Source organism: Molothrus ater, chromosome 11, assembly GCF_012460135.2.
Source record: "Molothrus ater isolate BHLD 08-10-18 breed brown headed cowbird chromosome 11, BPBGC_Mater_1.1, whole genome shotgun sequence".
In the NCBI taxonomy this organism is placed as follows: domain Eukaryota; kingdom Metazoa; phylum Chordata; class Aves; order Passeriformes; family Icteridae; genus Molothrus; species Molothrus ater.
The window spans coordinates 16,574,486-16,694,014 of record NC_050488.2 but is presented as its reverse complement, the minus strand read 5'-3'; the positions used below and the strand labels follow the sequence as shown (position 1 = coordinate 16,694,014).

The 119,529-nt window shown below is 43.3% G+C and overlaps 1 protein-coding gene across 3 annotated transcripts; it reads right to left on the bottom strand.

Moving 5' to 3' along the window:
- Window positions 1-2,917: 2,917 nt before the first annotated feature.
- Window positions 2,918-102,412, bottom strand: MITF (melanocyte inducing transcription factor). 3 transcript variants are annotated; one of them, XM_036390881.2, is made up of 10 exons: window positions 102,047-102,412; window positions 46,818-47,064; window positions 22,022-22,249; window positions 20,827-20,910; window positions 19,420-19,515; window positions 13,823-13,940; window positions 11,272-11,328; window positions 10,217-10,292; window positions 8,984-9,131; window positions 2,918-6,914 (listed from the first exon to the last, which is right to left on the bottom strand). In XM_036390881.2, exons 1-10 carry the CDS (start codon window positions 102,148-102,150, stop codon window positions 6,513-6,515), a joined length of 1,560 nt encoding a protein of 519 aa, XP_036246774.1. In that variant the 5' UTR covers window positions 102,151-102,412; the 3' UTR covers window positions 2,918-6,512. The 3 variants fall into 3 exon arrangements, with proteins under 3 accessions (XP_036246774.1, XP_036246776.1, XP_036246775.1); XM_036390883.2 differs by lacking the exon at window positions 102,047-102,412 and adding an exon at window positions 94,479-94,567; XM_036390882.2 differs by lacking the exon at window positions 20,827-20,910.
- Between the last annotated feature and the right edge of the window lie 17,117 nt (window positions 102,413-119,529).

Below are 119,529 nucleotides of genomic sequence, written 5' to 3'. Positions count from 1 at the left end.
TATTCTCTTATGATGCATTACTCCAAAGAGAAAAGCAGAAAGTCCCAGCTGGGTCCTTGCAGTGCAAGCTCTTCATGGATCTGTTTGAACAAAATTACTTTAGTGGTCAGAGAATAAGAAGTTAATTTATTATTTACAAGTGCTAAAGTAATTTCTTTTGCAACAACCTGCTCTATAAACTGCTTTTCAGCAGGGAAAAAAGAAGAGGAATATTAATGAAGTCCCAACCCAAACCAGTCTATGATTCTGTGGTTCTGGAATGCATAAAGGAGTATCTAAGCAGCAATCACTCATGCCCAGTGAACAGCAGCATTCAGTGTACTCACTGTAAAATGAGGATCAGACAAAAGGTCTTGAAGACATTAAAAGATTTTGACTAAATGTATTTGAAGTGGCTAAAGGAACAGTGCTGAACGCAAGAGCAGTGCCCCGTTCCTCGTACAGCACCTGCTCCCCCGCCGTGTGTCTGCCCGCCTGGAGCCGACAGCCCTGGTGTGAATTTCACTGCACTCACACCGAACAATCTGCAAACGACATCAGGGGACCGCAGCTCGCCTTGGAGCAGGGCGGGTTTGCCGGGATGGGGAGCACAGGAATCCGCACCCGGTGGGGCTGTGCTGGGAAGGACACAGCCCCACAAGAGTGTGCTGTTCCCCACTCTTTTAATCCAAGTCTAAATCCTGCTGCAGCCACAGGCAGAGGAGGAAAGCCAGAGGGAGCTCTGGAGAGGCGCTGCTGAACAGCGAGGGAGCAGGGAAAGTGTTTGAGCAGGACCAGAGCCCACAGAGCTGTGTGCTCCATCCACCAAACCCTGCTTTGAGGCAGCATCCTCAGTATGGACATCAACCCCATGGTGACTTTTATATATATATGTTAAAGAACAATTGATATTTACATACTTTGCACATAAATATTGCATATCAATATTTTTATGCCCTGGCCCTTCCTGCTGAGCATAGCAGCCTTCTCCTTTCCTTGCACAGTTCTTGGACAGCACTAACACAAAGGGGTCTGTCACAGGAACCATCACTTCCCTCTATGATTCCAGAGCACAGCTCCTGTTAAGAGCATTGCTCCCAGAAACTGAGCTGGAAAAAGAGCAGTTTCCAGGAAGGGTGAAGCTCAGGTCACAGGCAAAGACAATGGTGTTGCTCAGTGCACACACATTTGCCTTGTGAGCCAGCATCCTGTCAAGCCTCATTGATTTTAATAACTCAGGAACACTTTTCCAAGCCATTCCCCTGCAATTTTTAAACAACATTCCCCTGAAATTTTAAATGTATTTCAAAGGAGCTGGAGCAACAGTGTAGGACAAAACTTTCAGTGCTGGGACCACCCCCAGATGTGAGAGCAGAAGGAGCAGCACTGCTGAACCCACCAAGACAGAGCCATCACCATCTCCCTCCTGCCATCAGGAGCTGCTGGGCTCCCAGGTCTCCTGGAGAGGAAAGCACAATGAGGTCACATGGTGGCAGTGTCCTGCTGTGCCACCACACCACACAGCTGAGCCCTTCAGCATCCTCCAGCCTGGACATGGAGATTGCCAGTGAAACAGAAAACACCAGGCACAGCTGGACTTACTCCTAAAATCCACTTTCTTACCCTGCACTGAAGTTTTCAGGCTTGTCCAACACAACTGAAAAAGCTTCTAAGCAGAGCTGCCACCAACCCTTTACTGACACAGATCTAGTGCCAATATCCCCATGAGGGATGTTCTTCCCTGCTCCTCCTAGGTTCTCCAACCCAGCCAAAACCTTGAGGTGCTGCCACCCACAGCAAGAAATTGACCACAAAAAAATCCAGCTGACAACCAAAAGCAAAGTCTAAATACAAGCAAGAACTCAAACTTAAAATAGCAATTCCATCCTAGGCTGCTACTAAATAGATTTTCTAATGCAGTACTGCTACATTCTAATATTCTGAAACTACATTACAAAACCTGCTGGAAACACTCACAAGCTTTTACTCAAGTATCTTCTATGCAGAAGCAGTGGGACTGTTCAGCTGTAGTTCTAGTAGAGTCTGGCATTTTTGCTGTGCTGGTTTTAAAATTGAGCTAGTAATTTTTAATTCAACTGAATTAGGTATTTTCTACTCTTAACAGGTATCAGACTTTGAAGACACTGGGCAAATTCAGTACTCCTGTTTACATTCAGGGCTCAAGCCCCCTGAGACAACACTCAATAACCCCCAATGCTGCTGCAGCAAGGTCCACAGAGAGCAGGAACTCAATGCTGTGAGCACAGGAAGCAAAAGGCTGTGGAAGAACAGGACCAGAAGGGATGAAAGCAACAGAGACAGGAGAAATTATGAAGATGGGAAGACACAACAAGACTGCAGCTGGTTCCTCACCAGCAGAAGCCAGGAGCAGCTGTTGGCATGTTGGCTGAGAGGAGGTTTGGGAGGAGTGAGCAGAGAGGGGATGGGGATCCTACCATGCACAGCTGAAGAAAGGGTGAGGTGCTCCTGTGTAGGACTGCTGGGCACAGGTGACCTTGCAGGAGTGACAGCACGGCAAAGGGGGGCAGGTACCCCCAGGCCTCACAGAGCCCATGACCTGATGAGCTCCAAGGGGCAGGGAGGGAGGGAGGCAAATGACATGAGCCCATGGGAGGGGGCTGTGTTAAATAAAACCCACCTGGTTTATTCCTTACTCTGGACCACAAGCTCTGGTTCTTTCTACTTTGGCAGGTAATTGCAAAGCCCAGGTGGGATCTGGTCTGCAGCTTCATTCCCCTGAGTGATTGCCACAAACACAACTGGACAGCTCTGGTGGAACCAAGGATGCCAACCAACACCAGGTCAGGGACATGGACACATCCATGGCCAAGTCACAGACACAGAAGCACTGCAGGGACTTCAGATGCACAGGAAAACAAGATCCACTCACATGGAAAACGAGGGACTTACACAGATGTATGTGAAAAACCAAATGCTTTAATCCATCTATCAAGAACAACAGTTCAAATTATTTCATTGGATACATTAATATTGATCCATAATTTACAGTGCTATGGACCATACACAAATTATTGCTGCAGTCAACAGCAGATGAATATCAACATTACAGTACCAAGCATCATAGCAAGAGGCAGTAATTAATGTCACTTTTTCAAGAAATATAGGTATTTATACTATTATCAACATCAGCTTCCCCCCCAGTGCATTTTATGTCAAACAACATAAATGTAAGTGCATTATTTTGTGCTTTGTGCTTTCCTTATGTACCTTCTTTTTGCTTTTACAGGTTGTAAGAGTTAAATATTGCTTTATAGGCCAAAAGCAGTAAAGAAGAACTTCTCATGGTACTCTGCACATCCCTGCCTGTTGCATGGCTTTGGCAAAGTGAGAATTGGTCGTTTCCCCACCCACCTGCTCAGGGAAGCCACCGCTGCCCAGCGTCACACACGTCACTGTCACCAGACTGGGCAACAACTTCTGTCCATCTCACTCCACCCAGCCCATGCCAAACCATTCCTGTGACTGCTGCCTCTGTCCCCCGCCACCAACCCCTCCAAAATGTCACAGCCACACCCTCCACCATGCTCAAACAGGTAAAGGCACCTCCCATTAGCACCCACTGGGGGCCTGTGTCTCCTAGAGGTGTCCCCACTGCAGTGTCACCATTCCAAGGGTGGACAGGCTCAGAGGAGGGCTGTAACCTATGGAAACACAGGGGGAAGAGTGAGCAGGGCATGGCCAAGTTATGTGTTACCCCAGAAAACACAAAGTATGGGAGCACACAACACAGCTGCTGCAGCCACAGAGACTTCTGCCAGGGAATCCAACTCTTGATGGAATGGTTGGCCTTGAATCCTAACTCACCTCCACACAGCCAGAAATCAGAAGTCACGGCTGTCAGCGAGTACCAGTGGTTTCACATAAGCTTGAAAAATATTCATATACCACAGTCTAGACTTGAATTTCTGAATGCCCAAGGCAGGCACCAAACCGAAAGCCTCATTCAATACATTCAGTGGTTCTCAGTTACTACACTCCAGCATGCACGCCCTGATTTGTTGTACCAACACTGCAGAGCTGCCCCATTCTTTGGGGAAGGGCAACACAGCCCTGTGTTACAGCTACAACCATTTTTTACAGATTTTCCCACCTGTCACCCCAGCCAAACAGCAGCACCAGAAGCTTGTACCCCCACACTTGACTCAAGAGCTATGGCACAGCTGCCTTGCAGGGACTGGAGGCATTTCCTGCCCCAGGACCATGGTGACAACAGCACATCCTGCAGCCTCCTGGTCCTGCCTGGGCCAGAGCTTCTCTACCCTAGGAAAGACACATTCCCAAAAGCTGTGTGGGCTGAGGGGGAGAGGCATCACTACAACCCAACTCCAGCTCCTCCTTCAAGAACTACAAAAGAAAAGAAAAAAAGCCACAACCCCGTGGTTGCATCAACACTAACACATCGCTCAAGCGGGAAGGGAGGGCTGGACACAGCCACGGGAAGAGTGACAGGAACACAGACCCCGAGTTCCACAGCCCTGCAGAGCCTGACCCCCTGTGCTGGGAGCACAGCTGCCAGGCAGGGGACACCAGGAGCCCTCGCCCCCATTCCATAGCAGGGAATCCTCCTAGGGAAATGTCTGGAAAGAGGGCTCAGCGCTGTGGGAACTGCCATCACTACCCCCAGCCACCCTGTCCTACCCAGTTCACATTTGGTTTCTGAACACCACCTGCTGAGCCCAAGGTTTCCTTGGAAAGCTGGCCAAACTGGCACTCAAGTTACTCACCGTTGCACCCATCCTACGTAATTTCCAGTGTAGCACAAAGGAGAAAGGGAAGCTCTGGTTTTCTATCCGTAGGCACCATGCTACACCTCAAGGCCCTACACACCACCACCCCAAAGCTCTGTCTACGCCACACTTCAGTCAGTGCTAGTCGAGGAAGACTACAACTAGAGTTTAAGGCACTTCATTCTGAACGAGCTACGCCTGCCAGTCAGCTGTAGGCTGCCGTGGAGAACTCCATTCCCTCGAACACCACCTGTCTGTCACCTCCGTGGAACACCTAGGCTGGATATAATACAAGGAAAACTACCGTTATTGCATAGGACTACACTTGAGTAGATAATGCACCAAACTACTTTTACAACATGGTTGCATGTTAAAAATTAATAACATTGTTATCAAGTAACAGTTATTTGCAGATACAGTAATTTACTCTTTTTTTTTTGTTGTTTTTTTTTTTCTCTTATGTCAGCCCCAGTGCTGAAATAGAACACGAATTGCTCTAACGGGTATATTAACTACATAGTTATGTTTCCAAGCATAATACTACTTTTTTTCTGTATCACTAAAAATAAATATGTAAGTTCAGTTTCTCTACAGAGTTGTTTTATTACCTAATCTAAATTTTTACTCTACCTTAAATGCGTTTAAAAACATTTTCAAAGTGAGACTGTAATATACAAAATATTCTCAAAATCTCTCTTAAAACACAGAACCCTGCATAAAAGCTTCCTTTCAAGTGTTTACAAAGAACGCAGAAAACTTCCAATGAGTTTTAAAAATGTCAAAAAATCGCTGCAATATTAAGAGGCAAAAATCTTACAAATGAAATACAAATAAATTTAAAACAAAAAGTTGAGGATAACTAAGGAATCCATGCAAATCAAAAGAAACTGTACAATGCAATTAAAAAAAAAATAAAGCCAATTAGATATGTACAACATAATGTGCCCAGCTATAATATGCATAATTTTTTTTGTCCAAAGAGTGTATCCCAACTTACAGTGCTCCTGCTTGCTTTGCCATTGGCAAAGCCACCCATGTGTGTCACAAAACAAAATAAAAATTTAAGAGGAAAAACTTGAACCATGATCAAAAGGAAAACCCAAATCAGCTCAGAGTAAAATTAAACAATACTCTGAGACACTCATATCTCCCTGCAGTTTCAGCAACAGCATTTTATATCACAATCAACACAATCAGGATGTCTTAACACTTGGGTTTAGTTTCTTTTCTGAGTGAAGTCAGGCGGGTATTTTCCCTAAACACCTGTCATGTAAGACCAACATTTGAGGGACACTGTATCTTTAAGGCAGCACTATTCAATTAATACAATTACAAATTGGACTTTTGTTGTTGTTGTTGTTTCTTTACATTCTTAAACTTTACATTTTGTTTCCAAGTAAATAGGTTGCATTTACAATCCTACAATTGCCCCCTCCCCCCCAGTAGAAACAGACTCTTCATCTGTAATTCTATTGCTTTGAGTAGATTTGACCAGTTCAAAGTTCTTGGCGAATCCAGTTCACAGATTCTGTACATATGCTGTACAATATTTTGGAGGCATTGGTAGTTTTAAAATAGAATATACAAGTTTCTTCACAAAAATTCTAAAAAAAATTCTATATATATAATATATACACACACGCACACACACTGATGAAGCACGAGGGGAAAAAAAAAAAATCAAAAAAATTCTACAAAAGGGTAAATTATTTCATCTACTGATCAAAGAACCAAAGCAGTTTATGAAAGGTGTGCCAACAGGTGCTAACAGGCATGGTCAGTGTCCTCCATGCTCACGCTGCTCCGCCTGCTACTTGTCTTTGATGCCCCAGGAGACACGGAGGAGAGCAGTGGGTCAGTCACTCCCACGGGGGACAGGGTATCGTCCATCAGGATGTCTTCCAGTTTGGATCCCATTTTGGCAGGAACGCCGTAGGTGCCAGCTGGTTCAGTCACGTTCCCCAGGTTGTCACTGAAGGTGATGGTGCCGTCAGTGAGGTCCAGGGTGGTGGTGCAGGACAGGTCTGTGTGGTGTGGCATCATCTCCTGGGTGCAGTTGTCCAGCACAGGCTCCTGTTTGATGACCCTGTTGACCATGTCAGGGGAGCAAAGGCCTGTGGAGGGGACAAGGGACAGTCCGTGTGCCCGGGCTTGCATCTCAAGCTCCTGTGAAGGAGAAAAAGGGGCAAATTTAAAGAAAATCTGGAAATAAAATCTGTTGTCTTATGCTCGTCTCGCAGCTTCCAGTTTCCTTCTCCTGTACACATTTCCTCCCTTTCCCATAGTGACAAGGGCTTGTACCTTGCACACTCCAGCCCTGCAGATTTTCACCTGAACAGCAGAGTCTTGAAGAGGTGGGTGAACACCATCCCACACAGGCCCTTCACACTCCTCCTCAGCACCTAGACCAGAGCCAAAACCCAGAGCCCTGCAGCACAGACATGTTCCCCTCAGGCTTCTTCTCAAACCAGTGCCAGGATAGGCAGGTTTGGCATCAGGTAGGGTGAGGAAAACATTTAAAAATAGGAAAAAAAAAAAAAGAACTAGCAAAAGCATGTGTTTTTAGTAATTTTTAAAAAGTCATATGTGAAGGCACAGCATGTCTATGTGATCCTTATCAATCCCTGTTGAGACTCTGGAGGGGACATTTCTCACTCTACAAGTCTGGCAGAGCTGGAAGAGGTCAATCAAAACTGAGCAACAACACTATTCCTGTGCAGAAAAAATCACAAGGAAGTCACAGGAAGGTTTCAGACTTCACACAGAGCCAGGATTCTTCAAATTTCCATGAAAAGTTTAAATCCCACCTTCACATTTAATCATACAGAAACGCTCTCTCACAAATACATCAGCAAAAGAGACATTTTGTTTCTACTTCTGCATTATACTAGGCAATCACAATCTCTGTTGTGATTGTGCTGTTTCTGGATATTCCTGTCACTGAGGCTGATTATTACCCTTTTCCATCATTTCCAGGCTGAAACAAGCTTGTAATGGCACACTGCAGGATCGAGGAGAAGGTGGAATGAGCAAGCACTTGTTCCATCAGCTAATGTGCCAGAACCAGGAGTTTCTTATTCCATGATTAATCAGAATCAACACAAAAAGGAAAATACACACTTGAGGTTATTTGCTGCCAGATGTATTGCCCATTATTCAAGGGTCTGGGTTTTATGGTATTTTGATTGAAGGAGCCAGAGCAGATGGGTAATACAAAGCAAGATGAAAGATGTTTGAGAAGTGATCTCACTTAGCTTTGAAACACCATTGCCTGATGCTGCTCTGTGGAAGGCTTGTGTGTTTTTATCATCTCATTCTAGCAGCAGATTGCTCAACCAAGTACAAAACTGTGCTGAGGCTCAACTTGACCTGTTCTATTTTAAAGCTGTTTACTTCCACACTTGACTCTCAGGTATTTGCAGCTTCATTATCTCCCTGGTGGATTATCTGGGGTGTTGAGGGGTCTCCTGGCAGGCTGCAGCTGCATGCAGAGCTCAGCTGTTCGTGCTGCAGGGGAGCAGCAACACGAGGATATCTGGGATATCACTGTCTCCATGTTAGGTGTCCTTACACCCAGTTCTGGTGCACTTTAATTACCCTTCTATAGAGAGGGGTGGCTGTCCAGAAAAAAAAACCCTGTATTGGCATCAAGATTAAGGTTTCCTATCCAGCTTGAGGTGAAGACAAAGGAATTAGTTAGAGAAATGGAGTTTTCACCCTTCCATTTCTGTGTAGCTCAGAACACTGAGAACCTGGGTGAATCTAACAAGGCAACAACCCACAGAGAAAACATATTCATGCCACCTACTGCTTTTCAGTGCTGAGGAGAACTGTTGTACAGTTCTACAGACTGCAAGCAGCAGGGAAGACTCCTAAAGAGCTGAACTTAATTTTGTGACTATCAACAACTACATGATACATGAAGTCCCAATGCCTTAGGCCTGGCAAACAGAAGAATATATTACTATATAAATGTTTTTGATTGTACGGTTTGGAACTAGCACTGGCCATGGTAGAACAAAAACAGACCACTCATAAGTGCTTCTACTAGAGTGTTAGGATTCTTTTTTTTAAGATATTTTTGGCTTTTTCTGGAAAAATCTCTGCAGATTTCTCAGCACTGCCTGCCATTAATTTAAACTCTGGTTCCTTCTAACTCGCACCCCGCAAGCCACCACTATTTGCAATCACACGCTGCAACACCAAGAGCATTTGCAGCTCATTTCTCAGCAAACCTGTATTCTGAGCAGCAGGTGCCTGTTGGCATGCTCCAGCTTCTTCTGCCTGTTCTCCAGCTCCTTGGTGCGCTGCTGTTCCCTCTGCAGCTTGCGGATGTAATCCACCGACGCCTTCAGGATCGTTCCCTTGTTCCAGCGCATGTCGCTTTGGAAGGACACAAAAGGCCGAGGTAAGGCTCTGTCTCACAGCTGTTCCCTTCACACCTGTACCTGTGACTGCTCCTTATCCACACATAACACCCAGCTGCTATTTAGTGCAGGTTTGTGGATGCTGAAGGCGTTTGCAGTGCACTAGAGGGGGCTGGAGCACAGCCCTTGGGAAGCGCGTTTGCTTCAGAGAGAGAGAGAGAGAGGCTGCTGCATCACCGTCTCCTCACTTTCTCTAAATGGGCAAAAAACATCTTACTGCAGCCTGTCAGAGAAAAAATCCACCTAAAAGAACCAAAGCAGTGTGTCCTGGAGGTTGGTACTAAGACATATTGTCTTGCTGGCCTTGGAGGAGGCTGCAGAGCCTCTTTGCAGAGTAACTGTGAAGTTGCTCCACAAGCAAGTGCCTCAAAATACTGGAAAATCTCCCCAAAATCATCACAGGGCATTGATTTAAGTGGACTTTCAAATTTCAGAGCAAGGAAGATTCCTTGCTACTGAATCAGCATTGAGAAAGTGTAAATACAAGCTAAAAGCACCAAAATCATTGTAGAATTATCACAAAGAACATCTGGGAAATTACAGCAAACACTGACAAATTATCAGTGAACAAGCACAGAGTTATGCTCTTTATTTTCCTTCTTTTTCTCCTCTGGAGGGAAGGGGAATGGATGGCTTCCCAGATAAACTGCCTCCATTTTCACTGAAACAGGGACCAGGTTCTGTCTTGTCAAGCTGTAACATCTAAATTAATTAAAAGAATCACTTAGCAAGACCTGCAGCCATCTAAGCAGCCAGACCAGAATAAGGTTTCCCATCCTTACAACTCTGGTAAGGCAGTCAGTGACTCCAAGCACCAAAGCCCAGATTAGAGACAAAAATAATCTAATTAATACCCACACAAGCAGGTTCCAAAAGGGGAAAAATTAACCCCTCAAAAAAAAAAATCTTCAAAAAATATAATGGGATCTTTCAAGCATTTCTGCTGTCACAGAGTGCTAAGAGCAAGTAGAAAATATAGGAATTTAGGGGTTTTTTTTTACCTCCTCCCTCCCACAATCTCCCTGGGCATGTTGTACTTACGGGTCATTTGACTTGGGTATCAAGGTGCCCAGTTCTTTTATACGATCATTAATATTGAATCTTCTTCTTCTTTCAACTTTAGGAAAAACAGCACAAATGTTACAAGTAATATTCACACTTAATCACAACTTATCTATTTTTTTTTCAAAGATTTCTTTAAGTGCCACTGAAATGTATGCCTGAAGCTTAAAATCCAGTGATAATTTATTTTGCTCTCCTACACATGGACTAAGACAGAAGTTCTGTCTATACTGTATATTTTGGGACTGCAGAGTTTAACTGAGACTAAAAATCAGAATGACTGATTCTAGGGATAAGGTTCACAGACAAATTCAGAGACAAATATTCAGAGGCTCAAGGAAATCCCAAGACAGAAAAAAGGACAAAAGGCACAGTCTCTTTTTTCAAGTAGTCTTCCATGTGCAACATTTTGAGGATCCAAAAGTCAAATTTAAATACCAATTCTCCTGCATTACCTTTTCATGCTATGGAAAAGGCTTCTGAGTGGCTCAAGGCAGGAAACAGTTCCTTTTTTCTACTACTATAAAGTATAAAAAGAAAAATTATGGATCCTTTAATAAGTCATAAGATGCTCATTATTTTAAAACACTTTTTTCCAATTTGGAAATACAAGCTCCTTTCAAAAATAAAATTTATAAAATTGCCATACTGAGGACCCATTTGTTGTTTAAAGTTACAAACTGACCACATATCTAATATTTTTGAAAAAAATTAAAATTAAAAAAGCAAAATTGTGCAAGGTGGATTTTGTAAAAGCAATTGGGTCACATGTTGAACCCAGCAATTCCATTGATAACAACCACTCATTCACTTGCTTTATTGAAAATAAATAAAAATACAGTTACAATTCAGTAGTAGACTTAAGGACACATTTTTCAAGAATTTGAGATATTTGATCTATGGGCATAACACAATGATCTAGTGCTTTATACTATGTGTAGTACCTCATCCAGATTTAAAATACCAGTATTTGAACGTTTAATACTGAAAATCATTTTGAGAATTGGTGCAAAATGTGAGGAACCAAAACTTACTCAAGTTGTGATTGTCTTTCTTTTGCCTCTCCTTAGCCAACGCTCTCGCTTCCGACTCTGTAGGAAAAACACACGTGTGCATGTGAATGAGGGAATCAGAATTAAAACAATTCAATCACAGCCTTTCAGCCTGTGAAATGCCTGCACAGGAAGCCTGATGGGTATTTGTCACACCAATCATTACCCCCATTCCAAGGAGCAAGAAGGGCTTTGTGGATGCCAAAACACAAGGCTGGGACTGAGCTTCACCTCTGCACCTGTGGAGCATCTCTTCCCACACTTCCCAGAGTGACTCCCATGATGGGAATGTTTCCCACGGAGGCCCTGACTCAGCAAGGGATCCGAGGACAACAAAGTGCTGAAATCCAGCATAACTTCTACGTGTGCACACCTATTCCAGGGGAGCTGAGCCACGGGAACAGCATGCCCAGGGCATTGCTGCCTGCTCAGGATGTGACACAGGCAGGACTCACAGGCTCTGCTCACCCAAATTAAGGCTGCATCCTTCTGTGGCACGTGCACACACACACCACCACAGCACTCAAGGGATCACTTAAGGGACCTGTTAAGAATAGTGTATTTTCTAGCTATGCTAACTGTTTCTATTATATGAAGAAAAAAAAAAAGGTGAAAAATTTAACACTTTTCCTAGCAATAAAGTTGCAAAACAATGGTTCTTGCTTGGGGAAAAGCAAAAAAGAAAGTAATGGCAGTCATGCTGTGCAGAATTTTTCTCCTCAACTCAGAACTGCCCTTCACCTTGCTCCACACACTTAGTATCTATCTTTAGTATTCTAATATTATCGCTATTATATTCTACAATAATAACATAATTATTAACTTCAGGATGCAATAGTTCAGGCAACAGCACAACTAAATTTCTTCTTTTCAGTTTTCATTTGGTCCTAAGTTTCTCAAGCAATTTCAAGTATTTTATCTTTGCTTTACCCCTTTTCATTTTTTTAAAAGGTGAGGTCATTATCCTTGCCCCATTGCATTCAAATCCCCAAACCAGCAAGCACTTTGCAGTTCCTTTATTACACATTCCATTGTGAAAATAATCCCTCACTGTAGCCAATAAGTTTCTTTCCTGTATTACTTTGTTTTGATCAGAAAAAGACTCATCTAAATAAATTCAGGTAAGCGTAGCATATAGACATTAAACTTATTTCAGTTCTGTTTTGATGTATTGAGGACTTCAGTAAGACCACTTCACTCACAATTTCCCCTCTCTTTCTGCCTTCTTGGCCTGAAGCCTGACACAAGCACCTGCAGAAAATCCACCAGTCTGCACATCCAAGCTGGGCTGAGCTTGCAGCCTACAGCCCCTGGAACTTTCTATACTTGGGGCAACAAAACTGCCTGTAATGCAGGACTTTGAGTAGCTCTCCTCCCTTCCCACCCTCCTCTTGCATAGTTCCATCTCTGTACAAGCTTTGCTTTTTTCTAGCAGCCACAGATCACTGTGTGCTCTGTGTGTCTTTTTTTTGGTGTTGAGTTCAAATTCTGTGCTGTCCTATAAATGCAAATATCTGCTGGCTCAGAGAGGTGGCATTTCCTCCTGGCCTATTAAAACTGCTCTGCTTAATCTAATTTCTGCCCAGAACCTGCTTTGCAACTGAGTCAGCCTGTGAGTTTTCACAACAGAAACCCAGAAAGATGACAGACAAAAAAGAAACCAGACCCCTACCCTACTGCATGGTCAGTGACTCCCTGCTGGGCTTAAGAACAGGCACTTCTGAGCATTAATGATTTTGCCATCAGTTCTAGAGTGGATCTTCATTTGTTTAGCCTACACACAACCATTATTTGTATTTGTACCCTATGTGTGGTTATATCCTTCCAAGTGAGCAGAAATAAAAAATGCCCGCAAATATGAAACTTATTATTTCCTTCAAACTATCTTGCTCCTGTACACATGTGCTTGAGAAAAAGGTTTTTAGTGTCCCACTCTCCTGCCCCTGCCTCCTACAGCTTGTTCAGAGCATCGCTGCAGGAACTGGCATAAAATTTTAAGGAACATTTCATTTGTAATTTAGTGATGCATATTCATGGATCACAGAATGGCTTGGGTAGGAAGGGATCTTAAAGATCATCAAATTCCAATCCCCCAAGTGCCTAATTTTACATTTTAAAGGATCTACATGCCCAGACTTCACATCATAACAGGTTATTTGTTCATTACTGCCCTCCCCTACTGAAGTAAAGCCCCAATGTGCATCATTCCTCAACATGAATCCCACAGAGACTCCAGATGTGAAGTTGTTAAAGTTTGGTGTTGATAGAGCAAACAGTAAGCCCAAACTAGAAAACAGCTCTGGAAAAGGTGCATGGAAGCTTCCTAGAACACAACACAGTGCAGGTGTGACTGTAACAATTAAGGACTTTATATGAACTTGTGACAGTGAACACACACGCACCCACACATGAACACAGGGTGAAAGTAACTGTTCATCCATACATTCTTTCTCATAATCACAGAAATTATGTCCAGTATCACCCGAATTAAAGTGATACTATTACTCCAAGGTGGTATTTTAGATGTATTTACCTGTGAGCTCCCTTTTTATATTAGGAAGATTAGCTGGACATGAGTTGCTGATGTTTAGTCCTGGAGGAGGCATGCTCTGGTTGCCATAAAGGTCAATCAAATTGCCAGACACAGGCAGCTGGAAAAGATAAACAAGGAAAAGGATCATTTGGTTTGCCTTTATGAATGCCTTTGTACAGAAGAACAGAGTCAGGATATGCTAAGTAATCTGTGCTCTTTTCCATGTGCAAACAGAGCCTGCAAGAAGGTCAGCAAAATCCACAGATATTCATGGGTATGAGGGATAAAACATCTACACTGGGAAAATTCTATTCTTTCTCCTCAGAAGCATGCAGACTTAAAATATTAAGAGGTAACAGAAGAAGTAAAATGCTGATGATATTGCTGCACTGCTGCTCCTTATTTTTCACTAAAATTATTACATCTATATCCCTTAAACTTCTCTCACATCTCAAAGAGCCTACAGAACTCTCCCAGAGAAACCCCCCACTTTTTCCATGGATATGTGAGTGGAAGCACTTTGCAAGTTGTCACATGCTGGAAGAAGAACACTGTATTAATTAATCACATTTTTCATGTGATTTGAAAGCTACCTACACAGAAAACATTTCAGTTTACTTTGTTTTTTGCCTTATATAACAAGAACGCACACCAGTAGGAGGAAGATTATTTTTACAGTAAGTTTCCTCAATTGCTTGTTCACTCTGCTGTGTTTGTTTAGGTATTTAAACAAGTAGATTTATACAGAAATAGGACAGTATTTCAACAAGATCTATCAAAGCTATCCCTTTATATTGAAACATATTTAAAGAAGCTTGCAATTATCCTGAATGGATTATTTTACCCATCTCTTCTTTGGTTTTGAAAAGACAGGTATAAAACACTCAGGTGTCTTATCTGAGTGGCAACACTAATCATCACTGCTGCAAAGAAAACCAATCCCTCCAAGACACTGATCCTGCAGAGATTAACTCAGGTATTAACTTTACACCCATGTAAATAATGCCGGTGAATACAATGCAGTGAGTCACAGCCAGGACTATTAAACTCCTACTGATGGGCCTTGCCAGACTGGGACCCAAGAAAATTTCTCTGCCATATGGAAGCAGATTAAACAGGAGTGGATATGTAAAGTACCACCAGCTAGAAGCCATGCTGATGGTTGTTGAGAACAGATAATGGCCAGCTACACAACCAAAGTCCCCTGGCTCAAACTATAACAGACAGAGGAATAAATGTAACTGAATTCTCACTATGAGTCAGCCTTATTGAAAAAGAAAAAAAGGAAAAAAAGGAAGATCTAACAGTGCTGCTCAGGTCACAGCTGTGCTGGTTGTGACCTGCCCACATTAGTGCCACTCAATCTCACTGCTCTACAAGGCTGACCCTTGTGTCTTTGGGTCCCCCAAACACATCCCTGACACCGACACAGCAAGAGTGTCACACACCCTTCTGACTTGGATGTGCTTGAACTATTCATGCTCCTAAGCATGGGCAGAGCACAAAGACCTTGTTTATAGCCCAAGGACTTGAAGTTCATAACCAGACATGTGAAATCTAATTAGGAACTTCAGGGAATTTAAAAATAAAAAAGATTTTTGTTAGAAATCTCAAAACTGGCATCTCAAATCCTGGGTTAAGCAACCAGGTTGTAATGAAACATGGAGAACACTGAGCTGCTTTCCCTACTGCAACATGGACCCTGATTGTTACAACAGTTTGTGATTGGTTTTTTTTCCCCAAAGGAGTCAAACACTGAGCCAGATTTCCATGTCAATAAACAGGACCAGTGTGAGCAATGATCACAAAAGGGGACAGAGAAGACAGGCAGCAGCTGCTGAACGTGCACATGTGCATGGCTGCTAAAGCTGTCCACAGGAATGCTTATCAGAGAAATTCACATTAGGGGGAGGGAGATGCCAACAATCTCCACTTATATCAGTGATCCATGAGCAAAAGACTGATCAGCTCCTTTCTTTGACCACTTAAACTCCAGCATCCAAACTCCACAGGTCAAAGCTTCAGTTGTAACATTTTCCTACACATGGTCCATGCTCAGTATGAGTCCTGAGAGGCCTCTTCTCCAGGATGGCTGCAGGTCACATCTCTAGGACTAAGTTACAATAATTCCTTTCCAAAAACATGAAGTGCATGCAACACTCTGGGCCGTGTCACATAAAATACCTGCAGCTAAAGATAAGTTAAAACTGAGGCACATCCTCAGTTCTCAATTTTATAACAGCTCCCAGAGGAATAAAATCAGTTGACTAAGGTAAACCCAATAATAATTTGTGCAGGGTTTAGGGAATTGGGAAAGGGCAGAGGACCCCTGTGCTGAGGGCATTGGTTTAAGATGAACAAGACAGCAGCATGGTAAGCACACAAAAGTAGCCACTAGACTTAAATGGGGCAAAAAAAGCCCAAAAGGAATTTATTATGTGCCCACTGCAGTGACACCTGGGCATTTATTTCAATTGTTTCTTATTTGAAGAAACTGGGAAAAAATACACATTGTTGGCAAACATTTTGGCTCTAAGACAGTCGAGCCTTTCACCACCATGCTCAAGTACAAGAAGGGAGAATGTCAAAACTTCCACAGCCATTTCATAGGAAGCTGGAGTCTCAAACTTGAGAAAGACATGGAATTTTCTGGAGCTAAGGAAGCTCCTTCCCTCTCTTCTTCAAATTCTAGCATGTTTCCAACCTAAATATGGTTTTCCTTACAGCTTTCTTAGCTATTTCTGGCTAAGAAGGAATTAAAATGCAGCATCAGCCAGATCATCCACCTTTACTCTTCCAAAAAGTAAATGAAGGAAGGGTGGCTTATGCCAGGTTTTGCATGTTATCTTCATTGAAACAGCATGGTTGAAAATGCTTTCACTTGGGAGATTCACAATTCAAGGTCCTGGCATCACATATTGCACAAACACCAAGTAAAATAAATTAAAATCTTCCTATCACTCTGCTTCTGCTTCTTTTTTTTCCCTAATAATGGCTTTTATATAACAGAAATTTGAAATATGGTAATTATGACTGCAGATTCATCATAGTGTACATTCATGGGAGTCTGAGGCTTTCATTTCTCCTCCACTACTCCAACAAAACAAGCACCCACATTCTGTCTAAAATCACTGAGACATCAGCTGTATGATAACAAGGCTGTTTCTAAGGTACCAGTACACACTGGATGGGCTCTGCACCCCAGCTCATGCAGCCCACAATGTATTGTGATGTTCCCTGACCTACAACCATCAGCCCCTGTAACAAAACTCCTCTTCTGTGGAGTTTAAATTCCAGAAGAAAGCCACATTTAGAAGTGGAGCTGTACCTATTCACAGAGCTTTCCACGCCAGGCTCTGGCTGGAGTTGATTAGCTGGATGAATTAATTGTTATCTCCACAAGAGCACTTTGCACAGTACTCAGTTATTCAATTAGCAGGTGACATCTAGGCAGAAAACCTTCTCTATAAACTAGTTACCATTTTGTGATACTTTCCACCACAGATACTATTCCACTCTCACAAACAGTTGACTGCAATGGGCCATTTTCAATTCAAGGTACTTGGAAACTCCCTTAGCTTGCCCTGCACAGAAATCTCTGATTTTGCTTATCAATTAAGTACTGTTACCAACTGTAACAAACTGGTCCTTTTGTTCTTTGTTGGTTATGGAACAACAACTGCCTTTGTCACAGACTCAGCAAAGCTATTTATAGCCTGTGTCTCTTTAGAGACCATTTCCTCTCTTGATTTCTCCTACCTCAACTTAGCTCAGTCAGTAGGCATTAATTCCTTATTAATAAAATGTTGCATGTTTTAAGAGCTAAGTCCTGTCCCAAAAGAAAAGTGTCTGGCTTGGTTTTTTTTTTTCCCTAAACCAATTGTTGAGAAACATGGTTCAATCTTCATCTCTTCTGGATTGGTACTATGCTGATTTAGAGACTGAAATATTTTCGTCCAGTTATTTAAACTTATCAGTAAAGAATTCTTAATTTCACTGTTTCATATCCTCATTTTTCAGACTTCACCACACAGAGTGGGAAAATTCTGAAATTCCACAGTAAATGTGGATCAAACAGTCTTTACAAGGCTTCTTGCCATGCACCAAGCATAGCAAAGCACAGGAGGGATGCAGACTACCCTAAACAATGACTACAGAGGCTCCTTGCACCAAAAGAGAGCAGAGTATCCTTCTATCCCTGTCTGGGAGCAAAGAGCCACTCTGGGGTCCCTGTGAAATGAGAAAAGAAGAACAGCATGAAGATATTCAAGCCTCTTCTGAATTAATGTGTCCCAATCCAGTGGAACTTCAGAGAAAGGACTCCAGAAGAACCTCATCCCTCAATGGAAAAAAAAAAAAAAAGATAAATTGAAAAACAGATTAACTTTTTGAAAGCTATCTTTTGTCAGCTTCTTGAGGTTTTTTCTCAAATTCCAGGACAGCTGCACTTTGCAAGTCATCTTAGATTAAAGGCAAATTTATTCTCCCCAGCAGGACCGTGCAGCTCTTTCCCCGTGTGCTCAAAGGGCACCATTTAGAGAGGGAAGCTGGTGGGACGCTGCCTGCGTCATCCACCACGTCCCTGAGAGGGCTGTGGGAATCTGTGGGAGCACAGGACCAGGTTAACATGACATCAGACAGCTACTGTCAGCAAATGCAAACCTATGCCACAAAATCAATGCTCTGTGGTAAGCTGCAAATTCTGGCACCAGATGAAACAGAAACAGACGCCAGCACTGGCAGACATCTACTCAGCCAGATCTAACAGCACTTAAGCCTAAGGCAAAAAATTCTCTGGAGCTACCCTCCACAGAAGATCAAAATCAGATTATGCCAGAAGTATGATTATATTAATTCTCAAAGCAATGTGAACCAAACCAGAAGAGCCACTTGGAGGACACCTGTGCTTTCCCTCAGTGCTTTCTGCACCTCTATGTTCTTGGCTTTTATCACAGGTTTCTCACATCCCGTGCCTTGTTCAGTTTTCAATCTTCTTTCTTCCTTCCCTTTTGTTTGTTTGGAAGATTGCTTTTTTAATTATTTTTTTTCCTCCTGCTAAATTCTGTAACATCTTTGCTGACATCTAGCTGGGGACTTCTCCCCACCTGAAATCAGGCAGAGATAAAGCTGTGATGTTAGAGATAACAGAAAGTGTCTCTGGATAGAGAGGCTAACACACAGCAGACAATTTCTTACTTGAATATGACAACATTCAGGAACCTGGGATGGCAGAGGTTCCTTCTTTTCTGAAGACAAGTATAAAGTCCATGACAATCTTCAACATCAGTGGGAATGAGCTACTCCTGGTAGCACAGTTTACTCCTCTGCTTCAATACTCTTACCACTGACTTAGAAATAAGAAAAGAAAAATTGTCCTTTGTATTGTTTCCTCCTGACTCCAGCTTGTATTTTTAAATTCACGTTTTTCATTGCAACTGTATCACCTTAAACTCTTCAAAGGAAATCTAATTACTCTCTGTAGAACAATGCAATAACTACTTAATTGCAAAGAAGAAAAGTCCTGCTGCAGTTTTGCTTCCTCTCAAGGAAAACCAGTTAGACTTAAGAGGGAAACCAGAAGGAAAGGCCCATTGTACCGTGTTTGCCATTTGCAGGGCTGGGTCCACCAAGCCGAGGATTTCTTCATTATAACTGGACTCCAAGCTAATGATGTCATCAATCACATCATCCATCTGTAGCAGAGAGGTGCACAAAGAGAAACAGGACAGTTATCAGAATCACAGGGACACAGGAGCCTGACAAAGCACTTCAGAGGTGCCTGAGCAGCTGGGCAATCCCTCAGCTGTGACTCCTGCTGTCCAGGCAGGACACTCAGCTCATGGCAGGGCTGAGGATTCATGGTCCAACCCCCTCCTCCCACCAGCAGGTCCCCTGCACCTCCTGCCCACGGACACACAGCTCCTCCTGCAGCAGTGGAGGAGGAAGCTGCCTGTGGAATAAGTGACTCTAAGGACATGATTCCCTCTCCCCACTGCAGCACTGCTGCCTCCCCTCCATAAAATGGGACAAAAACCTGGGCACAGGCAGAACACCGAGCCCTGGACACTTGCAGGGAAGGAGAGGGAGCAAAGATTTGCTGCTGGCCCCCAGCAGCAGAATCCTTTGGATTTGTGTGTCACACACCCTCCCAGGAAGCACCACCCAGGGGAAGCTCAGAGCTGATTTTAGGTGGTACAAAACACCTTTTTTCAGTGGCTGGGCTGGAAGGTGCCTCCATAAGCTCCTGCACAGGCAGGAGGAAACAGCCCTTCACAGCACCCACACATGTGCTCCAAACTGTCCTGCAGGATTGACTATTTCAGGACAGGACTAATTCCTTTTTGCTCACTATAAAAACAGAGCTTAAATGACAGAGATCTACAGAATCAATGCATAATGGTGATGGGAAAAGTAGCAGTACATGGGATTTTTTTATCAGCTCCAGAAAGTGTGATCACAACAAATTACACTGACTGGAAGTGAGGGCAAGAAAGGAACTAACAGTTACAGCCCATACTCAAAGTCTTGTTACTGATTCTGGTAAGAAATAAAACCCCCTTAGTTTTAAGAAAAAGAATGGAAATATAAAAGGGTGGTTACTGAGGATGAATTACCACAGACAGATTAAAGCCTTCTCATATCATTTTTTAAGCACAAGTGTGATCTGCATAGAAATGTGGACTTAGAGATTATCAGGGCAAAACCACATCTATGCAGTCTTGGAAAACCCAGTTAGAAAAGACTTCCTGATGCAAAACCTCAAATGGTTGATGTGTTCTTCTGCTATGGCACCACTGTGCTAGAACAGCATGAGCCTTTTCCAGGTATCTTCACGTGCTTTTGACACCAGTGCTAATAAACAACATTCTGTATTGTACCTTAAATATATCTTATATTCAACTTCTTAAAGACTCTGTGGGGTAAGTTTATTTTTCAACACAACATGAAAGAAACATGCTCATTAGAAAAGGGACCTGTGCTCCACCTCCTGTGTCATCCAGTACCTGCATGCATGATGCTCGTGAGTGTGTATTCAGAGCCGGGCACTCACTCTCAACCCTGCTTTGCTCTTCAAATTTATAAAATCCCTGCAGACATAAAAAGAAAAAAAAAAAAAAAAGAAAAGGGAAAAAAAAAAAAAAGAAGAAAAAGCAAAGCATGGATCTGAGTTCATGGCACAGTCTCAGTCCCAAAAAGAGCACGAATGAAATAGTGTCATGCACACATGTTCCCGATGACACAGCAAAGTGAAGCTGTAAATATCCTTAAGAAAAAAGTGTTTGGATACAGCTGGGACAATAGGATGGAAATATCTCATTTTAATTTCTTTCAAAACTATGGAGCACAAGTATTACCCTTGCATGTGCAAAATATGTTCTGTAATAACTGTTTCTCCAAGCTGTGTAACATTTTGGCCATGGAATGCATCTGTACTAAAAATCTGGCACAAAAGCTTGAAGGGGGAATTGAGGGGACAAGAGGAACTCTACAATTGCCTCCTACTTTTCATGTTACAAAAATTCTGACATGATTCTTATATTTGTTCAGATCTTCCCAACCATTTTCCTTTGGAGCCTGAGCACACACGTAACCTCTAACTCAGTTTTGCCAATAAAGATGAAGACAAGGTTGCAAAGGACTCCTAGACATAGGCTATTGAAGTCTTATATTTGCAGCACTGGAACAGCAATCAGTGACATTCTAGGGCATATTAGCTGGGATAATCTGGCCTTCCAGCTATGCAGGAGACTTGCTCAAATTTTACCATAAAAATACCTAAAATATCTCAAAATAGCTTTGTGTTTTTTCAGTTATTTTTGCTTTGCTCTTTGCACTTTCTAGACGAACAAGCCATAATTAACATTATTCCAGAAAGCTACAGCTTAAAAAGCTGCTTTGTATTCTCCAAAGGTCAATTATTCACTGCGTGCATCAAGCAACGGGCTGGAGAACAAGAAAAGTAGTTTTAGTAAGTATAAACTAGCTAAAATAGTTCAAACAAGAAGCTGGAGGGACATGGGCTTTTTGCCAAAAATATCTATTAATCAGGCAGACACAGAGGTAGCAGTTACATTTTCACGATGAACAGAAAAAGATAAACAGAACATCTTAACAGTGAGCAAACACGGTTTTAAAACAACTTAATTAAAGCAGATGACAGCTCTGTTTTCCTGAAAACACGAACGGGAGAGCTCTTACCTCTTTCTCACAGTTGGAGTTGAGGGTGAGCATAGCCATGGGGCTGTTGGGCGCGCTGCTCCCCGTCCCAGGTGGCATGACATGATCCCCAGGCTGGTTTGGACATGGCAAGCTCAGGGCTTGGTTGGCATGTTTATTTGCTAGAGTGGTAGAGAGGTACTGCTTTACCTGCTGCCGCTGGGCCTGCTGAATGTGGTACTTGGTTGGATTCTCAAGGTGAGTCTGCACCTGTACGACACAATTTGAAAAGGATAAAAGGGTTTTTTTTTTTACAACATCACTGCAGGTGCTGTGGGTCTCAGCTGTAGATTTGTGACATAAGGGCAAACCTGTACAGCTCCAAGGAAGTCCACAGTGCTTCACTAACTCACATTTGATGGCAAGAAACCACTTTATGATTTGGTCTTTCAACCGCTGACTTACTATCAGTACACCAAAAAGTTCCAGTTATTTTTCTATAACATGAGAATTCTCACTTAAGACCAACACTCAGGTTTTCAGTTGATACAGACACTCCAGAACAGTCAGTTCTGAGTTCAGACCTTCAGCTATGTGACATTTAGTTTTCACTAAAATATGGAGAAATGACTTGTACTGCAGGACTCATTTTACTTGTTAGTAGCTAACAATTAAAATCGAGAAGTATGGATTGCTATCCTTAATCCAGTATTAAATAACAGAGATATAAAAGGTCTGTTATTGGTTGTTTAGGTTTTGAAATGTTTGGGGTTTTTTAAAATTAATACCTTGGTTAAATAAAAGAAGAAACAAAGACACCTTTTTCTGCCTACAGGCTATTTATACCTCAGATATACAGCCTAAATCATATACAAATAAGACAGCCTGTTTATAAACACATCATGCAAATAAGATGCAAGAAAAGAAGTGTTTCATTTCAGATCAATCACTGTCGTCAGCAACAGCTATTTTTGTATTTAAGATAAGCTTCTCAGTACTTAGGAATTTTTTACATACAAAATATGAAAATCCTCATACTGAACAACTGTTTTACATTCTAAATAAGCAAGAGAAGAAAGGCCATTTTTTTTCCCATTAAAATTTTCCACCATATCCTGGAAACTCTTTGTTGCCTTTCATTGATAATTAACGTTTTATCAGAAGCTAGAAATCAACCCAAAATATGGCAACATGCTGAGAACTTATCTTGCTTTAAAACAATTCTATTAAAGTGACTTTTGCTGTTACAAGTGACCACCACTTATTGGAATGAAAGAAATTAAATAAAGCACCCAAGAAACCAGAGGAAAAGCGTTTCCTGTACACTGTACACCTTCTTAGCAACAGGTTTTAAAATAAGTCTCCAATAACAACTCACCTGATAATGGTTATACTCAAGCATTTCCAGCATGCTACCTAGAGGTTGCAAGAGAAGCGACTGCAATATCCTTGGTCTATGCTACTCCAGTTTGAGGGATCCACACATGGAAGCACAACAAACCCCAGAAGAGCAGAAGAAACTTGATGGCCACTGCTCAGACTTTTAGTAATCTACGCTAATTAGCCATACAAGTGGACAAACAAACAGTTCACACAAGGCCTCCTCTTGGAAGTTATGCAAGTTTAAGTTAAGCTCTAAGTATTGGTATTTTTTTCCCCGGCTTTGATGTCATGCTTTTTCATAAACATAAAAGGACCTTTTAAGTGATGGGCTATCAAAGTCAGATTGACAGTTCGCTCAAGGCAAATTCGCTATTCAGCTTTCGTTCCAGTCGTACTAACACACAATGGTAGTTTTCTTTAGCAGTAAGGTTAAAAGTTTTAAAGTACAGAGTAAGAAATAACTGAATAAATGCCCTATGAGCCTAACACATATTTCCTGGTAGTGGGTGCCCTGGATAAACCCACAGGGCTCTGCAGCCCTGTCCTCATCTTCCCAGCATCAACCCAGGACCTGCAGCGGAATGTGAAGCACTTGAAAAAGCTCTACCCCATCCTGGTCCTTCAAAGCCATTAATTCTGTCCCAATCTAGAGTTGCAAGAAGTTTTCCCATTCAGGAATGGCTGACAAAGGGCTAATGCATGTTCCAACTGCACTTATCTGCACTTGGGCACAGTCCCCCTACACCTTCCAGAAGTTACTTTTTCTTTCTATCCAGCTCCTTGAAGAAGTCTGTGCTCAAATACATAAAAACTGCACAACTGGCATTATTTTCTGAAATCTGAACTTCCAGGAAAGCACATTAAGATAGCATTTCTACAAATTTTAATCTGCTTTGTTGCATTGTATCAACAGACAACACTGTGCTGTGATATGCTGTTGCTGTCAGTCCCAAACTGCATTATCAATTTTCCTATCATCAGTGCTAAGAGCTACACTGTCCAGGTAAGTCCATTTTTCACAAAATTTTCCTCTTCTAAGTAGATGAAGTTTTCAGTAAACAAGTGGTTTTTGTAACACTTATCTTTGAATATGTTATTTTAATACCAATCCCTAACTGCCCGGCAGAATCTGCACATTGCTTTTCCTCCACAGGTATCTCTGCTGTTCTCCATACCAGGATAGAGCAAAGTCTCTCCTCTCTGCACTCATCACCTGCCCACCCTTCACACTCCCTGGAGAGACACCAGCAAAGTTCCAAGATCTACATCTCAACCCTGTATCATCAAATACTACATTATTTATAATATATACCAACACATTTAACTGAATCCACTACCTGTCAAGTTTTGAGACACACACTGCCTAATTGACAGGATTTTTGTTGGTGAAACAAACTTATTTCACAAGAACATACTCCCTCTGTGATTTTGTTGTGCTATTCTACATTAAAATATTTTATTTTGCTACTCAATTAATAATTTTTTTATGGTCTGCGCTGCTCTCGGCATGCCAGGGAAGGCAAATTCTGAGTTCACGTGTCACAAGCCCACTCAAGTCTAGTAATGAACCAAAGAACATAGAAAACTGCCTTTTCTGCCATTAAGTTGCACCAAAATGACATGAAGAAGACTTTGATTCTCTGTTTTGTCACTGGCTGCTCTCTTGAGTTTCCTTGGAGTTCCATCATGGAAATCTGGTGGGGACTACCCTAATGGACTCTATGATGTTTGTTGAGAATTTGTCTTTAGCCTAGAGCATCCTATTCTGCAGATTCTACATCAAAGACAACCTAAATGTGCCTTCTTGGGCAAACTCCCCAAGATGCCCCAGAATCACTCTTTAGATAAGCCATAAAGCACTCTTCCTTTTTGACAAAATATCCCATGAGCAAAAAGCTGCAAAAAAACCCCAGAAACCCTACAATGAAATTCCACAACCCTGAACTTGAAACCATGAATAAAAGCTTTGAATCAAGGTCTAATTTTGGTTCTCAGCCCCTTCTAGCATTTTGGGTGAAGAATAGTTCCTGTTGTTCATCCAAATTCATGAGACACAAAGAGCAAGATGATAAATTATTGGTTTGGATACACTTCCTAAGAAATGTGACTGAATAAGGACATTAAAGGAAAAATAAACCCACTTGAAACCAAAACCTCTGGATCTCCAACCCTCTATCTCCAGCAATCTCAACCAAACTGTTGCTGTACTGTTACTCAATTGAGCAGAACATTGGGTTTTGGGCATTTTGATATTGACAAACAAGAAGTAATGTAAGAATTATTATTATCATCTGCAGAACTTCAGAAATGAGTTAAGACAAGATGGCAAAAAAAGATAAATTTATCACAGCATAGTAACAGAAGAATTTGACTACAAAAGTAAAACACTGCCTCAGAAGTAGAGCCCCAAAACTGGTTCAGTTCCAGAAGAGGCTTCAATGCCAGCTCAGCAGCATCTCCCCTTCTCCATGGGCTGGCCCCAGCATCAGGCACTCCTGCACTGAGTCTCTCTCTGTCAGCCACTCAAGCTCCATCTGCTCTTGCCATGCTGGCACTGAGGAGGATCTCTTTTCTTCAGATGAAGCACAGAGAAAGGCAGTAGAAAGAAAACAACTTGACTGCACCCATGTGTAACCCAGCTCAGGCCTACAAAGCTGAGCTGGGCTAGAAAGTGTTGGATGGAGCCACCCTGACTACTCAGCACTCATCCCTCACACTTTGGAATACCCTGGAGAACATTATCTGGAGCAGGGGAAAGGCTTTCTCATACCTTCACTCATCTTGAAATCTGACTGCTAATTCCAGGGCATACATCCAGTTCAAGTATCTGAGTAGCTGCCCTTTTTCTTCCACATCATGGAAAGAACAGTAATAACCCACATACATAGAGCAGATTTCCCAGCCTTTGGGTCTTGTATCAATCAAGCAAACATTTAATCAATGACTTTCACTAGCTTTAAGCACACAAACCATATCAGTGGGAATTTTAGGTGAATGTCAGATGACATTCTTCAGAATCTGCATTATATTACACAGAAATGACAGAACCTCTGAGCAGACCCACACACTTCCTTCAGTTTCCAAAAGTAAAAATATTTCCTGTTAAGTGATCAAGGACTCAGGAATTTAAACACAAAGCATAGTTGTGTGCTTAAGCACAAAGCACATGGCTCAAGTAGTTCCTCTGCATGAAGCCAACACAAACAACTGAAACAATACTGCTGATACTCACTCCTTCTGTCGAGTCTTGCTGGGAATCACTCAGACTTAAATTTACTAATGACTTGCTAATGATGGCAAGAACTTGGAACAGTGCTGCAGTAACCAAATTCCTTCTGGAGAGGCACCCAGGAGAGCTCACTCCTGGGCAGGCACAGGCCAGGGCAGCCTAATGGCTTGGCAAATGTGTTTTGCACAGTGTAATCCAGAAATTAAATGGCTAACAATAAAAACTAACGGGACTTATACCAGAATAAAAATATTTAATGAACTGTGGCATTGCTACCACTTGTCCTCTACGAAAGCTTCAAGGTCATGGAATCACAGAAATATTTAGGTTGGAAAAGACCTTTAAGACCATCAAGTTCAACCATAGCTGGGAGTCAATTAATTGCTGTAGGCTCAAGCTTTGAGTCTCTGGTACATCTGGATCAGGTAACCAGGCTCAGGTAGTTGATCTGGGTTATTTATACTCTCCTGAATTTGTCCTTGCACAGGTTTGATTTCTATGCAATGGGTAAATCCTGGAAGCAAGCACAAACCCAGCAGGTCTTGTGCTGAGAGTATTTCTTGAAGGTGGAACACCAAGAATTGCTTTTCCCGTTGTAGTTACAACTTCAAATCACATCATCTTGCTTGTCTCATCTCCAAATACTGCTGCTTTCAAAGCAAAGCTGGAGATGCCCCAAAATCCTCTGTTGGTACAACACAAGTGAGCAAAGGCCATGACAATGCCAGCAGCTCCAGGCTGCCCCACTGTCCTGGTCCCCATGAGCTGGGAGGGAGCATATCCCTGTTCCCAAAACCACACAGATGATTTTTCTCACCAAAAACATCCCTGAAGCTTCCTGTGACAGTAAAGCTGAAGCACTCAATGCTTTATTGAAGCAGGGACATACCAGAGATGTCCAGAGGACAGTGAACCAAGGGAGAGGAAGACTCTTCTCCCCATCCCACTCCCCCCCGCCCCCCGCTCCCTTTTTTTTTTTCTTTTTTTTAATTAAAAAGACCATTTGTTTCAAGCAAATTGCCTTAGGACTTACAGTTTGCAATTACAAGTAAAATACTTTTGGGTCAGTTTTCTCAGTTCAATAGAACTTTTTGTTGCCTAGACAGCTAAATGTCATGGGATTTTTAAGAAAGGTTAAAATTCTGTGTCATTTAACAATTAATGGTACCCAAAGAAAAACGATACAAAACCACATCCACTGATGTGTTCTGCAAGGGCTTCAGGCCTCAGCTGTGTCCACTGCATAACCATGCCTGTTAACCATGCTAGCCCTGGGCTTCAAAGCTGCTTCAACCCATCATTTCCAAGTATAAAGACCCAACAACAGCAGGAACAAGCTTTTTTCTAGGACTTTGAATAAAAATAGGGAGCTGTATAAATAAGTGTCTGTTCTTTGCTGCTAGGGAAAAAAAAAATTAGGAGACTGATATCTGAGAAAGATAATCAATTAGTGCCACTTAGATTAAGAGTGATTTATTCTCCTTAAGTTTTCCAGTACAGGTTCAAGATTCTGTTAATCTGTAAAATCATATTCACCATAGGTTGGTCACTAAGTCTGAGAATCTTAAAGACCATAAAATCCCTTTAATTAACTTCATTAATTATTGATCATGGGTTTCACTGCAATGCCAGGAAGTACCCTCCTACCATGAAACTTGGAGCAATCCAAATAACCAGACAATGGTTTAACTCATCCTCAAAGACATCTCCTCACATGCTGCATTCAAACATTACAAAACAACATCACATTTCCCCCGCTACAGACGTCAGTGGCCTGCAGTAGCTTCACATGAGAAGTTCAGTCCTCTTGCTTTCTGAGACCTTCCCAGTCCTCCAAGATGGAACAGCCACCTCATTTACAATGTCATCAAAATTAAGTTGATTGGGTTGTGATTCCCCATAGGGCCTACTGTGAATTTAATAATAGATAAACCTTTTCAGCAACTTCTCCAGCTGCCATTCTCCCCTTAATGCCAGATTTTCTACAGTACATTTGCTCCCCTTTCTTTTAACCCATTACCCAGGAAAAATGGCCAGAACAACACTGACCTGAAAGCCCAAGAGCAAGAAAAAGATGAAAAGTGACTTGTACTGACTGGGGAATGACAACCATGGTGAGCTGATTCCATCATTTCACCTTAGGACACAGCAAACACAAGGGAACTACATCAGTTAGCAAACAAAACTCTCTGGTTACCTAATTCACCCCAAATCCCTCTGAACTTGAAAACCAAAGCAGACAGGAGAAAGTTATTTAAGATCTGCCATCATGACTGCAGTCTAAGTAAGTGAATCCAACACTCATCTTCAAGCAAAAAGTTATGAAAAAGAAAAGGCACATTGTACAGAATTATCATCGTTTACACAACCAGGGATTGTTTAGCCCATCACCAAAAATTCCTCTGTGTAATGTGACTTTTCTTCCAAGGGAAAGCCAAAGTTTCTGTAGATTAGTATTTAAAAACTGTGCTTTAGCTATAGAAGCACATGACAATGGTATCTAAGGAAATGAAAGAGAGTTTAGCCAAATGTACTCATGGAGATAGGAACTGATGTAATTTGCATGTTAGTGGCCTGCTGGCTGCCATTCTACAAGTGTGGCTTTCAGTCAGAATTAGGTCCTTTGAAGTCTTGCTACTTGTCTGTTAGGAAACCAACATTTCAGCTGTTTACTTCCCAACACACATGCCTTAAATTTTTATTTTATACAGTTTCTGAGAAGATACCAAAAAACACCGCAACATTTTAGGACAGACAAGCAACTGACTCCATAAAACGTCAGGCACAAATATTTTGCAATGATTTTACCTACCCCTGGTGCTTCAGAGAGTAAATATTTTGACTTCATAGGCAACAACAGCAGCCACACAACTACACCTGACACACAAGTTTGAGTTATTGTACTACCACGGTGAAAAGCTTAATTCAAGCACCACATATTTAGGTCCACTTCTGCCACCCTTCTCTCTCAGAAGGAAGCTGAGCAGCACTTGCATCAGTACTAGAGGGTTTGAGATTACTCACAGTAGGACACCGATGACTCCTCCTCACAGGAATTGTCAAAGATAGATATAAAGTTTCTTCCAGAATCTCTTGCAAGACTTGGCATAGAGATGTGAATTCAAGAGGGAGCACAGTCACAGGACTACAGACATTTCAGCTGCCTGAAAGCCCAAAACCAGTTCAGGCAGATGGTCTGGAGCCACCTATTCTGCCAGCTTCCCCTTGCAAAGCCTTCCACAGCCCGAGCACAGCCCCCCAACCCTTGCTACAGCCCAAGCAGCACCAACACAAGAATTACCAGACAACTCTAGCACAGATCACTACTGGCTTAAAAGAGTCACATTAGAGGGGTAAAACAATTTGTCCAACCTTATCCTCCTTCAGGGGCTGCCAAGCACAGTGCTGGCCAGGCCAGCTCGGAGTGGCGGTCACGTCCTGGCAGCTTGGACGGGTCAGTGACATTTCCCAGGGGTGACTGACCCTGGCACTGCTCCAGCCCACAGTAACCCCTGCTAGACCTGAGGGACAGAGCATGGGAGCTCCCAGGTCTCCAGTGCCTGTAAGACAGCTGCAAAACTGGGGGTGTTTTAATGCCTTCACTGCATTTCCCATGGCAGGGAAGAGGTGCAGAACGCCCAGGTCAGAGCGCTGCTTAAATCACATCAACCTTCACATGTGCACAGGATTTGGAGATTCTGGGTATATTTCTGGAGCCCAAACCTGAGAAAGCATGCACTCTGCTATAAAAAAGGAAGAACGTGTGTTTTCCCCCAGCTCCTGAGAAGCCCTGAATATGCAGCTTCCACAAGGGAGAAGAGGCATCCTTCTGCACACCTGGTTTTGCTCAGGTTGCTCATCCATCACTCATTTGTCAAATGTGAAGAACACAAATGGGACTGGGTAAAGATAATGGCATCTTTCATACAAAATGAATAATGGTGAAAATTGAAATCACTTTTATAAAAGATGTTGGGTAAAAAGTAACCAGAGCTAAGCTTAAAAAAGCAGGAGAGACGGCACATGCTGACTTTTAAATGAAACTCCTTATTATCAACTTCCTAGAGATGTAGAGTTATCCATGTGCAGAATGGCACAGGTTATTTGCTTGTCCAGACTTTAAGAAATAAAATTCAAGTAGCTTCAAAATTTTAATGCAGTAAATCTACTTTGCCCCTGTATGATCTTCTCTTAATGTGCCATGCAATACTGATTTTCACAGGTGAACATTAACTTAAAATTGGCTCTTTTGCCCAAACCATAAATAAAAAGTGTAAGAGTGGGAAAAGCAACCAACCTGTTGCTTTCATAAATCTTAAAACCTGATACCCTCAAACCTGGTGTCATTTGTCTATAAGGTTTGTGAAGGGTTGCTCAAATACATAGCACATGGACACACACCTGCGCCAAGATTACTCCCAGTGCTGAGGAGCGTAACTGTCGGCATTTTGGGGCTAAGCAAGAAAAGAGTTTGATTTACAAGTCTTTCATATCCACAGCATTAGCCAGTGAGAATGAATTGGTGTTCAGAATACTGCCTGTGGGCTACTGAAGTATTTATTTACAAAACTTCAACATTCAGCACTGAAACACAAGAGATGTAAAGATGGCACCAGATCAAAATCTATCAAATACCCAAATGCCACACACAGAAACAGTTGTATCCTTCTCTTTTTTAAATAAAAGTCATTTGTAAACTCAATGCAACTCTTGGGTTATCACAGAAAAAAATCTCTTTTTGGGGGCACACTGTATATCAGCAGGATGTCACAGAAGAGTTGGAGTTGAAGGGACCTTTAAAGGTCATCAAGCCCAACCTCCACATCTTGTTGCTTACTTGTCCAAAGACATCTACACTTCTGACCTACTTGTCTGGAAAAGATCAAGTGAAAGACTGCTCCATTCACTGTTCACATAATTCCACAGGACACATTGGGTTGCTCTCAAGGTCACTTACACAGCACATACCAAGAGCATGCCACCAATCATGACCCCAGTGTGAAAATACAAACACACCAAAACCCAAACAGCTTGCTGGAACAGCTTTCAACATCAACTGGAAAGTCTTCCTACCAAAATATTCAAAGAAGCATCCCAAAATATGAGTGAAAATAATTCTGAAAGGACCATTTATTTTAACAAAGCACTTGGCAACACACTGGCTACAAGCACAAAAGGTCACTGGTCCTGGAACATACCTGTTGGGAGGGGATCTGCTTTACAGCAAACACACAGAGCCACCAGAAGAAGCAAGAGAATGAAGATGGTGTTAATCCAAACCAGTTTTACACTGGTAACATGTTAGAGCTAATAAAGAATTAGAAGGACTTAGCTGGGCTCTATACCACTTTGCCTACAGCTGATGATGTCTCATGTCAGCCCCAATATGGAAGGCTTGAATAAGCAGAAGAATAAAGCACTCCAGATACATTCATTTTATTCACACCACTAATATGGCCATTAGACACAGCCTAAAATAATAATAAATCGCTGACTTCACTTACATGAAGGAAATGCAAGCTGGCTTACCACTGAACTCCTTGATTTTTATCCTTCTGCTCAACGAGCTGTGCTGTTATTTATGACTGTATTAAAACCTACTGAGTTATAATAAAAGAGTTTCAGTCCCTCAGAGTGCTTGATCATCATGTTTGCTAAGGTAAGATAATCCAAGTCACCTTCATGCAAACCCAACTGGCTCTGATCTGAAGTATTCTGCTAAATACCAGAACAGGGATTTTTTTGAGGACTTTGGCAAGCCACAAAGGTGGGTCACCCCTTGTGTGGAGTAGCATGACACTGCTCTGGAGGAGAATTAACCCAGGGGCCAAAATGATGCCACACAGAGCATTCAGACTGAAAGCCACACTGTCAGGGTTACTTTTGAATGATGGTGGCTCTTCCTTGGGACTGGAGTGCTTAAGTCCAACACTTCCATTAAGCAGCATCACTTCTTTTCTTTCCTGACATGTCACTCACAAAATAGATGCCAGAGCAGACAGCACAGCAGCCACAAGAGATTAAAAGTAACAAGAGTAAGAAATTAAGTAAGCTTATTTCACTCTTCATTTTAAACCCAGAAACCACAATGGAATTTAGTGTTTTAGTTATCTCTTAGCTAAAGGCACATCACCATAGTAATTCTGTAACAGAAAGACATATTTAGGACAAATAGGCATTAGGCTGCATGACCTCACCTCTGCACCCCATGATCTTATTCCCACAACAGTCAGACAGTAGCTATCGTCTGGCTCCCAAAAAAACAAGAGTAACATGGGCTCATTTATTAAACAAAGATGCCAAAAATTCAGCCCTTTAAGATCTCAAGCTTTACATGCATGAAGCCATGACATCACAATCTATTTTATACCTACAAAAACAAGATACATCCCTTGGCTGATTTTTTTTAACCTTCCCCACACCTGCCCCTCCATGTCTTCCTGAGATGAGCTGTTGAAAATCCTCCTCCTCATGGTATTTCACATATGGCAGGCAAATAATTATTTACCCTGTGAAATGAGAAGCTGCTGTCCATATAAATGACCCTCAATGAGGCCAAAGGATGGGGCACTGGCAGGACCATCAACTGAAGGAGTGAAATCTTGGACAAAACCGCAGTCAGCTGTCAGGAGCCCTGTTTATACTGCAGTTGTAATAAAGAACGGCACTCAAGGTTCATTACTTCAACAGATGTGGCACAAGCATGTTCCTTATCACAAAAATGTTAGGATTGAAAAACAGGTTATATAAAGAGATAGTCTGAAATTCTGCCACGGGTGTTTTTCCAACATATGCACAAACCTGTCAGAGCAGCATTTGCAGCATGTGAGCAAATATAAAACCTCCAGCTTGCAAGGGACTACAAGCTCTTGTTTCTCTCCTGTGTGAAATCCTGTCAAGGTAAGGGTTAGGGATCTTTCTGCAGGACTGGAAACACATTTATTACATGACACCAGAAAAATTCCATCTTGCCAAACATCTTACAGAAAACTCTTTTTAATGATTTCATCTGAACTTCAAAAAGCACAAACCATCGACTCACCAGGGGAGGCACATTCACAAAACACAAAGAGCAGTGTGTGTTATCATTCCAGTTCTCCAAAGGTTAGCTGCAAATATGAAGCACCAAGAAATTCAGAAGCAATAGTTTGTCAGAAGATCAAAATGTCTTTTGAGAAAGAAATTCAGGGCCTGCAGGGCTTGGTCTCAGAAGAATCCTATTTTAAACCGCACTTGACCCGCACTAACGCAACCCTTGAAGTGCTATTGCAAGAACAGCTTGATGTTCACAAGGGGAAACTGGCAAAGTATCTTTCACTAAAGGTGTATTTATGCAAAAAACTGTGCATCTCCTTTTAACACTGAAAAATATAAACATGACATGTACTTCACAACATACCTCAGACCACTGATCAACAACACACACAAGGTTGTAGCTGCTCAAGAAAGTGTATGGGAACATAACACAATTCAAGGCAACCAGATGCTAGGGATGTAATTAGAGACTAGATGGAGATTAACTAGATCTTAACTCAGACTTTAAACCTCAAGAATAAACCCATTTAAGCATAACACTACAGGAACAAATTGTTTTTAATTTGCTTTAAAAATACAAATAAGCTTACACTGTAGAGTTTATTTTAAATGAAGTTTGAACAGATGAAAAGAGAAAGTTTAGGATATTTTAACATCTGCTGGAGCCAAGGAGATGCCAGTACATCCACCATATCCAGTGATGTGGTCTGAGATGCAGGACCCACAGGTGAATGGCTCAGAACAACTATGTGTTTGAAGTCACTGGTGTCAGACCAGCTCTAGCTGCTCTCACAGACTGAACTCCCAAGAGTGGCTGCATAACATGAGCTCTCCGGATTTAATTTCCTCTGACAAGAATGCAATTAATATTCATCAACAGCACTGGGCAAAAACAAGCTAATATGTAATACCAGGGGACAACTGGGAATTGACTTCAGAACCGTGTTTCTGCTCCACACTAAAGGCAGAGTCAGCCCCAGAAGGTGCCAGGGCTGATGTCCAACTGTTTGTTCTTGCCCTGCCACAGCAGCTCCCTGTGACACAGGTGCAGATATCTGCAGGACCACAACAACAACCCAGGTAATCAAAACCACTAAAGTGACTTTTAAAAAGTCACCTTTCTATGGCAGGAGGATTGGCCTAGATGATGTTTAAGGTACCTTCCAACCCAAATCATTCCAGGATTCCATGCCTGAGTAACAGTCAAAGCTGCTTCAGATTTTTTTCTGAGTTGACTATGTACAGCTGGCAGCAGTAGCTACCTGGGCATGTTTTCTGGAATTGCAGCTACCAGAGAAGAAAACACAAAGTTGAACTGGGTTCCTCTAAGAGTATCTGTCATTATTCCCTGGCTCCAGTAGCAATCAGCACATTCCTCACTCTGCATCCAAGGAGGAGCATCCAGACTGTGCTGAGATCATGCAGAGACATTGAGACCCAACTCAGTCCTTGCAGCCTTTAACCAAGGCACATAAATGGAATTAATACATTTCTTTGGTGAAGGTGCAAGTTCAGAGAGAAGGATAATCCTGCAGAAGCCCTGGCTGGAAGCTTTCTCCTCATGTCTTAGATGAAACACTGCAGGGAAAGGCAGAAGGCAATTTGGAACAGTGACCCATGCAGGAAGTGGCACTTTGCACAGAGCCACCACTTATTGCATCTGCAGCACTCCAGAGCAGAAGGAATCACCCCTTCCCTCAAAAAGCCACTGTACAAAAAGGATAAACTCTTTTGAAAAGCCAAAGTAGCATGATTAAATAGTATTTTTCCTTTTACACAGCAAACCATACAGGGCTGAAGCCTTAAGGAATATATGAACTTTCATGTGAATGGAGCCCATTAAGTGCCCTGCAATGAATGGTGCCTGTGGTCCAGAATTCATTTCCTTTTGGAAAGCAAAGAGCACGGAAGGCTTACGATTGCTACACACAAGTGCTGACTCATTCAAGGTCATTTTATTCCCTCCCTAAACAGTTTCTTTGAGACACGAGTATTTCAGCAAAGTATGGTTTTGGTGGCAGTCAGGAAGCAGAATTGTGTATAGCACTACAGAAAAAAATGCTTTCAGCTCAATGGACAAGTTTTCCATCAGTAACTTTTGATAATATGGATGATTGCCACGATTTTTTAAACAGAAGTTTCATTCCTCAGAATTTTCAGTTTAACAAGACAAAAATGAACTTTAAAGCACTGTTATAATTAATTTTAAAGCAGCTTCTGAAATGTTAACATTGCTCAACAGAACAGCCCTACTTCACATGAGGATGGCAGAACTAACAGCAGGTCTTCCCCCCCCCCCCAGTAAAAACAAGCTGTCTCCCCAAAAGCAGGTTTATCACTTAGCTGCTATCAGGACAGATATGCTGGTTAAGGGCAATGGCACCCTAGATCACTGATACTGGTAAACTGGAAAAAGCTGCCCAAATTGACAAAAAAAAAAAAAAAAAATCCACACACCTATAGAAAAAAACCACAAGCAGACAAGTCCAGCCTGAGGAAGTCAGAAGTAGTCTTAAAATTTAGTGTGTTGCCTGCAGGTCTTGGTACGAGCTTTATGAAGACCTGAGAGAGGCAGACAGGCTGTTTGCTACACCTCAGCCTTCAAATGTCTTCAAGGAATGGACTGATTTCCAAGAAGAGAACTGTTATTTTCCTCTGACAGAACAGAAAGATTTAATTCACAGCCAGCCATTACGTCCACTAACAAAATTTAGTTTTGGTTTCAACCAGGAACTTCTGGGTGACTTTTAGGAAGGCAGCCTGAAATACAAGCTTTGCTTTGCCTTGCTTAGCTTCCAAGCTTTGTCTGAGATTAAAGGAGTGGTTTGGACTGTAGGTGAGGATAACTCCAGGTGCCCTGAGCTCATTCTAGATCCATGGCACAGGCATGGCCTGTGATGCTCCCTGGTGAGCACATCTGCCTCTCTCTGAACTCAGAAGGAGAGGATGGACACACAGACAGATACAAGGAGCACATTGTTCCCAGACAGAAAAGCAGCTCTTTGAAACTTTGGCTTCTTTAGACACGCAAGACACGCTCCTGCTGATGTCAGTGTGTCCATGGGGGACAGGACACAGATTCCAGCCAGGTCAGTGACAAAAACGTGGCCAGAAGCCAGGGATGCACAGAGGAGGGGTGCCCAAAAACAGCTGATGCCTTCTGTGCTCTGCAAGCCCCATTTATTTAGGAACACACTAATATTTGTTACTGTTTCCACAAGGGCATCAGAATCTCCTCCAAATGATTTTTCTTTCACTAGCTGACATTTTCTAAAAAATCCAGAATTTATGTCACAAAGCAGGAAGGAGTAGAATTTAACACAGAACAGTTGTGTCTTATATAGCTTTGAGGATTGGGAATGTTCAATGGAAAACACTGTCTTTTAACCTTTTCTAATGTTCTATTCTTACCTGCTGAAAAAGTTCATTACTTCTGCTGGACACCAGGAGCAGTTTTATTTAAAATCAGGCAGCCTGCCTTAGTTTTCAAATGCAATAACTATCACATACAGCTTTTTACCTGGTTTATGGCTTAAAGGCACCTCTGGGAAAATAAAATACAACAACACAACCAAACAACACGATTAATATAATGGGTCAAAACAGGCTTAACAGCTGAGTATTAGCCCTCATTGGTGAAGGGAATAGTTTAGAATGATGAATTCCCTGGCAGCTGAGAGCTTTCCCAAGGAATACACAGTCCTGGAAACCGTAATGCCATCTGCTGAGAAATTATGGAAGTGCAGCACTATGAATTACTGTTTAATTACTGTAACACGGCTGTGGAAGTGCCTGCTGCTGGGGATCAACTCAAAAACAATCTGTTTGCACTATATAACTGACACAAGAATTTTCAAACAACTGACTCGAACTTCAACTACTGATATTCAGCAAGTCTAGGACTCAAAGTCACAGAGGTCTATAATAAATATTGTTCCAATATGTTATAAGAGTATGATGATGCATAAAACCCAAACTATTAATTTTGCATGGACATTCTAACTTTACAAAAAGAGGTATTAGAGTTTTGTTTGTTGGAGGTCATTTTGGTTAAAAGATACTTGATTTTCTGTTCAACATCGTAACAAGCTGGAAAAAACAAACCTAGTTTAAAATCAATTTAAACTAACAGAGTTTATTAACAGGTCTCAAAATAATAAATAGGTAACTGGCATCCAGTGGCAGAACTTCAGTGACAACCTGCAGGGTTGAGCTGTTATCCCAACACCCCAGAGGCCTCTCTGCAACCGTTTGCAGGAGCAAGTTATTTTTATCATTGGTGACAAAAGAATCACTGGCAGAGTTATATTTCCACAGAGGCCATCACATTTAATTTCTTTTTTTTTTTTATTAATCTGCCAAGCACATAAAAGCAGACACGTAGTTTTGTTGGGTCACAAAAGCACCGATGGAACACAAGATTCCAAGAATAAGCACTACCCCAGGGGATGGAAAAGAGATGGATGGAAGATGAGCAGGAGGATGTTCTTTCTTATTTGCACTGAAACACTACATCCAATTCTCCTCCAAATGATACTGAGAGGTTCCATGTTCAGAAAGTCTTACAGAGGATTCCATCAGCAAAAGGCCAGCACTGCCAGCTTTTCCTCAAGCCCACAACAGCTTCAGAGGTGTTGCAATCTAAGTCTGACATTAATTATTAAAGGAAGATTTACAGTGAGTTCATTCTTTAATCCAGGCAGACTGACCCAACCAGATCTCCTGGCCAGCAAGAAGTGTTGCTGTAACAAACTCCAAGTGGACACTGAGAAGCTCTCCCAGACACTGCAAAGGCAGCAGTGCTGATCCAGTGTTAGCCTGAGCCTCTCATTTAACTTCCAAGTAATGCTATTCTCATTTGTAAAGAAAAAGAGAGACTGGTACATGGTTTCCCAAACAAATACAAACTAGATGAGTTCTGTCCTCAGCTCAGGGAAAATTTCCACTACAAGCACTAAAGAGATGGGTTAATAAAATGGATAATTTTGCTCAAAGAACAAGACACTTAGCTGGCACTCACTTCTGAGAGATAAAGGGTTAAAACAGTTGCCCATTTCCTCAACTGGACAACTACTACTATTGTAAAGTCCTTATTCAGTTGAATTCCATCAGGCCATGCTTTCTTAACACAATCTGACAAGTACCTTTTCAAGATTTTGGATTTTTCCCCTCTTCTCTGCCTCTCAGCAGTAGACACCAGGAATAAACACACCCTAAAAGCCAAATGGTAATCCAAACAAAGTAATATTTAATTATCAAGTTGGGGAGACTGATGACCAGACGGAGTAATTTCTTTTTTATAAAAAACAAAACAAAACACGCTTGCCAGGTCCTTTGCAGACAACACAATACTGGGTTTTGTTTCAAGTTCATAACTTGGCTCTTAAAGTAGTTGATAATGAACCAGCAGGCATTATTTTAAATCAACCAGTTTTATTAAATGAGCCAGAAAGGAAAGAGGCAGGGCTAATTACCAACATTCCTTGATGAATTACCTAGCGGTGTGTGGTAAATCTCCAGGCGTCTTTGTCTTTATCCCCAAATTTATCCCTTACTTATTTCTCAAGAGGTTAAAGGACATGGGGCTAATTAAGGAACCAATCCAATGACAGACAGAATCATTCAAGGTAAGGCTGGTTTTCACTCTTTCAAGCTTTTGCATCTCTGCCTGGTACTTCTTAATCTAATTTAAAAAAAAAAATTACTGCTGGGGAGAGGGAGGAAAAGTACTAATCTTGTCACGGTCAGGCAGGTTGAAATTGCCATGCAGTGCTGGGCAAAATGCTACATATTTGTAATTTAGCCAATAAGAAATTCCTTAAGCCTCTCTTGAATGGCAGGAATGCCTCCAGCTTGTCACTTTGAATTCATTCACTACACAGGTTCAGCATCTCGGAGAATAATGCTGCCAAACCAGCTGAAGAACTGAAATATTTGTGAGTATACCTAATACCCAACGATTACTTTAAGCAGATCTGAGTTTTCACATTTAAAATTTAAGGCCTATCAAAGGTGTCAGCAGAGGCCCCCCAGGATCTCCCCCCAGCCCCCACATTTGCCAGCACTGTGTGTGGCTCTGGGCATTATTTTCTGCTAAATTAAGCCATGGCTTCAGCAAACACAACTGCAGCGACCAGCACTCACCCTCCTCTTGCAGCCTTGGCTCCAGGAGTAAGGTGGTTATTAAATTCATGTTGCCTGACAAAGGACTTGGTACAAGCTGCTAAAACCTGTTAGCTGGGGGTTGTGGAGCCTCATCAATGCTCTTAATACCCACAACTATGGGCACCTACAAATCTTAATCTGCACAAGATTAACTCATCTTCTGCAGGTCCAAAACAGCCACTGACACGTGGTGAACCGTCATTTTCCCAAGGTCTGGTAACTCAGCCAGCAGATAATATGTCTAGACCATAAAAAAAGGAGTGCTTTGAAGCTGTAACAGACTGAACCTAGCAAGCTCTTCTTAATTTTGTGGCTGTTCCCCTGCCAGCAGGAAGACAGCAAATCGTCAAGACCACCAACTAGGATATAGACCAGCAAGAATTTCCAAGGAGCAATCAGAGCTTGGACCCCCAGCTATCTGCATCATTTTGTCTGAGTATATCCTGATTTCCTCTGTGGCAAATAAGTTATTTCAAACTTCCAGGCAGCTACTGTGAACTTGCAAGGCAAGAGCTCTGTGATGAGGAGCAGTTTCTCACCTATTTTGCCACCCTGCTCACATCATTTTCCCAAGAAATCCTCTCAACCCAGCAGCAGCAGCAGCACAGTTTGTCCCACAACTTTGGAAGCTGCATTTTTGTGCTACAGTGACCACAGTTGAAGAAACAAGATGGAAAGATCAGACTTCTTCATCAGCAACAACCATTTCTCTCAAGAGCCGAGTACACACACGTTTGCATGCATAGGAAAAAGGACATTTGGGACGAAGGGTGAAAGCAGTGTTTTGCACTAGCAGTCAACCATCAGATACTTGTACACAGAAGTATGTTGCCCCCTCAAATTCCATGCATTTTTAATGTCTAATACCCTGGGTGTTAAGCAAGAGTTTACATTTTACCTCTGTTACTGATGCAGACCTCAAGCACCAGTGCTTGTTTTAAAACAACTTTCAACCCACTGAATAAGCAAAAGATTTAAGGCCTGAGAGATACTTTTACTTACATGAAGGCTGAAGAGGCAAGGCAGACTTTAGTGGTTCTGTAGTTAAATGCAAGTTCTTCTCTGCCAACGACTTAAAGTATGTCACCAAGTGTAAGTAACCTTAGTTTAAATGTTTTATCTGTAGCTCACCAAGACTCAGTCTGGCAAATCACTTGTCTAAGTTCTTGATTGCAAATACACACCAGGCTTACCTAACACACCAGCACACACTACTATCTACCATTGTCAAGTGAGATCAAATTAACTTTCAATCAGATAAGCATGTCCACAAACATACATTTGCTGGGGCAGGCACTACCACACATTTATCTTGCCATCCCATTGTTCTGTTCTTCAGAAGTGTGAGATAAGTCCTCCACACAATGAAGCCTTATGGTAATTATTACACCAAGAACACTACTGCCAGCTGCTGAGCCTTCCCTGCCAGGCAGAGCTTCCAAAGGTCACTCTCTGGAATAAGCACCTTGGAAATAGAATAGGAGGAGTTTTGTTTTTTTTTTTTTTTTATATATGTCCAATAGTCATTAACATCAAATGGAAGAAATGCTTGGCATTTCAAAAATGAAGAAATACAGGGTTTCTGATGCAGAGATTATCGTGGTGGCACATCTGAAGTCTGAGTGAGTAATGACATGAGGGTGAAGGAGAGAGGCAAGGCTGGCTGCCTGCACTCCTGTCCACTCAGAAAAAGTGGGAACAGGAAAAGATGAGCACAAACTGCAGCAATGGGATGGCCTATCAAAGGTCAGAAGACAACCACACCCACTCTGGTATCAGCAGTGATCAGCCCACAGCATTGGCATGAGGTGGGCAAAGATGTTGGAATAATAAAGCAAGAGAGGGAATCCAGTACACAGGATCTGGCTCTAGGCTTTGAAAAGGTTTCACCTTGCTTAGGACAAGAAAGAAAGGCCATGATGAAATTCTGGCATCAAAAGATTAATAACATCTACCATGAAGAAACAAACCAAGGCAGTTTAGCAGGGGGAATCCAAAGTGAGAGCTTTAGGGGCAGACAAATTTTTGAATATTTAGCATATTATAAGCATTGTTCTATGGAGACAGGCTATTAAAATGCCTTAATGACAAACATTAAAAATGAGTTTGTGGCCTATGCTTCCATACATATGTTTTAGATGGATATATACAAATATACATGTGCATATTTTGGGGTGAACTGCCCTATTAGCAAGGGCTGGCAGCATATGCACGAGTAGAGATTTTTGTCCAGAAAGCAGAGACCTCAACATGTAGATCCCCAAAGCAGGACCACATTCTCCAGATCCCCTGGAGCAAGGGAACTGTTTTCTTATTCTCCAAAAACAAGCTAAAATGGGATGAAATGGACCTGCTACATCATCTGCTGGTGAGGAGACCTGCTTTTACCTTATTACCTGCAAAGCATTTATGCAGCTCTCCAAAGATATCCGTACCACTGCAGGTTCCCACTGCAGGCCTGGAGGCTGATCTTGGCAATAGTATCAACCATCTCCTATCTGTGCCAAAGAAAAGTTATATTCTACAAACCCCAGTGGCAGACAAAGAAGGAGGAAGAGGTATGAGAAGTCCAGCAGATTTCTGTCATGCTATTTACTTGGTGTGACAACACTCAGGAGGAAAGGGGATGTGCAGTAACCTCATCCCTGGGAGCATTTGCATGCAGCAACAGGGACAGGGACCCAGAGCACATCCAGTTTAGGTTCCATCAACCCATGACCTGGTGCATCACATCAGAAACATGACAGCAAGTGTCACATCCACGCACCGAGGAACGCCAACAAGTAACACGGAGGGCCAGCGGGAAGAAATGTTCACCCTTCACTTTCCACCTTCCATCTGCTTAGTGAGACATGCAGAGGGCTGGGTGTCAGCTGCCCACCAGAAATGTTTTCAATCCTGCAAGAACTGGTAATATTTTCAGTGGAACTGATTTGCAATTCCGTGGGCCGGTGCTGGCCCTGAGCCGCCTGTGCTGCCTCCTGAGGATGCTCCTGTGCTGCTGCTCCCATGGAGCACACACACACCAGCCTGTGCTGCCTCCTGAGGATGCTCCTGTGCTGCCTCCTGAGGATGCTCCTGTGCTGCTGCTCCCATGGAGCATACACACACCAGCCTGTGCTGCCTCCTGAGGATGCTCCTGTGCTGCTGCTCCCATGAAGGACACACACACAGCCTATGCTGCCTCCTGAGGATGCTCCTGTGCTGCTGCCCCCATGGGGAGGACACACACCAGCCACAGCTCCTGCAGTGCCACACTGGCTTTTGGGCAGGTTCAAAGGATTTAGGGGATTGTGTCATACTTCTTCTATACAGTAAGCTTGATGCAGAAATCAGGCAAAGCAATACAAGTCACATAGCACAGCTACAACTCAGTTTTAAGATGAACTTTTTGCAAAGATGCTAATCCTTTTAAATATAAATAAATAAAAACATAAGGAATGGGTCCTTATGGGACCCATGGGTCCTTATGGGATCCCATCCTTAATGGGATTTACTAGGGCTTGAAACTACTCCAATAAATAATTTTTATGTTATATTCCTATTTCCAAGGCAGAGAAAGAAGGTGAACTACAGCAGAAGCAAAGAATTCCTGGTGACATCTCTCTGTAGTAGTGGAGATGGATGAGAAGGTGCTCAAAGACAAACCAGCCCATGAAGCCAATCCCAGCTCTGCAGAAGCATAACCACAAGCTGTAACAAATCTTCCTTTTGCTATTAGAATTGAAGGGATACTGTTCCAAAACCATCAAACCTACTCCCAGACCGTCTCTTAATTAGGCAGCACAAAGCAATGCAAAATTTGAATTCCAGCAGGTCATCTCCTACCTTGCCAAGCTACATTACTTGGCAGAAGAGTGATGCAATGAGAAGTCATTACTCAAGAAAATGAAATCCAATTTATTCACATGGCCTTGAGCATAAAATGTTATGCAATTTGGAGATGCCTATGCAACGTGACATAGATTAGTACATATTTCTCTTTCTGTATTGTTTCTAAATGGACATCTTGAAAACAAATATAAAATCCAAGCTCATTAACACCTCTGGCTTCTTTTTAAACCAGTCATTCTGAATTACCATCCTCAGATATGCAAGTATTATTCTCCTTCTCACACTGTGAGATATGGGTGAAAGGGCAAGTCACACAACATAATTAAAACCACTAAACACTGACAAATTCAACAGGCTTAGAGTCGGATTTTTTGATGCAAAGTTCCAAAACAAACAAACAAACACAACAACAAAACCAGCTGCTAGATTTGGCGTTGTTTGTGAAGTAACACTGAAAAAGATCACTTTTAAACAAAGTTGCCTTGCAGGTTAACATTCCTGAAAGTGTAAAAAAAATCCCTTTTTTGTCAATCTCATTATTTAAGGTCACTAAATCCAGACCATATGGATAGTAAAGTTAGCAACTTAGCTCCCTATTTATCTATTAAAACTTCTGTACAGCTCATATGGAAAATCTGTCTACAGCTAAAAAACAACTGAAGTGTAAAAAGCAGCTGCAGGGAAATGATGTCACTGCAGCCAGAGCTGGCTGTCAGCACACTGGCACCAGGAAGATCCTAAGTATTGTTAATCTCAGCTTTTGAGCCAAATATCCTATTTGGAAAAATGAAAAACAAAAAAAACCCCGAAACAATCCCCCCAAAAATCACAAAGAAAACTATATGGATCTGTTGCCAAATCTTACTCTCACTGAAGCCTCAGTGGCAATTTTCAGGAAGATCATGACTTCAAACCTGACATTTTGTACTAATTTATTTTGTACAGAACAGGCCCACTGCTAGTGGATGAGTAAGGATAAAAGGGTGAATCTTTCACTGTTTTTCTTCACCAAAAACACAAGCAGCAAAGCTATGCAAAGCAGTTTTACAGTTTTTCTCTCCTCTCACAGGCAGAGCCCAAGAGGACTTGGTTTTGCTGATTTTGACTGTTACTTATGGAAATGTAGGTGATGAGAAGACAGACATCATTTTGATCCAGCAGGTTGCTGATATTTCCACAACTATCACCTTCAAAATGGAATTCCATTGCCAAAAGGTACCTGCTGCCAGTAACTATTTTTATTTTACAAGCTGCTTAAGGACACATTCTCCTAATTTTTTATTCTATGTGGTCATGCATTCTTATTTTGAGCTAAAGACAAGTGGAGGAGAGGTGTCCTACCTCTTTCCAGGAGATCCTTCTCCATCAGAGGGAAATGGGGAACAAATACCTTTTTTGGAATCCTAAGGGACAAGGGGTCAGGTTCAAGTCCTTCAGGTGAAGTTTCCTAGCAATGCTTCAGCAGGTTACAGCTTTGCACACAGATCCTGTGACAAGCCAGGTCCCAGGAACCCCATTTGCATCACCTTTTGGCTGCAGAGATTTCTGAAGTTTGTCCCTCAGAAATCAAGGGCTGCCTTCCCTCCTCTCCCATAGAAAGAGGCATTTGCAAAATGAACAATAATGACAACTGCTAATGCTTCTTCAAGATGTTATATTCCTTCCTTATCAGTAAAATATCACCCAAAAATAAACACTTTCCTACAAGTTTTCACAGTACTTAAAAATACCCTAAAACTCATATTGTAACAGATTAGGATGAAAGGATGTGAAAAACGTAATATAAGTATATATGTAATATATGTAATAAACATACATAAGTAATATATGTTTATTTAGCTAGGTGCATGACAAAAAAAACCCTATTTCATAGCACCTACACATCTGCTGGGCCTGAATTATAACTACAGCCATAACCTGGAAACAAGCTGAAGAAATTGTTATACACAAACATCGTGAGTAATACACAAACATTAGACAAAACAATTCTTCCCAGACAATTTCAGACTCCTTACTACAGACATATGCTCACATGCTCAAAGAATATTACATGTAATTTTCAATGGAAATGTGTTTGTATGGAAAAAGAGAATTCAAAATTCAACTGCTGCCTTTTTGCTCCTAGATCACATACTGGATTATGACTCTACTACCCCAAATCAAGTGTTAGTTTTAGTGCTGGCAACACAACATTATAATGCAGATTCAATAAATAAGATTATCCTATATTTTCCCCATAAACCTGTCACACAGACCCCCTCAAAATCCTGAGCCAGCAAGTCTGTTTTAAAACTGAATTTCTGACTGCATATCATTGGTATACAACAGCAAAAAGCACAACATGAGCGGTTTGTCACCAAGCTCAGCTAACTCATGTGGTAAGAATATGCTCACTGACTAAACAACAAACTGCAATAAAAAGATCCAGCAATAATGCAGAGCAAACTCTACAAAACTGCTGAAAATCATATTTTCATGAAATATGTCAGCAAACTTCTCCAAAACATTTGACATTGTTTTACTCACACATTTCACGGTGCTTCAGCCTACTTGAATTGAAGCAGTGCGTGAAATTATCTCTTTTCTTATAGCTGTGCACCTTTTTCCCTGAGTAATTAGCAAGCTACATCCCCTTTGACAGAGGGACACTAACAAGCTCCTACAGTTACCAGTGGGACAAGGAATCCAAAGCTACTAATAGCAAACAAGTCATTTAAACAAAAAAAGGATTACAAAGACTCATTTTGCAAGTAGCTGGAAACTCACCCATATTTCAGATTAAGGCTTTCTGAGGAACTCTTTTGTAAAGAGTTTTGACTCCATCTTACAAAACTATTTCATTGTTTTCCTTTATAAACCAAAACATTGATTTTTTTTATCTACTAATAATTTCTTCATATTGAAAGTAATTAAATACTAGAAAGATGGAGAAGCGTTTTCCAAAGGGAAAATGACGGAAAACTCAGTTTTGTTATAAAACCTCCCTCCGGAGATCTCAAAGTTGAAAGAAAACAAAAGTTATACAAACTTTTTTAGAAGTTTTCCATTCTTTGCTACCAGGCCAACAAAACAAGCTGCAAACTAAGCCAGAGCGCAGCTCATTTGCAAAACCTGGTTGCCGAAAACGCCTAGAACCACGTCCCTGTTCAATAAAGCGGGTTTTGAGGAGCTCCTGAGCGGAAAGGTGCGTACCTTGAGGACCTCCATGGGCACCTGGGTGGCAGGGGGCAGGCTGGTGGGCACGCTGACGTTGATGGCAGGTGTCTGGCTCACGGGCACTCGCTGCTGCATGAACTGGGCTGCCTGCTGCTTCTGCTGCTGCTCCCGACGCTCCTGCTCCTGCATCTGCTCACGCATGAGCTGCTGTCGGAGCAGGATTCGTGAGGTCATGCTGGAGGAGCTTAAGGGAGGCTTGGAAGCGCCAGGATGCTCGGAATTGCTGTGGGAAGACCAGAGAAAGACAGCTCAGCTTCCACCAAGCGGGATGGCAGCTCCAGGGGCCAGAGCTGGTGGAGTTACAGGGGAATGTGGGGCGCGATGGGTGAGGATCGGCGGCTCCGCGCGAGGGGAATTCAGAGCTGACCTACGCTGCAGGTAACTCAGTGGCCACATTAGGCTGCCTTAACCTGACTGCAGCCAAACCATTCCCCAAATGCCAACATCCAGCTGTAAAGAGCCATTTGCTCTTTTGAATTTTACAGCAACCACCCACGAGAAAAACAAATGCGTTTATAGACAGTAGTAGGCACATTTATTCCTTTTTCCTTAATAATAAAAAGCTGAAGCAAGTCTAATGATTGCTATGGATAATTCTTCAGTCCAATGATCTAACTCAAAGTAAAGTAAATCTACCTCTTCCATGAAAACACAACAAAACATAGTTCACTTATTTCCCGCATAATGCTACCTTAGGGTTGGACTTGCTGGCAGTGACTTTTCAGAGTTAGAAAAAAGATCTCTGCCAAAAACTCAACTACCACCCCAGGCCTACCACCATCTTCTGAGCACTACCAGATACAACAGCCAGGCAAAATAAACAACAGTAACAGCTTTATTCCAGTCATACTTTAAAAAAGCAACAGGCTGGCCCAAGCCAGCACACAGCTCAGCTTTACCACCTAAGAGACACTTCTACACCATTGGCAAACAGACCATAGGATTTCACCATGGACACTTTCTGGAGCAACTCATCATTTTCTTAGCATGCACAACCAAAATCCATGGGCCATGCCTTGGCAAGCCAGCAGTAACCCTCCTGGCTCGAGGAGGAAGCTGCTCTTGAAAGCCCCACCTCTGGCTCCAGTGCTGATACCTGTGGGATGCTGGCAGGACACGCAAGTCTGGGAGCCAGCATCCCTTCCAGGTCTTGCTGCTTGTGTTGCAAAAGCCTGAGCCAGCACTGCTGGAAGTTTTCTGGCTTTGTTTAGGACTGATGTTGAACACAGTTCAGGGCAGAAACAAAAAAAAACAAAAAAAACAAACAAAGAGAACCCACACTTACTGCCCCAAGAGATCAAACTCTGCTCTTCCAGAGCACACATTTTGGGGGCAGGGAGGCAGGGGACCATCTTGCTATTTAAGACCTGTCATGTTGAAACATTCACAGAGACACTGATCCTTTTGATAAAACAAGAGAAAACCTTTGTGGTGAAACTAATGCAGCTGCGGAATAATCGTACTAATTAGCTGCTCAAGACAAGTCATTGACTGTGATACTTGTAAAAAACACTCCCTTTTCAATTAAGGGTGAAGCATTCTCACATCTAAATCCAGCAGTTTGTTTTCTGGCTGCACATCTGAACCACTTTCACATTTCTAAACCGAAGAGATGCTTTATTTCCATGACCAAGATAGTTACAGATGAGTGGTCTCCCAATTGTTTTGATTATACATTCCTACCAGGAATGTCTGAACATGCATGCTCAAAATGTTTACTTATTTATTTATGAACTACATACATGTATTGCTGAAGTGCTCACATTTTCTTTCTGCCCACTAACAACACTGTGCATCCCACCTCAGAGACCACTGTAATACATGAGGAAAAAAAAAGCCACCCAAATGCTGCATTCAGGGAAGGATTCATTCTCCTCATGTTGGAAAAAGGCCAATTTTGTACCACACTTGTCAGCATTCTCATTTGTGTGCTACTGGCAATTTTTACAGATACCTAATGTTGCAAAATTGGTAACCCAGCAGTTCCTCCCACCTTCTTTCATTTTGAACTGTTTCTCCGCCTACCAAAGCCAAGTGTGCTGGAAACCATCTCAGAAGAAAGGTTCTTCTATACAAAAATGTTGGGGAAGGAGAGAGAGCAGGAAGGAGAAATTATTTCCACAGCATTTCAAACAGCTCCTGCCAGAACCTCACCTTGCTCACACAACTACTTTACCTACTTGCACCAAGCATCCTTCCATCTTCCTGCAGGTGATTCAGGGTTCTACTGTTGATCAAAAATTGTAAACAAAAGCTTCAAGTATTGTGACTTTTAATGAGATAACAGTCCCAGAAAATGCTGTTCTACCAAATTCTTCCCCAAAAAGCGAAGATACTCCCAGGCTTTATTTCCTCTGCAATTCTGCTCAGTATTTCACATGGCAAAGAGGCAGATGAGCCCTGAACACAGAGAGCGTGGACAGCCACGTGCTGCCAGACTGCAGCTACTGCCACAGAATCATGGAATTGTTTAGGTTGGAAGAGATCTCCAGGATCATGAGGTCCAACCATTAACCCAGCACTGCCAAGCCCACCACTAAACCATGTCCCCAAGTGCCACAGCTACGTGCCTTTTAAATACCTCCAGCAATGGTGACTCAACCATCTCCCTGACAGGCTGTTCCACTGCTTGGCAACTCCTTCAGTGAAGAAATTCCTTGTAATGGTCAATCTAAACTTCCTCTGGCACAACTTGGGGCTATCTTCTCTTAGCCTACCCATTACTAACTGAGAAAGGGAGATGGGCACCCAACCATCACACCATCAGTGCAGGTGAGTTCAAATAATGCTTGATCTGGAATAAAAGCTGCTGCACAACACCTGCCTGCCTAACCAGATGCTTCTCTGTCACAAGCACTAGGAAGGAACACGGACAGATTTCCTGTTACTTATTCCCAGGTGTCTGCAAAGCTCCTCCTGTGTGCATGACAGTCTCCCTACACCAGCATTCCTTCCACCCGCCACGAGTGGCACTGATCAAACATGGAAAAAACACTTTGAAACTTTGGTATCTCATCCTCTAAGTCTGTCCCATGCATCACAAGGTCACTCTCCCATCCAGCTTCCCTTCTGCACCATGTCTGCTCATCTCAAGCACAGAACAGAAGGAACAGAAGATGGTTTGGGTTCCATGACCATCTTGTCAGAAAATCCCTTTTCCAACCAAAGAAGCGATTAAAAACTTGCTATTTCTAAAGCTTCATCCAGAGTTTTGAAAATGCTAATTTTTAAAGCTTCTTGACCCTTCCATGCTGGTGCACAGGCAGATGTCCCATGACCATGCTTGGTGCCATGTACCACAGAACAATCCAGAGTGGACACGTGGATCCAAAACTCCCCTACACGAACTGATTCACCCCCAGATTACGTGGAGCCAGCAGCAGAGCCCACACACAGCTAATACACGATGCAGTTCAGATACTTCCTGCAAACAGTTTATGGAAACCATCTAATTGCAATAAATGAAACCGACTCATCCTTTTAATTGACACATGATTAAACCAGTTATCCATTAGCACTCTAATAAGCACAGTGCAATTGAGACTGGGAGTTATTAGTTATGTGTCATGAGCCAATCCAATTAATCACGAAGTGATAAAGCTTTATTAAATAGTTTAAATTACATATCCTTTGCACAGATGCCTGGGAAATGTTAGATACTGCATACATGAGTTATTATGCAGGTAGCCATTACATAATAAAAGGCAACTGATCACATTAAAATCAAGTTTGATTTTGTTGCCATCGACCCACAGAGACCATAATCTTCCCAGATGTTTACTGATTATTTTATCTGTCCCTTTAGGCAAAAAGACAAACTCATCTTTTCTTGGACAGTTTTGTTTTCAGATTCTATAAATTGATCAAACAAATGCTCTGGTTCACATGCATTAGTTATGAGTTATCTGATGTATAAGCATGAGTTATCTGATGTATATTACTTTGCACTATGTATGCATTGATTAAGAAACTTCTCTGGAGACTTTGAACTGAAAAAAAAATTAACTCAACTTTGCTTTTTAACTACCTTAGAAACTTTAACTATTTTTGAATATTTTTTATGAAAAATAAATTTACCCAATGTAATCTTTCTTATACAAATTAGACAAAGAGCCTTCAAAGCCACTTGTTCTAGTCAGGATGGACTACCCTGCTCTTAATTGATAAATGACACATAAGAGAGAGGCTGCTGCTCTCTTCCCTCCATTCATGCCAACTGTTTGTTAATGGGTTAGTCCACAGAGAAATCAGCCAGGAAAAGCAGATTTAGCACCTCAAGAAATCCACTGAGCTGCACCAGATATCAGAGGTAAGAAATAACACCGGATTTAAACGCTTTTGTTTATGTCTTACCCTTATCCCATTCATAATTATTCATAGAGAAAATAAAGGCATCCACATTTGAGTAGTAATGTTGGCAACCTCTCATCTCCTTGCTTTAAAGATTAAGATTGTTCTATGCTATGATGGTGGATACTTAAATACTTGACCTCCAGAAGACATTTTCAGAGGAGACCACCACTCGGCTCCCTACATCACTCGTAGAAAATTACTAGAGTTTCTTCAAAATTCAAGTTGATTTCTACAAATTCTGTTTTCAATCTCTCTACCAAGCAGTAAAACCTCAAGAAATTTTTTGTTCCCTGTACTGTATATGTGGATGAAGCAACAATGCCTGTATTAGCTTCTGACCTGCTAGCCAGCAATGCTGTTTGCCTCAGAAAGAAGTGACAGAAAAGTGAATAGCAAAAGAAAAAAAGATAAATGCAAGGAGGAGCCAGATTGCACACACCACCACCACTCCAAAAAAAGTCTAATACAAAACACAAAATGTCCAAAACAATAAAAAAAACCCCTACACAATCCCTTTTCCCCTTCAGCCAAGGTAAAGGGACTCCAACTACTACAGCATTTTCCCTGGAGCACTTTGTACTTCATTCCTAACATTTAATAATTGATTGTGGGTTACAGCAACGCTCCGCTCACCGCCAACTGCCTGGCGCTGCTTGAAGTATCAATGCAAAAAAAAACAAGCTCAAGATTTGGCACCCTCCTACGTCCTGACTTGCCAAGGACAAAGCAGTTACAAAAACGGTGTGGAGACCTTTATCAGCCTTTATAATAAAGCCAGGACTGCGTTTCAGGCTCCTACATGAAAGGTTTCCGCACTTGAAGGTTACACATTTAAAGAAATAGGCTGCCTGTCCCTGCTCCATCATCGAGGTAAATGTTTTCTGTGCCTCCTAAATGCTTTTGTATCCTGACCTGCACTGCTTGCCTTGCACCATGGGCTGCACCCACAGAACAGAACACAGCCCAAAAGGCACCCACCCATCTGCCTGGATGCACTGAGTGCACCTGACTGGGGAGGGAAGGCAAAACCCTGCAATATCCATTCACCACGCACACCTACTATCTACTATACCAAGGAGATAAGGGTTGAATTTCAAATCAAATTAATTCAGTGGACCAACCTGCTTTGAAAAAAAATTTTTTTAAACCCACACACATACAAAACCCCTCCAACAAAACCCAGCCCCACAAACAAAATTATTCAATCCTCAGCTAAGAATTTTTTTTAAGTTGTTGTACACCATGTAGTAGTTTTCCATTTTTCTTCCTGTCTTTAAAACACACCTTCACAAGTGGCCGAACATAATGCTTTCTGAACTTAATGAAAACCTCTCTCATGACCCAGGAGCACTCAGTAAATAATTATTAAGCTCTGGAGGTGGCTTTTGCATGAGTGTTGACTTAATAAAATGCCGCAAGTTGATCTGCTTGAATGCCCATTTACTTGGGGACACAGCCTGCAGTATAGCCTGGAAAGCTTGATCATGTCCAGGTTAAGGAACAAGGTAAAATTAAGAGGTTCGATCCAGAAGCTGCAAAGGTCACATTTTACAACCCTTTACTACTATTGCTGATAAAAGGGAAAAATTGAAAACCTAAAGTATCCTCAAAGACTTCCATATTATAACAGGGATAATACACCAAGTCTTTTTACACAGAAACTGAACCTCTGTTAGCCCAAATCTGCAGTTTTGCCATCAAGTTTCAGAATAAGAGACATACGTATGTATGTATATTTAAACTCAGAATCTTCCCCTCCTGAAAGTCACCATCAGTACCTGAGCTGGTCGGCCCAGCTGCTGGGGCTCTGCAGAGGACAGTGGCCAGTGCCAAGCACAGCAATCCTCAATTCCCAGAGCACAACCTCCACCACAAACCAACCCCGCAATCATCCGCTCACGCTGCCCCAGCAAAGCATCACTCACAGACAGAGGCTGTCAAAGGAGCAGGGCATGAACATCTGAACAGCTTCCATCTTTTCCCCCAAATTTGGTGTCCAAGGGCTTGTGCTGAGCACCCCCGGGTGAAAGCCAAGCAGCGTCCGGGCCGGCTGTGTCTCCAGGGGAGGCTCCAGATAAGGACCTGGCAACTCCAATCCCCAGGGAGCAGCAGCTCCCAGCACTGCAGACCTGTGCAATCCAGCACCTACCGAGGAGAAAACAACGGGCTTGAGGCAGCACGGCCAGGGGGTGCCACGAAAGGGCTCCAAAACAGCCCAGGAGTCTGGAGCCAGCATCTTGCTGCATCCTGTCTCACCTGCATGGGAGCGCCGCGCAGCCTCCTGATGGGCACGTGGATCCGCAGGGTTTGGGGTAAATTCCCGGCACTGCCCTGGGCTGAGAGGATCCCAGGGGCTGCACCACCCTCACCGCCCCGCAAGGAATGGGAGAAACCGAAGACACGGGTTGGCACTGCAAGCAATTCTCCCATTCATTAATTAAAAGGGGTGTGATCAGACCATTAACACCATCAGTGGATAAGGGCTGTCTGTAACAGCACCTTTTTCTCACGATCTTTATCGCCAAAAAGATGAAGGGAAAGGGTGGGTGCAAGACAAATTTGTTTTCTGGGATGTAACTTCGCATTCAAGGTTCACCTAGGCGAACCTCCCACCTAGGAACCACTGGACATGCATCTCTCAAGAGCCTGAGCTACATCTGTAATGGCACAGAGTCGATGTGACAGTGCACACACCATTTCCCCAGCTCCACCTCTGCTCAAACAGGCTGGAAAAGAACACACAAATACCTCAAGCTCCCAAAATTGTCCCATGAAGAGCTAAAGGAATTTAAAATGTAGCTGACTGCATTACCTGATATTGGTTTCATCTTTTTCCTCAAACTTTTGAAGCTTCCATCACAAACTCAGAAAAAATATTACCAAACAATAAAAGAGGAAAAAAAGGCACGACACAGATTTGCCTTTCACTTAAAAGTCTGACCTTGTTAAAGGCTTTTTAAACGATTTTTCAGACACCACATCTATGGGCACTTCCCTCTCTAAAGGGCTCTACACAAATTTGCAAAACAAAAGGCCAGATTGCTAAAACAACCAAAAGGTGATAAAAGAAAAGGCAAGGAGATAAGGTTCCACTAGCAATCTCTGTAGTTTTTGATTTTGTAATGCAGAATTTACCTTTTTTAATCTGGGTAAACAGCAATGATAACACTGTCGCTGACAGAAGATGACGTATGACCACCACACTTTTTGATACTTTACAACTACACAGTGCCCAGGTCTGGCTTCACAGCACCTTTCCATCTTATCTTGGTTTAGAAATTATCACTTCCACAGCTGGATAGCAAGTTTATTCACAGAGGCAGTTTTAAGCAGAAGATAAGGCTCAACCAGGCAGTGTCCACAGCTTGTATCCATAACTCACATGCCCAGACTCCTTCCCAGCTAAAAAGCCATGGTGTCCCTCAAGGCTTACCAGGAACAGCAATTCCCAGCCTAAACCCTTCCATTCATCCAAGGCTTTCTGCTTATTGACTCCACTGTTACAGCACTATTCAATGCCTTCCAAAGAGGATGAGGCAGCTGGAAGCCTCATCTCCTGCAGATGACATCCTCGCTCTGGCATGCTGAGCAAACAGGATCTTGAGGAGCAAAAGGGAAAGTGTTTATGGAAGATTTGCTTTAAATGATTAAGAATCCCAAACAGTCATGATGAGAACCACACAGTGAATTCTGTGCTCGGTATGTTGGCATTATCAGCACGTAGGACTTGCTCACAACACTAAAAACAACATGCAAGGGAACAAACAACCCATCACTGCAATAATTTTAATATTAAACCAGTCTTGGACAGGTATTATGCAAACTCTCGCTTCAATCTCTAGCCACAGCACTAGCTGTTCATTACTGGATCTGATCAGATCAGCAAATGTCTTTAGCAACTCTTCTTTCTAACAAAGCAACTCCCCAGGCTGCATAAACCAATTCCTCAGCATCCCCATGCTTGGAACAAACTTCAGTTTTAGAGTCCCTTAAGTATTGCTCATGTTTCTTCTACCTTTTTATCTATTTGTGGAAAAGTTATTGGGGCAAAGAGGACTGTGCAAGCTGAACTACTTGGGGTGGGGGTAAAAAAGCCCTTATTCAGCAACGAGTTACTTTACCAACCGCTTGGATATTTACACTGCAATTAGGATTTGCAATTGCAGGACAGATGTGCCAGACTTGCTGCCTTGGGTTTTCACAGCACAGACAGGAAGGTGGGATAAGCTCCAGCTGTCCATGTATGGAAGCATTAGTGATGTTTACAAACTTGCTAATTGAGGCGAAGCAAAATGGAGGAATTGCCCAACTGCAAAGAACTGAAGACAGGCGGCCTTCAATTCCCTACTTAGGCCACTCAGTGCCCCCACAACATCCCTGATGTGGGAGAATCCCAAACCAAGGCTCCTGGAGGAAGCAAACCTCCTCAGTTCATCAGGAATCACTGCTATGTCAGCAGCATTCTCAGTACAGGCACACCCAGTAAAGAGCCCTTCTGTCACCAGGTACCTCTCCCAAATCCCAAGTTTGGGGATTCCCAAAGTTGGGGACAGTTTCTGTGTGCTTACAACCTCAGAGTGTGCACTGTGGGGCAGGATGGCTGGGGCAGGACAGTGCAAATATTATACCTGCCATCCAACAGCTGTAAATTCTGTTTTAAATTTGTCACATTTGCAGGAACTGCAGTCTTTCACAGAAATATCTGGCATTGATTTAAAGCCTTCAGCACTGGGGAATTGCATCTCCAAGGACTATTATGGTAATTCCTCCTCTTCCCTCATCAAAATAATTCTGCATCTTGTTTCAAGCCAGAAACTGCTCATGAACATCAGAGAGGGAATGAGGAAAAAAATTACTTAAACATGGGGTGACATGTAAATAAAAGAAATACCAAATGAAAACCATGGTACAGAATGAAGTCTCATTCAAAATAAAAACATGCAAGCAACATTTATACTTCTTGATTTCACAAAGTCAAAAATATATACAAAAAGATCCACCCTAACCTATTTATAGGTCTTTTAACACCTCAAATATGGCCCTGCTAATACACAGCCTTAATTTAATTTTGCAATCACCCTTCTGCTTTGCATATCTTATGTTGCATCTAAAATGCACAAGCACATCTCAAAGAGGAGACATCAGGAAAAATCTTCAGAAATAACTTTATGCAACCAAATACAATCTCAAAGATTAACACAGCTGCTGAGTTTCTAGAAAATGGGATTTTCTCAACTAAAACTGTTCAGCACAACCCATGTTTTGCACAGTTCAGTGACAACTAAGCCATGTTGTCCGTGCCACTTGTAGCAGGAACACCACTTCTTCCTTTTCAAAATACATTACAGCCCTTGGTTTACTTCTGAAAAAAGAGCAGCCAACTCAAAACTATTTACAAGCCTTTCTGTCAGAGCCTCCTAATCTGTTCTGCACTGCCAGAAGCACAGCACTTGAATGGCTATTTCTGTTCAAAGCTATATTTGTTGTGGAACTACTGCAAACTCCTGAATCATGTAAACAGAGGCAAGAGCCAAAAAAATGTTTCACTGGACTTGAAGTTCACATCTGCCTTAGTTACTAGGACAAAAAAATAAAGGCAGGGCTTAGCTTATAACCAATAAATCCTGCAAAGACTACAGTTAATCACGCATTCCTGCAACAGGGTTTTGTTTAATCTGGTTTACTTAGCATTTGTGACCTTGGCAAAGTACCTGCTGGAGCACCCACCATTGGTGTGGAGCAGCATTTCACACCTTCTGTTATTTTAGGCTTCAGCAGGCCACTGTACAGTGCTACATTAGTGAGCCAGGTCCATAAACATGCAGCAAAGTCACCTGGAAATGATGCGCAGCTCCAGACTTGCTGGAGCCCAGCAGCCAACTGTAGTGCTGTCCCTAAAGAGCAGCGTTGTAGCAGCTCTCAGTCAGGACCTGCAGCTGCACCCTGGGGGCAAACGTGCTGCTGGAGCAAACTGACCCTGCCACTTCTTCATCTTCTTGGCTCAGAAAAGTCAGTGCTACTGCCTTCATCTCAGCCTATTGGTGTGGAAGAAAACTTCACCTTCCCTGCACTCACCACCTTCCATTCCTCATGATCCTCCTCCAGCAGGAACAACCCCCAGTATTCCCAACATGCTGGAAATCATGAAAACCCCCAGAACAACAATGAAAACCCACAGAGGAGTTTGATCCCAAGTTCCCACAGATTACACTGATCTATCACTTTGGGCAGGGGCCAATTCTGCCCAGTGGTCTTTGGCACTGAGGTATAGCAGGCAGGAGGACAAGCAGCATGTGCTTGGGTAAGAATGGGACATCACAGGTGGATTAAGGAAAATAAAAAAATGTTTCCTTCAGAACCCACATAAGAAATCTGGATTAACCTGTAGTAGCTTTTTTTTTTTTTTTTTGTCGCACAACCATTATTGAATTCAGAAATTTAGTGGCTGCCTGATACTTAGTTGCCAATATACATCTAATACACTGAAAATAGTTTTCCCTTCTACATTCAGGAACTGCAACTAGCTTTACAATATTCAGGAGAGGAAAAAATTATTTTTTTTCTAAACTCAGAACAAGCAAGATGATATGCTATTCTTTCTTGTTTTTAAAAGCAGATAATGCAAGTATATATGGATAACAGCTTTTATCATCTATCTTACCATAGTTTATTTTTGTACAAATCTTGAACTTCATCTTAAACTAAGATACTCTACCTTAGAAGTGTTATACTTCTGTGCCACTTCCCTTCACACAGCTACAACCTGGCTACAGAATTCTCAATCTTAATAGAAGGATATATATTTAAATTTGCCTTGAGAATTGACACTACAGACTACTTAAAACTGCATTAAAGCCTGTATTATCCTGCACACTTTCAGAGTGTCAAAAATGAACATCAGCTGACAATGCCAGAGTTATTCAATTAACACTTGCAAAGCCAAAGCACTTTGCAGTCCTATACACAAGCTGCCAAAACAAACCCCAAAACAAAAGCAGCCAGAAAAGCAACCCCCATGCCTGGACTAGGGGAAGGCAGCTTCTGTAGGATTTCTCATTTGGCCAGCTCCCTGACATCTCCCTTTCCACACTAGATGGAGCTTTGTCCCCTCTTCCCCAGCGTCTGGCAGAGCCCTGAGCTGGGATAAAAAGGGTAAAGAGGCAAAGGGTGAAACAGCAGCGTCACCCCAAATAAACAGCCTGCAGCAGTGGCTCCAGGAACAGCAAGAGACCAGCGAGGACCTGGGCTCTCACCCTGCCCTCCTGGCTCTCTGATTTTAACACAGCCTTGGTCTTGCCATTTTTGAAGAATGGAAGATTTCAACAATTCCAGGTCCCAATCCACGCTGAGCTCCTACCAGCCTTTACCATGGCTGCAAGGCACTGCCTGAGCTCTCACCACACTCAAATTACACTTCTTTTCCTCCCCTTGTAAAGGGACAGCATTTAAGCTTATTACCAGATTATACACCTGAATTGCTCACTGGGTTTTCTGTATCCCTCTTCATATTCCCAGTTATTTTCTTTCAAAATAAGCTCTTCAATCTCTTCTCCATTAACCTGAAACATCTGTTCCAAATGCCTCTGCTCAGGCTCCAGCCTTGGATCCACTGACACTTCGGGGAAGCAACTCATGGATAAAATTCCCCTTGATTTGTATCTGCTGGATTTGGTCTGTATTGTTTCAGATCACAGGTCGAGAGAAACAGCTCATCCTTCTGGTGAGCTGCCACAACTCCATTAGGATCTTTCAAAGCACAACAGGATATGGTACATCATCTGTATTTCCCTGATGAATTTAAACTCAATGGGACTGAGAGGAGCCCAGGGGAATGAGTCACTGCCGATGTCACAAGTGGCCAAGCACTGCAAAGCACAAAAAGCAGCAGCCTCGGGCTGTATCAGACAAGGCAATGCCAGAGAGGATGGAGAAGCACTGTGTTCCAAGAGCAAAACCTGTGTGTGCCTTGTGGGCAAGGGCTCATGCTTGGGCAATGTGCTCAAGAACACAGAGCTAAAATTGAGGGGACAAGGGAAACAAGCCCACGTTATAGTGGGAAGCTAAAGAAAAGTTTGGAGGTTGACAGGAGTGAGTGTTGCTGTCTATAAATACAGCAGAGAAACAAACACCCAGGAGAGAACAACCCTGGCACGTCACCAAGCGATATAAACCAGCCATGAACAAGATTAAATTGGTATCAACAGTCTCATTCTGAGAAATTCAGACCTGAAACCACTTCCAGCTGGAGGACTGGCGAAGGAACAACATGCTCCTTTGCAAATAAAGCCTGGCTGCCTAATCAAAGTAGGTCACTGTGGAATAAAGCAGCCAGCAAGGAATTGCAGGAAACAGAATCACAGAATCAATAAGGCTGGAGAAGACTTTAAATCATCAAGCCCAACCTTTGACCAACCACCACCTTGGCACTCAGTGCTCTGCTCTCGTTCACATATCCAGCCATTTCCTGAACACAGAAGATGCCCTGCAGCCAGAGGCTCCAAAAGGACAAATACAGAGCAAAGCAAACTCCTTGGGAGAGCAGATGGGTCTGAAGTGGTGCTGGAATATTGCACACAACAGGAGCCTTCATATACACCATGCTGAATTAAACCAGTAAATAATACCTCAAAATGCAACCCCTACTTTCTAAATTAAAGATTAGAGGTTCCCCCAAAACAAACAAACTCAAGAAATATCTACTACAAAAAGAGACATCGTAAAGTAGACAGAAGGCATGCAGAGCAGGAGGTTTCATCCAGAGCAGATTAAGAGGGATGGATACCTTTTGAAGGAAAGACAGCACCTGGAAGGTCCAACAGCCACCATCACCCATGACTTCCAACACAAGGCTTTAGAACAGAGCCCCTTGGGGACACACAGCCTGGGCAGTACAGACAGAAGGGGAAACCACATCTCTAAATCCCAGAATGCTCCATCCTCTGTAGCCAACAGCCATGTCCTGTTACCCTACTCAGCAACACAGCACTGAAGGTGAAGCTGCCAGGCTCTTACAACACCTGCTCACAGGCTTAGCAGAGAAGAACCTTTCAGTTTGTCACAGCAGCATGAAAACCCAAACCTTTGACAGCCTGTAACTGTTCTACATCCTGAACATGCCATCCAAAATTTCCCCTGAAGTTCAAGAGTGGAGCATAATGAAAACACCTTCACTGACCATGTTATTTCCAGCCTGGGAACAAAGAACTCCAGCCTCCGGTGTGCTTTTAATACAGGCTAATTTATTCTGAAAAAAGTAATAATTAAGTACACAAAACCAAAGTATGGAACCTGAAAAACACCTTCCTGTCTGGCAGAGCAAGTGCTTTCTAAAGACACTTACACTAGCTCCTGCTGCTAAAATCGTTTATTAAAAAACTCGGGAAAAGCAAAGATGATCTCAAAAATTCACAGCAATGTTAAGCTGGTAAAGTTACACTGAAAAAAACCCAAAGCAGATCAAATGCATTAATATATTCTTGTGATTAAGTCCATATCCATGCTGTTTGCAACTGAAGTCCTTAATATTTGAGTGATTATGTATGTTTTTAAAAATCTTACAAGTGTTAAGTACTACTAAAAAACCAGCACATTAAATCTTTACAGCCTGGGATTGAGAAATTCCCTGAAACAAGAGGAAAAAAGCCCTAGGCGAAAAACCATAATAATCAATTTTCTCCACCCATCCCACCGCATGCCTCTGCAGAACCAGCATCAGGTAAATTGGGGATTGCAGAGTCAGCCAGAATAAAGCAGTTCCCAGGCCAAAGGGCTTTCAACCAGGTCCAAGACCTTGGTACTGTGGTGGCCCAGGACAAAAAATGCAGATGAAGCATTAGCAAGTGCCAGAAGGGAGGTGCTGACACCAAAACCAGCCTGACAGTTACTTCTTCAGGTAAACTGTACCACTCCTTAGCTAAGAAAACCTCAATATACTGCCATTAAAAATAAAAAGGCAATAAAAGGCTACTCTGATTCCAGTGAATGTTTGAGCCCTTTCCATGTCCACATGCAAGTAACAGCTGGAGATGGCAGGGATGGGCTGAATAGCCTTAGCCTGGTGAAAAAACAGGTTTAAAGCACAAAAATTCCCAGATTTATCATTTTCTCATTGCATTATTCAACAGCAGCATCATTTTATCAACCCCTCAAGTACCACCCTCCAAGAAGCAATACACGAGGGGTTTTCTATAAGGTTTTCCATAACCACTAGAGCACCAAAAAAAAATGTTGGCAGAAACCTGATAGGTTTTCTACAGCAAAGTCCTTTATAATTTTTCATTTGAGAGTAAATGTAATAAATTTCCTTAGGACTAAAAAAACAAATCGCAAATCTAAGGTGGATCCCAACCTGCAGGCATTTTTTATCAGTTAACATTTCACATGCAAAAAAATGTAAACAGTGAAGTTCAAGCCAGAACGAAGTTCTTTCCTCATTTCAATTAAAAACATGAATATAACTATTTATCTTAAAATAGTTTGAGCAACCTGGTCTAGTGGAAGGTGTCCTTTCCCATGGCAGGGGGGGTTGGAACTGGATGATCTTTAAGGTCCCTTCCAACCCAAACCAATCAATTATTGCAGGATTCCCAGTGGGAATCTATAGATGCATGAGAAGAAGACAAGGAAATGAAAAGCAAAACAAAGTGCCTACAGAAAACAGATTTAAAACTGTATTTCCGCATGGCAACAAAGAAACATGCTGCTTGGAAACACCCATTTCGGTTTAACATAATGGTGGTGGGAATTCCTGCCAAAGTAAACTTCAAAAATTTGTTTGCCACAGAGGAAAACTGAGCAAACTGGAGTTCTGTGTGCAGAATCCTGTTTCAAGAGGGTGAAGGTTTCTTTGTTCCCTCTGGTGCCAGGTCACTTCAAACTTTTGTGCCTACATACTTTCTTATGCTTGCAAAACCTTCAAAACAATAAAAAGAAAGAAAACTAGAAGATGAAAAATTTTAATAACCCACTCCTAAAAACCAAAAAGCCTTCCACAACATGCCATGTGTAAAAATATTACCAAGTTTGACATCTTTCTTATTCTATCAGTCTACTTCCAAAAGTTTGGCATCTTTGAAACCAAAATATTATTCACACAGTGCAGAGAGGTTTGTTTTTATAAAAAATGTTTGCATGACATTCAGGAAAAAAAAAAGATGTATTTACAACGTTGGTGCAAATTACATAATCTGTCCTCTTAGATGTCAGTTTCTGGCCATTAACAACCGTAGCTACAGATAAGACCTTTTATTCAATTATCATGCTAAATTTCACATTTCTGTAAGCAGCACAATAAAGCAGCTCAATGACTCCTCCTCTGCTTATCTGTTATATCAGTATCATTTCTGACACTAGAAATATAATTGCAACTTTCTAGGCTCAGCTGCCCCAACAGATCCCTGTGCACTAACATGAGTTTTCCTTCTCCAGCTCTCCTTTCCAGTTAGGTTTTCTGCAATTCTGTGGTTTTAAGTTTGTATCTTCAGCACGCAGACACATGGGAAAACAGCAATTCCTGAAATTTGTTACTTATTCAAGATATTTCTCATGGTATTTGTCACACCAACCTCAGGATGTAAACTCAAATTGTAAATCAGACTTTCAACTGCTGCAGGACTGGGGAGAAAAAGAGGCTGGTTGAGATTATTAGACAGCAACTCTCAGGGAGCATTTAATTCCATCATTAAATTCAGGCACATACTCAGCACATCACAACCAAACTTAGGTGGAACATGGTCCCAAACCCAAGGAAATCAATAGGAGAATCTCATTCTGATTTCCCACAGAATCTTTGGGCACAGCACAGCATTTTGAACCAAAAACCTGCCTGCCTTTCAGCACCTGAGGAAACTGCCCTCGCAGGCAGCGTGGATCCCCCCACGTACAGAGTCAGCTCTGCAGTCCACAGCATCTGCCACAGAGCAAACCCTGACCCAGCTGGCTGCACATGAAAGCACATGCAAAAGGCCTTGTGCACGCTTGTTCAGCTGGTTTGAAAAAGAAAAAGAAATGAGCGAGAAAATATTGTAGTTTCTTGTGGTTCCAAGTCAGATAATTTCTCTATTTTATTCCTACTTGGGCCAGGAGGAGAGAGGGAAAACTAAAACAAAATTATTATATATCACTGCTTCTTCTCCATCTCTGCCAGCCAGCTGCAGGAGCTGACGTGCAGGCACAACCCCAGGCTGGCACCAGGAGGGACAACTGCTCTGTGGAGCTCTGCTGCAGCTCAGAGAAGAAAAAGGACCAAGGACTTACCCAGGGGATTCATCCTTTCACCTTTCAATCCAAGGCAAGGCAAGAGCTCCCTGGGACCTGAGCTCCTGGTGGCCACAGAACCAAGACTAAACAGAAAGGTCTCAGCAAGCACTGGCTTCCAGAAACTGCACTTCCACTCCTACCATCCACCTCCTAACCCTGCTGCTGCATTTGTGGCTGCCTTTGTTAGAACACTTCTGCAAATGAAAACAGATGAGTAACTATTGCTGCTTTAGCAAACTCCCAAGCCCATGGTCACTAATAATAGCTTTGTTCCTTTTATTACTAAACAAAACAAAAAAAAAAAAAAAAAAAAGTTTAAATGCTTGTATAAAATGCACATTGCTGAATGTTTTCTTTCATTGATCCAGGGCTGTTTCCCCATATGAGCTTAGGCCCAGGACTCTGGAACAATTTCTGTGATCAACACGATGTGGAGTGATCTCAGGCTTCCCTCACAAAAAAAATTTTAAAATCACATTTTGTGCTCCTTCATTTGAGACGCTGGGAGTTCAATTAAAAAATAAATCTGAACAGAGACATTCTTGCACAAACTGGAAGGCAGAGGCAGGTCAGAGCACCCTGGCAGGAGAGCTGATGGATTCGGGGAGGCAGAGGAGCTCCGGCAGCTCCCGGCTCCTGCCCAGCCCCAACTGTGCCAGGAGCAAACAGGTGGCACACAGGGAAAGGGCAGCATGTGGGGAAGAGAAAGTGGAGAAGGGCAACAAGAGAGGAAGAAAACAGAGAGGGGATGAAGCCATTGCTGTGAAGTGACAGCGGGAGAATGACCGCAGGAAAGCCTTCCCTTGTGTGAGAAAAAGAAACAAGAAAAGCCACAAGAACTACTGTCGGTAAATAATTCTGCTTTTCCTCTCTGCAATCAAATCAATTACAGGAACTTCTGAAAGCAATAAAAATAACAGGGTCCCAAATCACCCCAAGTCTGCCATGTTTTATTTGATGAAGCCTCCCACCACACACCCCCTTTGGCCTGGGGTCTGCTGTAGCCTCCTGCTCCTCCCATGCTCATGCCCCTGGCCAAGCAAAGGCCATGTCTCTCCCCTTCCTTGTTTTGGGGTGCAGGTTTTACACCAATCATGGATTGAAATGTAGCACAATCAAGGCCAAGGCCTCTGTTATCCTACAAATGGTGCTGGAAAATGACTCTGCTTTGGCTGTCCATGCTGGAAGGTGAGTAGACATCAAGAAAAAAAAAAAAGATGCTGAATATTCAAAAGTCAAGCCACAGCATTTTTCCATCTAAAGCTTCTAGGGGTTTTTAGCTTATTAATTTCTGTTATTGGGCTGACTGCTGCTGAATGATCCCAAGCATTGCATGGTGAATGTTTTTTTTCACAGGAAGTAACCAAGCCAAAAGCAGCGAAAGCATCCTCTTGTTCTTGTGTGAGCCCTTTTCTATTATTTTTTTTCCTTAGTTTATTTGAACAATAGCACCATGAAACAGCCTACAATAATGACTGTTACAAAATAGGAAGCTGAATTATTAGGCAAGCTCTGTCTGCGTAACTCAATCAGCCTAGGGAGGATATGACAGGCACGACCAAGACAAAGGACTGGACTCTGTGACCCCAGGCATCCTTCAGGATTCTCTTTCTGAGTTATTAAAAGCTGAAGTTTGCTTTTTGCTCCTTCATTAGAGGCACCATTCCTATAAGTGCAGTTTTAGCAAAGCACTGGCATTTCCCAAGAAAGTCAATCACCAAGCGTGCACACAGAAAACAAACACTTTGGAGAGGCTGGGATGAGAACTCTACCTGAAAATAAGGTTCAAAATGGAAATTCCAAGTTGAGTATTTAACCTTTGAGCACAGAGGGGATTCACACAGCAGGAGAGGTAAATCATGAGGTAGTCTTTAAGCAAACACCCAACAACAGTTTCTGCAAACTAACAAAAAATAACAGGTAAAAGTGGTTTTCAAGCAGTTTAAAGGTTCAACAGCACAGAAGTTCTTCAATCCTGCCAAGAGCATCATCAGGACCAGCTCTGGAGGGATGTATTTTGGACCAGTAACCAAGGGCAGCCACCCACCACCCTGTCATTACAATAACCCTACTGAAACTATGAAAATCAGGTCTTAAGTGCTCGGCTGAGCAACACTTTGGAGCCAACAGCAACACCAGTGACTGAGCAAGAGCAATACAGGAACCTGCAAGTGAATCATTAACGAGCAATGATTTCTCCATTACTCACTGTGGATATAGAGTTACTGTGGGTAAGATTTGTTTCTAAAAAAAGGGAACAGCCACCAACATGAGCACTAACACATTCATCAAAGCCCAGCACAACGTGGGAAGGAAAGAGGAAGGCACAGCTCTCGGGAAGGCTTTGTCCAGAAGAGCTGCTCATTGAGGAGGGCTTGGTGGAGCAGAGCAGACGTGCTGGGAGCAGCATCTCACACCATCCCCTTGCACAGGGTCACACTCAGGGGCTCGGGTCAATTGGGTGTTGATTTTGCATCACACCAAGGAATTATTAACTAATTCCACAAAAGCTATACAACTGTCAGGCTGCTGATAGAGATCAATAAGCGACTACTAAAACGTCAACAGTCTGACCTCTAGGCAAGTGTTTCCATACCCCTTCACCCATGTACTACAGAGTAAACCCTCCCAGTACATTTTCCCCAAGCATTTGCAGTCTGTGCTATTGAGAATAAGCAACAGGAGAACTGAGCCGACATTCTCAGCCAATCTTTAGGCAAGATTAGCAAGCAATTAAAGCTGTTGTATGAGGAATTTTAAGTGCTCTACAACTTCATGCCAAACAAGAACTAGTCAAGCACTGGAATTTATTTTTTGCAATTCTGTTCTACACAGAAACAGAGACAAATTTAAAGAAAAGACTTTTTGAAGCAAGAATTCAACCAATTACTAAAACATCTATTATAGTTTAAATACTAACATATCTGAAAGAAAATCTGCATCAAAAGGGGATGTGCAAGGCTTTGTGATTACTTGCTACCAGAACATTTCAATTTCAACTGAACTGGGGTGTTTCAATCACTTTTTGTCCTTTTGTTGGTAAAACAAAATTAATGGTAATGCTAATTGCACCCTAGCCACTTTGGGTGCAGCACATCCTGGGAACACTTCTGAAGGTCAGAACTCAATCTCAGCCCCAAAAGCAAACAAGAGCTTTGCCATCCCTTACCTACAACCAGATACACCAGGACAGGTGGCAGAGAATACAGCTTTTGTCCCAAGACTTGATTATTTAGCTAAAAAAACAGCTAAAAATCTTCATTAAGTTGCCAGGAAAACAGAGGGAGTAACAGAGAAAGCCACACATTTCATCAGGGTAAGATTTACAAGATGTTCAAGAGGAAAAGCTTGGTTTTAAGTACAACAGAAAATAAGGCAGATTTGGGGAACTGTCACCCCCAGCCACAATTGCACAGCTTGCATGGGTCTGACAATAAGGGTTGAAAATAATGATTTTCATAAACACACTCACTGGAGCAGAAAAAAATGTTACAATGAACAAAGCAAGTAAGCAAAGTTAAATAAGGTAAGTGAAGCCTGAGGTACGGTCTCAGACTGATCTGCTGTTCATATAAAGAATGCTCTAGTTGAAGATTAGGGGTGAGAAATAAGAAGTCATTAGCTCTTCTTCAAGGTTCATGATTCAAATCTGACAAAACACACACTTCAGTGTTTCCAAGCTTAAAGAAAATTCCAGCAGGGTCACAGAAGTCGCTATTTTTAGCTGGCTTAATCTCTGTGCACTCAAACACAGCTTTTGTACACGCACATATTTTGTTAGCACTTATATAAAGAAAAAAAAAAACCTCTGCTACCAAAAAATTAATCATCCCCAAGTTCTGAAAATGCAAATGAGCTTTCCTCTTAATATTAGCTGCTTTTAGTGAACAGCACTGAGAAACAGCCTATAGCTTTTCCAGCCAAAACTGCTACCGGAAAAAAACCCCAGGTCCTGGAAAATATTCAGTGACAAAACCGAGAAAGAAGAATGTGGGAAGTTACCAGCAATTAATTTCTTCAATAGGAAACAAACTCTTCCCACCCGCGATGTACCTAACAGTACAGCTGAGAATGTTCTGAAACCTGGAACATCCAGGCTGTGAAGTGCATTGGGAAGTGCCCAGCACTGGCACTAGGAAGGAGAAGCAGCAGCCCACAGCCCTGGCATTGCTGAGCCCTCTGACAAAAAGGAAACACCTTAGGAATCAGTGGGCCTGTCTTGGTTCCTTGGCTGGCTGCTCACTGCCAAGGTGGTTTAGAGCTGGGGCTCTTAGAAGGGCAAAGGAGGTTGGTCCACAAGACCTTCGGGGGTCCCTTCCAACCCAAATTATTTCTGGTCCAGAAACAGTGACATTCAATCCTTGTCTCTTAATTTACTTATCATATACTTAAAAATATTTCGTTCATCCGCATTCAAAAGGTTTCAGCCACAGAACAATGTGGCCCAGGCACTGCATCACCCATTGGAAAGATTAATAAGAATATTTATAGTTGCAAAAAGCCTCTTGATACTCTTCAGCAACTTCTCTGTGCATATATTGCTACACAGGTTCTACACAAGTCATTTATTCTCTGGGCCCCTGTTGTTAAATTCTTCATTAATCTTTTAAGTTTGTCCATTGACCTGCTGTAATTTTAAGATATTTGGAGACTGCATGCTCATCCCAGCCAAACTCTTTTAGTAGAATTAACTAGAGATATCATGTAAGCTTTTAACAATGTTGACAACTACTAAAATTCAGTTAGCTGAGCCAACAAGAAACCACTGAAACCTCTTACACATGCTCTCCTCTCCTCATCAAGCACAGAACCTCATGTGGAGGCAGCACATTTCCTGACTGCCTTCTCAAACACCAATGGATCAAATCTGACTGCTCTGAGTGGCTGAATTCCCCTTCTTCCCCTGAAACAACAGTCAACCTTCAGCATTGCTCCTGCCCAAACCCAACAAGTGCACACACACAGGTTGTTCAGCATACTGCTATTCAGCACCAGTGCCAGTGTTCCAGAGCACTTTTTGTCACCTTTAAGCAAGTTTAGGAAAAGATTATGGCTTGGAGAAGCACCTTCTTTACTGAACATCAGCTTCAGTGACAAATCCACAATACTGAGTTAATAGTTATTCAGAACTGAAAACAGGAAGTACTAGACCAGTGTATAAGCATTGGAAAAAATTAATCAGAATCAGTCAGAATCTCTCCTTGTTAGTTTTCTGTAAGTGGCAGAAATCTTCTAGCAGTCATAATTCATAACCAACCATCACTTCTCTTAAGGTACACCCCCCCAGGAAACTTGATGTACATCCAAACTTCTGCAAGCTTGCTCCTTTCTGTTGGATGCATCTTTTATTCTCCCTAGGAGTGCAAATCATGTTCTGGAAAGGCTACAGCATGCCAGGGATTCTTAAAATAGAAGGGCTGTAGCTGGTGATACTGCAAACATAAATACAGCTATTGCTATAGCAGTGGGAGTAACAGCAGTGACATGGACCCAAAGCAGCCCAGTGGCCAAACTCTGCTGGCAAGCAGCCCGTGGCTTCCCAAAACACAAGCAGGAGAAAGGGAACTGCCACTGAACTGTCTGAATGGGCATAATGCACACCAAATGAGTTGTGGCAAATTCACAGCACAATCTAACTCTTGGGCTTCAACATTTCTAAATTTAGGTGTTTCAGTGCAGGAAGGGAGGTAAGAGAGCTACAAAAAATGCTTTAGTAAGGTAGCAGAGCGAGCTGATTGCAGGTCTGTGCAATTTTGACCTTGCTGTACCAAAAAAAAGCATTTGCAGCTGGCAGCTGGGGCATCGTGTCCAAGTGCCACTGTGGTATGAGCAGGGAAAAGCACAACCCTGGCTTTCTCTAATTGCAGCCTTAAGAGAAGGATACAAACACCAAAACAAGAACATCAAAGGAAAAAATGGCTGAGAAAGGCTTATCCACCAAACTAGCCAAGGCTGTGAACCTTAAAGTCTGATTAAAACTATTAGATGTCAAAGTTATCAAAGCTCACCACCAGTCAGAACTGTGGCCAAGTCTAATATAATAATGTCATGTTTATTTTTGTCCCTGACTCCAGACTAGGTGCTCCAGCTATATTTGTGCTTCTTGTAGCACTTTTAAGGAAACACACACACTGACTGAGCAGAGCAGTAGAGGGTGTATTGGATGATCTATTCCAGACAGCAGCCTTGCTGCATCACCAAGTTAATAAGCAATTTCAGTCAACAGAAATACCAGAGCACATCTTGGGAAACACTTTCTCCAAACACTTTAAAATGGCTGTTTCTATTGGACTAAGAGCAAACACTATTCCATAGGCTTTGGAATAATTTAGCAAGCCTTGTTCTATAAACTAAAATAAAAATATTTCAAAAACATCATCTAATAGGTGACTAAGCCTCCAGACATGTGAAGATCTGGCCAGTGGTCAGAGCCACTCGAGCACAGAGTCCATCTGGCAGTGTCACTCACTGCCACCAGACACTGCAGCACAGACATCTTGACACAGCAAGTCTCCCCAAAACTCCTGAAGAAAACACTCATGGTCTCTCCAGTTTCTGCACAGCACAGAGCACTGCTGGGGAGAGGGGAGACCCCAGTGCTTCAGTGCCTCTGATTCCAGCTGCATTGTCACTGACTGGAGCACAAGTATTAATTTCTATGTAGAAAACAGACAAACCAGCAAACCCTACAGAAGATCTCACTTCTCACATCTCATCCCTAAGTCAGGCTTTGAGCTTCAAGACAGAAAGTTGCCTGCCTGTCTGTATCCTCTTTTCCTCCTTCCAGCTTGGTCTTAACCCCTCACCCCACACTCAGGATGACAGGTTGCAGATACCATGAGCTGGACCAAGGCACCCACACAGCAAAGTCATTGTTTAAAGATCCTGGGCCAGAACTCCAAGACTCAAAGGAGTTGGCTCAGACCACCCTTGGCCAATCTTGACAGTATTCAGTACAGCTCCTTTGCCTTGCCTAAATATAAAGAAAACCAGGACAGATGCCTGCAGGATGCAGATCCACAAAGTACTTGTTGAGAGCAGCTGATGAACAAACACGTTCGGCCGAGACATCAAAAGTTATATTCCTATAATAACAAAAAGGGATGTGCTGGCAGCCACAACACTCACAGGGCATGAACAATTCCAGAGTTTGCCAGGAGACTGCTTCTTTAGATCAACAGCAACACTTGGAGGGGAAAGCACAAGCTTTTAGCAGACAAATGCTTCATTAGGCTTCCTGGTGCTCACACTACCACCAGGCTCCAAAACCCACCTTTTTGGTTTTGGTATTTCTCACGCAAGACAGAAGGAGGGGACAGGACAAAGCCATTTCTCTCTTGTGAGCTCTGCATGGTTATATTCCAGTTGCAGCATCTACAATGTCACATGATTAAGGAAAACTACCAAACTATCAGAAAACACTTTGCTTGATGGCTGACCAATCTAAAATACCATGAAGTGCATTGCTGTTCCAATGGCATGTCAACATGTGGATCATCTTTAGCAACACAGAGTTTTTTCATGTGCTACTGGTTGCATAAACCAAGAAAAATGCTGCTATTGTAGAAGAACTGAGATGTTTCTATGATAAAGTTCTTAAGGCAATAATTGATTCAGTTCCACTGCATTTTTCAGGAGCCCAGTTCTTAGATGCAAAGCTGACTGCTTAAATTCTATTAGTCTTGGGGAGGGAGGGGGTGGGTGGGCAGGAAATAATAGTTTATGAACAGAATAGAAAAATGCAATCAAGCCTCAGCTTCCAATTCAGTTTTCCTTTGCTGTATGATGGGAACATGCAAATTCAAGGCTGAATTTCTCCTCTTCCATGGCAGAAGCACAGCAAGGCTTTAACATCACGGGCATCATGCAGCACAGCCCTCATGCTAGATCCTGGTTACCCCACTTCTAGCCATAGAAGCAAACAGTTCTGAGCAAACAGGCAGAAATAAATCACAGTGAGATGACAGCTACAAAGCACACATTATGGTTAGTTTGGGTCATGGATATGGGGATTAATGGATAGCAAACAGAGGATAAAAGAAAAAAAGTGACAGAGAGGTCAGAATCACTTGTCACCCTACCCTGAACACAAAACAAACTCATGTCCTGCCACAAGTGCTTGCTCTCCACCCTAGCCTGGTCTCAAAGTGGACAGTTAGCAAAATCTTTACAATTTCCACTTTTAAACAAAAAGTTCTTAAGACAGAGAGCAGCCTCTCCTTGTCCTGCAAGCTGAATTTGTAACTACTACGACCATTCTTTGTTTCTAGATTATTTTCCTACCCTTTGCTCCCTAAATTAAGTAAGTTCACAAAACAAGAGTTGTGGGGATCACTCCTGGGTTTGTGCTGTACAAAACACTATACAGTAGAGAGGTATTGCTGGGATTCCTTTATACTGTAAAACACAAAGAACCAAGATCTGGCTATTAGGCACGAAGTAGAGAAATTTCATTTCTTCAATAGTAAAAAGAGAGGGCAGAGGAAAAAGTGAAGAGAAGAAAATATAACACAAAAGGAAGAATGTAGCACAAGAAGTCTTCTCCTTCAGGAGAAAAGGGCACAGGAAAATGCAAGAAAAAAGAAACAGAGAGAAGAAGCTGTCAGGACAGAGTCAGTGTGTGAGGAACAATCCCAAGGGATGCGACACAGGTGGAGTCTGAAGCACCAGCAGCATGAGAAAGGTAGGAGATAGGGCAGGAGAGGTAAGAGGCAAAAAGACAGGGCCAGAAAAGTGTGGAGAGCACAAGTGAGTATCACTGCAGTAAAGATGGAAGAGTAGCTCTCAGAGTGTATGGAGAAATAGACAGATGGGACAGGAGATGAGTATTTACAGGCTCAAGAAGAACTTAACCATCAGATCTTAAAAAAAGGGAAGTACTGTAGAAAAAAACAAACAGCATTGAAGAATTGAGAAAATAAGGACAAGAAACCCGAAGGCTTTTGGTTTTGTTCTGTTTAAGTAAAGGACAAGTGTTGTGTAACAAAATCTAAGGAGCAGCTTCACAAAGTGAGCTAGTCAGAGTTCACTCTCCATGCATGGGACCACTAGAAGAGCAATTCCCAGCCCCAGCCATGAACAGAAAGTACAGAAATTTCCCTTCTCAGGAACCTGAAGGATGAGAAGCAGCCTGCTCTTGCTGTCATTGTCTGCCAGGCCTCTCCAACTCCAAGCTCCAGCACTGACTATTGAGCTATCCCTACCTGTCAAAGAATATCACTGCCAGTAGCTTAAGGCCGTGATTACCAGTAATTGCAACTAATCCAGCTCTGGCTGCATGGAGGGAAAGGTTGTTCATGTTCTGAAATACTTTGCAATAAACTCTTATTTTACAAGCTCACAGGAGAGTTTTACTCGATAGCACTAACATCAGATGAAATAACTACAGGACTTGGTGAGGACAAGGATCCTGCTCCTCACTGCTGCTCATCTCCATCACCTGAGGGTAAGCTGCTCCCTTCTCTCTTTATTTCCCCATTTGCAAGGCAGGGATGATGATAAAGGCCTCTTCTATAAGGCATTTTTTGACTTAGAAAACACAGCCACTGTTGTCCAAGCGCAAACAATGGTCCCTGTTCTAAAGGAAATGGAGAGGGGCCAAATGCTTGGATGTATAATCCAAGCAGAGCTGCACCAAGGGAGTGCAGTCTGGCAGAAGGTGCATGGCAGCCCAGAGATGCTCAGCAGCACTGGCATTAAGGGGAGGAAACACCCCCCCCTTCTCCCTGCCTGCTCTCCCCCTTCCTCCCTGCACCACCCAGAACAACACTCCACGCACATAGCACTGCACCGCTCAAGCAGCTCAGCACTGAGAGTATTTAAGCTCCAGACACGTATATAAAAATAATTACAAAAAATGCTGGGATGCTGAAAAATTTGCTTTCATATTCACAGCATGTTCCTTTTGCCTCTGCAGTTTCCTTCAGCTGCCTCTGCCCAGATGCAAACCGAAACTGGTTAAGTAACAGTGCAGTTCACCCTTGATGATGCAGAGTTTCTAATGAGGGACTTCCCAAGAAAATAATACCCAGACTTTGAGTAATAATTATTCATACATGTTATAAATAAACACAGCTCCTAATACTTTTAATTAGATGGTTTCCACCAACAAGTTATGTTCCCTTTAAATATTTATGTTGTGAAAAAAAAAACCATACAGCATTTATCCAGTGACAGAGGAGTTGAAGAGTGGACTTATATCAAAATGGACTTACTGGAGACCCTATTACAGCTTTCTCTTTCTGACTGGTAAAAAAGTGATGAGGACCAAAAGCATTAATACACTCTATTACAGACATTTGAACAAAATTACTTGTTTAAATGAGTAAAGGTTTGTCCATCTGCATTAAAAGTTACAGTAACATTTAAAAGTATTAAACAAAGCAGCTGCTGAATGACTCGTGTCTGCAATTCCTGACAGCTTCCTGTACTCAGAGGCTTCTACTTTGCCACATTCCCTTGGGCACACTGGGTACCTGAAAACAGTTTATTTATCAAAGTCACAAAACCTAAAGCTCTGTATTTCCCCCTCCATATTAGCATATCAGGGGGGTTATGCACATCCACTCGTACATACACCAAATCTCTATCTGCTACTTAATTACTTGTTTGCACTGCCACAGAGCACAGGAGCAGTCAGCATCAATCAGCATCTTGTACAAACAGCACCACACAAATAGCAAACATGACCACTCATGTCCTGAAAACCTTTAATTATAGAAGACAGACAACATAAGAAACATGAGGGGAGACAGAAGAGTGCCAGGAGACAGCAGCAGTCCTTACAATAGATGCTAGCCAAAGGGTTTGTTTGTCTTTTTTAATAATGACAAAAAAGCCTGAACCACTTCATAATGTCGATCTCTTCTTCCCTTTGAAGAAAGGAAAAATATCTTTTCCATGTGAAATGGTCAGTTCATTTTGATGCAACAAAGCCAACACAAAGTTTTACTTGAAACAGCATTGTAGCTGGGAGTCCGCCCTCTCCTTCCTCCCCAAGTGCTGCTCTGCTGACCCTTCTCCTTGACTTTCTTTGAATGAAGTTGCCATAGAAGTGTTGCAACAAAAAGTATCTCAACATCATCTTTACCTGCCAGTTTATCCTCTGCACTGCAAGCTGAAGATCTCGAGGGAAAGAATGGAAGACAGATGGCAAAAAATAAGCTAATAAGTCTCTTTCTATTGAGAGCACCTTGCTAAACAACAACCCAAAGAAACTGGAGAGATGGGGCAAAAAAAAAGACCATGAGGAAAGAAAGGCAGGTAAGCAGATTCAGCCAGACACCTGCTGCAAAAGCTTTGTGAGATGACTCACCCCGTGTTCTGCTCCCTTCTCCAGCTTAGCTCAACACTGGATCAGAGGGATGTGCTACACATCAGGAAAAAAAGGGTGGAGTTGACAGAACATTTCCTGGGCAATCACAGGAGCAATAAGCAGCCTGTTTGTCCACCCAGTGCAATTACAGGAACAGCAACACTGCTCAAACACACTCAGCATGCCAGAGAGCCCTGAGATCTGCTCCATCAGCCTCAGCTGCCCGAGTGCAAGAGGCTGGACAGAGTCTGTGCCTGGGACAGCAAGCTCTAGAGCACCCACTGGGAACAGTGCACAGGCTCCTGTGTGCCACCAAGAGCTGTAAAAACATGACACCCACTCTCTGCCATCTCTCAACTTACAGCACAGTTCCCTAATAAAATAATTTTAAATGGCTCACAAAGATAACAATCATGGAACACGATCTGTTGGACGCAGAAAAAGCTTTGGGAAAGGGAAGTAGAGGTGGTGTAACACAAGATAAATCTGGAACAGTGACTTCCAAGACTGGAAGGAAGAAGGTGAAGAACATGCAGGAAATTATGGCAGCCAGCTCCCTTTACTAACAGACAAAACCACCTCCATGCTGAAAGAGCAAGTACGAGAAGAAAGGGATGGGGAGCATCCTGGGGACAGAAGATGGACATGGAAGGATAAGGAAAGTTCTCACAGCTAAAGATATATTTGACATACTTAATTTCAAGCCAGAAAGAATGGGCAAGAGACAGATTCTAAAGGCTTTGAGTTCCTCTTTGTGCTGCATAAAAGACCTAAGGATCTTGTGGGGATGCAGTCCCACTTATTCCACCTGAAGGGCCAAAGGCACATAGACAACAAAGAGAGGGACTGAAGCCAGAGAGAGGAGATGAAGCAGAAACTCACCTTGACATCAGCTCCCAGCCAGGCTGCTGACACCTGCCCTAGAAACCCTCCTGAAAAAGCTCCCTCCAGGCCAGAATGTCTCACGCTCCCCTGCTGTCTTGTTCCCTTCTCCTGCTGTCTTGTTCCCCGTGGAACAAGACTCCCACTACCCCATCACCTCCCCTCACACATCCAGCCAATACCTGCACATCCTGTGCTATTCATCTTTCTCATCTTCTCTTCATCCTCATAGCAGAGCTATTACCTACAACACTCCTAATCACAGTTAATTGGGTGTCTGCTATATGGAAGAGATCCATAATCTTCAAAGCATCTCCCAAACAAACTGGAGCAGGAGAGATTTCCCCCTCTGCTCATGGCATTTGGCAAGAGCACAGCAGCAGACATTACACCAAGTAGCCTTTTTGTTTCCACTCCCTGAGTCACAGCCCTATGCATCAAAGATTGATTTCACACCTATCTGGGATGAATGAGCTTTCCTAAATGTTTATGACATGCTTAAGAAAAAAAAAAAAAAGGCAGCAAGGAGAAGGTATGACTCACCAAGTATTTGCTAATCTATAGTTGATCTGCAGAAGTTGTTACACTTGTATCGTGTTTCAGAAATAAACGTGCAGATTTCAACACTAATCTCAGACCTACAGCACAGCACTATAGAGTTATGGGTTACCACAGCTGCTGGATGGACAAACCACACACAGTAGCCTTCTCCAGGAGACATGAAAATACCAAGGTACACAGATCAGTCAGAAATAAAAGGCTTCCTTAATATTACATACTCATACAATCAAGGCTCTTTTCTTGAACTCTGCTGTAATCCCTACTCTCTTCTATTAGGTGCAAATGGCAGCACAAACTCAGTAGATTCAAGTTATTTATTTCTTTTTAACCACCAAAATTCTTCCCAGGTTTCCAGAAGGACAACGTTGTCTCTTCCCATCCTCAAAGGTATTTGGCACAAGAAGTGGCAACGCCTGTACCAGAGCTGAACAGATAAACTGTCTCCCTTGGCTGGCTGAATCACTGTCTTAAATTAAGCACAAGGATATGGAAAATCCCAAGCTTTCCTTTGCCTCCCCATATTCCTACTCCCTGTTTCAAGGGGGAAGTCCTACACTACTTCAGGAATCAGTTTGGCCCCCAGGTGCAGACAAGTAAAGCACATGCCAGCAGGCTCCAGGTTCCTTGGCCCAGCTGTGTTTTCTTCTCCCAACAGCAGCCCCTGAAGTTACTTTTAGGAGATGAATCCATGCAGAATCCAACCACACAGGTGGTCTTTATGCAAGGAAAGGGACAGTAACACTCAGAGGCAGACCTGGAGCAGTAGTTCTTTGTTTAGGGAATCCTGCAAACATCCCAGCATAGATTTTTTTGCACCACCAATGTTGAAGCCTGAAAAAGCCGAGCAGAAAGAAATGGCACCTATGGAAAAAGTTTTAAATTGCTGAAAAATCCATTTTCATGGAAACCACTGGGGTGGGGAAGGGACAACTAGGGAGGTTGGACCTACCACAGCCAGGGTGCCAACAAACTGAACTCTGAATTAGGAAGATGAGAATTGACACTACAGACCACACCACCAATCCTTGTGAAGCAACCTTCACAACAGCTATTATCAAGTTCAATAAAATCAACTAAAAAACCCAGTTATTAGGGAGGCTTTCCCCCTCCTATTCCCAAGCACAGAGCTGTGTCCACTCTAAGAGATGCTCACTTGCCTCAGTTATCCAAGCACATCCAACTCTGCCAATCTCTCAGCAACAACCCAAGAGCACTGATGTTCACAGGACACAGGCAAAGGGCTCGCTCTCCCAGGATCACTCCACACACTTTCATAGAAACTCTTTTGTTTTCCTTAATCAGACAAAGATTTAGGACTGTGATGTCCCACATACAAGAAACAATGCAATCTTAACACCAAAATCTCAAATATGCACAAAAATAGAGATGTAAAACCTCAACACCAATGTTTCTCTAAAATTATATCCATTGATAAGATACTGGACATCAAAGCAGACAGAAGATAAGTAATTCTGCAGTGCCCACACCTGATGCAGAACCTCCACATTCCACTGCCACCTGTCAGATGTGATGGGACACAAAAGATACATCATGGCAAAACAAGTTATGTCCCTCAACCTCCACCAAATCAAGGTGGGGTTTCTGTCTGGTTAGAGGTTTTCTTTTTTGTTTTGGTTCATTAGTTTTAGGGGTCTTTGATACTTTCTCCCATTTTTTCCCCTTTTACTTCAGCAAACCCAAAGCCTTTTTGCTAGTTTTGATTCTTTCTTTTCCCCAGCCCTATTTTTACTGTGTGTGGGCACTTGAATTCTCTTTGATTACAAAAGAATTAAGCACTCAACAACCTTAAAAGCCGTGTTTCTTTTCAGCATGTTGTTCCTATTGTATTCCTTTTATGTTCCTCTTCAATGGCTACTAACATACCAAGCCCAGGACTTTGTTTTTTTTTTAAATGAAGCAGATCTCCTGACAGCACTGGCAACAGAGGCACTGCTTGAACAGAGGAACCAACAGTTACTCTTAACAGTGCACGGTAATGAATGAGACAATCCCCATTAGCCCTGGCTAATAACCACAGTTTCACAGCCTACAAAAGTCCTGCTGCTTGGCAAAAGAGGAACAGGCAACCTTCAATTAACTCCTTCTTTCTTGTTTGAATATAGTTTCCTGAGCTTACTGGTGACCAAATCCCGTTTGCCTAACTCATCAGAGCATTTTATTTTGGTGGGAAAACTCAAAGAACTCGGCTTCTTTTCAAAGAAAATCTGAAACTGACTTCACTCCCCAGTGACATTAAACCCCTCTTGTGGGTTTAATGTCACTAGGGAGGAATCTGATCTTTTGCCAAGACATTAAATCTTCCTCTCTACCAGGTAAATTCTCACTGGGTGACAGCTGGAAAAGAGCTGGATGACTGACACACACGAATCCAACAACTGAAAATAAGCAGATTGATCTGTTATTCCCATTCTTGCCAGCAAGTGTTGCTGTTTACCAAGGGAAAGCAAGATTGGGGGGAAAAAAAACACACAAGAAAAAAAACAGTATTGCTAAATTTTCTTATTGTGTTTGTACCCAAATCTTTCCATGCAGAATTCTGATTCATCAGTTGAAACTCAATGTGGCTTCAGAAGAACGTGCTTTCAATAGCTTCTGAAAGCAGAAAGCTTGCAGACTGTTTTCTGAAAAAAAAGAACATGCATATGATCTTCTGCAGTGTTGATAAGCACATAGCAAATGCCCAGGGAGAAATTTGTGTGGGGAGATAACTGCAGAAACTATACTTAGTAACAGAGTTCTGCATCTGTTAAACTAACTCTGTTGGCACTGCGCTGAAAATTTATATTCACGAACACGTGTTCCAAATGTTGTGAAAAAGATACTATTTTAAATCCTGGTTTATGTAACCTGAAACATCTCTGAGAGCTCATGGAGGTATTTTCATTGCATACCAAGGAGGAGCAGAGCCTGGTGGTGCCCAGCACAGTGGGGACTCAAACAAGAACCAGTGGTGTGAGGACAGCAGAAGCCTTCAAGTTAAAATCACAGCAAAAAGCAGAGCAAAGCCCCAGCACCCACAGAAACAGGTTATACAATCACAGGCCTAAACGTGGATGAAAACTAAGGCTTTAAAATTGGGGTTTTGCTGTTTAAACCGCTGCCACGCAGCACAGGGAACTGATCCTCAGCAAAACATTTAAGCAAATCCTCGATGTGCAGTACACCATGGCATTCCATTTTCTGACTGTGCAGCAACACAGGATTCCCAAGCAAGCCATAAAGCCCTTAAGAGGACTGCAGATGAAAATAATATAGTGCAAACCTCGTGTGTGACAGTGAATAAGATAGGAACTTCCTCTGAAGACAATGAAGCATTAGATCCTCAGTTTTATAGACAATTATATTGATGAAGCTTCCAATAGTTGTTTTAACCATCTTATTTCACCCTGCAAACTACTTTTGATAGGGCAAAAGTTCATTACAGACTATTTATTCTCTTCTATCATCAGCCACTTTTTTAAGTCCTCCCATTTTATTTTTGGACACTCTCACAAGCTGGGAAGAAGGTTCCTCTCTCCCCAACACATTGACAGTGCCTCCAAAGACTAAGCAGAAACCATGGCAAATTACCCATTTTTGCTAACTCCTTTGTGGTTATGCCTCTAAGTGCCAAACAGAACTGGACCCCTGGATGCAGCTGCAAATAATTGCTGTCAAATGGAATAAAACCATTCACCTCTGAACCCATAGCTGAAATCTCATCAAGCAGCTGAGAATGGTCTCTGTGCATGACAGAACCTGAAGACCACTGTGACACCTTCCTGCAATTATAACTGAACACATGAGAGACTCAAAGTTTGAAAGATTTTGGAGAAAGAAAGAGAGGGAGAAAAAAAAAAAGCCTGAAGTTTCAGGGACTCGAGAAAAAAGTGGTTTTTACTCAGTTAATCAGCCAAAAGCAGTATTAGATTGTACCACCCACACCAGATTGCTCAGAACCCCTTCCTCCTGGCTCTCAGGGGCCATATCTTGGTACCAATTTTGAAAAGCAGCCTCCCCCTTTAACCACCATCCATTAAAATACTTTTTCTTAAAGCTGATGGTACAGGCAGGCCCTACAGTAGTTGCAGAGAAGGTATTTTTTCTTGCTAAGCCATCCTCATGGCAACAGCCAGAAATACCCTTCAGTAACCCCTACGTGTCAACAAGCTCCATTCCAGCCCAGGCTGTTTGGTATAGCAGTTCTTTCACAAGTCTCTGGTGGGACTGTAAATTCTGGCAGTGTCAAATACATTTCCTTTTATTACAAAACCATTTTGAAGCCATCAGAAAGAAAGACTTCTCATTTGTAAACTAGCACTTCTATATTTAGGATGTTACTTGGATTACAGATTTATTTTTTCTTCCTGACACTGCAGAAATGGAGGAAAATAAAAGGCAGGAACACTAGCAGAGGCGAGCAGGCAACTTTTCAAATACTGGAAAAGGGTTTAAGCTCCTGGAGAAGGGGACTGCTCCTCTGGATTTGAAGGAAAGGCCCAATTCTCAGCTTCCAGATGAAACATGGTCCCTGATTTCACCCCTCTGTAAAATGGAAACTCTTCCCCTGGCCAGGCTCACCTGCAATGTGACTTGTGGTTTGCTTCAGAAAGCAAAGGGTCAAGGTGTTACAGGGATGTGGGGTGAAAGCCCAAAGATTCATTGAGTACCCAGTCAGGAGAGGACCACAGACTTCCATAACTCCCTATTTATTTCTTCTCTGCTGAAAGCACAAATACAACCTACTGACCCCACAGCCAAGCCAAGGGAAGCGGGTCCCCCTCACAAGGCATCTGGTCCCCAGAGACTTTTAGAAACACTGCACTAAGTTGTTTTAACATGTACACTGAAGTACATCATGATATGGACTTTGTGAGTCAAATAAAATATGACAAATAGCTGATGAAAGTACAGATTTCAGTTTTTCAACGAAACCAAGACACTGGGAGAACAAACAAGTCTCCTGTACACGCAAAGATGAACAGAGAACATAGCTTGGCGTGAGAGACTGCTACATAATTTCTAAACCAAACTACCAAACACAACTGACAGGATAATGACTAAAGCCCCACGTAAAGCAAAACTCTTTCTTATGGACTTGGGAGATTTTGGTGTCTTGGACTGGATTCTCCCAACTCAGATGAGTTTGTTTTCACCAATACTAGAATAACTCACTCAATTACCTTCTCAGGGTAAACTACATCCAAGATTTTGATTCCTTGACTAGAACCTGCTCTGCTGCTAAAACTAACACCAAGGCCTACCCAAATGGCTTGGTACAAATAAACTGGGGGAGGGCTGCATACATTACTTCCCAGATCTCTGGATAGACTTTTTTTGGGGGAGGAGGGCACTGTTCCAATAGTTTCTTAAAATTACGGCAGCAGAACAGAGTGTGAAGCTGGGTGGCAAGGAGCTGCCAACACATCAAGCGCTTGCAATGATTCATTAGTCCACACTTTGAGGAGTTGTTCCTGGGTTGGAAACAACAAGAGAAAGAAGGAACGAGACATCCAACCTGCCAGAGCTTGGCTGAGTGCTACCCAGACCCCAGGTGCCGGCCAAGGGCACGGCAGAGGCAGAGTCACACTCTGTCCTGTTCAGCACCCTGCCTCCAGGGGGAAGGGCACAGGCCCAGCTACTCTCTGTGCTCTGCTCCCCTCCAGCATCCACAGTCATTAACTGAGGGACAGAGCAACCCCAGCCCAGCTGCCCTCTGTCTGGTCTGTCCATGAAACTGCCCCATCTTTTCAAGCCTTCCAGCACAATCTACCTCCACAGCCTCCCAAACAAGCAAATCCATGTGTTAACTACTGCTTAAGATTATTACTTTCCCTACAAGCCTGTATTATTTAATTTAATGAGTTAACTCTTATTTTAGTCCAGGTAGGTATCTCATGAAATGATGGAAAAGTGGTTTGCATCTTGAAGCCACATACATTAGCTGGTAGAAGAAAGAATAAACCAAGAGAACAGCCACTGGCAAGGAACCACTTTGATGGTTCAACATTTGTATTCAATCATCATCTAATATCTCTGCCTGTGCATTTTCTTTGAATGAAAACATTACCATAATTTCCTACTTATTGAACTCTAATCTCTGTCTGTTTTTCTTATTGAAGTTTTTTCCAGACTTCCACCCTTCCCCTTCCCCTGAGAAAGGGTCTTTGAAAAGTTTTTATCAAATGTAATGTGTAATTGAGCCTGCTCCAGCTATTTCCAGATGGCCTCCAGTGTGTTGAAGTTATGCACTCACGATTTTACAATGGAGAAGAAAAAAAATGGAAGCAAGACAGAATTTCCAAAGCAAGAACCTAGCACGTACCTCGGGAATTACAATTCTTCATTTCTTCTAATAAAATCACACAAAATTGGATCCAACTTAGAGATACCAAACTCCCAATGACCTCACCCTTGTCTCCAACCCAAACAGCTTTTTCATGGAAAGAGGGCCACAGCACATGCAGGTATGCAGACTGCTGGCACACCTTACTGGAATCTCTTGCCTGAAAATCCAGCCATTAACATATGGAAGAACTGGAGCAAGTGCTTCTATTTTTATCATACACCATCTCTTCTGAGTTATAATGTTCTCTGCATTGAAGGTATTTGGCAAAAGACAAAAAAGACAGAAAATTGTGAATTAGGATCAAGAATTACAGCACAAAGCTTAGTCTGGCCATCAGCATGATGGTACTGTTTTCTGTATAGAATCCTCATTCAAGTTTTATGCTGCACAGTACAAATATTCTCACAAGAGGAGCTCCTGAATAGCATTATCAGGCAGCTCTTACAGGAGGACAGCCTGGAAAATGAGGAGACAAATGTGTCTCCATGCTCCTCCACATCTAAAACCAGAAGCATCAGTAAAGCAAATATTCTGCTTTCATTACAACAGGTTTTGTCACTTCACCACAGGCATTACTTCCTTGGCATGTCACGTCTTACCTGAGACCCTGCACCTGCCCAAGGCCCTGCTGCCATCAATCTCTGGGCTGCAACAAAGCACCACAAATACCCCAGGGGACAGGGCTAGGATCCAGAGCCCAGGCTCCTGATTCTCGAGAAGGAAACCTGGAAGATGGTCACCAACAACACCACATTTCTCCAACAACACCTGCTCAGTGCTTTATCCCACTCACAAAGGAAGATCCTCAGAGGTACCTCCAAGTGTCCCTGCCCCGACCAAGTCCATCAAGAGCTCCCTCCAGGGCAGGACACAGAGCAGGGTTCTGCCAGCAGCAAAGCAGTGGGTGTGCTAGGACTCCATCCCATCATGCTGACAGCTCTGCCTCATTGTTTCCCCCCCAGCCATCTGCTTCTTGTGTCTTATTCTGAGATAGCAGAGCTGCTGTGAAGCAGCCCACCACCTCCCCTCATGCTCACACAGCACCTACCAGCAGCACGGGATGCTGTGTCCCGAGCAGGGACCCAAAGTGTTACAGTAGAATAAGTCATAACACATGGAACTAAAGCTGTTTACAGAACATGGTGTTGTTGGAGCTTCCCAGATATACTGCTGACAAAATAATACCACATTTAATCACAATTTCCCTGATGTGTGTCAGCAGCAGAGGAGCCCTCTTCAGCCAGTGCAGCTGAAAGCACCATGTATCAAAGGTGTAGGTCTATATTCAAAGCTGCTGAGGAGAAACAAGGTTTATATTCTGATTAATTGTTCAGGATGAAAATATGGGCTCTGACATAATGTAATAGCTATTTTGGCACAACTTTTGAGGAGCATGAGTAAGCAGCCTCTCCTAATTGATGTGCAGATCCTGGAGTGGGTAGTAACTGCATAATAGCTTCATGTTGTCTTCTGAAAGTTAACACAGATGTGAACCCTGTCAAACTAGTCCACAGTTACCAGCAGCAGCTACTCACAGGAAGAATTTAACCCCATTTCATCCTTGATCTACACTTTCTGTCTTCCATGGAAAATGGATTAACACAGGACAACTTGGTCATCACAGCCTCAGTCAACACAAATGGTTCCAGGCCTCCGTGGTGGCAGGAGGACTCAAACAGTCCATCGAAATCCCTTGGCTAAACAAGTTACCATCCAGCAGCAGAGCAGACAGAGCAGCCAAGTGTGTGGTTAGACAACAGCCAGAGTGTTTTAAGACAGTTCAACTTAGTCTGTAGTCAGAGGGGTTAGTGTTAACCTGCATTACGTGGTATTTGCTGTGAACCAGGACTTTGCACACAGATAACTCCTGCTGTAGAGCTGACAGCAGTAAATTATTACACAGAATTAACTCAACTATGCTTGAGCTGTAAGATGATTAGCTCGGTGAGCCTGTATTTTTGGGTCATGGTTCCTCTGGAGTAAGCATAAAGCTCAAGAAGAGAGCCCTGGCAGGTTAACAGACCACTGGCATATGATTCTCGTTCATTTCAGAAATTCAATATATCAAAAATCAGACACAAAGTCCTCAAACTGGATTCATTGGTAAAGGTGTCACTGGCTGTGTGGTACTTGCCACACATTCTACTGGAATGCTGGTTTTAAGACAGCAAAATTCAACCTAATACAAAGAAACAACCACAGGCCAGCAACCATGCAACTCACACATGACTTCTAACACGTTTTTATAAGATCAGCAACAGGATTTTAAGTTCCATCCAACTCAGGATAACTGCAAGCTGCCACAGCAGGAGGAGTCTGGCCCACAGTCTGGTTCTCAATCCTCCCTTGGGTTGGGTCTTGTAACTGTGTGGCCATAGCACAAGTCAGTTCTGTCAGCAGATAGAAAACCTTTTATTTTGGAACATGTGTGGTCCCTTCCCACTGAATCAGTGAGATAAACCAATTCTCCTTACAGTCATTCAGCAGCCCAGGACTGAGCAGAGCCATACCTTGCAGAGACCAGGTGTAGCACAAAACCACACCCATGTAGTGCAGAGTCCTTCTGACACGCGTGAGGTGAACTTTTACCCCACATTACTGCCTTGAAATCAACTAGCTAAGTAAGTGATAAGAAGCTATTTTTTACCTTAAATCACTCAAACGATAGCGAAAACAAAGCCTCTGATTTCACATACCTAAGTTAGAGAGGAGATGGTTGGAAAAACACTGAGACTTCTGCATCTTCTGCTACCAGCATTTTCTGAAGTAGACAATGACAAAGAATTGGTAAAAGTGCACTTTGATGTGAGAATGCACATTACGGGGCAAAAGCGCGATGGACAGCATTGCTCTGCAAATGTTCATGTTCTGAACTTGATCTGCTACACAGTCTCTGGTTCGCAGACCAGAAAGAGATGTGTGATCAGCATTTTGTGCATGCAGTGTCCAGCATAAAAGTGAAAACCTGTGTTTTATCCTTGCAGTCACCCAAAACTCTTGGGCAGCAGAAACTGGTGCAGTGTTCCAGGCTCTCTGACAGCCTGTACCTTATATCCAAAGGCAAGTCAGCCTGTATGAACCAGTGTGATGCCAGCAGTCCAGCCCTGAAAAACGCAGGACTTACCAGCTGGCACATACTCCACACATTACACATGCAATAAACTGACACTTTGTGAGGAAAATTAAACACATCTGTATGCAGTGCTGGGAGTAGTTAAACAGTCCCCTTGTCGAAGGAGCTGGGGACTTTTCTTTGTAACACTAATGGCTGTGGTAGGATGTAAAATACAGACACAGCAGCATGGAAAGCTCTATCAACTACATCACAAAGACCAGGCCAATTTCTGTGGAGCAACTCTGCTGCCTGCAGGTGTAATTCTCCTCCATGTACCACCTTCTATGTCTCTCTCCAACAATAAACTCAGCAGAATATGCTGGAGTTGGGTTCAAACTTCCATTAGAACAAAAAAGGGGATCTTCATCTTTATACACCTCTCCCAGCCCCTGCAAATGCCTCACACCTTTTGGTGGTTGTACAGTCACAGCCATCCCACATCCAGATTTCAGAAAAATCTGTACAATAAAACCTCAGTGCAACAAAACCTCAGTGGCAATGTGACAAATACCAGCTCCACTACTAACTCCCAATTTAATTCAGAACATCCCTTAATCTTGCAAGTGCAGAGGCAAGACTGTGCCTTTAACACACTTCTCATTAAGAACTCAGCTCCCTGTAAACTGTATATAATCAAATTTCTGCACTACCCTGTTTCGGTTTCTCATTACTGCATATCTTTCATGTTTTAATTCACATGACATTAGATTTGCTGCTCTAAATGAGCACCTTCTGATCTCCAGAATAAAATGGAGGTTAATTACTAAACCAGATTTTTAAGTGAGAGTAAAACTCTATTAATGCCTAAAGCAATGCTAAACTTGACAACTTAATTGAAGTTAAGCATTGCAGAGTTAAACTGCCCCAACAGCTTTACTCAAGCTGCAGCTCACACATTAAGACCTCCCAGGATCCCACATTTTACACAGATGACAGGGGACAGGACTCCTGACCCTGAATCTTGCATTTGCAGTGAGCCACTCAAGTGGCACTTTGTGATGCATTTGTAAGCAGATGTCCAGACCTCTCCCCCACCTGCTTCTCACCTGCCTTGTCCGCACCACTGACCCTTGGGATAAACATGGGGAGACAATTTAAAGCAATGGGTAACAAGAGCTCTCACTTCATGAACTACAGGTAGATGCAAAAACTGCTATCAAGATCTGCCAACATTCAGCATTCACATGGTATTAATTCTGTCACCAAAGCACTGAACAGCTAACCATGCCCTAAGTATTCTGACTTATACAGGTATTGCTGTTCACTGTTAACCATCCACAGTCACTCTAATCCACACAAGAAAAGCCCAAAAGGATTGCATAAATAATAGTATCCTCATCTAAAATCGTGAAGGATCACTGAAGGACCACTGAACCTACAGGGTCCCAGGTTCCTTTGGAGCTTCTAGATGGCATTAAGAAATCTTATCTCTTCCCCAAAAAATGCTGCTTTGGGAGATCACCTGTAACCTTCTGCTTATTTCTCAACAGTTACTGGAAATGCAAAATGAACGAAGTCTGGAACAGTAAACATGGCTTATTTTCTATATTTGATGTTTTGCTGTTGCCAGTCAACTGCAATTATCCAAACATGTCAGAGCTGGGGAATACACAGAAATGAAGGCAGCCTCAGAAAACACAGACTGGAGACTGAACATGGTCCCCTTGATGGCTAATAGCAAGTAAACCAAGTGAGACTGCTACAGCACGACATAGCACTGTATTCTTGCTTGTCATTCACAGTGTCATTGAAAAATTTTATTTAATTGCTACCCTTCATTTTATCCTGGAAGACATCTCTGAAATAAACTTTTCCAGTAATTCCAATATTTTTTTTAATGCTAAGGAACATATTCTTTAAAATCTTCAGTTTATTGGCCCTTGAAGCTGCCAAAAACCATCTGCACGAAACTGAATCACGGTCCTATAGAGTCAAGACAAGATCAGTCCCAGCTAAAGATTAGATGCTCAATTCCATGTGGCATGTATTTAATATAGCTTGGCCTAAGTGCATTGTATGCTGTCCTGATGAACAGAAACAGCTACAGGTTACAGAAAGCCACTTTGTGCACAGCTCACCAAGGAACCAATTCTAGAATTATCCCAGAGCAAGAAATGGCCAAAGTTCATGTTTACTATTTTGGAAGTAATTTCAACTTCAGTGTATGAATTCATAGCAGACAAGTCAGTGCTGGTGCATCAAAGAACAGGAATATTTTAGTCAATAGCCTGGTGGAATTATTATACATGTTAAAGAGTCCAGATAACATCGCGAGCGATGAGCATCTGTCAAGTGCTCTGCACAAACAACACCAAGGCACAGTTCTGCAGCACTGGACATAACCTCTGAGGTCTGAGGCTGAACTGCTCATTAAATGCAAAGTTATGTTGTAGGGTGCTTTGCATCCATCCACAATGGGCAATGGCAGAGCTAAAAACTAAACTGTGTCAAACAGGGTTGAATCAAGATGAGGAAGAAAACTCATCAGCCCTTGAGCCATGACTGAAGGATGCAGAAGTTTTGCTCACCAGGTTTTAAGCTTGATCTGTACAATCCACTGTTTTTAGGGCAAAATCCAATAGTTTAGATAAGAAATGCAGCTCCTTGTTTTACTTCAAAAAGCAAACCTGAGGGAGTGCAGCTTGGGGAGATGTGCAGCCTCCTGCACAGTCCATCTTATGTGCACTGAGACAAAGAACTCAGGAAACAGTTTATGTACAACTCAAAAAATAACCCAAAACACAAAAAAAAGTTCCACACTTTTTTCACTGTGAGGGTCATCAGTACTGGAAGAAGTCATCCAGAGAAGCTGTGAAGTCTCTGTCTTTGGAGATACTCAAAATCCAGCATGACATGGCTCTGAGCAGTGGAGCTGGACAAGATGATCTGCAGAGGTGTCACCTCAGTGACTGAGAGTCTGTCCAGCCACTGGGAAAAGCTTCAGACTATTGAAAACAACTGTATTCCAAACTTTCAGATCCTGTCCCTGTGACCCAGCATCAGATCTGACAACATTGGGCTGGCTTTGAGAACAACCCAGTTTTGGATCCAGAAAATTGTGGTCATTTTGAGCTCCTTTTCCAGGGAAGCCACACGAGCCCTCCCTGTCACAGCAGGCAAACACACATGTGGGGGCTGGAGGAACTGTTCTGTGATATAAGCATGTGCAGATCTAAATACTCATCTCAAACATTATCATCAGGACATCAAAAACTAAATGGGCAGTTAAGTCTTTCGGGGGAAAAAAAAAAGAAAGAAAATAAAAACCAGCTGATACTTATCATCCTCTGCTAAACAGATTGTATACCAAAATTCAGTTAATTCTGCATCTCATGTTGAAAAGATTATGAATTTATCTTTTTCTAGTGTGATTTTTCACTTTTCTAAGTAGTATTTCAGTGAAAGTGGAACATATTAAAATCACAGTGTCAGGCTGGAAAGTACATCAGATTTAGGATCTTGCCATATGCTGAACACTCTTCTCCCAATCCAACAACATGGATTTGAGCTCAAACCATGAGCTGAAACTGAAGCACAAATAGTTCTGAGCAGCACAGCTCGCATGCTTCAGGCTTGGTGGATCTCCCTGTGTTTGTTACAGGCCTGGGGCTACAACAAGATGAAACCTACCAGTACAAAACCATTTGAATTATTTAGGATTCTGAAATAAAGACTACACAGAAGTGTTGTGTTGAACAAAGGTCAGATTGAGGCAGATCTTTAAACATATGCTTAACTTCAGCTGGCATTTAAGTCTGATTTCTTTCAAAGAAGCCTCATCCTGAACACTGGATGCTTTCTTAGCTTGCAGCTCCCACTATGCCAAGGATTTAAAGTAAATTTAGGGGGGAGGACAGTCTATGCAGGCATTTGCTCAGGAAGAATGCTTTTGGGAGACACTATACATCATTTTAATATTTCAATTGCTTCTAAAACCTCAAACAAGCCCAAATTGTTTCTAAAATTCCAAAACATCAGATACCTCCCTGAAGTTTCATTCAAATTCTCATTTTTTTCTAACAAGATGCCAGGAAACAGAAAAGAGCCTGTTCCCAAAAATTTCGATAAAATTCAGTTAAATTACCCAGATGGTTTTCATTCCACAGAAAATACTAAACCAGCAGTCTGCAAAGCATAGCGTTTTCTAAATACACAAAATAAAGAGAAAACAATGCACAAGTGGAAAGTGCAAATGCTGAGCCCATTATATTTTTGTTCCAGCAGAAATGCAGCACAATCAATACAATCTTGCAGTTCTAAAGGACCCAGCTTTCTGCTGCCAGGGGTGCTCTGCAGCTGTAAGCACCACCAAATAAACTGCACGCAGTTCAACCACTTAATTTTTCCTGTGATACATGCAGAAAGAAGGAACTGCATTCCCACCCACTTAACCTCCAAAACCCAGCATTCCCCACAGCACAAGAAGCCAAAGAGCACCTGCTGAACAACCTATGTACTTTGAATGACTCTGCAAGCAGCCAAATTTAGCAAATTTGCTATTTTCTCCAAAGCACAGCCTGATTCTGCAGCTCTTAAATACAGGGAAAACTGTCTTACATTAAATAGTGATTACAGATTTAGAATTTCAAGAGCTGTGAAAGTCCTTGCCACAGAAAATAAACCCACTGAGAAGGGATGAGGAGAGATACTGCAATTTTCTGTGCTGTGCTATTTAATAAATCTCAATGCAAAGGAATTCAATTACAGATAGGGAAACAAGCATCTCTGTAATTACACAACACCTGAAATCATTCAAATCCACCACGGGCAGAATCAAAAAAACTGATCAGCAAGAGATAAGCCACGAAAAAATATCTCTGCAGTCAGAGATGGATATTCATCCCTTTCACATGGCATCTAACTAAAATGTTTCATAGCAACGGGGCAGGAGCTATCCCAGAGCAGGGGATGGGACTCGTTATCACACAAAGCAGCACCATCCTGCTAAGTACACCCCAGAATTGAGAGGAGAAAACAGGCCAGAGAGAAAACTCAGTACTTAAACTGAGTTTCTCACACAGGAAGAAATCCCTGAAGTATTTTCCTTCAGATCATTAGCATGGTTTCTCATGCAGGGCTGCTGGCTGGGCTCACCCGCAGCCCTGCAGCACAGCGACAGCGCAGCGATGCTCCCGCACTCCTTGGGGAGAGCAGGACCCTGCCAGCTGCCCTCTGTGCCTTCCTAAAACAGCTCCTCAGGCTGCCAGGAAAAGCTCTGAGGATGGAAATGGTGGGATCAGCAGCTGAGAAAGCCACCATCAGGTGTCCCTGGTTGAAGCTCACTGCAAGAGCCACCTTTTCTCAGCAGCTTCCTTTCACGGAGCTGGTGCCCAGCATGCCTCTCAGCACAGCAGAGCAGCCTTCAGGAACACAAAATCACTGGACCTGTTTCTCTGCAGGTCTGTTTATAGTGGTGCTGCAAGGCAAAAAGCCAAATGGTCCCCAGTTCCAAAGAGCAAGTGCCTGAAGATCCCACCTGAGAACCAAGAACACACGCCCCAGACTGGGGCAAGAGACTACTGCAGGCACAGACAGGGAAACTTTGCCTTATGGACATCTTTGCACCCCAGCACAACTCTTACAAGCACCTTCATTAGAAAGACTAAGTGAGGGATAATTATGACTCCTCCACAAAGGAGGACTGCTTTGGAAAGACAGCAATTATTGCCTGCTCAGAGGGATCTCTCCCAGAAAGCAGGAGGCTGCTGCAAAGGTAGGGTGGCCAATTCCTTGGGAAATACAAAAAAGCTGCAAGGAAGACCTCCCTCCCCAGCTCTGAAAATGTCCAGCAGCAGCAGCAGGCCCCTTCCAGCCAACCCTGGTTTTGTTGTAGGGGCAGCTCCAGCACCTTTGAGAGCCTCCTAACAGGCAGACCCATTTCACACTTTTCTACATTACTGGACACACTTGAAAAATACAAAGTCTTTGCTAGCCCAGAGCATCTTCAGGGCTAACAGCCCCTACAGCTTTGTACAGTATCAAAGGTTGCGTTAGCTGGGAACCAAATTATCACTTGCACAGTAGTTTTGCAATTAGATTGAAACTGTAAATTGTGCAACCAGCTAAATTAAAAAACAAGTTTGTGATACAGACACAATCTTAATTCAGCTCCTGCCTTACTCACCTTACTCCTTTGTAACTTGTTTCTACACAGATTCAAGCTCCTTTTGCTGTACCACAAATGACTTCACATTCCTAAAAAATTAAGCACTCCTAAGAACTAACGTATGTTTGTCGTCACTCTTAATATCCACCTTTGCCTGGAGCTGCTTCACCAACACACAGCACTCTGAGAGGCCTTTTGGGCATCAAAGCCCACACCACCCTTCAACTTCCTTACCTTCCTGCAACATTTCAGAACTCCTTCCCTTCATCCAACTCTCTCTGCCCCATATATCACCACTCTTACTTTGAGTAGGTCCCCATATGTCATGCTGTGACCTCAAGTATAGAAATTTGGACAGCTACCTTTTAGATGGAGCTGAAAACCATCTAATTTCTGAGCACATCTTGCTTCTTGATAGAGCTGTTCCACTTTGTACCAGTAACTATTTTCTGGAGCAAAGTCAGAGCATCCAATGCAAATATTCTCTCCCTTGTGTTACACCAAGTCACTCCTGCCCCTACCAGGCTCAAACAACACTATACAATGCAAAATGGAGTAGCTTCTGTAAAAAAAAAAAAAAAAAAGACACCTCACAAAGTCCATGGTTTATGTTTGGGCACTCCCAAGGACAGTGGGCACTTAAAATCCTGTGTCTTGAGTCACAGTCAGGACTGGAACTCCAAACTTCTATGTGCTGAGTGGACAAAGCTGGGGCAGGGGGGATGTCACACTACCTGCTCTTCCTCATTTCTGTCAGAGCACACCTGCCCTGGGCACGTCACTCCAAGGAGGGTTTAGCAACAGCTCCCCTGGACCTGACACCCAACTCAGCTCAGCAGCACCAGCAGCCTCTCACAGCCTGCCTGGCCAGCTCAGGCATTCCCCAGCTCCAGGCCAGTGCTCACCAGCTCACTTTGAAGCCACCCTGAGTTCTTTGAGGAACCCAGACACCCACCTTGTGGGGTTTTTTTTAAATTCCACCAGGCAGCAGAAGGCATAGAAATGAGATGATGCAAGGCTAACCCAGAGCTCCCCTAATGAACACAGCCCCAGTGTCCCACAGGATGTGACAGGTGGAGGGGCAGGCCAGCCCGGCCGAGATGAGGTCACAAAATGAGCACTTTGCACAGCACACTACTCATCTTAAATTCCAAACTCATTATGCACAAGCCTAACAAACAAAGGAGCAGCTTAGCAGATTTACAATGTACCTTCTCCAAGGGTGGAATAATTCTTTATCTAATAGCAACCTTCGTGATACAACAGCAATAAATAAATAAATGATCCCAGCAACTCTTGTTGCTGGGATAACTGTGGCTTCACTGGACAGACTGACAGCTGTAATGTGCATTTAGCTGGCTGAGCTTGGGCAGAGTTGTGACTATTTGCTACAAATAAAATAAAGCTTGCTGGATTGAGCAGAAACCCAAACACAGTAGTTAATGGCATCCAAGGGACACACTGCAAGAGACCCACAGGCCCCTGAACTCCTTCCAGCTTCCAATGGAACAGCCCCTAATTTTTTTTCCCTTTGCTTTTCTCTAAGATCATTCCCTCCTGCATGTGTACACATGTCAATTCCATTCTGATTTCACTCTCTCAGGTTGCAACTTTTATCCAGACTGAAGTTCCCAAACATTATAGAAAGGGTTTGTATTCCTAATTTGGCTTTACAGATGCGTATTACCATGCAGCAACACATCCAGAAAAAGCATTTCCAAAGTCATACTTTATACAAGCTTTCTCCTTTATTTAGATAAAAACCCAAAGAATTCTGAAAGGAAATAGTACATGTGCACAAAACATGCTCAGCTAAGCTCTCCCACTCAGATCCTTTTCCACTTCTATGGCATTATTCCGACCTCCCAGTTTGAAGCCCCAGAGCCACATGTTCCCCTTGCCCATATTCCCAATTTCTCACCATCTGACAGCTTCCTATGTCTGCTCCCATCTTCTCACCCTGAAACAGTACCTCCAGCCCAAGTTTTCTAGCTGGCTGCTTCTCTTCCAGGAAGGATCACAGCAGTTCCTGTTTTATGTGTTTATATGTTACAACAGGACAGCTGGCAGTAAGATTAGTAACAATCATGGATTGCTCCAGTCTCCATCCTACAAAGCATCCTTCACTTGGACATTCTGGTTGTTCTTACTTCTTGTTACTTTTCTCCCACCTCCAGACCCCAATTCCCCTGCCCTACTTGTTTCCCCCATTCCTCCAGCAGTTTGTGTTGTCACATATTTGCAAAGAAAAGAGACACCATCTCAGCATTTGGGTTACAGGCAAGCTTTAACAATATACTATGTTATCACCATGCTGTTTTAAACACATTAAAACTGGCAAGACTCCATCACCTAAATATCTCAGAGATTATCAACATCTTTCCAGGAACCAAAAATACCAATATTCACCTGGATTTTCTCAGAATTCACCCCAAATAAATTCTTTAATGTAACAGTAGGCCAAACCAGGCACGTAATCCTTGCACACAGAGATTGCTTTTGTAGTTTTAAACAGACACAGACATCCTTCCAACTCTCCAAAACTTCAGTGCTCTCTTCAGAAGCAGCCTCACAGGGTGGTCTGAGAAGACCAGACCCCCAACATGCTCACCCTGGCTACACCAGCCCAAACAGCAGCTTCAGGTGGGTTTATGCCCATTTTCTGCCAGAAGAGCAGCACAAAGGAAGGTGCAACATACCTGTGAATTTAGATCAGTATTTTTTGGGGAGCAGTTGAAGAGGATGAATCCAAGTCTTCCCAGAGGTGGCAGCTGCAGCATCGTCCCCAAAGCAACTGTTTCCCTGAGTTGTAATATCCCTATGAAATACCAACAGCAGGACTGGGCTCCAGCCACCTGACACTGGACCTGAGGTGCTCTAGAGTAAGAGAAGAAGGGTCTGAAAAAAAGGCAATTGTTTGTTCTTGATGCTCATTTCTGCATGGAACACAGAATCCATAAACCCCACATCTGCAAATGTATGTCTGCCTGCATTGTAAAGGAATAATCTTCATGGGAACTGAATTAAAAAAAACTTGTTTACGGTTAGAGGCTGCTAATTACAACATTAAAATACTAGCCCGAACCCCACATTACACTTGCATTCTGTTTTACATAGCAGTACACGTAACAATCATCACAGCAAGCTGCTCTGTTGGGTCATGCTGGAAGAAGTAATTATATATCACAGCAACACAATTTTGCCCTTCAACCTGCCAGTCCAGTCCATGCAGCAGCTGCGAGCAGCAGGTCAGGGTGGGGGGAGTCTGCAGAGTATTTCTACATAATCACTTACCACTGAAGGAAGAAAGCTAAAAACCACCAGCCCCTGGCTTGCATGCTTGGCAAAGCTGCTAACACAAACATTACAGCAGGCCTTGCAGCAGGGATGTTACCAGAAAAAGTGAGCTCCATCCAAGGGCACTGTTAGTATTGAAGTATTAGCTGAGAGTTGTAGTGCAAGCCCTCATTGGTAATTGTCACCTTTTTTGTGCTTGTACCAGTGATACCCACACTATCCTCTTTCACCTGGACACTACTGTGGCCTCTCTGAAACACCTATTCTCAGGTGAAGCCCACAGGCAGCAGTGACTAAAGCCTATGCAAGTCACAAGCTGAATTTCTGGGCAAAGACACTGAGACAGAGCCTTTCAAAAGGCACCCAAAACTGTTTGTGCCCACCCACAGCAAGCAGAGCCTTGGGCTGCCTGACACTGAAAACTGCACTTAACTTCTGCTTCAGATGGACTGGAGAACAGGATGGCCTCTTCCAAGACTTTGGCTCCAGTGAACCTGAATATTTCAATCTTGACACTCAAAACAGCATCAGGTTTTTCACAGCTGTTGCAGATAAAGAAGTGGCATAGTTATATTGTGAATATGCAATAAAATTAATTTTCCTGTGCTGTTTTTTTTTCACCAGTATGAAATGAAGTGTAAAACTACACACAAGCCATTAGTTGTGCTGTTACTGTTTAACTAGAGATTATAAAAAATAAATCATCACAGTTCTTGTATAATATGATAGTGATGCAACAGTTAACTGTCCAGCAAAATCTGCCATGCCAGGCTGCTTAATCATGTTGTCTTTGTTCCAGCAAAAAATTATATTAAAAGACAGTTAATTTTTCTAAGCAAAAATGTTACAGCCTGTGCATCTCAAAAACTTTTTAAATCCAAAATAGAACGAGACAGACAATAATGGCCAAGAGCCTGACCAGCTTAATGGAAGTTGGACTCTCATTTTGTTCCCAACACTGAAACAGCAGATTGTTCACAGAACACAATTAACAGCCAACACACAACTTCAATTTTTTTTTAGCAGAAAAGTAAACAGAAAATTACTCCTTCTGTTTCATTTTCCAAGTCTGAAAGCATGTTGCTTTTAAAAGCAAACACAGAAACAGGACAGCATCGTTAAGTGTCAGAACAGGTTTCTCCTGTACCCTCATTTTTAAGCAGCTGTACTGATTTTTTCCCAATCAACTTTTAATCAGAGAACATGTTTAAGAGGCTGATTTGCTTGCAAAATAGTACATCTGCAAATCTCTTCTGCTCTCACTTCCAGTTTTCTTCTAGATCCTGACCAGGCTGTACAGCAGGAATTAGTCATGCTGCCTACCACCATGCTGGGAAGGACTCTGATACATTGCCCTAAGTGCCAAATAAAAACATACACAGTGCACAAGAGGCTCTGCAATTACTTGTTAATGACAGTGGACAGATTCACAGCAGCCTCACAAATTCTACACCAGAAGCTTGTGAAATGACCTCCACTCTATGTGGGGAAATGAGCAGTACCAGGGGCAGCCCAGCTCTCCATCAGCAGGGCTGCACAGGCTTATTTTCAGCCTTTTAAGAGACAGAATATATTGATTCAAATTATAACCTGGAATCTGCAAACCAACAGCAGCCAGCTAGGGAAGTTTCCAGCTCACCAGAAAAGTACGGGTTTATTTCAAGCAGAATGCATATGTACTTGTACACAACTAATGCAGCCAGCAGTTTGATAAATAAAAAGCAAACACATGTGCTTGCTAAAAGATGCACAGTCAGTGCAGCCAGCTCAGCCTCAAAATATCTGTGCCCTCTCTGATCAGCTTGGCAGCCACACAAAACCCTCCCGAGGAAAGCAGGCCAGGGAAGCAAAAAGGTGACGCTCAATAGTTCGTATCAAAGCAAATGCTGAACTGAATTTCATGGGCTATTTCTGTTTCCTTGCTAAATAGCAAAGGCCTACTGCAAATAACAGAGTGAGAGTTTTGCAGCAGAGAAAAGGTCACCCAGGATCTCTCACCATGGCAAATGCTGTGCTACAGACAGGGAGCAGCACCGGCTCCCTGTGTAAAGGAATATACGGAAATACCACTTATTGTCTCCACATGTTTATACCACAGACACTCCAACAGCAGCCTTTCCTTTTAAGACTGTTTTCAAAAAGAAAAAAGTACAAAAAAGCTGTGGTGAGGGTTTCCTTCCCAGTGCAGCAAATTTGAGGTGCAGAACAAACATGGAATTATTGACTCAGTCACAAAAATGTTACCGGAGAGATTTCAGAGACATACTTCTGGCTTAGCTCTACTCCCACTGACGTCGGTTCAGACTTTAACCACTGATTTCAGGCAGTGCTGGCCTACGTAGCACTTCCAGCTCAGCTATTATTACCTTTTAGTTTAAAATATGTAATGTTCCTCTGTAACAGACGGAAAAATATTTCAGGAACTTTTTAAATCTGTTCCTCCAAGATACATTTTGATTTTTTTTTAATCACACTGAGACACGGTTCCTGGATGCAAGAACATGTGACCTGTTCTAAATAAAGGATATTTTCCACTTCTTGCACAACTGGAACAGATATAAGCAGTAGCTTGAACAAACTGCATTGCAGAACCCAACCAGAATATAAAACACTTGAACAAGATCCATAAATAGCAGTAATATGAAAAGACTACCTCCAATAAGGCACAAACTCAATGTTAAGCCTAATGTAATCAAGTTCAAATTCAATCACGCTGCAAAGTTCATTTACAAAATTAAATTTGATCATCTGCAGGCTAAGGCACTAGGGCACTTCAGAAGAGTCCTCTTTGGCTCCAGAGTAAGCACACATCTAAAAAACGTGTGTCTATATGGTGAAATTAATATTTTCTCAACAATCACTGTGTATTAAAAGGGAAGCTTTAACTAAATGAAAACTTCAACACTGAGCAGTTAAGAGGAAAAAAGCAAAAAAGGAATGCTTTACAGAGGATTCTAACTGGAGAGAGATGAGGCACCAGCTAATATGAGTAAAATACTGAAGGTTTGCACAAAGGAAAAGGTTTTTGGACAGCAGGAATGAAGAGAATTTTATAAAGACATCACCGTTTTAATAATGACAAACTCTACATCCCAATGTTATTGCTCATAAAACAAAAATAAGCCTCCTAAGAAACTATCATGCAAATTAAATCCATTTCCTAATATTTTCTTCCACTAAAAATACTTCAGTAACTGCATCATTCAGGTGCTTTTTAACCAGTCTGAAAATATAGCCAACAGAAAAGGGCACAAATAGCAGTAATTTATCTGCAGGTTTTATTAAGAGCACGGCAGTAAATTACAACAGCTGACAATAATTTGCTGGTGCTTGCCATGTCACACAGACCATCCAAATGGAAACACATTGCAGACAGCAAAAAACTACGGAGAAAATCAACTTAATATAGAAAATTTTGCTGCATTTGCCACACGTGGGTTGGTTTAGAGTGCCCTGTGCAATGGCAGGCTGTACAGCCTTTACCTCCAGATACCAGTTTGACATCTAAAACATTGCCAAATGATTTAAAGTGTCCACATTCAAGATGTAACTCAATCCTCCAGTGCCCTGCTGACTGCGTGCAGACACGTCAGGACTTGTGTTTACTTTTAGTAATAAAATTCCATCGATTTCACTGTACACTGCTTGTACCAGGAAACAAATCTTATTTGCTTGGTCATTACATAAACACATACATATTTAAGTGTATGTACTTGTAGATTAAAACTATTATACTTTGTGAATATGGCAGGAGAGGAATAAAATATGAATATGAGGGGAAAAAAAATGGATCTCATTGTCTTGCTGGGTAGCCTGAAAGCTCATTTTCCTCCCACAGAGAAAAGTGACTTTGGAGAAACCAAAGCAACTGAAACATCATCTCGGTTTTCAAAGCCATTTGACCATGGCAAATTCCAGAGATCCCATGAATGTAGGTATTACTTTGACCAAGGATCCAACTTCTCATGAGTCGGGAGGGTTTGGGAAGTATGGGTTTGACTGATCCATCTCAGCCCCATGTATCCTCTCCACCCCCTGTGATTAAAGCTTTTGCTGGGCTTACATTTTAACTTGGCCTCTAGCATTCAATTGTGGCTTGGCCTAAGTTAGTACAGTATTTACTGCAAAAAGCTTTTATTATTGGACCCCTTGCGGCTTTGGATTGCAGACTTGAATTATGAAACAGGGATGGAGTAACTGTGAGGGCACACTGGAGAGGAGAAATCTTTAACTGGATGTCACATATTGGAAAACAAGCAGTCTGGGAGGAAGCAAATAGGAGAGTTTCACTGAGAGAAGGATGGCAGTATCAGCAGGGCTGAGTTAAAATGGACAACAAAACTGTTTCTTCTCGGTTCAGAGCACTGACATTCTTACCTATTTCTGAGCAGGATGAAATTTTCTCTGTACTCACAATTTCAGCTGCTATGAGTAAGCCAAGATGCTTCTCAACTCTTATGATTAAAAAGATCAGAGAAAGCCCTGAATGTTGCTAGGAAATCAGCAGTTCTCACCAGGGAAAAGAGCAGATTGCTGTTTAGACTCAGCTCCTCACATGAGCTCTGGTTTGCCTGCTCCCCAGGCACCCTTCCAGAGCCAGGCTGTGGAGAGGGTAAGAAAGCAATTCCCATGGCCACAGTCCCACAACTACACCACTCTGACTTGCTGCTACTCCACTCACTGCTATGCAATTACTCCTGATTTACATCCACAAGAGAAAGCAGCAGAGTGATGCTGATACCCTCGATAATCATCAGTCAGACTGGTTCCAGGCCTGAGCAAAGCTGAAGGCTTACAGAAGTCCTCTGAGATATGATCATGAAACAAACAGGTTTGGGAGCAACTTCTGCCTCCTGTTATCGTCAAGTTTTATCAGCCTGGCTTCAGGGACAGGTTTATATGGACCTGGCAGGGCCCCTGACTCCTTTGCATCTTCATCTCCCACAATACCAGCTGAGACTCTCCCTCGAGGTACGAGTGGTACGTGAGCTGGGCAGGCTCCACACTGAGGTTAACATGACAGCTCACTATCTGCCAGAAAAACCATGGGTTGTTATTCCACCCTCGGGGCTGCCTCTTCTCACACACATGGCTACATGTGGAGGGACACGAGGCAGGCTGGGACGAGCTGGTCACTGCTCCAAATGCTGTCCTGGAAGCACCAGGGCAGACGTTGGCCTGAGGCACCACCAGGGTGTCAGGATGACAGACCCCTTTAAAGCCAAAGGGTGGGCAGTGCTGTCTCTGCAGGAGCATCAGGTAAGGATGAACGGGGGAAACTCACTCCAGGCAAGTTTGAAGTGACAACATTTAGAAGACAGTAAAATACTCCAGTGTTTCATTAGAGAGTTTATTCACTCCTCCCCGAGAGAGGTGAACAATGCAAGGCTGCATTTGGGTCCCAAAGCACCAAGTCACAGGAAGGAAAAGCAGTTGCAGCATCTGTGCAATGTCAAATGCAGACCTGCCACCTAAGCTCCAGTGCAGACCTGCTATCCACGCTCACACCAGGAAAGCACAGACAAACTGCTGACTACAGAGAGGACAGCCACAAAGGGACAACTCCTGCACACCAGTTAGGACACACAGCTGGTACAAACAGGGCTACTGGGCCACAGCACAGCACTCATGACTGCTGCACTCCACTGGCAACACAAGCACTAAACCCGAAGCCCTGTGCACCTCTCAGCTTGCCTTCATCGCAGCTGGAACCCATCAGTGCTAGTGAACCCCATCTGCTCTGCACATTAGCCTGGCTCTCAGATAATTATCTGGGTAATGGCAATTTCCCTGCATAACCTTAGGGAGCAAAGGAGTTCTGGCAACTTCAGTTTGGTTGGATGGCCTGTCAGGCTGCACATCACCAGCACTACCTGCACCATTTCTGAGCCAGACCAGGGGTACAGTGTGAGGCAGGGCTACTGTGAAGACAGGGCACAGGAGGTGGCCCCACATCTGTCAGCCCTTGTCACAGCAACAAAATTTTTAACACCTTTTACTACAAACCTTCAGTGTTTCTGAAACATTCAGAAAATGATCAAAAAGTCATTTATTTACTCTGACGTTTGTCTGACAGGCTGTATAATCCAAACTCATTCTAGTGCTTCTTTTTTTAACATTTACATTCTTGTTTATTTTTCCACTACACACAGACGTACGAAGAGCAGCGTTCAAAACTAAAATGTGAATATAGAGACAGGCTAACAACAGACCTGATTACAAACACGATACGCTTGCAGCAATGACCTTATATTCAGCAGAGTGCTGCTAAGGAGAGTGTTGAGGTGAAATGGATGGTTCCTTGAATGAAAAAACAGAGGGAGAAACGTGCCATAGCTGACAAGGAGGATGCTCAAGGCGCGGGAGAGCACTGACTTTCTTCTTCCAGCAGCAGGACGGACAACGGGTCGCTAAGAGCCCTCAAGGGAGGGAAACACACACAGACCGCCTTATTTCCCTTTACAGAGCGTATCTACGCGATGCAGCCGCTCCAGATAAGCAAACAGAATCTATTTCAGGGAAGAACTACTCTAGGAAGAAAGTGACCTACCTACCAAAAGTTTTCAGTCCCCAAGCAAGTCACAAACCCGCTGAGGCTCAAAAAAGAAAAACAAACACACGCAAAAATAAACCAAACAAACAGCCAAAAGCCAAACAATCCAGAACAACCTTAGGCGCTACAAGACCTTGCAGCCACCGGACCCTCGGCAGCTCCGCGCTAGGACGGGCTCTCGGCCGCGGCGCTCAGCGGGGCAGGCGCGGCCCCGGCCTCGCCCCCGCTCCCGGTGGGGCTGCCCCGGCTGACAGCCGGGCCCGCACGGCCAACAATGCCCTTTACATAACGCGGGCCCGGCCCGCCCTCCGCCAACAACGCCGCTATTATGGCACGGAGCGCTCGGCGGCCGCCCCGCTGCGCAGCGCCGGCCGGGGGATGCTCCGCGCCCGCACCCGCCCGGGTCCCGCGCCCCACCTGCTCTTGAGGGGCTGGCTCTTCAGCTCGTAGTACGTCTTGGGCTCCTCGTGGAACTCCTCGCCCACCTCGAAGTCCGGCACGATCCCCGACTCCGCCTGCATCGTCGCCGCGGCCGCTGCGAGAGGGAGAGACGGGAGGTTACGGCTGCGGCGCCGAGCGAGCCCCGCCGTGCCGCCCGCCCCGCTCCGCGCCGCTGGCTCGGCTCACACACAGCGCCGCCCGCCCCGCCTGGGACTTGTAGTCCGCCCCGGGGCCGGCCCGGCCGCCTCCGCCCGCCGCGCACTACAAGTCCCGCCGCGCCGCGCCGGGAGGGCAGGGCCGGGCCGGGCCGCCGCTGTCAGCCGGAGCGCGGGGCCGCCCGCCCGCCCCGTCCATCCCGCCCCATTGCCAGCCCATTGCCAGCCCGCTGCCATTCCCAGCCCGGCCCGGCCGTGCGCGCCACCTGCCGCCCCCTCCCTGCGCCGCCCCGCCCGCGCCGTGACGTCACGCGCGGCACCTGTGCCGTCAGAGCCGCGTGACGTCACGCTGCCCGCAGCGGCGGCGGCCGGGCCGGGCCTTGGGCCTCCGCAAAGCGCTGCGGGTGTCCCTAAAATGGCGGGATCGTGTGGGCTGGAGGGGACCTCAAAGCACATCTCCTTCACCCCTGCCATGGGCAGGGACACCTTCCACTGTCCCAGGGTGCTCCAAGCCCCTGGAGCCCTCCAAGGCCAACCTGGCCTTGGGCACTGCCAGGGATGCGGCAGCCACAGCTGCTCTGTGCCAGCGCCTCCCCCCCATGAGGGAACAGTGTCCTCCTCATACACAATCTAAGCTGCTCTCTCTCAGTTTGAATTCATTCTCCCTCATCCTGTCACTACAGGCTCGTAAAAAGTCCCTCTCTGTCTTTTTGTGGGCTCCCTTCAGGTACTGGGACCAGCACAAAGGGCTCTTCCCTTGGGAACATCTGTGTCCAGCTGCAAACAGCATTCCTGCACTGCTGCAGACCAGGAATTAGCCCTGACGGGGGTTCAGTTAGAACCCAGGAGTCCAAACCCAGTGATGGGTTTGAATGCCCACAGCAGAGATCATCAAGTGGTGACAGAGCATGGGACATTTACTGTAACTTACTTTGATGGGTACAAAAGCAATGAGCATTTGCATGCCAGAACTTTGCACTTCTCCAATTAAGTTCCCAGCACAAGAATTGACAGCTCTAAGTGGCTTCCTTTAAACTTTATCTGCTTTCATAAAGAGTCCAAAGCTCATCAACATGGCAAAGAAAGGTTCAGTAAAATGGAACCTTTGAAGCCAGCTGGGCTTCTAAGGAAATCAGCAGTTATGCTGGCAAATCAGTTATTTCCAGCAGAAATGTTTTAATGCCATCTCATCTTCCAGTTTGGTTCCTGGCACTTTTGGGACACTAAGAGCAGATAATCTCAGAACATGGGAGTGGGAAGAGCCTCTGCCCCCAACCAGTGTACCCACACAGGTGCCAGTCCCAGGGAGAGCCAGGGAGGGAGGGCTGGGTGGGAGGGTGGCAAGGAGGTCTCAGCACAGGAGGATTTGGGTGGTGTCAGGGATCAGAGATGTCCTGTGCCTGCTCAGCCCCTGTGAGTGATGGTGTTGGTCCTTCCTGGGATTCAAGGACCCTGGAGATGGAGGGTCCCATTCAGAACTTGTTAAATGTTCCTGTTTGGCCTTTCTTGTTTTCTTCAGTTTGGGGGTTGGTGCTGCAGGAAGATGAATTTCAGGAATGGGCTCTGTCCCTGTGCTCACAAGGGCCCTTCTACCAGCACTGACTGACTCAGGACATCTCTAATCTCCCCCTACAACACAGAGGGCAAGAAACCTTCCCCAGCTCTGTCCTGTCCCCTTACCTGCTGTGACATTAGGATGGCAGGGACCACCCTCAGTACAGAAATTCCATAGAGAATTTCATCTATGGCATTTTCCCAGAGCTTTGGCCTCACTTAATGAAGTCATAGCACAACTCAGAGGCCTGGGACATTTGAGGATGCTGTTGATAATTGATGCCTAAAAATTGTGGTGCCATCATATCACAGCTAAAATCACACCACTCCTGTTGTGCCAGCGGAACACCAGTGACTCTAACACACCAGATAAACCAGAAAAAGTGTCTTTTCCACACATCCTTTTCCTCCCTCACAACTGCCAAAGCTGCTCAGTGCTGCACCAGGGACTGCTCACACCTGGGCAGCCAGGACTCCTGCTCATTTCAGGCAATGTGAGGTTTTGATAAACTAAACCCAAGAATTTTAGCTTGCTTCAGAAATTTAAGTCTCAGATTATTATGCAGCTGCCAAACTCCAAGCCATAACTTAATAGCAAGTGTAATTACTTTAATGAATCAGATGCAACAAATTGGATAATGCCCTGAAGAATGTTCTTTTGAGCCCACATTGGCAGATGGCTGGGATGGCTCGACAGAGGAGTAGGCTTGCTAACAGTGCTTTGGGGATAAAAAAAAAAAGGCAACCAACAAACAATTAAAAACAACTTAGAATAAACCCATTGCTAGCTACATTTACAGCCTGAGCCTCTGTGGGTTAGGGGGTGTTGCTGAGGAGCTGTGTTTTCACAAGTGAGGAATCACTCCATGATTTGATGAAGGCAGTAAACAGCAGGACTCATCTCTTTGCAATGATTTTGCTTCTATTTTTCCAGGTGTAAAAAGGAGATATTCTCTTCTGCTGTTCAAAATGTACAGCTTATGAGCCTTCAGCTCTGCTTTAATTATAGCACTAGTTCTAAAGAGCAAAGATCTCTTATGCAAATACATATCCCAGGCAATGCTGCTTCACTTGAGTTACCACAGCTTCAGCAGGAGAAAGGAATCTGGTTTACTTCTCATCAGACCATGAATCTTTTGTTTCTGTCTTGCAACCTCTGTGCAATGTAAAGTTTCATCTGGTGTTCAGATCAAGGCAATTTCTCATTGCACCTGGGCTAGCTGGGACCTTGACACTGCTTTGCTGAGTCATACAAAGCGTTCTATTCATAATAGAAGTCATCTGTGTTTATAATATCATTTTAGAGTTCATCTTTCAGGGTGAAAGAACAATACTTCCACTGTACCTAAGCAGCATACTAATTCATAAGCATGGCCCAAAACAAAAATGGCACTTAAAAATGAATCTTATTATGCCAATATTGCAATTAAATTGCTATAAAGAAAATTAAGTGAACCCCAAATTACATATCAGGTAAAATTTAAGATTGACTATTGTGTTGCTGCAGGTTTCAGATTTCTATAGTTACTCTCTATAGCTGGAGTTCTGTACAGCTCTGTTGATTGCTTTCCAGTTATGAACGTCAGACTACTTTAGGGAGGTGAGCAAGAACAATTATCTAGTTTAGCAGTGAAAAACAAAACATGGAAAGGTCATTTGTCAAACATCAAATCAGTGGCAGAACATGAACTTCAATCTAGTGTTCACATGATGGGCATAACCCTACAAAGACTCTTACTAGGAAGTAGATCTGTAGAATTGTCACTCCAAAAAGGACACTGGGCTAAAAGCAAGTCCCAAACGCTCTCTAGGAGGTGAACTCAGGTTTCATAAGGGATAGCCTTGTATTCAGATTTAGGGCTCACAGGGAATGCTCAGCTGGATTTTTCTATTGCTTGAAGCAAATCCTTGTTAAGTCCTTTCCAGAGCTGGAAATTAACCCAGCAATAAAGGCAGCCTCAGTGTTTATGTGACCTTCTGTCTCATTTTTCACCCAAACTAACTCAATTCCCTCAAAAGCCATGAGCACTTGTGTCTGGGCTCCCCAATGCCATGTAGACACTGGTCAGCATTGTTCAGTTATTCTTCAAATGATGGGTCTGATTTTGCTAGAGCCATTAAAATGTGTTGAGCTTATTGGGCAAATTCTCCTTTTCTGAGTGGATTCTCATCAAGACTGAGAAAGCAGCACAAAGGTTCAGGAGACTGAAGGACTTTGGTTGTACAGCTCCTGAGAAAGATTTATCAGGAGACACAGCTCTCCCTCGTTCTGAACCAATATTTCCTGTGATTTCAGCAATACTTTTCAGATACCATGGGGTACAAAATTTAATGTGCAGCAAGCACATTGAGCAGAGCTGCTGCTTTCCCCCCCATTACTCTTTGCAATTCCCTTATTTGTAACATCCTCACTTATACTTCTCATCATTTGTATTTTTCTTCTTATTCTGGCCTACAAGTACCATTTAAAATTATTCTCCCATCAGTAATGTTACTCCAATCACAGTCTGGGGATCTCTAGTTGACAGCAGGGAGCAACAACATAGATTGATATCTCTATAAGTAGGCAAAAAATTGACACACAACTCAGCAGAGTTTCCAGTTTGCAAGAATTCCCCCGCACCAACTATTTGTGCATTCATGTGAAGAGGAAAGGAAGCAGTCAATGCTGCTATTCAAAATAAAAAATAAACAGACATGTGATTTAATGTTGAAGAAAGTTCCCAGACTTTTGCATTCATACTCGGCATTGTACACTGTGAAATTCGTGAAGAGAATGCAATTTACCCCTGCAGACTAAAAGACAAGAAGTTGTTATCGTTCTTTATCTCCCTACAAGGAAGAAGACTTGGTAAAAGCTTTCAGTATTGAGTATGAAAGAAAGGAGGCATTTAAGAGAGAGCTTCCAGTAGCCATGGAGAGATTCTGTAGAGTCTCACAGGAACATCCCTGTCCCATTTCTTTGCTCCACCAAGCACATATAATGCCAGTTAAAATCTCCCATCTCCAATATCTCTTTTCTTGTCCCAGTTCCTTTTTCTCCAGCCACACTGGGGACCCCCATCCTGTCACCAGTCTCTTTCTTTTCCCAGCTGCCATCCCATCTCTTTGCCCAGGCAAGACACATTTTCTCTCTTTTGGACTTCAGCTCCCTCCACCTCCCAGTGATACCCATACACTTTTATTTAATCACAGCTTCTGACTACCCTGAGTGCTGTTTGAGCCTTTTCTCCAATAAGGTGCAGTTTTCACCCTTTCTGCTTTCAAATCAAGGGTTTCCTTTTCCCCACTCAGGAAAAGAAACCAAACAATCTCCTCTCAGCTCCCTACAGACAGGACCTCAGAAGTGTAACAGACAGGAAATCCTGCTTCCATTCAGGGTGGAAAATGCCTGAGAGGGATGAAACTCATGGACATTTAACTGCTGCTTTGCTGTCTATATACCAGGTAGAGTTTTGCAAAGAATTATCATTTAGCCTGATTGTCACAAGAGCAGGACATGACATATCTCTGACATACATGAAAACCAGCAGCCACATACAGCAAGATAATTTTTCCAAGCTTTGTAAGTTTTCAGGCAGGGCTTTGCTAGACAGCCAGAAACAACCAGATGTTTTGAGAAGGAATCGAAAAAAATCATTTTATGAGGGAAAACAACATGTCTCAGCAGGACAGCCTTGCTCTCCACAGCCTGCCCCGCACAAGATGCTATTGCCAGGGTCTAATAATTCCCCTGCAAAGTTTGCATTTGCTTCTCTTAGAAAAAAGTTTGGAGTTCTCAGATTGAAAATGGGCCCCCCTTGTTACAGGAATACACCAGGAGAAATAAGGAGAGTTCATATTTTAAAATATAGTTTCTAAGAATGTGTCATCAGTTTGGAACAAAGTCTGAAACCCTGTCAGTCCCAGGGTGGTTTTATCAGCAGAACTGAAGGAGATTAATTCTGCAGCTGGGGCTCCCGAATGAATTATGTTACTCTAATGAATCATTCACTAATTCCTAGTCCTCCCTTTCTTCATCTCTGCCATATTTGGATAGGTAACAGAAGAATTCAAGGGGGAACTGGACAATCTCTCTTGTTCAATATCCTTGTTTTGATTTTCACATGTTCCTCTTTCCAGATGCTAACTCATGACACTGGTTAGCAACAGCAGTGGTGGCACAAAGAGAAGCTGGAAGAGCAATGTCATTCTGACTTGGCTTTAGGGGAAAAAAAAAAAACCAAAAAAAACCAAAACCTAGACTAGGATTAAGTCATTCCCTTTGGTTCTTCATCAAAAGAATTGCCTTCATGATTTCCACGCCAGAGACTGAGCCTGGTGCTCGAGGCAGATGTTCCTGGGTTCAAACAGAGGGTGTGGGGGGGTCACAGCTGCCTCTGCAGGGACAAATGGTCATCCTCCAAGGTTTGGGGAGGTATTCAGGGACAGGACTTGCAGGATGGAGTCTGGGGACTCCTGCCTCAGTCCCTGACCTGGAGAGCAGGATCTGACCAGCTCTGAGCTGGGCTTCCAGCCAGTAACACCCAGTCAGCTCGGAAGTGGTGACTGTGCATTTGCAAGGGGAGAAGCAGGGACTTGGCCTTTTCTTTGAGTGAAAGCTGAGGTTCTCCTGGGCTAGAACAGCTCTAAGAACTACTGCCTTGAGAATGACAAATCCAAGGCAAAGAACAGGGTCAGAAGAGCTGGCAGCAGGCTGCATGTCATCAGCTACTCCTGGGGACCAGTTTTTCCTCCAGTGGGAAATCATTTGGGTCTTGCTTCTCAAGGCTCATCCTGCTGAGCTCTTGTGGGCAGGGAAGGCAGGGGCAGAAGCAGCCAGAGCTGGACCCCAGTAGGTATCACAGACTGGCACTTGGAACAGCCATGGACAGGCTGGCAACAAGGGCTGGAAACTCAGTAAACCTCTGTGGAATAAAGTTTGTGAGGCCAAACCTCATGTGGCCAACAGGCATTGCAAATCCAGTTAATTAGACTGGTGCAAAGGCCAGAGCAGACGTAGATAAACCAGGTTAAACTCTCACTTATGCTGATTTAATGTAATTCAGTACAGCATCAGTGGTAGTTAAACTGATTAGAGAGTTAACTGGTTTAAATGCATTTGCCCTAAGTACTGGCACTGGTTTAACTGGACTGCTTTAAAGTGAAAAGCAAACTGTAGACCTCTGCCAAACTTCCCCTGTTGTATTTAACCCAGTACAACCTGTAGAGACATGTGAGAAGCTGCTTTTCACCAGGAGCAAAGAGCACTGAGAACAGGGGACTTGGCCCAGCAGCCCTGGTCTCTGGTGCCTTATTCTCCTCAGCTTTCCTGAGAAACAGAGCCATCTTCACATCAACAACACTCAGGTCTAAATTTGCTTCCCAAAAATCCTGTTATAAAAGGTGAGACTAAAATCACAGCCTGTTTTTAAAATACACAATCTCATCAATTCAGAGGGAAGGTGTTTGTTTCCTTTCCCACTGTCTAATAATAGTTTTGAATGGAAAAAGTAAAGATTTTTCAGTGAAAACTTTCTCAGGCTGTTTCTATACAATCCCACGAATGATTCCTGTGCTTTATGTGTCTTTTGAGATATTTCATTACAAGCACTATCTGAAGAGAACAAGACTTTTTTAACATTAGAAATATGAATATTAGTAGCCACAATGAGTTCAAATAACAAGATTTTTGTATTTCTGCTTTCCAACAGGCCTTCACACACACATCATGAAACTAAACCCTCCCAAATGTCTTCAATTACTCACTCACCTGAAATCAGAGTATCAAATATTATTCTAATTAATACTAAAATATTATCCACCTGAAATCAGAATCCCTTTTTTCCTTCATCTACTATATTTCTACATTTCTATGTCACCACCTAAAGAGTTTGTCTTCAAACAAAAATTAAGCAGTGAATCACAAATCCAAAGCAAAATAAAAAGTCTTTAGTACATAAAGCCTGCTGAGACTTGTGGGGTTTTTGAAGCAGAGGATTTAAAGGATAAAGGCCTATTTGCTGAATTTCTCATGCTACTTTTCACACTCTTGGATGTACAAAAAGGATGCCTTCAGCTAGCAAGACAGTGTGGCAAGTATTTTAAATCCATATTATACAGAGGTAATTGGCAGCATCAAGGGCCAGAACTATGTATAGTTGAGATCAAAACTGCCCAGATATAAAAAAAAAAAGCTTCCCAAAACTCTTCTTGAATGATCATAAAATGCTTTGCTCAGAACATGTGCCTACTTCAGATCCCCACAGGGATGTAATACTTTTTTTTCCCCTTATTGTCTCAGCAGGCTGCCATTTGATCTGAACAGGCTTTGTGAGGCCATGTCATTGCCTCCATCCACCTGGAAAGCACAATTTGCCAGAGGATTCTTTTTCTTTAACAAGGCTTCATTAAGAAAAGGGCAGTTAAAGGCCTGTGAGCCCAACCCAACATGCTGGATGTGAATCCACGTCCTGCTTGTGAAGAAAGGCCACTCAGCCACAAAGAAGGGATGTCCCTTCCCTTAGTGCAAATCCAGGGAGGAGTTTAAATGTTTACTTCAAATATGTGTGCCCAAGAGGCAAAAAAAGAGGTACCTTGCCTAGTAAAATGCCTTTGTGGTTTTGTCCCTCTGTTTGCATCCCTCCATCAGCTGTTCCCTCACACTTCTCTTAGTTCTGTGTTCATCCAACACTCACGTTCCCATCAGTGCCAGCCTGTGAGGAGGATGGGGGAAATGCTCTGGGAGGAGCATCGGTGTCCCCAAACACACATCCCAGCCACGTGCAGTGCATGGCCCCAGCAGTGCAGCTTCAACCACCCACTGCTTCTTTTCATTTTGTCAGGCCTTTGGGAAGCACCAATGCTCTTTTCTGTATGGGGAGAGCTGACATAGAATAGCACAGCCTGCACCAAACTGTACAGAGCTCAGTGACTCCATGAGCAGACACGTGGCTTAGTCTTCCACACCCTGCCCAATGATGTAGTGCCTGAGAACTGCATGCTCAAACTGCTTCAGATGGCCTCAATAATCTGGCAGAGCAGCTTTCATGGCTATGGCTGAAGTGAGCTGACTCCTCTCCAAGGAGCTGGTCAGTCACAAAGCCAAACCTGGAGCTCTTGTTGTCTGCTTTCCCAGCAGTTAATGCCATTACTGGGTAAAATGAAGTAAAAGGTACACTCTGTACAGCTGTGGGGGAATGGAGGAAACTCTCTAGTGATATCTATGGAAAGTCATTGCACAGCAGGCCTTGAGGAGAAATTACTGCAGCACAAAGGCCTTGCTCAGCAGCCAGTCAAGGGTTGAGTCTAGAGCAGCCAAAGTTACCTGAAATCCACCTTCCTGTGCTCACCTGGGCTGCCCTTGCTACACAGCTGGTTGCCTGTGGCACCCAGGCAGTGCAGAGCAGCCTTGAGTATCCAGGAACCTCACACCCCTGTCTGCACCCAGCTAATTAGTCTGATTGTTGTCAGAACCTCCGGAAATCTTTTACATTTCAATAAAGGCAAAGAGGAGGCTCCATGTTGTGGCTCACAGATGCTCTGATACACACCAGTGGGAGTTCCTGTATCAGTTAGGCCTGATCCCTGTCAGGGGAGAGGTATTTGTGAAGCAGATTATTCTGTCTGGAGCTGATAAAGCCTATCTCACTTAATTTTCCCCAGCAGTGGCTGGATTTACTGGATATGGGGTGTATTGGGGGCTACAAGCACAGCAGGATCAGAGCTCAAGATGTGTGGAAAGCCTGGAGAAGGTGCTGTCCAAGCCCAGGAACTCAAGTCCTGCTTCTATAAAGAGCTAAATTTTGCCTTGTTCATGCCAGGTGATTACAAGGCACCTCAATGCCTGTCTGTCATTTCATGGAAAATCATCTTCCTCCCCATGAAGAAGGGTTTTTAACCAGCTGCATTTCCCATCCACTGCAAATGCAAAAAGCACTATTCAAGCCACTGTGATGTCCTTGCTGAGATAGAATCAAATATGTGGTTGAGACCAGCTCTCATGACTCCCTCCAGAGCAATGCACCCGAGGTCAGATACCACTTCTGGAAAAAGGGTTTCTTTGGGAAAATAAATTCATACCTCCTTCTCTTTGAGGCATGAAAGCCCTCAGGTTTCTGCTACCAGAAATTGACTCTTGCCAAACCATGGAGCAAGAAGCACACAGTCCCCTATCCCTGCCCTGGAGTGAGCATCAGAGAGGTCAGGGCTGCTGAATGCTGTTGTGAAAGGCCAAGGAAAGGCCACCTATTAGTGACACTAACTTGTCTCAGGCAGAAAATAAATACATTATTTATCATTTCTACACATTATTAGCAGAAGCAGCGCAAGGTGCAGTCACTGGCACTTTCCTGTATCCTAAGTGTTCATCAACCTTTCCTTGATGTTAGCAAGTCTATTAATAAGTGTTGCAGGCAATCAGAACTGCTCCACCAGCCTGGGAGGGGGAGTGCTGGTGACACCGTGTTCCAGCTGAAAGTCATGTAAAATCCTCTATACCTTTTTCTGAAAGACACCATCATCAGCAGCAAATGTAAATGTGCAATCACAGCACCTTGTAATTAATGAGAAATCACAGGCCCTGTTAGCACTGCAGCTCCTCTTCCACTGCTGGTGAGTGAGCAGGATTCTTGTCCAGCTTGAGCATCACCAGTAAAATTCAGCACATCCAAATGTAAGGAAACAAGATGTCACCATGGGCTGACCTTCCCAGGTGTGCTGTGTACCCTTCCCAGGTTTGCTGTGTGGCTGAGCTGAATAAAGCCACCCTGTCCCTCAGCTCCCTGGGTGATGGAGAGGGCTCTGCGCTGGACCTCAGCAGCAGGGTGATGCCTTTGCTGACTGCAGACACATCTGAAACCCCACGTCAGCACTCTGGGGAGATGCTGTCTGAGCTCATTGCAGTGTTAATACTGGAAAGATCATGTAGGCCTCATTAAGAAATAGTTTTATTCTTGAGTCTGTCTTGGTTTTTAAAGCACCCAGGAGACAACAGAACCACCACATTTCCTCTTGCACTCAATTTTCTGACTGGGGGCCTGAAGTACTTACTGCCAGATGTTGCCCTGTTCTCATACAATGCATGTGACACAGGCATCAATGCCAGCAGCTACGTTTGCCTGTGGTGTCAGTGCACACAGCAGCCAGGAGAACATTCTGGGGCAGCTAACAGGGCCATACATGCAAGATCATATCTTTTAGATACAGCGTTTTGGTCCTAAACATGCGTTGCCTAAACCAAACATCGAGCTGCCTCTGCTCAGCATCACACCACCCCCATGTTTATTCTTTGTCATCATTCTTGCCCATGCATCATGCTGTTGGTGACACCTAGGTGTATTATTTTAAGTGAAAAATTAAGAGTGGGAAAAACAGATATCTATTTCATTTATACAAATTCTGGCCTGGATTTCTATAAGATTTTCTAGAAAATTGCATTATTATTGTGAAGAGAGAAGTATGTTAATGCTGTGCCATTGCATATATTTACGGTTTCTCCTACACTCAACGTGAAGAAATAATTCACCACAAGTAATGACATTCTGTTCCCATTCCAGCTTTGCCCACATCCTCAGATCTCCATGCAGCTGCAGCACAAGAGATCAGAAACAAGAGACATCCAGAGGACAAGGAGTGCTTGCTGGCAGGTCTGGGTGTGCACCCACAGCTTCCCATGCTCCTGACTCGTTTGGTTGTCCCTTCCTTTGCTATGTCAATAAAGCCAAGGAAAAACCCACCTGAAAAACACTTCAGCAGCACTACCAGCTGCTGTCTGGTTTTAGACCCATCAAAAGCTTGCAGGGAGCCTTCCAGTACCAAACCAGAGCAGCAAAGGAAATATGAGGAGTCTTCAAAGACTCTCATCTGGGAAACAAAAGGATCTCCTGGTGTGATGTCAATGGATTGAAGATGCTAAGCAAGGGGCTGGTCCTAGGACCTCACTGTGCTCCCTTGGTCAGAGAAAACCCTGTGTCTCTTCTCTGCTAGAAAGAGGACATGAAAAATGTGGAGGAAGCAAAGGGGAATTCCAGAGAACTGAGTCGGGGAGCAGAGAAAAAACTGTTGCATGTCTGGCATGCACCTGACTGGCATTTCACTCTTAAAAATGCTCCCAGTAGATAAATTCAGATAAAGGGGCAGAAGTCTTATGATTGAAACACATGTTGAATAAGAAACCACATAAATGAAAATATCAAGGATTCACTAACTGATGAAGCAATGGGCTCTATTCTGTAAACATATTTTCAAAGGAAAATCATGTGCCTTGTGTAAAAAAAAGTTACTTTCTTTTGGCAAAGCTCTATGAAAGTTCACTGAGCCACATCCAGTTACTCTCAGTGGGATCTGAAGCTTGCTTTAGGCTGCTTTAATATCTTAAGGATCTATTTATTCTAGCAACATTGTCACATTCTGTCCATGGAGTGTCACCTTGTGACACAGCAGGACACCAGGGGCTCCCGGGCAGAATTGTGGGGTGGCTGGACCGTGTGCCACCAGGGAAGAAGCTCTGAACGTGGGTCCTGAGCTGGTTCTGAGCTGCAGTCAGAAAGTCAGACAGGAAAGTCCTTCCAAACACTTGCTCACTCACCAAAATTAGGTCACTAAGGGGGAAGAAATGTCCCTGAAGACTGTAACAGTGAGAAACTTCCTACGTGAATTACGTGGGACTGGCAGCCTCTACGAATGCCACTCAAAGCACCCTCCCACCTCCAGGAGTCTATGGAGAGGGCATAGGCAATGGGATTTTTCCATTCTCTAAACAAAGTTTTTCCTTTCGCCCATTCCCAGCTCCTCTGAAATGCTTCAGGAGTGGGATTTATTGAAATACCTGTGGACTGAGTGCCAGAGGAGCCCAAAATCTCTGGTGCTGGGGTGTGCCTGCAGTTGAGAGCTGCCATACTTGGCTGCCCAACATCTCTGCCCTGGAGGCCATGGAGGTGCATGGACCAATCTGCACAATGGGTCCAAGATGTCAAGCAACTCTTTTGTGATGGCTTTTCTACACAGTCAACACAGGAAGCTACAAATAGACTCCTTAGAATCATCCATAAAATGGCAAAACTAAGCATTGCAATGTGCATGACAACTTTTGCAGTCCTCAAGCTGGTTGCCATGCTTTGAGCTGCGAGTATGGGCACTTCCAAGCAGGAGTTCAGGTACCATGAGTTCTATAAACCCTATTTTTTACACACATTGCTTCTCCTAGCTTCTAAGCTCAGTCAACAGAACCCAGAAAAAAACAGGAAGGAAACCAGTTCAGAATAGAGGAGAAGAAACCTTCCCAACTAAAATCACCAAAACATCTTTGTTTTTCTGGATCTGCAGAAATGCCAACACAACCTTGAGGGCATTTATCTGGAATTTGGCATTAGTGTGCACGCATTCCTGGAGTTGTAAACCAGAGGCCCCTGAAGAGCTGTGTACACCCCATCACACACGTACAGCTGTTTACTCATGTTGAGTATTGGTGCCTGCCATGAGTAGTCCTGTTGTAACCAGTGACTGCTTCCTCAGAGAGGTACTGCTCAGCATGAATAAGAACACTATGGCTTGAGAGAGGGTGAAGGTGTGCCATGAAATCTGGTTGACATCACTGGCAACCAACTTGCTCTCAGTGTGGGGCTAATTAGGATGTCCCAGTCACTCTCAGGACACCATTTAATTCTTTTTCAAGGGCACCACTCTCCTTGAAGGGTCTTAAAACCCATGGAAGGCTTCCTGCAGCAAGGACCATCACTCCACAATCTGCATCCACGGACATTTTAAGCCTCTTTTCCCTACAGGTGTAATCCCAAACAGTCCAAAACACAGAGGCACTGGAGCGCATCAGCTGACTAAAATCAAAAGTGTTGTATCTCAACCATCTGTTAAAAAATGTGGGACCATTGACTCATTAGTCTCATCTAACTCTACCAGCACAATAAAAAACCACACGCCTTCTGGAGAACAATATCAACATGTGTGGGAGGATATCATCTCTGCAACACAGGGTGGGATGTTGTAGTTGAGAACAACTCTCTGAACTCTGTCAGGTCAGAGCTGCAGTAGATTGGCAGCATTGCCATGGCTTTATTGGGGTCTGGATCGGTCTCTTCCCTGGAAATGGGATTTGGGTCCTCTCTTTGACTGGGGATCTGGTGGTACAAAGCCAGGTGGGAGTTTGTCTGCTTTTACCACTCTATTTTAGAGCAGTTCTTAAGCAATTCATTTTCAAGCTGAAATTACTCAAAACTAGCAGAAAGAAGATGTAAGCAGCAACCTCTCCCACCCCCCTGTTGGGCTGTCCCTGTCTCATCTGGCAAGTCCTGATTATCTGGGATTGCAGAATTCTGGAGGATTACTCACAGGCCGACCACAGCCACTTGCAACAACTTTTTCCAGACAAGGAGGAGTGAAAGCTGGTGAATATGAGTTTAGCAGAGTGTGCCTCAGTTCAGGGGAGCTGCTGAAGAAAACATAAATAACAAGGGAAACCGGCCCTCGGCCGAGTTCAACCTTTGAAAGTTGAAGTCTCCTGCTCATGAGCTCACCATGCTCTGTTGAGCAAGTGGAGGGGAAACATTTTCTCTCTCCAGCGTGACTTGAAGAAAGGAAGTTGTGTGGGCAGAGGCACTGAGGTGACTCTAAATACAGTGATGTCTCCTTCCCAGGCACTCGGGCTTGGGAGCATTTGCTTTCTTCCACTTGGGGAAATTTCAGTGGCAAGATGTATGGAGGGAAACATTCAATACCTCCTGCTCTGGAGACATTTATTTCTACAGCCAGTTATGACTCCAGCCATGAAGTTTTTATTGCTACCTCTCATGCAGATTATTTATTGTAACTTCCTTTTTTGAGTAGGCTGTTTATTTTTAAGCAAGTGCTGTTACATTTTTCACTAGATTACTAATAGCCACGTGCTCTGGCTGCTGAAGCTGAATAAGCTGATGTAACTGTAGGTCAGGATCTTAGATCCTTCCTTAGCCTGTCCCCAAAATAAATATAGAGGATGAACTTGGGGCTTTCTCTAAGAGGCCTGTGCACCTTCCACTTGGAGGATAAGGTAGAGCCCTGCTTCCAGCACAGCCATCAGGGGTGGGATGTGATGGGTGGGACTGAGATTGAAGTAAAACTTCTACCTACCATCAACAGGGCTTTGCAAAGTACAGGGTCAAGGCAGAATTTGGCATTTAAAATTACTTTTGCCCCTTGTTTATGATGCAGCTCTTTAAACTAACAGTGCTTTAAGAAATTCTCATCCCAGCTTTGGACACTGCTTTCCAAAGCCCCAGCAGAAGGTGGACTGCATTCTCTGCCTCAGGTAGTGGCACGATATTGTGGTGGGCATCCGAGCACTCTCCTGGTATTGGGGTGCTTTGGGGGTTCCTTGGCCCATGTCCCACAGGACCAATTTAAAGCCTCTCCTCACCAATGCCCTCCACCCACCAGAATTTTTTATCCTGCTGGGAGTTTCTGACATAACTTTTGGGTTTTGCTGGGGTTTTTTGTTTGTGTGTCCAGAAATGAGGAAATAAAATTGCTCTGGGTTTCCTGAACATGCCTTCCTCTCATGAGAGGAGCTTACTGGAAACACACATTCCTGGATGGGCCAAACAGCCCTGGGCTGCCCCTGCTGGGTGCAGAACAAGCCTTGTTGGAAAACAGATGCAACAGCCAGGCTGTTTGGGGTGTCTCCTTACACTCCTCTGTGCTTTGCTCTTGGGCATTGAGCAAGATGGAGCAGGGCCAAGGGCCCCAGAGCATCCCCAGCCTCAGAGACAGACACCCTGCCATGCCCAGGGGAGCTCCCTCAAAGTCCCTAATCTGCTCATCAGTCTGACAAGGACCTGGTATTGGGCACCTCCACTCCTCCCAGAGAAAAGATTTCAAGGACACAACATATAGACCTACAAGTAGTTTTTAGGTTATTCATGTTTACAGGTCCCTGAGATAAAATGCCCCTGTTCAACACCATTTCCACAGGATTTCCAGTTGCCAAGATCAGTTCAAGATGTGGCACCCACATTTTCAGGTGATTGCTGCATCTGTCTGGCACGTCCTATACGTCTGTTGAAAAATAAATTTGTTCTCTACTGTTCTGAGTGAAGATTTACTGGGATGAGTACACTCTGAATTCCCCTGCAGCTGAAGTTTTGGGATGGGCTTCGAAACCAATATGCTTTGGATCAAGCCTTCAGCACATTGCTCAATTTTCCATTCTTTGCAGGAAAACAGTTTACCAATTACAGGGTGGAAAAGGGCAGCAGAGAAGTTTCCAAACAGCTCTCACAGCAGTGTCAGTCCTTCATGTAATGACCTCACCAAGTGCCACTACTGTCCCAGAACTGCTGTGTCCTATAGCTCTCAGATACAGAGGTCACACCTCAACTTCCTCCTTTTCCGGGATTAAATCAGAGGTTTTGTCCAACTTCTATAATTAGGGAAGACTTACTTCCCCTGACTCCTTTCCATCTGAAATGCCTCAAAGGCTCTGTGCAAACTTGACATTTCTTATTTTAGCAAGGCAGATTTACATCGGAGTTTCTGTTTCTCTTGGAGCACCAGCTGAGCCCATTGCTGTTCACTGGGCAACTCCAGCCTAATGTTTGTGCGATTTACAGCGCGGTCTGCAGTCAGCATCTGAGCCCTGAAAGCCACATTGAATTCCCACTCCTGCCGTTCTGGCCGTCTGCAGCAGATGGTGCTGCTGACTCGCCGGGAGCCAGCATCGCTTCCAGCCTGCCCGGAGATCCAGGCACCCACCGGGAGCCGGTCCCGCTGGGCGAAGGGCCCAGAGCACACCCTTCCCACCCTTCCCTGTGCTTGTCACCCTCCAAAGGCTGTCCAGCACTTGCTACACCCTTACCAATCTCCAATTGCAAAGCAAGTTTTGCCCAGGGAAGTTTGAGGATAAGTTGAGGAAAATATGCACAACCTTTTATTTGCTGATGTGTATGATCCATTTTGGGAGTGAAAAAAAATTCTTACATAGATATAAGTACACCTAGGATGTCACCCTAAATAAAAGAATTACTTTCGTCCTAACTCAATTCCCAGTCAGAGATTTTGCCCAAAATTCATTAGGGCACCCCCTTTCTCCCCAGTGAAAGCAGGGATTGAGGTCTTTCAGGAATGCTACAAGAGCAGCTCATTTTCTGTCTGACACCACCCGAGCTGAATCCCTGTCCCTTGGGAGGGGATGGGCTGGGTATTCCTAATGTCCTGGTTTGGGCTGGGATAGAGTTAATGCTCTTGCAAGTAGTTGGTACAGTGCTGAGTTTTGGATTTAGGGTGAGAACAACATTGCTAACACACTGGTGGTTTAGGTTTCAGCTGAGCAGGACTGACACAGAGTCAGGCACTTTTCACCTTCCCATGCTTTGCCAGTGAGCAGGAGCACAAAGAGCAGGGACAGCTGACCCAAAGAGGCCAAAGGGATGCTCCAAACCAGAGAATGTCACACTCAGGACACAAACTGGGAGCCACTGATCACTGCTCAGCAAAGGGCTGGGTATTGGCCAGTGGGTGGTGAGCAATTGTAGTTTGAGTTTTACTCCTCTCTCTCCTTTTCATTACCATTATTATTAGAATGATTATTAATATTATTGGCCTGCTCCATCACCCCAAGATCAGACCATGTCCTGGGGCAGCTGCAGCCTCCACACAATTGACAATAGCTTATTTTTCCAAGCTTAAACGGAAATACCAAAGTGGCTCTATGATTTTTCACCAAATCAATATCTGAGAGCATAAATTCCTCACCACATAAAGCAACATATCAGCTCTAAATAA

Bases quoted from the DNA above. Each gene is read 5' to 3' on its own strand.
- MITF (XM_036390881.2), bottom strand. From the start codon at position 102,150: ATGCAGGCGGAGTCGGGGATCGTGCCGGACTTCGAGGTGGGCGAGGAG. The intron at 22,250-46,817 runs GTACGCACCTTT...TGTGTCGTACAG, and splicing joins TGCCCATGGAGGTCCTCAAG to GTGCAGACTCACCTTGAGAA. The intron at 20,911-22,021 runs GTAAGAGCTCTC...TTATGTCTGCAG, and splicing joins ACTCCAACTGTGAGAAAGAG to GGATTTTATAAATTTGAAGA.